Genomic DNA, 144,179 nt, shown 5'->3' with positions numbered 1-144,179 from the left:
TGAATCAGCCATGGATTTACATGTGGTACTTGTTTTAAATCTTCATCCTAGCATATACCTCTTTTTCTTTCCTTTTTTTTAAATAAGGTCTTTTAAAATTTTATTTAATTTATTTTTTATTTATTTATTTTTTATTTATTTATTTATTTTTTTTATTAGTTGGAGGCTAATTACTTCACAACATTTCAGTGGGTTTTGTCATACAGGTGTCCCTGTACTGAAAGCATAGAGTCTTAGCCATTGGACTGCCAGGGAAGCCTCGAATCTGTGGTATTTTGAATAGCAATCCTAGCAAACTAATACATATAGTTTATCAGTTTAAATATATATTTATCATCATGTGTTAAATTATGTGTATATACATATATGTGTGTGTGTGTGTGTGTGTGTGTGTGTGTGTGTGTGTAAGCTCAAATAATTTTCCTAATAGAGCTATCCAATCAGAACATCTTTCTTGGCTACATTTCACTTCCCATGAGAGCCTGTTCTCTGCAGGTTTCTCAAAATAAACTCTTATCATTGGAGTAGCCTAGATGGGTCTCTGTCTCCCAAAACTATTAATACCTGGTTAAGACCCTGATGCTGAGAAAGATTGAGAGCAGGAGGAGAAGGGGGAGACAGAAGATGAGGTGGTTGGATGGCATCATTGACTCAATGGACCTGAGTTTGAGCAAGCTCTGGGAGATAGTGAAGGACAGGGAAGCCTGACATGCTGCAGTCCATGGGGATGCAAAGAGTGGGACATGACTGAGCAACTGAACAATGAGACTCTCATCCATCCCAGGTCCTTTATCCCAGAGAGACACAGTGTTCAAGTCCGGGGCTTTACGTGGACTTCACCATTCACCAAAGGGTGGCTCAGATTAGTGATTTTTTTTAAGAACAAGCACATCTCACCCAACTCATAAATGAAGATTCCAACTTCAGCTGGTCTATTTGACAGGAACTGGTCAATGAGTGGCAATGATCAATCTGACTCTCAATTTAAAATTAAACAGCTGCTGCTGCTAAGTCGCCTCAGTCGTGTCCGACTCTGTGTGACCCCATAGATGGCAGCCCACCAGGCTCCTCTGTCCCTGGGATTCTCCAGGCAAGAATACGGAAGTGGGTTGCCATTTCCTTCTCCAAATTAAACAGAAGTTATGTTTAATAAGTTGTCCAGTTTTCATTTCCCTTTTGTCCTCTATAATGTATGGTTCTCGTCATATTTTGTAAAAGTTTTTTAAAAGCCCTGTAGTATCAACCTAGTCTAGGGTGAAACTATCGATACGTTTCAGATACTGATCCTTCCAAATGAATTAGTGAAAATGAGGGGAAGAATTTTGAACAGATATGATAAATTGCTGTTTTCATTGCCATAGCTACTATGAATTAAGTCCCTCCTGTCTGCCGGGGACTGTGTTAAATGTTTTACAATAACATGATCTCAAATGATCCTGATTCCAACCCCATAAAGCAAGGAGTGATGTCATTCAGGTGAGGAAACTGGGGCCCAGGGTCACACGACTGCTACATGGAAGAGGCCCGGTTCTAACAGGGCCTTGCACTCTTGGGAAATCCCTGGTGGTCCAGTGGTTAGGACTCAGTATTTTCGCTGCTGAGGAGGCAGGTTCAATCCCTGGTTGGGAAACTAACATCCCACAAGCTGCATGGTGCAGCCAAAGTAAAAATAAAATAAAAATAAATAAGTAAATAAAGCCGTGCTCCTTTGACTGCCTTCACAATACAACAAAACATGCATGTAGACAGGTAAATTTCACACACTTCATACAGACCTCAGGGTCAAGTTCAGTGGTTCTCAAACTTGTTCAGGTGTTATTGGAATACCTAAAAGCCAGGCAAGATACCAGGAAGTAGTTATACAGTTGATTGGATTTTTGGAAAAAGGGCAGTTTTAGGAGCAGAAAAATATATGTGTTTATGACATTCAGTCTCATTCAGAACAGGGACTCATGGAGGGAACAGGCTGTCACTGAGCCTGAGAGACAGGAATTTCATCCTTAATTAATTCATCCTTCCCGCCTTCTCACTGGTTTTGCTAGTTGTAAGGACTTGCAAACAGATATCTAGGGAAGCAAGAGAGTTTTAGGAACTGTTATGGGAGACAGGGGCTTCCCAGGTGATGGGAGCGCTAAAGAACTCACCTGCCAGATCAGGAGACATAAGGGGCACAGGTTCATTCCCTGGGTGGGGAAGATCCCCTGGAGGAGGGCATGGCAACCCACTTCAGTATTCTTGCCTGGAGAATCCCACGGACAGAGGAGCCTGTCGGGCTACAGTCCAGAGGGCTGCAAAGAGTCGGGAACGACTGAAGCAACTTAGCACACGCACGCTCAGGAGAAAGACTGAGAGAGGTCCATCCAGCGGACCCCAGGGCTAGAATGAGACCTCCTGAACCCCAATCCTCGCTCTGCTATTTTCAATCCTTACCTTACAGCTCAGTCTCCTCATCTGGGAAATGGGGATAATATTAGCAAATACCTCCATGGTTGTTGTTACATGTAACACACTATGACAAAGCAGTTTCTTTTTTAACCTAAAGAGTCAATAAATAGTAACTATTATCCCCATCATCATGAAATTGCTTTCCCAGAAGAATTGGAAAGGCTGCCTTTGTTTCGGTTTCCATCAAACATCTGTTTCCAGCAGGAACATACCTGATACCATTGATCCAGCTTAACATGGCTAAGCTAGTACCAAGGCTTGCATTGACTTGATACTGATGATCTCAAAGCTGTGAGACTAAAGAAGGGGATGGGGGCAGGGATCTGAAATTTTTCTTCCAGTAATCCTATTTTTGGGTGTGTTGGAACAGCATAATCACAGTTATAAATTGTTTTATCTAAAAAAGTAAAAAAAAAATCAAGCTACCATGACTTCAAACATCAGAAAAATAAAATCACAACTTCCTTTTCCACCCCATCCCATATTCAATTAAGTCAGGGTTTGGGTCTATGGAGATGGGAGAGAGGATAATCATAAGAATGATGGTGAAAGCCCAGGGCAATGTGCAAAATGCATAATCTCAATGAGTTCATTTAGAATTCAGAGAGTACATTTCAGATATAGAAACTGTATTCCTGTTTTCACAAAAATCAGTGTTATAACAATAGGACAGGACGTTCCAGCCTGTTCAACCCAGGGCTTGTGTTCCTGCATTTTCCTTCTGATCGGCAGGCTTTGCCTTCTAACTTCCTTCAACCCACCCCCGCCCCACCCCTTTCGACACCCTCCCCCACCCCAGCCCTGCAAACAAGCGGGTGAGGGAGGGAAGGAGCCCACAGCACATGGGAGGCGGAGGACAGAGTTCATCCTGAGAAAAATCATTAATCATCTGGAGGTCACCAGCCCTGCACACGTTTCCTTCTCAAGCCTGTCCTGTGGGCGATCTGTCTCCTAACAGGTTTTGTGACGCTGAGTTGTAAAGCGTTCCTGATGAATTATTGTTGGCACTGAGTCCAAAGGCTTGAAGGCTCGAGTCCACGAGAAGAAAAAGCAGACTCTCTCTTGTGCCTCTTGTCGGCAGGGCCGACCCAGGACTCGCATTGCATGTGCTGGTGGAGAGTCTGGGGTCTCCACGTCCCTTCAGCTTCTCCTCCAAGAAGGGCCTGAGACAGACTGGGGTTTATCACTGCTTTGGGAAGCAGGGGTGTGAGGGGGCAGGTGGCAACCCACTCCAGTGTTCTTACCTGGGAAATCCCGTGGACAGGGGAGCCTGGCGGGCTACAGTCCATGGTGCCACAAAAGAATAATCAGACACAACTTGGCAACTACAACAGAAAAACAAATCCTAGACCTCACCCTGGTGTAGCCCCGCTCAGGGTAAGGACAGGATTTATGGTCCCCCTTGACAGATAAGGAAACTGAGGCCATGGCTATGATGTGAACCTGTCCAAGGTAACCTGGCTACCTTGCAGCAGAGTCAGGATTAGAACTCGGGTATCCAAAGTGCAGAAGGGGGGTCGCAAAAGAGTCGGACATGACTTAGCGACCAAACAACAAACAAATCCAAACTTTCCTTTCCTTTTCTTTCCTTTCTTCCACTCTGCTTGCGCTGGCCGTGTCCCTGTGGGACATCATCCCACAACACCTCTGCCTCATCTAAAGCCTCTGGTCCAGCCCTCCGTCTGCCTGATGTTTGCTCCCAGGGCCCCCTGCCCGCCTCCTTCTGGTCATCCAGGGCCAGTGTAAGGTCACCTGTGCAGAGATGCTGCCATGACCACCCTGTCTAAAACAGCCTCTGTCATTCTTGATTGTAACACCCTACAGTACCTCTTCATAGCATTCATCACGTTGAACATCGTCTTGTTTATTCATTTTTTTTTGTTGTTCTCTGTGCATCTCTGTTTTGCTTCCAGCTCCAGCTCATCCAGAGCGTAAGCAGTCACCACGGCGGTCTGCTTCTCCACCGTGTGCCCTGCACTGGGTACAGTACCTGGCCCCTGATGGGTGCTCCATGAACATTTAGTTACATGATTAATCAGTAAATGCAGATCATTATCAATGTCTTACCTTCATATAAAAACTTTCTGAATATGGATGTTTATGGGCTTCCCTGGTGGCTCAGCAGTGCCAACAGGAGATGCAGGTTCAATCCCTGGGTCAGGAATATCCCCTGGAGAAGGAAATGGCAACCCACTCCAGTATATTTGCCTGGGAAATCCCATGGACAGAGGAGCCTGGTGGGCTATAGTCCATGGGTTTACAGAAGAGTCAGACATGACTTAGTGACTAAGCAACATGGATATATATAAGGATATTTAAATAGACATTTCTAAGATTCCCAAAGCATTTTCACAAGTAATATTTTTCTGTCACCTATCCCATGTGAGGTGGGAAGAACAGGCTTTCTTACAAACACTTTATAGACAGGGAAACTGAGAGATTTAGTGACTTTTCATCCTGACCCTAATATTAGGAGCCCAGGGCTCCCCTACAGGTCACTTGCTATATAACATTAGGAAAGTCATTTTTTTTTTCCCTCTGCGGGCCTCAGTCTCCTTCCAACGGAGGCTTGTAAACTCAAAGATCTCTAAGGTTTCTTCCAGGAATGATATTCTAGGATGGTGGTTCCCAAAATGCAGGCTTGGAACCCTAGCATCTGAGGAGGTATCCCAGGGAACCACTTGGGAAACACTGTGTTAGTACTGGCTCTAAGGTTATGTCACAGCAGGTACTGAACCCCAGTGTGGGTGAGAAGCATCAGGTCCTGGTGCAGAGAAGGAAGTGGAAGGAACGAAATCTGCCAGCCTCGGCACTGTGCCAGGAGTGTCCTGAGCACTTCCTACACGTCTCCTCATTTGATCTCCAAATCTCTAGGGAGTAGCAGTCTTCTTACTTCCACTTTACAGCTTGGAAACTAAATAAAACCGAGGAAACTCAGAAAGATGATGTATATGGCAGAGGATGGTTGCTCAACCAAATGACCTCAGAGTCCATTCACAAAACTTACAAGATTGTAAAAGCTTAGCTGTTATTTATTTTATTTGCCATCAGCTATGGAGAATTGTTGCTTCACTTTCAACTTCCAAATGTCCAGCAAGGGCACCTATCAGCTGAACCTAAATGGCATCTAGAGCTCTAGCTGCAAGGGAGTCTGGGAAATGTAGTTTCCTTAGCTTTAGGTGCTCTGCGGGACAGTACACAGGAGAGTGGCAAGCATGCAGAGTGCCAAGGACCACATTCATCCTTCATCCTATGTGAACTTGTTTATCAGGGTCTCTTCCTGGACTCGGGTGTCTGAGATATGATCTGAGATCTAGGGAGGGGAGACGGAATTACTGCAGCAATAGACTGGGGGGTAGGAGTGAGGGGATCATCAGAGTCCAAGATAAAGACACAAAGCTCCTAGGGAGTTTCCTGGTGGCCTAGTGGTTAGGATTCCAGGTTTTCATTGCTGTGTTGGGGGTTCAGTCCCTGGATGGGGAAATGAGATCCTACAGGCTGTGTTGCTGTTGTTCAGTCACTAAGTCATGTCCAACTCTTTGTGGCCCCATGGACTGCAGCACGCCAGGCTTCCCTGTCCTTCCCCATCTCCCAGAGCTTGCTCAAACTCATGTCCATTGAGTTGGTGATGCCATCCAACCATCTCATCCTCTGTTGTCCCCTTCTCCTCCTGTCTTCAATCTTTCCCAGCATCAGGGTCTTTACCAATGAGTCAACTCTTCGCATCAGGTGGCCAATGTATTGGAGCTTCAACTTCAGCATCAGTCTTTCCAATGAATATTCAGGGTTCGTTTCCTTTAGGATTGACTGGTTTGATCTCCTTGCAATCCAAGGGACTCTCAAGAATCTTCTCCAACACCAGAGTTCGAAGGCATCAGTTCTTTGCTGTTCGGCTTTCTTTATGGTCCAACACTCACATCCATACATGACTACTGGAAAAACCATAGCTTGGACTATATGGGCCTTTGTTGGCAAAATGATGTCTCTGTTTTTTAATACACCATCTAGGTTTGTCATAACTTTTCTTCCAAGGAGAAGGCATCTTTTAATTTCATGGCTGCGGTCACCATCCACAGTGATTTTGGAGTCCAAGTATATGAAATCTCACACTGTTCCCACATTTTCCCCATCTATTTGCCATGAAATGATGGGACCAGATACCATGACCTTCGTTTTTTGAATGTTGAGTTTTAAGCCAGCTTTTTCACTCTCCTCTTTCACCCTCATCAAGAGGCAAGCTGTGAAACACAGCCAAAAATAAAAGAAAAAAAAAAAAAAGCTCCTGCCCAAAATTACAGCAAAAACAAGAGAAATAAAAAGAAAGAAAAAGGAATGCAGCTGCAAAGAGCAAAGTGTTCATTTTCTCATATTGAAGCCACCTCATGTGGTTCTACTCCTGTCTTCTCCCATCCTCACTACACAGATTTAGACACATCCTCTCCCTCTGAAGAAAAACACTTCTCATCACTTTTTTTTTTGCCTCTAGTTTGAGGAGCAAGTGGACCCTCAGACCCACATGTGATGAACATGGGATGCAGATTCGAGAGAGATCATGATGCTCTCCCAGCCAGAAAAGTCAAGCAGCTTCACCCATTTGCCTTTGAAGTTGTACTCATTCAACCTGGAAAGTTCTGTAAGTGGCAGAGCCACCTTTCAATAGAATTTTAATTCAAAGGAGTAGGGCTTCACCTGCTGTTTATTTTATAGGAGTATATTTCCAAGAATGAGTATATATTACTTCTACAATCAAGAATAAGTAACTTAAAAATACAAAGTCTTTTGGTAGGTGCAGATGGGAGGGATGAAGAGGTAGAGCACAGAGGATTTGGGAGCAGTGAAAACATCCCATAATGATGGATATATGACATTATACATTTGTGCAAACTCATACAATGTATCTCACCAAGGGTGAACTGTAATGTAATCTATGGATTTTTGGTGGACTTTTCAAACCATGAGTCAATGTAGATTCATAAGTTTCATGTAGATTCTGGTGGGGGATGTTGATAACGGGAATGGCTCTGCATGGGTGGGGGCAGGGGGTATACAGGAAATCTCTTCCCTTCAGTTTTTCTGTGAACCTTAAATTGTCTTCATTTTCTAAAGAACACAATGTCTTGATCAAAATAAAATAAAAGGCCAAATTAGCACAGGGATGGGAACATCTGATTAAACATATGAAAAAAGGAAAGAACTCCCATTAGCAGAAGGCAAATCTAGCATGGTCATACCTGAATGTTGTTTCATTTTGTTTTGGTTAAAGAATACATAGGTATTAAAATTTATTTTAAAAAATAAAATGCAAAACTGTACAATCTCTCATACATACACACACAGACATGTTTTTCTAGTCACAACTGTGACTTAGAATTTAGTTCCGACTGTGGGATTATAGAATGTTTGAGTCTTAAAGGACCTGAGAAATCACGTAACCAAGTGGTAACAAGCCATGTTCTGAGATGATCCACAGAGATATCTGAAGGATTCCAAGAGCAGAGGAGATGGTGGTGACCAAGTACTCCCTCCAGCTTGAAGCGAAAGGACTTCCCTTTCATCTATTTTATACTTTTGACTTGCCTACAGGATTCCATTTTTAATACTCTGCAATGATTCTATATGGGAAAAGAATTTTAAAAACAGTGAATATATGCATACTTGTAACTGATTCACTTTCCTGAACAGCAGAAACTAACACATTATAAATCAATTATTCAGTTCAGTTCAGTTGCTCAGTCATGCCTGACTCTTTGAGACCCCATGGACTGCAGCATGCCAGGCTTCCCTGTTCATCACCAACTCCTGAAGCCTAAAGCCTACTCAAATACATGTCCATCAAGTCGGTGATGCCATCCAACCATCTCATTCTCTGTCATCCCCTTCTTCTCCTGCCTTCAATCTTTCCCAGAATTAGGGTCTTTTCCAATGAGTTAGTTCTTCTCATCACGTGGCCAAAGTATTGGAGTTTCAGCTTCAGCATCAGTCCTTCCAATGAATATTCAGTACTGATTTCCTTTAGGATGGACTGGTTGGATCTCCTTGCGGTCCAAGGGAATCTCAAGAGTCTTCTCCAACACCACAGTTCAAAAGCATCACTCCTTCGGCACTCAGTTTTCTTTATAGCCCAACTTTCACATCCATACATGACTACTGGAAAAACCATAGCTTTGACTAGACAAACTTTTGTTGGCAAAATAATGTCTCTGCTTTTTAATATGCTGTCTAGTTTGGTCATAGCTTTTCTTCCAAGGAACATGCATCTTTAATTTCATGGCTGCATTCAACATCTTCAGTGACTTTGGATCCCAAAAATATAAAGTCTTTCACTGTTTTCTTTATTTCCCTACCTATTTGCCATGAAGTGATGGGACCGGATGCCATGATCTTTGTTTTCTGAATGTTGAGTTTTAAGCTAACTTTTTCACTCTCCTCTTTCACTTTCTTCAAGAGGCTCTTTAGTTCTTCTTCACTTTCTGCCATAAGGGTGGTATCAACTGCATATCTGAGGTTATTGATGTTTCTCCTGGCAATCTTGATTCCAGCATGTGCTTCATCCAGCCTGCCTGGCATTTCCCATGATGTATTCTGCATATAAGTTAAACAAGCAGGGTTAGAGTTGATTAAGATTTTAAAAAAATTTTTTTTTAAGAAATTTTATAGCAACACACATAGGAAATCAAGGAAATAAGCTCAAAGTTGTTTTTGTTGTTCTGTCCTGTTGACCCTTTGGACCCCATGGAATGCAGCAAGCCAGGCTTCCCTGTCCTCACTATCTCCCAAGGTTTGCTCAAACTCATGTCCATTGAGTCATTGATGCCACCCAGCCATATCATCCTCTGCCTCTGCCTGCTTCCCCTGCCTTCAATCTGTCCCAGCATCAGGGCCTTTTCCAATGAGGTGACTGTTCGCATCAGATGACCAAAATACTGGAGCTTCAGCTTCAGTTTCAGATGGGAAGCTGAGGCCAAGAGAGCTGAGGAGACCAGGTACCATCCTGCAAGAAGCAGAAACACAGGGTCTGGAACTGGAAATCTGATGCCTCATCTGTTTTCCCTCCACACCCACTGCAGAACTCCCAGGCTGAGTGGCCCAGACAGATGTGGCTCGGATCCAAGGGTCAGATCATTGTTGGTGCTGTTTGTTTGTACAGCGTAGAACATTGTTTAAGACCTGAAGCTGGGAGACGTCCCCTGGGGAGCCTCTCTGAGCTGGAGCCCAGAGGAGAGTGTTTCGAGAGCTCGTGGTCTGGGACCCAGCGAGCCCCGGAGAAGACCGGCCGGCTCTTCCAGGAGGCAGCATGCTCTGCTGTTCCGCATCACCTCCCTTCGCGGAATTGTAAACACCAGTCCACTGTATGTTTTTAAAACGTGAGAAGAAGCAGGATCCTGCCTGCGTGTTTTGACATAAACTGTAAGGAGGGAGAATGGGACCAGCGGATCTCGTCTATGCAGAATGTCATTGTCTCCCACACCTGATGGTTAATCTCAGGCCTCTGGGCTGAGCTGTCTGGACGGTCCCTCCACCCCGCTGTCCACACTCACCCCGGCACACAAAGCAGAAACCTGGGACGCATACTCCACTTTGTCCCTCATGGGCTATGGGCTTTTGTCCTTGGTTTCCTCACCTGAAAAATGAGACACGTGGCCTAGATCATGGTTTTCAAGCTATCAAAGACACTCACTTTGGATGCATTTTACAAAGTGGGTGTCCTGGTAAGATCTAGGTTGAGGTTTCTGCTACTTAAAGGAAATTGGAACTCTGTTGGATTAGATGCTTCTAACACCTCCTTCAGCTCTGAGATACGGCAGTTCTCGTTTTTGCTTCTCTTTAAAGTGCTAGAGGAAGTTTCACTTCCACCCAAAAGAGATCAAGAATGCCCCCCTCTGTCCTGTCCCTGGATGGTTAGCTGAGGATCTCAGGGTCCGGGGAGTTCAAGCGTGTGGTCACCTCCTAATTCATCCCCTCTCATCCCCAGAGTGAGTGGCTCCCTACTCAGGCCCATGTCAGCGCCTCTGGCTTGTGCCAACCACGCTGCCACACAACTGCTCCCTTCTTCTGTCTGCCCCTCCGACCACTTCTGCCTCCTCCCTTCCATCCCCTCTCAGCCACCTGAGGGCCATGAAGCAAAAGTCGCTTGGTCGTGTTTGACTCTTTGCAACCCCATAGACTATACAGTCCATGGAATTCGCCAGGCCAGAACACTAGAGTGGGTAGCCTTTCCCTTCTCCAGGGCATCTTCCCAACCCAGGGATCAAACCCAGGTCCTCCGCATTGTGGGCAGATTCTTTACCAGATGAGCCACAAGGGAAGGCACCTGAGGTCCACAGATGTGTCTTATTCTGGCCTGAAATCCCAGCACCTGGCACAATACCTGGTATATTGTAGATGCTCAATAAATGGATGCTGATAAAGCTAGAGTTGCCCTATGAACCTGCAATCACACTCCTGGGCATGTATCCAGACTAAACTAGTGAGGGAGGAACGGACTGGGAGTTTGGCATCAGCAGATACAAACTCTGATATATAGTTCAGTCGCTCAGTCGTGTCTGACTCTTTGAGACCCCATGGACTGCAGCATGCCCGGCCTCCCTGTCCATCACCAAACTCTGGGAGCTTGCTCAAACTCATGTCCATAGAGTTGGTGATGCCATCCAACAATCTCATCCTCTGCCGTCTCCTTATAGAATAGATAAAGAACAAGGTCCTACTGTCTAGCACAGAGGAATACATTCAATATCCCATGATTATGAGAAAGAATAAATAGGGACTTCCCTGGTGGTCCAGTGGCTAAGACGCCACACTCCCCATGTAGGGGGTCTCAACTAAACATCTTTCCACAGCTAAGATCTAGTGCAGCAAAATAAATATTTCAAAAAAGAATACATATATATGATACACATATGAACATGTAAAACTGAATCACTTTCCTGTACAGCAGAAATTGACACAACGTTGTAAATCAGCTGTGCTTCAATAAAATAATTTTTTCTAAATGCATGTTGAATTACAGTCTGAACAACTGGACTTCCTTTCAGATTCGGCCATCTAAATCCAACCTTTCAATGCACGCAGTTTCAAGGAACACTTTCTTGCCTGGTGTAGAAAAGAGTATCTATTCACTCAGCACATGCTGAGCATCAACTCTAAGCCAAACACGACTCTAGGGCCTGGAGACGCAGCGGAGACTAAACCCCGCTCCATCTCTGGTGGAAAGGTACCAGCCTCACGTGATAGAATGGAGTCTAGCGCGAGGGCTGGGAGGGCCTCCGTTCCCAGAGAATGAATCTTTCTGCTGTCACGGTCACATGTGAAAGCTGAGGCGTAATGTGTGAAGTGGGAAAAGGAAGTCACCAGTGCTGGTTTCCTTCCTGAGAAAGGAAACCAGGAGACTTGCCGAACAGAGCACAAAATACCAAACAGAGCGCGGAGGAAGAGAGCGTCGAGAGAGACACAAAGCAAGAGGGGAAGGCCGCCTGCCTCCCTCCCCACGGTTCCTGACCCGAAGGCTGTAGTGTCTGAAAAAAGTCTAGGATTTGCAGTGCTGGGTTTGAGTCTCGTCATTGTTCCTTGCCCTTGCTAAGTGATGAGAGGCAGGTTGTCCTAACTTTTCTGACACTGTCTTGGGAGAAAGGCCATGACTTTGAATGGTGATGTGTTGAGTTGCAAGTGACTTTGGGATTGCCAATGGAGGGTCTGGAGTTCTGGGGAGTGGTCTGTGCTAGGGAGAGGTCTTGGGGGTGAAATTGTATGTGTGTGTTCTCTGAAGCCCCTGATCTATTTGACAACACCCAAGGAGAAGGCACAGGAGAATGGGGGGATGGTGAGGAAGGAACCCTAGAGAACACTCTGATTAGAGTGACCCAGAAGCTGAGACCTCTGGGAAGTAGATTTTCTCCTCCAAGCTCTTCAAGGACTTGCTGAGGCAGTCGTTTTAGGTCCCAACAAACTGCCTACGCAATCTCTGCTGTTTCCCACCCAATACTGTGATCTCTGAGGACAGGGTGTGTGTACGGTGAGTCATTCAGTCGCAGCCGACTCTGCGACCCCCTGGACTATATAGCCCACCAGGCTTTTCTGTCCATGGGATCCTCCAGGCAAGAATACTGGAGTGGGTTGTCATTTCGTCCTCCAGAGGATCTTCCCAACCCAGAGTTCGAATCCTCCTCTCCTGTGTCTCCTGCATTGGCAGGTGGATTCTTTACCACTGTGTCACCTGGGAAGCCCTATCTTATTTGCTCAAGTTTTAAATAGTGAGGTCCTCTAGTGAGTGCTTTTGAAGAGAAAGGGGAGATCATGTGGGGCTTCCTCAATGGGAAAGATTTTTTTTTTTTAATTTTTATTGGAGTATAGTTGATTTATAATATTGTGTTAGTTTCAGGTGTACAACAAAGTGATTCAGTTATACATATACCTATATCCTTTCTTTTTAAGATTCTTTTCTCTTATAGATAACCAATAGGAAAGATTTTTACTTTCTTGAAAAATGCCCTTAATTTTCTTAGTATTCTGTGGGTTGCTTTGTAATATTCAAACAAGGAGAGATAGGCAGGTGGGGAAAGGGAAATAAGCCCCGGTGATGTGAAGCCCATTGAGCTTCTTCTCTTGATCAATGTGAGTTCAATTAATCCCAGTGTTAATGCTATTAGGTCGGTGTGGGTTTTCCCTGGACCAACCCTAGAGTCATTCTTCTCTCTCCTCTCCAGTAAGAGCATCCCCAGAGATGCCTCCCTAGCACAGGAATGAACTCTCAGGGGTCCTGCCCTCTGACCTCCAAGAGCCCAGGAGCAAGGTGGACTTTGGCCAATCACACAGAATAGCCAAGGGACTATGCACCAATTCACCATTAATGTCCTCCCAGAAGAAAACATAAGCACCATTGATTACCTTCTAATAACCGTTTTATTACACATTTTATATTTATGAAAGGGCACTGCAAGACGACTGTTATTATTGCTCTAATGCAAAGCAGATGGGCCTGACAGAGGTAAATGGGACTTTCTGGGTGTGGCCCTCAAAGTTTGTGTTTTCCCGGAAGGTTTTGAGCCGGGGCCAAACCAGACCCAGAAGTTCCCATCATCCACCCCTGTCTCGACACATGACTTTCATTAACAAAATTGCATTGCTCTTTTCTGCAGAAAGTGGTACCATTACTCTAATAAAAACATGTCCATTATGGATCAATTGCCACCTACGTGGTGGTGAGGAGGACTCAGAAGTAAGAGGGTAGGAACGGGTGAGAACAAAGGGAGGCTGGTCTTGCAGAAGGAGGCCCAAGTCACTGGGCCTCCTTCCCAGACCTGGGGCTGGACGGGAATCAAACTTGCATCTCCAGCACCATCACCCTGGGCTCATACCCTGCAGACAGGATTTGGCTCTGTTCCACTCATTCAAACAGCCCAGGCTGTACATGGCTGGTCAGTGGAGGTCGACACAAGCCCAGCAGCCACCCTCCCTCCATGTTCACTCTTGGGGCTCATCTTAGGCCATCTGACTTTACCCTTGACTTTGCTTCCTTCCCCCATCCCAGTAACTGCGCCTCCAATTGCTGCCCCATGCTTACTTTTTAAATTAAATTTGGATTTCTTGGCTTGGCCATGGTCATGAACCTTCCAGCCACAGGCTCCACCCACTCCTGGTACATTCATGTTGACCCCTGTCTCACCAGTGTCCACCAGGACCCACTCAGATTCTGAGACAGCTTACATTTTTGACACCCCAAGGCGTGTCCATCTTGGTGTTTGTGCTTTTCCCTATACCTCTGATGCTCAAGCTTTTAGGTGCATGAGAACTGATGGAGGAGAGGCAGAAAAATGAATTCCTGAGTCTTATCTTCAGAAATGTAGATTCTGGAAGTCTGCAATGGGCTACAAACCTGCGTTTCTTATGGTGGATGAATCAAGAGGAGGAAGACCCTGGGGTGCACTTTGAAAAGCACAGCCTGAAACTGCCCTCACATGCCTTAGCCAGTAGGTACGTGACCATTTGAAAAAGTAAGGGCATCTTGCATCCACATGATGTACAAACTGTTCACGGGGTTCTCACGGCAAGAATACCGATGTGGTTTGCCATTCCCTTCTCCAGTGGACCACGTTTTATCAGAGTTGGTGATGGACAGGGAAGCCTGGCGTGCTGCCATCCGTGGGGTCTCAAAGAGTTGGACGTGACTGAGCGACTGAACTGAACTGATGCACAAACCCTTTCAAGCGCTTTCATAGCCACTTGTTTTCTATCCCCTCTGGCTCTCTCTCCATGAGTAAACCAAGAACAACGTGGCCTTGAACAGCACTCTCCCCCACCTGCTGTCTCTCTGCCACTTTAACAAGGGCAGTACCCTTCCCACTGCCCTCTACTCAAAACAGATGCTCAGAAAGGAATCTGCGCTGAGCCCTTGACTGTGGGCCCACTGGGGACAGAGACCATGGCTCAGTGACCTCTGTATCCTTCCCAGCATCTGACATGAAACCCAGCCCCCATGACATGCCTGATAGCTCCATGGCAAAGTGCTGAGGCAGATTTGGGGAGAGTTGTTTGCACTAAAATCTGGTTTCTGGCTCCAAATGAAAACCTACTGTCGGGAGATTTTTCTAGCAGCAGAGAGCAGGTGGGAGGTGGCCCTACAGCTATGTGAGAGATAGCTCTTGTTGGGCCCCACAATGAGCTCAGAAAAGGTAAAGAATGGTGTGGCCCCAAGAAAACAAGCTTTGGAGCCAGTGAGGGTGTGTTTCCTGGGTCTACCTACTTTCTCTCTTGTCACATTTACAGGCAACTTCTATCCCCCTTGGTTTTCTTGTCTGTAAACAAGAGGCAAACATGCTTCCTCACAGGGTAGTTGTGAGCATTAGGAAGTGAATTTTCATTCAGACCTTGCACCCAGTAGGCATGTTATCAATGATGTACATGCATGCTAAGTCCCTTCAGTCCTGTCTGACTCTTTGCGACCCCATGGACCGTAGCCCACCAGGCTCCTCTCCGTGGGATTCTCTAGGGAAGAATACTGGAGTGGGTTGCCATGCCCTCCTCCAGGGGGTCTTCCCGACCCAGGGATCAAACCCGTGTCTCCTGTATCCCCCGCATTGGCAGGTGGGTTCTTTACCATTCATGCCCCCTGGGAAGCCCCTTACCAGTGGTAGTTTCATCAAATGCTGGTCCCTGAATTTTAAAATATAATCTCATTAGAAAGAGAAGACTAACACAAAGGAAAAATGTGAGTCTGGGTTTGAGACTAAGCAGAGTGGAACTCACCAAAGAGCTGGAGAAAGCTGGAGAAGGGTGGCAATCTGGGAGAGCTCTTGGAGGACATGGCACCTCCCTGAGCCTCAAAGGATAAAGATCTGGGTGCCAGAAAATGGGAGAGATACTGGCCTGGGCGGCAACAGGGTGGCATAGTGATTCAGAGGACCACTGAGGGAAGAGGGTCCTTTATTTTTAAATTATGCCTGCTTCAATACAGGCTTCCCAGGTGGCGCTAGTGGTAAAGAACTTGCCTACCAGTGCAGGAGACATAAGAGACGTGGGTTCAATCCCTGGATCAGGAAGATCCCTTGGAGTAGGAAATGGCAACCCACTCCAGTGTTCTTGTCTGGAGAATCCCATGGACAGAGGAGCCTGGTGGGCTACAGTCCATGGGGTCAAAAGAATCGGTCATGACTGAAGCGACTTGATACCCACACTGCTTCAATACAGAAAGGATGTGGGGGGAAAAGAAGATTGCCTGGATGTCAAGACCACGACAGGAAGTGGAATCACAATATTTAAGTCATTAGGGCTACATCCCAGGTCTTTGAGGGCCATAGATATTTTATTCCAAGTGTCCTGGCAACCAAAGGGGAAAAGCAACCAGAGGCGGGTCTGTAATTCCTTCTGTCAGAGAGGAGGAAGAGATACATTTTGCTCTTCAGAAGATGGAAGACTTTTTCCTAGTGCTGGACTGTGAAGGAAATTTCTCATTGGACTTATTGTAAACAATGCTTTATGTCTCGAACCAGCTTCAGTGTATACAATGAGGTCTCTTAGGCTGTTACTTAAAGTGTCCCACTGTCAACGATGGAAATACCACTCACAATCCAGGAGGACAGAGAGGACAGGCTAACACAGCCTCCACACATCTCTCTGATGCTTGGGCTTGAGTCCCCCGGGAGCCAGGCTGTCTCCATCTTCCCCTCATCTGTGAACCCTTGCTGGCCACCAGCGCTGAGTGTTTCAGTGGCTTCCCACTGCTCTTCCAAGAAAGTGCAACTTCCTCACTAGAGTCTGCAGAGACCACCACCATTCAGCTTCACCCTACACCCCAGGCCCCGCTTCCTGCTCCACACCATGACATTCCAGACACACAGGCCTTCGAGAAGGTGCCACTCTCTCCTACCGACAAGCCTTTGCCCTTGGGCACTCCATGCAGATGACTCCACACGCTGCTTCTCACGTGCGGTGGTTGACTTCCTACATTTTGGGTCTCAGCCTACAGACCCTTCTTCCCACGGCTCTGCCCTGCCCACCCCTCCAAACCAGGCATCTCCAGTCATTCTCCGGGTCCTCCTTGGTGTCTTTCCTCCACAGCACCAGTCACGATCTATATGCAATTTCCTCCTGCCTTTACTGGGATATTGGTGTCTTCCCTCTAGAATGAAAGAGGGTGAGGATGCTGCCTGATTTTCTATCACACCCCAGTGCCCAAGATAGCATCTGATACGTGGTTGATGCTCCACCTCTATCCGTTGAACAAATGGAAAAAAAAAAGTGTTCTTTAAGGAGAGCCTGGTGGGTAGGCTTTTCTGCATGAAATCCTGGCTTAAAAGATCCATCTGTTCAAGCAACTTCCCAGGTGGTCCAGTGGCTAAGACTCCATGCTCTCAAAGCATGGTTCCCAATCCCTGGTCAGGGAAACTAGAGCCCACAGGCCACAAGTAAGAGTTTGCAGGTTTCAACTGAAGATCACGCGTGGCTACAACTAGACCCGGCACAGCCAAATAAATAAATACTTTAAAAAAAAATAATAATCTTGCTCAAGAAGATATCCTTCCGCAGAAATCAAGAAAGCCCAAACAACCTTCACTCCCAGAAGAGCCAGTCAACCGGCTCAGACAGCTCACACCTCTGCAGACAAGGTCAGGTTTCTCTTAACTGATTCTGGGGGGGGCAGGCTTGTTCTCTGCTGCAGTCTTCCCCAAGAGTGAGGTGGGAGCAGAAGGCTAATCGGATTCTTTTCTTCTATCCCTTTCAATCCAATCCCCAAAGAGAAGTCGCCACCCCCCCCCCCCACCCCGCCCCCAGTGAGATGAGAACAGACCTCCACCTCGAAGTCACCAAAGAGTGCTGCACGCTGGAACAAAATTTTAAAAAGAGACACTGTCCGGATATGAGCGAAAAAAATCTCTTCCTTGACCCTTTGCTGGTAGCAGGGTCCACTTGCATCAGTCCGCAGCTAAGGGCGGCTGTCTGTCTTGAGTGATGCTTCCCCCACCCCCCACCCCGCTCCAGCCCCCCGCGGAGGGTAACCAGGGCGCGGCCACCCACCGCCGCCCAGCCGTCTGCAGCCCAGACCTAACTGAAGGCTTATTATCACGCCCTGGGCCTCTCTGTTCCCTTTGGTTTCCTCCTTCTTTCCCACACTCTTCTCCGGCTCCAAACAGGCCACCTGGTGCCCACACCCAAATTCCTGCCTCCAGCCTGTCCTTCTCTACAACCTCACGGAGCTGGAGATGCGACCCAGAAATTTCCCCAGCAGGAGTCCAAGGTGGTCAGAGACTTCATTCCTGCTCAGCCACCCTCAAGCTGTGTGAACTTGAGAAAAACTCCTCCTTGCCTTGGTTCAATCATCTGTGAAATAAGCAAACTGTCCTCATTCACGTCCTACCTTCATGATCTTTACCATGGCTTCATTTTAGCTCTTCTATTCCTTTATTTATTTATTTATTTATTTTGTCATTTTGAACATAACTTTATTTTTTTAGCCATGCTGTGTGATATGCAGGATCTTAGTTCCCCAAACAGGGATCAAATCCATGCCCCCTGCGATGGAAGTTCAGAGTCTTCACAACTGGGCAGCCAGGAAAAAGAGCCCCTGTTCTATTATTTAAAACATGATTGCCTCATGTTTGCCTTTATACTCACTCACTTGTCAAGCAACCGTATCTTGGGTGTTCTATGTATATTTTCCTAATGTATAGTCAAAATAAATAACTGTTTAAAAAATTCATCTGTCTACCAGTAAAAGTCATCTTACATTTCATCAGTCCAACATAAGCACACTTCTAGAAATATTGGATTAATTAACTAATCTCTGGTATATTGTTCCTACAATGTATGATTCTCAGGACGGTTCTAGAACATAGAACTACTTTGACTCCTGAGAGCACAAACACTGTGGCTTGCATTTCATCACATCCAGGATGGTGCGTCCTCGGCTAGGTATTCATGGAATCCCAAACCGACTGTTGATGGTAATAAGCCCCGAGAGTGAAGGTTCTATTCTTAGCATAACTAGATTTTTTTTTCATGCATTTAAGTCCCTATTATGTGCCATGTCTGATACTAGATACTTGCAGAACAGAAACAGTAGAAGACATAGATCTGTCTTCATTAGGTCTGGCAGGAGGCAGCCATGGAAACCAGAAGCTCCGCTAAAGTGTGGTAAGAAGACCAGGACTGCAAATCCCTAGAGAAAGAAGACTGAATCTTATTCGCCTGTGAGTCCTGGCACCTGGCACTGCACCCAGCACATGGTGGAGATTCTAGAATGGGGATATTTATTTACAAAGTACTCCCGAGGATCAGGGAAGTCAGAGATTCACTCTACATTGGAGCATCCCTGAGGGCTCTGCTGAGCAGGCTTTTGAAAGGGGAGGTGTTCTCTGGTGAGGAAATCCAGACAACGTTGCCTAAATAAAGACCCAGAGGAGAAACACAGAAGGAAGCCTAGAGATCTACCAGTTATTAAAAAGGGCAGGACAGTGTCTCTTTTAAAGGGACTTGAGGACAGCTGAAGATATCCAGCTAAGCTGGCCACATGGGAAGCAATTAGGTGAGCTAAGAGCACTGAAATTCAACTGTGAGCAGATCGTTAGGAGTATCGGGATGCAGAGAAGAAGGTGGACTGACTAGAGACCTCAGGTCCTCAAGGACAACATCCCAGTAGGGTCCCTGGGTTTTCCGTCATTCTAGACTGGGTGCAGAGAAGCCAGGAACTCCACATCCCAAGAGGTGCAGGGGAAAAAAAAAAAAAAACCTAACCAAAGGACCAAGTAAAGTGCAACCTAACAAGACAGGAAGCTTCCAGATGCTGACTGCGCTCTTCTAGACAGACAAACCAGTTCTCCACTCGAACCACCACCACGAAGTCCAGGAGGGGAGCCTAGATTTCCACCCTCACCGCTCAGTCACAAGACACCCACCTCCTCCACCAGGGTGGTATCAGAGAAGGCAGCTTAGAGAAGAGGGACATTGATGTCTGCTGGGCAGGAATGAGCTACAGGAGCCCAAAATCCCACCCGTACCTGGCAGGAAAGAGGTGCCCCTCTCCAGCCCTGCTGCTGGGAATCAGACGAGACCTCATAGAGAGCCAAGCCTTCACCACTGTCCAGCGATAACACAGCCACTCCGCAGTGTCAGCAGAGGCTCCGTGATGAGCAGGAAATGTTAAGCACCCTGCCTGTCTCAGCCAGGATGGTATCAGCAGAGGCCGAGTGGAAGATTCGGACTTCCACACCCACCTGAGACCCAGAGGAAGAGCCCCTCCTGTCCCACCGGAGTGGCTTCAGTGGAGGCTGATGACAACAGAATATTGAAAGAAGATCCAGGTGCTCGTAACTTAACTCCCAAGTTCTCCGGGTTTCCATCAGAACAACCACCCTTTCCCTCAAGAACCAGGAAAATCTCAACTTAAGTGAGAAGGACAGTCGACAGATTCCACACCAGATGACACAGATGATAGGATTCTGTGCCCAAGATTTTAAGGCAGCCATTGCAAGAATGGGCTTTCCAGGCGGTGGTAGTAGCTGGAATCCGCCTGCAGTGCAGGAGATGCTCAAGAGATGTGGGTTTGACCCTCAGGTAGGGAAGATCCCCCAGAGTAGGAAATGGCAACCTGCTCCTGTATTCTTGCCTGGAAAATTCCATGGACAGAGGAGCCTGGTGGACTCCAGTCCATGGGGTCACAAAGAGTCAGATACTACTGAGTGACTCAGCAGCAAGAAGGCTTCAGTGAACCATTACAAATAGCCTTACAACAAATGGGCTTCCCAGATAGCTCAGTTGGTAAAGAATCCGCCTGCAATGCAAGAGACCCTGTTTCAACTCCTGGGTCAGAAAGGTCCCCTGGAGAAGGGATAGGCTACCCACTCCAGTATTCTTGCACTTCTCTTGTGGCTCAGCTAGTAAAGAATCCGCCTGCAATGCGAGAAACCTGGGTTCAATCCCTGGGTTGGGAAGATCCCCTGGAGAAGGGAAAGGTGACCCACTCCAGTATTCTGGCCTGGAGTATTGCATGGACTGCATAGTCCATGGGGTTGCAAAGAGTCGGACACGACTGAGCAACTTTCACTTTCACTTTTAAAACAAATGAAAAACTAGTCTCAGCAAAGAAATAAGAATCAAATGGAAATTTTAGTACTGAAAAAATACAATAACAAGAAGAAAACAGAAGAATTCAAAATCAATGATCTAATCCAGGGCTCAGCAAACTGCAGCCTCCAAGCCAAGTCCGGTTTGCTGTCTATTTTTGTTAATGGTTTTATTGGAAGGCAGCCATGCTTATTTGGTTAAAAATGGCTTATGACTGCTTTGTGCTACAGTGGTAGTGGTGAGTAATTGCAACAGAGTATATGTTCTCCAAAACCTAAGTATTTACCATCTAGCACTTGACACAAAATGTTTGCCAACTCCTGATCTAAACTACCACCTCTAGAAACTCAAAAAAGAATGAAACCCATATAAAATAAGGAAGAAGAAATAATAAACATAATAAATAATAAGAGTGATGATGGAAATTTCAAGAGTGAGAAAAATATTCTTTATCTTGACTTGGGTGATAGTTTCATGGATTTCACAGTTTTCAAAGCTTATCAGATGATACTCTTCAGATCTATGCATTTTATTGTACGTAAATTTGCCTCCAAAAATAGCATGGGTCAGATCACATCACTCTTTCATTCACAATCTTCTGATGGCTCTTCTTTCCATTCAAAGTAAAAGTCAAAGACCTTTCAGTGACCTCAAAATTTCTGCATGAACCACACACCCCACCCCACCCACAGTCTGCACTGCATTCTGTTATTTCTCTGACTTTATCTTTGGCTCTTCCCATTGTTACTTCTCTCCAACTACATTACCCTCTTTGATGTTGCTTGAAGATCCTAGACACTCATCTGTGTCAGGGCGTTTGCACTGGCTGTTCCCTCCACCTAGAATGCTGTTCCCTCAGATACTCCAGTCATCACCTCCTTCACCTTTTTAAAGTCTTTGCTCATCTGTCATCTTCTCGATAAGTCCTACCCTGATGAATATATTTAAAATAATAACTCACTCACCCCCCATATCACCTGGAGGAGGTCTGAATCACTTTAACCTGCTCCACCTTTTTCTTCTCCTGCAGTATCATCTTAAACACAACTTTATAAGTTATTTATTTCATATGCATGTTGTGTCTTCTCCCTCTGTGCCAACACACGCTAGCATGAGAGCACAGAGGAGGATGCGTTCATTTTGTTCTGCTCATGGATAAGACACAGCTACTTATAAAAGTTGTGTCATATGGTGGATATTCAAGAAATATTTGTTGAATAAGTAAGTGAGCAACAGACAAAGCTCAAACTACCGCACAATTGCACTCATCTCACACGCTAGTAAAGTAATGCTCAAAATTCTCCAAGCCAGGCTTCAGCAATACGTGAACCGAGAACTTCCAGATGTTCAAGCTGGTTTTAGAAAAGGCAGAGGAACCAGAGATCAAATTGCTGACATCCGCTGGATCATCGAAAAGGCAAGAGAGTTCCAGAAAAACATCTATTTCTGCTTTATTGACTACGAGAAAGCCTTCGACTGTGTGGATCACAATAAACTGTGGAAAATTCTAAAAGAGATGGGAATACCAGACCACCTGACCTGTCTCTTGAGAAACCTGTATGCAGGTCAGGAAGCAACAGTTAGAACTGGACATGGAACAACAGACTGGTTCCAAATAGGAAAAGGAGTATGTCAAGTCTGTATATTGTCACCCTGCTTATTTAACTTATATGCAGAGTACATCATGAGAAATGCTGGGCTGGAAGAAGCCCAAGCTGGAATCAAGATTGCCTCAGACATGCAGATGACACCACCCTTATGGCAGAAAGTGAAGAGGAACTAAAAAGCCTCTTGATGAAAGTGAAAGAGGAGAGTGAAAAAGTTGGCTTAAAGCTTAACATTCAGAAAACTAAGATCATGGCATCTGGTCCCATCACCTCATGGGAAATAGATGAGGAGACAGTGGAAACAGTGTCAGACTTTATTTTTGGGGGCTCCAAAATCACTGCAGATGGTGACTGCAGCCATTAAATTAAAAGACGCTTACTCCTTGGAAGAAAAGTTATGACCAACCTGGATAGCATATTAAAAAGCAGAGACATTACTTTGCCAACAAAGATCCGTCTGGTCAAGGCTATGGTTTTTCCAGTGGTCATGTATGGATGTGAGAGTTGGACTGTGAAGGAAGCTGAGCACTGAAAAATTGATGCTTTTGAACTGTGGTGTTGGAGAAGACTCTTGAAAGTCCCTTGGACTGCAAGGAGATCCAACCAGTCCATCCTAAAGATCAGTCCTGGGTGTTCATTGGAAGGGCTGATGCCGAAGCTGAAACTCCAGTACTTTGGCCACTTCATGCGAAGAGCTGACTCATTGGAAAAGACCCTGATGCTGGGAGGGATTGGGGGGCAGGAGGAGAAGGGGACGACAGAGGATGAGATGGCTGGATGGCATCACCGACTCGATGGGCATGAATTTGAGTAAACTCCGGGAGTTGGTGATGGACAGGGAGGCCTGGTGTGCTGTGATTCATGTGGTCGCAAAGAGTTGGACACGACTGAGTGACTGAATTGAACTGAACTGTGAAGACAATTAAGTGAAGAAAAGTATGTGTAATGTTTATGTGAATCTGGCAAAGCAAAAACTGCTACTCCTTTGCTCTTGGTATTTCCTCCTTGTTCCTTGTCCCTTGCCATCTTGGCCTCACACTGATAGAGCTCACATCCTGAAAAACTACATTCTTTGATTTAAAAAAAAAAAAATCCTAACTGTATGAGTGGCCAGTGTAGCACTTTTACCACCTAGTGCACTATATATAGGGTTTAAAGAAAGTATCTTTGAAATGAGAGTGACTGTCTTGACTCCACCCCCCATACACACAAAAATGTGGAGTTGAGGTGTATTCTGACATTAGAGTGGCCTCCAGTCTCACCAAACTTGGATTTGAATAGTTCTATCCGTACTCATTAGATAGTGTATTAAAAGGCAGAGACATCACTTTGCCCACAAAAGTCCTTATAGTCAAAGTTATGGTTTTCCAGTAGTCATGTGCAGATGTGAGAGTTGGACCATAAAGAAGGCTGAGTGCCAAAGAATTGATGCTTTCAAATTATGGTACTGAAGAAGACTTGAGAGTCCCTTGGACAGCAGGATCAAACCAGTCGTCCTAAGGAAAATCAATCCTGAATATTCATCGCAAGGACTGATGCTGAAGCTGAAGCTCCAGTACTTTGGCCACCTGATACGAAGAGCTGACTCATTGTAAAAGACCCTGATGCTGGGAAAGATTGAAGGCAGGAGAGGAAGGGGACGGCCGAGGATGAGATGATTAGATAGCATCACCAATTCAATGGATGTGACCTTGAGCAAACTTCAGGAGATAGTGGAGGACAGAGGAGCCTGGTGTGGGGCAGTCCATGGGGTGTCAAAGAACCCAACACAGCTTAGCGACTGAACAACAAGTAGCCATTAAGAATCAGTCAGAAAAATGCATTGTAGGTATTTCAAACTGGAAGGGAAATAGGTTCTAACAAAACCACTGGAAGAGCTGAAAAAGAGAAAGTTAGAGCTCCCACCAGCTCTGAGATTCACCACTAGTTTAGTAAAGGTGCTGAGCCCCTCGTGTGTGCAGCTGCAGCAGGGGTCCAGGCTCTGAGAGTGAGGGAGCAAGCATCCTGCATTTGAGATCTCCCTGGATCAGGACTCTCCTGAGTTCTGGTTGATGGAAATTATAGGGAGAGTTTTCAGGGATGCCGAGTCATAGACGGTCAGACCATGATAAAGTTCATCATGCGTAAAACTACATTTTACAGAGCACAAGATCTTTTATTTGTTTTTATCTGTTCCAAGTCATTTGGAAAGACTCGATCGGTAGACTTGTGCAGATGAAAGAAATCCAAACCCGATAATGTCTCCTAAAAGGAAACTGAAATCACAAGCACAGTTATTTTGCAGAGTGAGTACCCATAACACACTTGTGGGGCTGAAGCAAAATGTGTTCCATCCAAATTCCATTCGAAATGTTCCATCTTCTTCAGTTAGGCCAGCAGAGTGTTGAACATGACCTCATAAGAAATCCATGATATGGCCTTTGACCCTACGAAAACCTAAGGTTCTTGACCTTTTTGATCACAGATCCTTTGAAAGTCTGGTGAGTGGTGGCCTATTTTGGGTATAGTTTTACCTGCTCTGTGGGCTTTCCCATCTCCCTTGTTCTTGCACCTGGGGGGCCCCCTCTCCCACTCCACGTGGGTCCATATCAATGTGGGGGCACAGGGTGCAGAAGTGACCCAGGTGGATCAACCAGAGGGGCCCAATGCTCTAAAACCCAGCGAATGGTGAAGGCATGTCTGTATGACCCAGGTAGGGGCCTGAGAGTCACTGTCTGCCTACTAGGTAGTGCTAAGCTGGGAGGTGTAAGAACAGCATTGTTGGTGGCCTTTCAATAAAAATGGTCTTCCCTGGTGGCTCAGATGGTAAAGTGTCTACCTACAATGCGGGAGACCTGGGTTTGATCCCTGGGTTGGGAAGATCTCCTAGAGAAGGAAACGGCAACCCACTCCAGTACTCTTGCCTGGAAAATCCCATGGACAGAGGAGCCTGGTAGGCTACAGTCCACAGGGTCACAGAGAGTCAGACACGACTGAGAGACTTCACTTTCTTTTCAATAAAAAATAAAAAAGAGAGCTTCTTTTTTCTTTTTTCTTTTTTAATTTTTGGCCACACCACATGCCTTGCAGGATGCAGGTTCCCCAACCAGGGATTGAACCCGTGCTGCCAGCAGTGGCAGTGTGGAGTCTTAACCACAGACTGCCAAGGAAGTCCTGTTGGTGGCCTTTCTGTTTACCAGGCACAAAGAACCTCGAGTTGGAATAAAGTGAGAGGCAAGCTGAGTGGTGATGTGGAGAAAGTCGAGAAACAGAACAACCATAGTCAGCCATTCTGGAAGCTATTAGTATCCTGGGTATAAGCCCATGGAAAATAAGCCAGTAAATTACCTTTATGCTCAATGCTTCTCTCTTATCCAACCAAGAGAGTCCAGGATAAATAGATCCTCTGCCTAAAGAAAATGCACAAACCTATAGCCCGTGCATAAAATAATTCATATGATATCAGAGGCTGAAGTCCTTCCAAGGACCCTAGGTAAAGGGGCTCTGCCCATTCAGTTTTCTAGATGGTCTTAGAGTAGAGCTGACTTTACAGTCAAAACCATCTTCTTCCTGCGCATCAGTGTTCTATTACACGTTAAAATGTTAGACTCTGGAAAGGTAAATACCACAAGCCATTACCAGTCAGCGACAGCCACTAGCAAACAGTCTGAGGGCAATGACTGTGATTCAGAGCTACCTGCATGGACTTATTTGGCCACAGACGATGAACAAGTGACATTTTCTCTCAGGATTTGAGTTCCAGCTACTCATTTTCCCCATTTGTGCAGCTTCCCTGTTTGTATAATGGAAAGTTTGGACATTTGTCCAGCGGTCCTTTCACAACCGGATCTGTTAAATTAACCGCAAGTGCTTCTTCCAGTTTCGATTATAATGCCATCTAAAGCCAAGTCAAAAAAGGAACTATTTCTTCAATGAGCACACACTTTGCCTTCCCCCATCTGTAAGTCCCAATATTATACCAACTAGCATTGGTTTCCTCTCCACCAGGGTTGTTACTAAGAATAGAATGCAGAGGAGGCCAAACATTAATAACTGCATCCCATTATCCATTAATGACTATTTTTTTTAATTATTCCAGAACAACTCCAAACTCAATTAAATATTCTAGGTTCATCAATCTCCTTGGGAGGACTGGGAAATGAATGCATTAAGAGTGATTTGTTGTTGTTTAGTCACTCAGTCATGTCTCTTTTGTGATCCTATGGACTGTAGCCCACCAGGCTCCTCTGTCCTAGGGATTCTCCAGGCAAGAATACTGAATTGGGTTGCCATTTCCTTCTTCAGGGGATCTTCTTGACCCAGGGATCGAACCTGCGTCTCCTGCAATGGCAAGCAGATTCTTTACCAGTAAGCCACTAGGGCAACCCCATTACAAGTTATATTTATTCATGTATATTTTAAAGCAGCTATCATGTATAATTTATGTATCATAATTAAATATATATTATTTATTTAATAGAATAAATAACAAATATAATTTATATTATTTATATATAATATATATTTAATTATGATACATAAATTATACACTATAGCTGCTTTTAAAAAAGTATATATATATATATATATAAAAGTATATATATAGGGCTTCCCTGATAGCTCAGTTGGTAAAGAATCCACCTGCAATGCGGGAGACCTAGGTTCAATCCCTGCGTTGGGAAGATCTCCTGGAAAAGGGAAAGACTACCCACTCCAGTATTCTAGCCTAGAGGGTCGCAAAGAGTCATACATGACTGAGCAACTTTTACTTTCACTTTATATATATATATAAGTTCATATATACACATATATGAACAGAGAAAAATATTTTAAGATTAAAATTCCCAAATACATGGGCAAATTCTGATTGGAGGGATGAAATGTAGATCTTGCAATTTGAAACACGGAGATACCATTGTGCTAGAATCATCTCCAGAGGAAAACAAGTGAATGAATAACTGAGCCAAAATACAGTGTTTTTCTCTTCGAAACAATGTAATGGGGTCCCAGTCTGAGCCTCACCTGTGCCTACCCTGAGTTTTACTCACAGCTGGCAAGGGGGACCCCGTGAGACTTATTTTCATAAGGGAGAGTGAGAAGAGTACCCTGGCGGGGAAAATCTTGAGTTCCTTGCATGAGCTTGCATGAGCTTGACCAGAGAGCAACGTGCCCGCAGCCGTGGTGGGTCTGGGTACAGGCTGTGGATCAGACAGCCCTGAGGTCCTGTACACAGCATTTGAGCCTGACTTGGGCTCAGGGGCCGTCATACGAAAGCAAATACAAGTTAGAAGAATGGGACATGCTACGTGTGAGGTACCCGCAACCCTGAAGCCAGCAGCTGAGGCATCATTTGGTCAAGGTGTGTTTGAGGCCAGTTTCGTCAGCCTCGAGCAGGCACTGGCAGGTACCTTTGACAAGCTTTGACAAGCGAAGCCCAGAAACCATATCGCCGTCGAGATCAAGACTGGGAGAGGAATGAAGCTAAAGCCACACAACTCCCAAAGGGCGAGTTCTTAGAGGCCAGAAGATGGACTGCCTTCTCGGGATCCTCAGAAGCCTGTGGAAGGCTTTGAGGGTCCCTGGAGGCTGGAGTTTCTCCCCACTCCACTCCCAGCCTGCCCTGACCCCTGCAGTGAGACTGAGATTCTCTGCTTTTTTATGTTCTATAGCATTCTGTACAGAGAGCCTCCCAGTTTCTCCAAGATGATATGGCTTGGGCAGCAAAAGTGCCAGCGAGGTAGGCTAGATGGCTCTTTGCCCTGCAGTGGTCAGAAGATAGTTAGAACATGGACTTCCTGGGTTCTTCCATTTCAGGCCCTCTGCCCAAGTTGACACTATAGATTCAAACTGGACCAGAGGCCAGGTTTCCAACTCTCCTTTCTCTAGATTCCCCCTTTCTAAAACAATGCAACACAGTTAGCATGGATGCCTTTGAATGGAAATATCCAGTGATTGTCAAGGTGATGAAATGAGATTGGAATATCCCAGAGACAAATCTACATGAATGACGCTTGAAAATTCATTCACCTGAGATGAGGGAAGGAGGGGCAGACCCGTTAACCAGGGACTGACTCTAAATATCGCAGTTCACTGCTCCCTGGTCTGTTATCCAAAAATCTGTACGACTCAACAACAGAATCCAAACAACTTGGTTTAAAAGGGGGCAAAGGATATGAATTGGTATTTTCCCCAAAGAAGACACACAAATAGCCAATGAGCCCATGAAAAGATGCTCAACATCACTGATCATTAGGGAAATGCACATCAAAACCACAATGGGATAGCATTTCATAGCAGATGGATGGATAAACAAAATAGGGTATATCAATGGAATATCATTTGACCAGAAAAAAAGGAATGAAATTCTGACGCATATTATAACAAAGATGAACCTTGAAGACACTGCATGTGTGCTAAGACGCTTCAGTCATGTCTGACTCTGTGTGACTCAATGGACCGTAGCCCACCAGGCTTCTCCATCCATGAAATTCTCCAGGCAAGAATACTAGAGTGGATTGCCAAGCTTTCCTCCAGGGGATCTTCCTGACCCAGGGGTTGAACACACGTCTTTCACATCTCCTGCATTGGCAGACAGGTTCCTTACCACTAGCACAGCCTGGGAAACCCACTTGAAGACATTCTGTTGCATGAAAAGTCAGATACCGAAGGACAAATAGTGCATGACTCCACTTCTACAAGATCCTGAGGGTGGTCAGATTCATAGAAACAGGAGGAGAACGGTGGTTGCCAGAGGTTAAGGTGGGGCAGGGAAACAGAGAACTATTATTTTTTGTTGCTTGCTTACCTGCTTTTTTTAAAATTTCTTTTTAATTGAAGCATATTTGTTTTACAATGTTGTGTTGGTTTCTGCCATACAACAATGTGAATCTGCCATAAGTATACATATGTCCCCTCACTCTTGAAGCTCCCTCCCACCCCCTACCCTTCTAAGTTATCATAGAGCACAGGGTCAAGCTGCCTGTGTGAAACAGCAATTTCCTGCTATCTATTTTCACCCCTGGAGAAGGAAATGGCAAGGAGTACATAAGGAAGGACTGACGTTGAAGCTGAAACTCCAGTGCTTTGGCCACCTGATGTGAAGAGCTGACTCTTTGGAAAAGACCCTGATGCTGGGAAAGATTGAGGGCAGGAGGAGAAGGGGACGACAGAGGATGAGATGGTTGGATGGCATCACCGACTCAATGGACATGAGTTTGGGTTAGCTACAGGAGTTGGTGATGGACAGGGTGGCCTGGCGTGCGGAGGTTCACGGGGTCGCAAAGAGTCAGACATGACTGAGCGACTGAACTGAACTGAACTGAATGTATATGCTTCAGTGCTGCTCTCTCAAGGCGTCCCACCCTCTCCCTCCCCTCTGGGTCCGTAAGGCTGTTTTCTGTGTCTGTGTCTCTATTCCTGCCCTGCAAATAGGTTCATCAGTACCATCTTTCTAGATTCCATATACATGCGATAATATATGGTATTTGTTTTTCTCTTTCTGGCTTCACTCTGTATAGAAGGCTCTAGGTTCCTCCCCCTCACTTCTAGAAAGGAAAACTATGGTTTAATGGGAACAGAGTTTCCTTTCAGGAAACTAGGAAAGTTCTGAAGATGGATGGTCGTGATAGCTGAACAACACTATCAATAGACTCTTTGCCACTGAACTGTGCACTTAAAAATGATTAGCACGGTCAATTTTACCTTCTGGATGTTTCACCACAATTTTTAAAAAAGCGAGTCTGTCCTCGCCACACTCTCCAATGTCTCTGAATAAAGCTCACGCATTCAGGTTGAGCGTCTCTGGCTCTCGCTGGCCCCACACCATTTGCTAAGACGGATGCCCTGTCACCAGGGAGAGGCTTCAATCACCGCACTGAACAAACCTGACTCACTGAAGGCTCCCATTGCTGACGTGTCTAAGTGGATTCACGAGATCCTGGGGACACGCGTTTGCGTGAACTCCAGGAGTTGGTGATGGACAGGGAAGCCTGGCGTGCTGCAGTCCATGGGGTCGCAAAGGGTCGGACACGACTGAGCTGAACTGGGAGACCCAGGCTACCCCCGCGTGGCAGAGAACAAAGGACAAAGACAAATTGGACCTCGGGGTCCAAACGGTAAACTCCCGATGTCTCAGATCGCTGGAGGAGCCCTAAGAGGCACGGAGCCTGTGGCAGGGGCCCGCGTGTCCTCGGCCCCCTCCCGGGGAGGCTGGCTTCATTTCTGTAGCACATGCGGTTTACAGAAGGAGAAACAGCAGCACCCAAAACCACACCACTCCATATGCATGCGAAGCCCTTGTTTAGGGAGGCTCAAAAGGGAAGTTCTCAGTCTATAATATCTCTTTCCTGCAAATTCCTTCCGGGCCTCCTGCGGGCTCAGCACTATATAGAGATGTCAAGTGTTTATCCAAGCTGCCTCCTGCTTTCTGTGGCTCAGCCTATCTTTCTGAATGTGGCTTCTCCCCTCCCTGCCCCCTCTGAATGTTCTGGCTTCCCCTGGACGCCCATAGCTGATTTTCTAGCTTTTCTCTTGCTCGCTCGTTCTTCTGGTTTTCAAAGCGATCCTTACTTCACCTGCTTGGCCAAAGGAAGCATCTGTTGCTCCTATTTAAGTCACATCTGACTCTCTGTGACTCCATGGGCTGTAGCCCGCCAGGCTCCTCTGTCCATGGGATTCTCCAGGCAAGGATATGCTGGAGTGCGTTGCATGACCTCCTCCAGGGGATCTTTCTGACCCAGGGATCGAACTCGAGTCTCTTGCATTAGCAGGCGGATTCTTTACCGCTGAGCCACCAGGGAAGCTCCCACATATACTCATAAAGGTCAGCAAAATGACGCAATCAGGACTGAGGAAGAAAGGGAGAGAGAAAATACTTAAGCTGTAGGAGTTAACACAGCCTCCATAGCTGAGCTTCAGAGAGAGGGATGCATCGTTACACCAGTTCTCGATGCCAAGACGAAGATGCCTAGAAGTTTCTAAGGGAAACAGTGCTTTTGAGGACAGTCAATTCTGAAATGTCTTACTTTACGAAAGGGGCACTGAGGGAATTCCCCGGCACTCTAGTGGTTAGGACTCCGCGCTGTCACTGCCAAGGGCCCAGGTTCGATCCCTGGTCAGGGAACTAAAATCACACAAGCCGCGTGGCCAAGGAAAAGGGGCATCGACTTAGTGAGACATGGTCAGCAGTTTCCTGGGATATGAAGATTTCCATTTGGCTTTGCTGTGCTGCCACGCTTACTGCTTCTCTATTGGTGGGGAGAATAGAAGCCGTTTTCTCTTGGCTTCTGTTCTGTTTGCAGTTCTTCCAGGGGACTTCCCTGATGGTCCGGTGGCTAAGGATCTGGGCTCCTGATGCAGGGACCAGGGTTCAATCTCTGGTCAGGGAACCCACATGCCACAATTAGGACTCAGCACAGCCAAATTAATTAATTTAACAGAGTCTCTCCACACATTTGAGTCAGTGCTAACGAAGTGGTTGGACCTAGAGTTTATTACCCAGAGTGAAGTTAAGTCAGAAAGAGAAAAATAACGTATATTAATGCATATATGTATATATATATATATAAAATCTAGAATTCTACCATCTAGAATCTAGATGGTACTGCTGAAACTATTTGCAGGGCAGCAGTGGAGAAGGAACCCACTCCAGTACCCTTGCCTGGAAAATTCCACGGATGGAGGAGCCTGGTAGGCTACAGTCCATGGGGTCACAAAGAGTCGGACACGACTGAGCCACTTCACTGGTAATGGAGAGGCAGACAGACTTACGGACATGGGGGAAGGGGGAAGGGGAGGGTGGGATGAATGGGAAGGAAAGAATAGCTTAGAAACATACACATTACCACATGTAAAATAGATAGCCAGTGGGAATTTGCTATATGATACAGAGAACTCAAACCCGATTCTGTGACAGCCTAGCGGGGTGGGATGGGGTGGGGGGTGGGAAGGAGTTTCAAGAGGGACCTATGGCTTGTTCCTGTGGATGTATGGCAGAAACCAACCCAATATTGTAAAGCAATTCTCCTCCAATTATAAGCAAATAAATTTTAAAAAACAAAGTACTTCACAAAAGGCCCCCCCCCGAAAAAAAAAGAGTCCTTCCAGTTACAAATTTTTGCATGCCATATTTCCTATTATGTGGGAAAACTCAAGTCCCATGGCAAAGCCAATGTGGAGCTATGGTGTCAGCTGCACCATGAAGTTCTTCCTCCCCTAAAGGTAACTCTACTCTCTAAGTCAACATATCTGACCTTCAGATGCCTTTGGCTACCCGACTCCCTACCCACTGCCCCCTCCCATTATGGTGTCTAACAGATGGAGAGAGGACAGAAGAGGTCTGTAACTTTCCCAGCGTGATTCTTGGTGGATCCATGGAAGCAGCTGGTCACAAGGCTGCAGCCTGTTGCTTCCTCCCTGATGTGAAGAGCGTGGGGGTCAGCTTTGCATCCACCCTGTGTGAGACGCAAAAGCAAGCGCCCTAACTCATCTCCTCTGCCAGAAAACAGGCCAGGACACTTGAGAGACAGGAGAGCAGCAGGCAAGCAAGAAGCATGCTTGAATAATGACCTTTAATATGGCAAGCCCACCAACAACCAACTCAGGATAATACTCTATTTAAAAAAAAAAAATCCATTGAGTCAAGGGAGACTGCGGGGTGTCCTACCCCCTGAACAGAACCATCTGGGTATTTGCTGGTCATCTCCCCGTGTGGCAGACAACATTGGTTGGCCGTCACATTCCAATGGTCACTTCCAGTCCCTTACTGCCTTATCCTGGAGAAGGAAATCACAACCCACTCCAGTAATTTTGGCCTGGAGAATCCCATGGACCGAAGAGACTTAAGGGCTGCACTCCATGGGGTCGCAAAGAGTCAGACATGACTGAGTGACTAGGCAACTGCCTTATCCACATTTTCTGTGTTGCTCTAAAAGCTAAAGCTTGATCTCCTGGCCTGCCTTGAGCTAGGGATGCCCTTGGGACAGTCCAGCTGTGGCCAGCGGGTGATAGGAAATTGTCCCTGGGGAAGGTGTATAGCGTAGGCATAAAAATGGTCCCCAAAGTCTTTTGTGTCCTGAACATTGGTACTTGTGAATGCTTCCTCCTCTGGCAAAAAAATAAAAAGACTTTTCAGACGAGATTAAGGCAAGGATTTTGAAATGGGGAGATTATTCAGGATTATCCAATGGGTCCAATGCTACTGCAAGGGTCCTTACAAGTGAGAGAGGGAGGCAGTAGAATCAGAGAAGGAGATGTGATGACATCAGAGGCAGAGTGACGTGATGAGGGACACACCAGGCCCTGCTAGAGGGGTTCACAAGCCAGGGGATGCGGGTCGCCTCAAGAAGCTGGAAGAATCCAGGAAACAGATTCTCCCCCAGAGTCTCCAGAAAAAAAAGAATGCAGCCCTGCCCAGACTTTGACCTTGGCCCACTGGGAATCCTTTTGGAATTCTGGTCTCTAAACTTGTGCTGTTTTAACCATTGCTATTTTGGTGTTAAGTTTGTGGCAGTTTGTTACAGCAACAATTCGGAACTATATAGTGTCTCTTCCCAAACAAACATGCTTCACTCTCCCCTTCCCCCTTCTTGCTCCATGGGATGTGGATATGGGGTCCGGTGGGATGGCAGCCTTCCTGTAGTCTTGCAGTAACATCCATGAGGATGAAGGTCTCATGCTTGGGCCAGCAGAGTCTGGGTCTCCGAAGGCTTCACCAAGCCACCAGCCCTGGGCTGCCCACATCCCTGAACTTCATGTCACGTTAAGACAAACAAAATATGACATGTTTAAGTCACTATAGTAGGACTTTGTGTGCTGGAGGGACAGCTCCTGAGAGGGAATTATTAAATATTTTACAAGTCTTTAAGTATTTTTGCAATATTTTAAATATTGTACAAGTTTTAGGGGCTTTGCTGATAGCTCAGTTGGTAAAGAATCCGCCTGCAATGCAGGAGACCCCGGTTCGATTCCTGGATCAGAAAGATCTGCTGGAGAAGGAATAGGCTACCCACTCCAGTATTCTTGGGCTTCCCTGGTGGTGAGGCTGGTAAAGAATCCACCTGCAATGTGGGAGACCTGGGTTGGATCCCTGGGTTGGGAAGATCCCCTGGAGAAGGGAAAGGGTACCCACTCTAGTATTCTGGCCTGGAGAATTCCATGGATTGTATAGTCCATGGGGTTGCAAAGAGTCAGACACAGCTGAGTGACTTTCACTCACTTAAAGTTTTACTACTCTCTATGCTCCTGAGACTATATCCCTCTGTTTATCTCCCAATTCTATATTATATACAGAGTATATACTATACTAGATACCATAAATCTTCACAACTCCATACCAAGTTCCATCACACTGGTAAATTAAAATCAGCCTTGGTGGGTGTATTTCCACTATGAAAAACAGCAAACACTACAAATTGGGATTTCACTTTTTCCCAGAGTCAATTGTTAGTCATATACTGATCTGCCTCTGGTTTTGTGTCTCTGCAGCCAAATACATTTCCAATCGATGTGTCCCTAAGGGTTTTTAATGCTGCTTGTCCTAAAAGAAGAGCTACCACTTGTCAGCTCAAATTATATTTGTAGGAAACTGGATTCTCCTTTTAACTAAAGATTTAGGTACCAGACACTGTGCTAGACAGGCTCTTTCTCACTCTACCTTATATAATCTTTCTCGTATCCCTGAAAAGTAGATCTTATAAGCCCATTTCACACACGAGGAGACCAAAGCTCAAGGGAAGAAGGGATTTGACAAGGATCCTTGTCCAGTGAGGGGCCGAGAGAGGATTTGAACACCCTTTCGAGTGACCCAGAATCTGTATTCATCATTCTCCAGCACAGTGTGGTTCAAACATAGCAGACACTGAATAAATATTTGTTGAGTTATTGAAACAAGTGTTAATTCTTCCTTCCAGATAGGTGGGGACCCAAGATGCTGGACTCACGTGTAAGGCGGCTTTCACACCATATGTGCAAAAGACATTGGCACCAGGAAACTTTTCCTGAACATCAAAGAGAGCCATGAAACACTTATGGTTAGAAGATTGAGTTTCATGAAAGTATTAAATTTATGTTTTTTCGAACAGCATCACCGGGGGAGGCACCAGTGGTTACAGCTCCCTCATCTTGAAATAGACACAGAGTAATTTCCTCCTTTGCTGGTTGTCAGCCTGGCTCCCAATCATTGCCCCCAGAGCTGGCAGAATTTCAATGACTCTAAAATTAATCTGTGGGGCAGAGAGATTGTCCCATGCCTTGAAATTCTGGGAGCTTTGCTGTGGTCTTAAAGTCAGGGCCTGGGATGGAAAGTCAGTGGGTCAAAGGTGAAATTTCAGTTCTTGGCCAAGCTGGGCACTTTGGACAATCCTGTGGACACATTTTTCCTCCAGCCCCAGAAATTCTTCTGAGCCAGGCTGATCAAGTAACTAACATAGAATTGCTAGGCACATATATGGGATTTTTAACTTAATTTTTTTCAACATATATTTCAATTCCTATAGTAGACATATGTGAACAGATAAAACAATGGGATGTGGAGTGGGAAAGACATGGACAGACTGGTATGATTGCACAGAACCCAGGGTGTCGAAGTATAATGAGGTGGGGAGGGAGAGATCAGGAAATGTTTTTTGAGGTACTGATGCCTGAGGTTAGGTTTAAAGAACAAATGGAACTAGGTAAGTGAGAAATCAGCGTAGGGGACCACAAGCTCAGGGAGTCATGCACCTAAAAAAACAAGGCGGCTAAACTACAAGCAGCTCAGAGCTCGAAAGCAAGACACAGAATGGCAGAGAAACAGGGTGAGCAAGCTTGCCAGGATACACGGGATATCACACGGATATCTGTAGAGTATCTGCAGTCTACTCCAGACACCAGGAGAAGCCCTCGGAAGTTTTAACCAGAGGGTGACATAGCCCTGTTTGCGTTCAGGAGCAATCTTGAAGGCCCCAGGATTCACGAGAAGCTTCTTGCAAAAGAATCAGTAGGAGATGAGCTCCAAGGATGGAGCCGTGCTGAGAAAGCAGATGGTCAGCATAAAGATTCAGAAACATTCATTGAAAAAAATCACAGGACATAGAGATTGAGGTTAGAGCTAGTCCAGGATAACCCCTGAGTTTCTAGCCAGAGCAACTAGCTGGGTGATAACACCCTAAACTAAACACAGGCACCAGAGCAGGTGTGGGTCAGAGAGTGAGTTATAGCCTGAGTTCAGTATGAGTTGTGCATGTGTTATCCAAGTTGAGTTGTCCAACAGCCAATGTCTTCAAAGAACAGTGGGCTTTATTCATCTATGAATCCAAAGTAGGGCAAATCCTGGCATGCATAAAACTCTTGACATGTATTTGTAAATGGAAAGGATGGAAACCTAAATGAAGCTTAGGAGAGGAGTTTAACATAGGAATAGAGGTTTGATTCCCAAGTGGTGCTAGTGGTAAAGAATTCCCCTGCCAATGCAGGAGACACGAGAGCCACAGGTTCAGTCCTTGGAGATCCCCTGGAGAAGGAAATGGCAACCTACACCAGTATTCTTGCCTAGAAAATTCCATGGGCAGAGGAGTCTGGTGGACTGCAAAGAGTAGGACACGGCTGAGAATGCATACACACACACCCAGAGAGGTTTGATGGGGTTAGCAACTTACTGAGAGTGGTTTAAACTGAGAAATAATGAAATTCCAGAGAATGAAAGAGCTTCTAAAGTGATAAGAGGAGAAGGCCAAGAATGAGATCCTTGGGAGCTCCAAGAAGCAAAGGATGAGCAAGACAGACCAGTGCAAGGAGATGGAGACTGGGGGATGCAGAGAGTTTGCAGGGGGGAAGGAGACAGACATCCCGGAGGCCAAGGAAGTCAGGAGGACACGCAAGGTCATAAAGATACACCCTGAGAAGGGTCCATGGGATTCATGTGGGGGCCTCTGCAAGGGCAACTACCAAAGACTGAGAACAAGACAGGATAACGGGGGAGGAAGAGGGTAATTAAAGGTCAATGAATCAGCCTCTTAAAAACTTCCAGAAGTTACCCATGACCCTGGTGAAAGATGGGACCACTTTATACCACTCAGGTATAAATGGGGCTTGAGACAAAAATCAAGTTCATTGTAGAAAAACACAAAGGTATAAATACGTCTTGCATTCCTGAGTTTGTGCTGTGAACATTATCTGCTAATTTGGGTGAGAAGGTAGTAGTTGAGTCAGCTGGCAAGTGTGGAAGGAGATGACAAGACAAACCTTCTGTCCCATTTCTGGTCTGATAATCTCGTTTTAAAACCAGTCAACAGAGGCCCGGAGAGATGAAACAAATCATTCACAGAAGACCAGAACTCAGGTCTTCTAAGTCTCAGACCCACACGGCCTCCTGAAAGTTTGGTTACGGTTTCACCAAAAACAACAGAATAGGAAGGCTGTGTTCTGGGTTAGAATTGCTGACTAAAAAGTAAAGTCACAACCTGAAAGTAGAAAGTTATTTTATTTGCTGGGAATGTTTAGGCCAGGAGGCAGCATCCCAGGAGCTCTGAGAAAACTGCTCCAGGCTGGAGGGGGAGTCAGGCTGTATACAAGTTTGCAACAAAGGGAGCAGGCAGTCTGAGCATCAGAGATCAGGGAACAAGCTAAGGAATTCAGCATTCTCTGTATGCGAAGGTGCAAGACTCTGGGCTCACTGAATCCATTCCTTTCACATGCTCCTCAGCTATCTGGGGCCAGTCCTGCCTGTTTCCTTGTTCACCTTGCTTCTTGCATTTCCCCAGCTCCTCAGCAATCACCATCAGGGGTGGCAGCATCTGCTGGATTACAGTTTGGGGAGTTCTCATTCACATTTGGAGGCCAGAAATCGCTGATGGCTGAGACATTTCTTGTTTATTGATATGGCAGGAGATAATTTCATTTCACAGACTGAACCAAAGTATTGAAGCTGAGCCATTTTCCCAACATGCAGTTGCTTGAGGGAAGAGTCATCATGGAAAAGGCAAAACCAAGTCTCCACATTTCATCTGAATCCTTAGTTATGTCTGATGACACATAACCAGTGTCTCCTAACTGGTTGGCCTGAGAGATGTCCATCTAGAGAGTAGCCTTATATCAGCTCTGGCTCAAGCCACAAGGTCCCAGGCTGAGACAATCAACTAATAGCTTCAGCCCTGTGGCCACTCCAAAATCTTCAACAAGGCTCATTCTTTTTTTGGTTATTGTTTTGTTGTTTTTGATAATCTGAATGACCAAGTATATATTTCTTTTTTATAAAAATTCTATTGGAGTATAGTTTATTTACAATGTTGCATTAGCTTCAGGTTCAACAGAGCTCATTTTTAAGGTGGGATAGCCTGTGAGAATCTCTGCCAATAAGCCTACCTGGAACCTTTGATCCAAGTGACATGGGGTCATTGTCTAATCTAACTTATTGTGTTGCTTTAAAACTTCTTTGGCTTCAAGTGACTGAAACGGACCTTGAACTAGGCATGTATGCACATTTCTTATAAGGATGCTAGGTCTCATGCAAACACAGTATTTGGATTCCAGGACATACCGAAACCTGGGGTTTGAATACCATTAAAAATCCTGCCTCCATCTTTTATTCCTGAGCCACTGTGCCATTCCTAAATTCAGGAATCCTAAAGAAGGAACTCACTGGTCTATCTGGTCTGTCTGGTCTGTCCAGGACCTCACCGCTGAGACTGACTTGGCTAGAAAAGGTGAGTCCCAATAGTATCTCTGCCTCAGCTTCCATTTAAGGAGGAAGTGGAAATAGACGGGCACCAAATATGGCTCTCGTGGTAAAGAATCTGCCTGCCAATGCAGGAGACTTAAGAGACGTGGGTTCAGTCTGTAGGTTGGGAAGATCCCCTGGGGGAAGGCGTGGCAACCCACTCCAGTATTCTTGCCTGGAGAATCCCATGAACAGAGGAGCCTGGCGGGCTATGGTCCACAGGGTCACAAAGAGGTGGACACGACTGAAGTGACTTAGCACACAGGCATGCAAGTGCTGGTCTCAGTATTTGGTAAGTGCAGGGCTCTATACTAGGTTCTCGGAGAGAGGAAGCAAGGTCAACGAAGAGCTGGAGAAGAACCAGATTTCTCCATAAGGAGCCTCCCACTCTGGAAGGGAAAATGAGGTAAGACAGCCTAGGCACTGCCACCGTCATGTTGCCCGAGAGAATGGAGTTCCATCCTGCACAGGACTTGGGTTCTGAAGTTAGCCAGCCTGGCAAGAGAGGTCTACAGTCAAACACATTTGCCCTAGTTCCTTGAATCACACCCAACACAGTAAGATGCATGTGGCGCGGGGGATAAGCAGACCAACACTGACTTAGACAACTCAGATCCGCATCGCCTACCTCTCACTCCAGGGTACGTGCTCACTGTGTATACGGGCAGGCAGAATCACCCGCGTTGTAGATCACCATCTCCCTTCTTCACCAGCTCTTTTACCAAGTTTGTGGAGTTATATCTATGGAGGTTAAGCTCCCATAGGACGTGATTCAGCAGCTTACTGGAACCACACGGCATCCAGCTGAGAAGCAGGAGCCAAGCCCAGTGTCCTCTGAGTATTCAGCCCACGATTGCATTCTTACACCAGGAAAACTCCTAGAATTACTTCATCCCCATTCTCTGAGCCTTTAAAAAAATGGAGGTCCACACCTTCTCCTTGGAGAGCCCTTGTCCCCAGTGGAAAAGCACAGAGCTCTGCTCAGTTGGGTCCACGTGTGTAGGATTGGGTTGGGGTCAGCTGGACTGGGTCAGCTGGTCTGGGAGGTCATCTGGACAAGCACAGGGGTACACTGATCCCAGGGCTGCTGGTGGAAAGCCATTCATTTTCCCAGTTGTATATGCTCTAACAGGCTTATCAAGGAGACGTTTACAAATGGGGAGCCTTGCCGTTTCTAACAGATTAACTGTAATATATTGATTCAGTGACCTGACAACCCATTTCCATGAAATGCTGGTTTACACTTGACTCTTTTCCTGGCCAGTAGGCAGATAAACAGGCCACCAGGTTGACAGGGAGGAGGCTGGACAGGCCCAGAGCTCCCATTAAGCAGTTAGGCCTGGGCTCTGCAGCCTCTGATATGCCTCGGATCCAGCCAGAACTCACACCTCACTCTTTCCTACGTGGTCTCCGAAACCTTCCACCCAACTCTGCCTAGGGCACCGTTCTGACCCACTCTGTGCCAAGCCTCTGATCCAAACAACACAGAGGAACATTGCTCTTGTTGCTTTGGTCAAGTATTCAGGTCACGACCACGTTGGACAGGCCAAAAGGCCCCGGGGCGGGGCCCGTTATATTTTCTGGTCTGGAAAAGGAAAATCTAGCCTCCGGGGACATTAGCCAGCATGTACTGAGCCCTCACCTGTTTCAGCAGTTCTCACTGCCTGGCCGTCTTGTAACCTCAAAACTTCTCCAAGAGGTCGGTAGTATTCCCTTCATTGTCTGGGTAACGAGACTCAGAGAGATGAAGCTAATCAAACTGACGCAATTTGCAAGTGGTAGAATTGGAGTTCTCGGGTCTGTCAGATTGTATTTTTTTCATAATACCATGTGGCCTCATCCAGATATTCTGCCTGGACCTGTGTTGGGAGATGCATTTGGACACCTACCGCAGTCCCATTTCCAGAACTGAAGTTGGCTCAGATGTCCTATGACCATGTGCTTCACTGAAGACCAGGATGCTCTGTCCCACAGGGAGAGACCTGGAGAGTCTGAGCCAATGATTCTCAACCCTAGGTGTTTATCAGAGCTCTTTGGAATGCACACACATACACACACACACACAATGTGTGTGTGCACAACAGGGCCCCAACTGAGCCCAATTAAATTAGTCTCCAAGTGTAGAACCTGAACATCTGTTTATCTTGATATTTTAAAGGCTCCCCAACTCAATCTCAGCCAGAGTTGAGAATGACTGGCCTGAACCGTTCCCCTTAGCACTGGTCTGGGATGAGTGTCTGGTAATAACTCTAGCCAATAAAGGGGATGAGCAATAGTCTGGAAGGCTGAGCTTTGAGAAAATTTTTCTTCTTTATTTAAAAGGGGCATGTGGGTCAATAGGTCCCCTTTGCTCTTTCTGACCTTTGGATTTTGTGCTGTAAAGCTGTGATACCTGGTGTTATTGCAGCCATCTTGGGACCACAAGGGAGCCAGCCTAACAGACAATAGGCTGAGAATGGCTAAGAAGAAAGGTAAGAATTTGAGAACTCAGTGGCATCTTTCAGCAACTTAAATAACCTCAGGATCACCTAGCCCTGAGAATTCTTGTTGTGAGAGGTGATCACTATTCCTAATTTTTAAGACACTTTTAAATTGTATATTCTGTTGCATGTATGCATGAGTGCTAAGTCGCTTTAGTTGTGTCCAGCTCTGTGCAAACCTATGGACTGCAGCCCACCGAGCTCCTCTGTCCAGGAGATTCTCCAGGCAAGAATAATGGAGTGGGTTGCCATGCCCTTCTCCAGGGGATCTTCCAGACCCAGGGATGCAACCTGTGTCTCTTATGTCTCCCTGCATTGGCAAGTGGGTTCTTTACCACACATGCCACCTGGGAAGCCAGGATATTCTGTTGCTTGTAGCCAAAAGGATCTCAACAGATAACACCCATTAATGAGCTTCATTTGCCTACTGCCTGACCTATTTCTAACAGAGGCAGAAGTACCTCAGCAGCTGGGGTCCATCAGACAGTAAGGCCTAAACTCAGTCTTGCTGCCCAAAGGACTAATAACTGGAGTGAGTGCTGGGCGTGTCATTAAACAGTTAGTTACCATGAGAGCCGTTCCAATAATAACCATGACATTTATTACGCACTTACTTCATGCCAGGAACTGTGCAAAGTGCTATAAGTATGTCATCTCATTCCATCCTTAAAATTACCCAGCGAGATAAGTTTTGTTATCTGTGTTTTACACATTAAGAGCCAGAGACCCAGCGAAGCTGAGGAATTTGACCAAGTTTGCATAGCCAGAGAGTGGCAGAGACAGGCTGCTAACCCCAATCTGTCAGGCTCTCAAGATTTCCCTTCGTTCCAGGAGACCATGTTGTTTCATTTCCCTGTGACTTATGATGTTCTGTGTGCTCACACATTCACTGAAGTGCTTAACGATGCGAATAAAAGGCATTCATCATTGTAATCCCTAATGGAGATAACAGAAATATTAGCAAAGGCTGAAGTGAAAACAGTTCAAGTGAGGCCTAATTTTTTACAAGGCCAAGGAATAATTTACTTTATCACGGCAAAGAATTTTATTTGACAAATGCACACTTTATCATCTCTGGTCTGCTGAAAATGTAAGTTTACATTTTTCCTAGCCATAAAATTAAAATAATTTTGGCTCCAAAAACTTAAGACGAAATCCCATTCTAGGTTCAAGCATTTCCCTGGAAATTTAAGTGCTAAACATGGAGCGTGAATAAGCACCCATTCCCGTCAGGCAGGGCAGAGCCTGGAGTCAATGCCCCACGCAGGGTTCAAATCCCGGTTCTGCCTCCTGCTGACGGGTAATGTTAGACTACACACGTCACTTTTCCATCTCAGCTTTCTCACCTGGAAGGTGAGGATCACAACTCCCACTGCAGGCCTGAGACAAGGGCTAAATTAGACGCCCTAAAGACCCCGATGCTGTGAAAGATTGAGGGCGGGAGGAAAAGGGGACGACAGAGGATGAGGTGGTTGGATGGCATCACCAGCTCAATGGACATGAGTTTGGGTGGACTCCGGGAGTTGGTGATGGACAGGGAGGCCTGACATGCTGCAGTCCATGGGGTCGCAAAGAGTCTGACATGACTGAGCGACTGAACTGAACTGAAGAAACTGTGCGGCAAAGGAGATGTGCTGTAAAGCTCAGCTGTTATGAAAACATGTACAGAGTGGCCGAGGATGGGACCCGGGACAGAGTCGCCTCTCAATGACTCTTTGTTGCCTTCGCTCTGTCTTCCTGCTCTTGCTTCTCATCAACAGCACTCTTCAGGGGCAGGCCTTCAGAGAGAGCACGAGAAAAACTAGACCGGGTCCCCTCTGTTCCTGGTGGCGGGAGGGGTAGTGAGATGGTACCCACGTCTTGGTCCACTCAGCTTCTTGTCAGCATTTACAGCATCATCCCTACACCCTGACCCCAACACAGGGCAGCCAGCCAACCTGGGAGTGGGCCACCTGCCAACTTGGAAGACAAATCTGAGAAAGTGTCAGAGGATTGGGATATGGGACAGAACAGGGGATAGAGGCGCAATGAGAGGGAATGGGTAAGTTAACTCAAGAGCCAAGAGTTTGGGGGAAGCTGGAAAGAGATGATCCCCTGCCCTCAAGAGAGGAACAAATGGTGGTGGAGGCGGGGGCTGGATTTCAAGAGAATCTGGACTCCCATGGGACAAGCAAAACAGGGGCCTCAGCAAGACATTACCTAACTTGGGGGTTTTTATTGTTGTTTAGTTGCTAAGTCGTGTCCAACTCTTTGCAACCCCATGGACTGTAGCCCAGCAGGCTTCTCTGTCCATGGGATTTCCCAGGCAAGAATACTGGAGTGGGTTTCCATTTCCTTCTCCAGAGCATCTTCCCGACCCAGGGATCAAACCCGGGTCTCCCACGTTGCAAATTCTTTTACCAACTGAGCCACCAGGGAAGACCCAGGTTTGGCTATATCCAAAACCGGACCCCAAGTCACACTGAGAAAAGCAGACAGAAGAGGCCAATAGTTCATGCACATGTTTGGCACTGTTATAAGTTTTTGAGGTCTGTCCCCCCCATAATTAGAGTCTTGTTTCAGCCCCATGGAGTTAGTTCTCAGGGCACTTTCCGTGGTTATCATCCCCATTTTACAGATCTGCAAACAGAAGCCTCAAAGCTGGCAATATGTCACCTAAGGGAGAAGCAGATACACAGAGAGAAGTGTGTGTGCATGCTCAGTCACTTGTTGCGACCCCATGGACTGTAGCCCACCAGGCTCCTCTATCCATGGGATTTTCCAGGCAAGAATACTGGAATGGGTTGCCATTTCCTCCTCCAGGGCCCTGCATTGGGGGGGTGGAGCCCCCAAATTAGTATTTTTTTTTTTAAACTTTCCAGGTGACTCTGATGACAACAGGCTTGGAAACCACTGATCGCATCTCACAAATTCACTTCAGATAAAGAAACGGAGCCTGACAGAGGAGAGGAATTAGCCCACGGTCACACAGCAAAGTCGGTTGCAAAGACAAAGTCAGTCTCTGGGTCGGCAGTCTCCAGGACAGAGCTCCTCCCAGCTCACCCACTGGGTTGTTTCGTTGCTCATGACAACCTACAACAGAGATAGGTTTCATTCATTCAATAAACCTTTATTGAGTGCTTCTTCAGCGCCAGGCGCCAGGGAGACACAAACAACAGGAGTCTTGGCCTCAGAATCCTGGGTGGCCTGGGGGTGCCATGAGCTCAGAGCTGGTGCTTCTAGCGCAGGGGCTCCGGTGTAGCTACGGTCAGATGGATTCATGTCCACGTCCAAGCAAAAGGCACAAGACGGCTTGGCAACTGCTGCTTGGTGGGGGGCTAGGAGGGCGGAGGGAGTTGCAGGGGGAAGGCGTGAGGCTTCAGACAGAGGAAGAGAGAGAAAAATAAGGAAAACAAAGGCTCCTTTTATGGAAGGTGGGTTACTTTTGTTTTAATAAGCCACTTGTGTGCTGTGACTTTATTCAAGTTAGAATAAACGATGGTGAACTCAAGATTTCTAAGGTTATTTACTGGGCGTGTAAGAAGCAATGTGACATGACTGAAATATGTTAAGACCAAAATAGAGGCACCAGGAAAACATCTCTGTAGGACGAGTCTTCACGACCACAGAGACGGCGCATCTGCCCTGGCTCACGGCTGTTGGTGAAAATCGGTCCACAGCAGGGCCAGGCAGAGGGCTGAAAGGTCAGCGAAATCCCTACATCTGCGTGAGGAATTTACTATCTCTAATGCTGCCAAGGCCACGGGGAGGTGAACACTTTCATTCGCCATCAGCAGGATAAAGTGGTACAATATTTCTGAAGTGTGGTTTGGCAAATTTAAAAAATATATACATAAAATACTTTCAAACTACCCTTTGAACCAGCTATTCTACTTCTAGGAATTTACCTCAAGGATAAATATATAAAGGAAAACATTGAAAAGGATGTTCGACAAAGCATACATTATAAAAATAGTGAAAATTTTGGGGGAAAATGCCCATAGATTGCAGAAGGACTAGATAATCAGTATCCACAATCTATGGCTATTTCCCCTGCCCCACGTTTTCACTATTATTAAGGCTTCCCTGGTGGCTCAGATGGTAAAGAATCTGCCTGCAATGTGGGAGACCCGGGTTGAACACCTACATGGGGAAGATCCCCTGGAGAAGGGAATGGCTACCCACTCCAGTATTCTTGCCTGGGAAATCCCATGGACAGAGAAGCCTGGTAGGCTACAGTCCACGGGGTCACGAAGAGTCAGATATAACTGAGCCATTTCCATTTTCTTCTTTTCTACACTTGAAAACTCTGAAGCCATTAAAAATGACGATGTCCATTTGTTTATGGATTTGGAAAATGTCTGTTATCACTTTTATTGAGAAAAGCAAATTTCAAAATGAGTTAATATAGTGCATTTTAAATATAGCTCCTGGACATGTGCATTTATGTGTATTCGGAAGATTATTTTTCACCAAAATGTCAACAATAATGAGCAGGGTGGGGGTGATTTTAATTTCTTTATTTTCCTCTGCATTAAGTATTTTATAATGCTTCTACAGTAAGAACAATTGATAGAGCTATTTTCGTTTGGAGATTAAAACATTTGAAGAAACTAGGCTAATTCCAACTTGATTTAATAGAGATTGCAAATATTCATTCATTCTTTATTTTTACAGGCTCCTCTCTGTTAATATACATTCATGTAATTCGTTTATATATTCAGGCATGAAAACAGTTTGTTCATTCACTTGAAACTGTTTAATAAGCATCTACTATGAACAGGGGTACAGGGCTGGTATAATACTAAATGAGGGGGATAGCATGACCTGGGTTTGGATCGCTGTTCCATCACTCCCCAGGTATACAGCCTTAGGATATTAACCTGCCCTGAGTCCCAGTTTCCCTGTCTATCAGAGGTAACACAAGTACCCATGGTGTTAGTCACCTATTACTATAAAGCAAACTACTCCAAGACTTAATGGCTTAAAACAACAACAATGATTTATTATCTCACAGTTTCTGCAGACCAGAAACTTGGGGGGACTTCGGCTGGGTGCTTCTAGCTGGAGGTATCTGCCAAAGTTGCAGTCAGATAAAGCCAGAGGGTTCGCTTCCGAGCCAACTGCATCCGAGGGCTGGCAAATTGATGGCGAGGATCACAGGGGCAGTCTTGAAGGCTGAGTAACCCATCCATCAAAGGAAGAGATGTTTATAAAGGGCTCGGTGTATCTTCACTGCATTCTTTATAAGCCAGAGTGACAATAACGCGGACATATAACTGTACTCACAGCCCCGTGAACCGGCCCAGAGACATTAAGCAGTTTGACCAGTCATACAGGCAGTGGGTTTCTGAGCCAGGAGAAGCAGCACGTTTTCTAACTCATCTCTGCTAGGGTTTCTAACTCTTTCCCTACAGGAAATCCCAGTGGAGCCACAGCAGTGAGCAACCACTTGCTGTAACAGAACAAAGCTGGTTACCAGGGTTGAAGATGAACAGACGTCTCAGAAGGAAGGACACGGAAGCTGCGAGAGGATTCTGAGTATCTAGCCGAGGAAGTCATTTTCCTTTGATGGAAAAGGTCACGAGGAGCCATGGGGAGTTTGGAACAAGAGTGACTTAATTCAAGCCCCAGCGTCAAGTTCAGCAGCCTGTTGGAACATTCCCGGCATCGGAGGATGAAGGCAGCGGTGGAAAAGGGTGCCCACGAGACACCGTGGCCAGGTGTCCTATCCACGTGCAACCTGTGGATGCAGGTTAAGGAAGGATGAAGGAGGCCGGCTCGCAAGGCTGAGGTGAGATGGCTCCTGAGCCGGTGCATGCACATGGCGACAATAAACGCCTCCCTCACCCTCATCACCCGCCCTGCGTCTGCTTCAATCCACAGCGTCAGAGGCCGAAGAACATTCAGCACGATCTGGAAGCAGGGTTTTAAAGCAAAGAGTCTTTCCTCTCATTTCTGGCTCTCCAAAGTGGCAAACTGACGAAATGAAGGACCAGACAGGATGTGATGAATGTGGTTCCGAGTTTGGCCCTGAGGCCCTGCTCTACTGAAAGGCTGGCTTCCCAGGGATGGAGGTGCTGAACGAGTTGTCAGTTGTCTCCCTCAAGGCCGTGCGGCTGAGCATCACTTCCCTGTGCAATCTGTCTGAGCACCCCCTCACCCGGCCTGGAGGAACAGAGCTGCTCTCAGCACCCTGCCCACCATTTATCATGATGGACCCTCTCCTGAGACCAGGGAGGGTGCCCTGCTAACCTGAGGGCAGAGAACGCATCCCTAGGCATCTCAGTCCCTAGGGCCTGAACACCGCTTCAGCTCCCTGAGAAAGCTTGACAAGTAATTTTTTCTCCCAATTTCATCAGCTTCACATCCAGACACTGAGGGTGTGATCCCAAGGGCTGAATCCCCCCATCAATAGGGCTGCCATTCACATCACAGGTCTTATAGATTCAATCATCCATTTTCTAGGATAATAAAGTGATCTGTTCTAACAAAACAGTGTGACAATCTTCTAAAGGAGGGAAATAAAGTGATGTGAGAAAGGAACATTTTTTTCTAGTTGGCCCAATGATTCTACACCCACTGGCAATGGTCTTATCCATACACAGGTTTTATTTGGCCAACGTAACTTTAAAAATGGGATTGGGGTGGTTCTAGATGGGCACATGTTCTCCAAATCGTCTCCCACTCCCTACTGTCTTCTACTCTTAACTGCTTTGTATTATTTACCTACAAGCCCCTGATGCCATATGCATTCGCAATGCTGCAACATGATATAACACTTCATAATGCATAAAGCAGATGTTTGCAAGGTTCTTTCTTGTGCTGGATCAAAATCCTTTCTATAGCTTCTAACTACCTCTCCTATATCTAGAGTCCTATACGTTCCATATTGGAAGTTAAACCTTTTCCTAAAGCAGTTCTTTCATCAATTTGGAAACCATCAGCAGAGTCTCTGAGGCCTTCTCTTTTCCATGGTAAGCCCACTGTCTTTCTTCATCTGTTTCTTAGGACACCATAATCATAAAGCACCTTCTTAAAGAGGGGCTTCCCAGGTGGCGCAGTGGTAAAGAACCTGCCTGCCAATCAATGCAAGATGATGCAGGAGACGTGGGTTCGATCCCTGGGTTGGAAAGAGCCCCTGGAGAAGGAAATGGCAACCCACTCTAGTACTCTTGCCTGGAAAATCCCATGGACAGAGGAGCCTGGCGGGCTACAGTCCATGGGGTTGCAAAGAGTCAGACACGACTGAGCATGCATGCATCTGAAAAGAGGAGCACTCATAAGAGGAAAATAAATAATGCAGGCATGCTCTCATCTCTTGCAATCCAAAGTGCAATCCAAAAACCAGCTTCAGCACTAGGATCACTTGGCAGCTTGTTACAGACGCAGAGCCTCAAATTCTGCCCTAGACTTACTGAATCAGTATTCTTCAGCTGATGTGCACAGACAGACTCGGAGAACAGAGCCTCTTTCTGAATTGACATAGCCTAAGATTACATGGGTCAGCGTATGGACACCAGGGGGGAAGGAAGGGTGGGGTGAGTCGGAAGGTGGGGATTGACATATCCACACTGCTGTGTGTAAAATGGGTGACTGATGAGACGCTGCTGCAGGGCACAGGGGACTCTGTCTGCTCAGCTCTCTGCGGGGCCTGAATGGGAAGAAAGTCCAACAACAAGGCGATACACATATACAGTGGAAAGCAACACAACATCGTAAAGCAACTCGACTGCAATAGAAATTAGTAAAAAGGAGATCCGTCCTGAGTGTTCATCGGAAGGACTGATGTTGAAGCTGAAACTCCAAGACTTTGGCCACCTGATGCGAAGAGCTGACTCATTCAAAAAGGTCACCTGATGCTGGGAAGGATTGCGGGCAGGAGGAGAAGGGGACGACAGAGGATGAGATGGTTGGATGGCATCACCGACTCGATGGACATGAGTTTGGGTAGGATCTGGGAGTTGGTGATGGACAGGGAGGCCTGGTGTGCTGTGGTCTATGGGGTCACAAAGAGTCAGACACAACTGAGTGACTGAACTGAACTGAAAAAGATTACATGATTCAATCTTTTAAGAAGCAGTTATATTGTTGACCCTGAGTCCTGTTATCTGAAATCCAATTTTTTCACTCACTAAGCCGTATCTTCCTATGTATTAACAGTTTTATAGAAGCATTTAACAGTCTAATTACATGTTGATGAGTTATACATGTGCCTAGATGAAGATCTTAAGGAACAAACACAGATCACGTTCATCTTTGTTGCTTTTGTCAAGCGAGTGTACTCTCCTCGGTCGTGGCTTGTCTCAACAAAAATTTGAAGCGACGGACATTAAAGCCCTCGGTGCGTCACAGCTCTGGGACAGTGTTATAGCTCCCTCAGTTTTATTTAGAAAATAAAGGAAAATACATCCTCAAGGCGTGCAGGCATGCCAACCCAAAAGATGGAAAGAGAAGAGAGAGAGAGAGTGCGCGCAGGCATGCAGGAAAGAGAGAGAGACCCCTGGCCCGTTGGTTCCTCTTTATATGTTTTTCCTCCCCCTGGGCCTGCTCTATGTAAATTGAGCCAGCCAGGAGTGCTGTTTGTTCTACCTGAGGTCCTCAGTCTGGTCCTCGGACCTTCCTTTGTTCTATCTTCACGGGCTTTTCCCTTCCTTGTCCATTACCCACTGCCATTTTGGACTCCTGTTTCCTATTCTACCTACCTAACACTTTTACGTAAGAAGTAACAGAAAAAATGAACTAACATTGCCCCAGGAAGGACAAAGGAAACGCTTCGTGGCATGGTGTGACCTGGAGCTCAGTGTGGGGGCCTGGGGCGCTCCTCACTTCTCGCCTTGCTCCCTCAGCCCTGCACTTGGGCAGGGTCACCCTTTGCATCCTCCAGACGGCTGCCAGCGTGGCTCAGGGGCTACAGCTTTCTCGTTCGAGCCCAGCGGGCAAAGCGTCGTCTGCAGACTTCAGGCAATGAAAGCTTTCTTGTTTCTCTTTTCTTTTTCAGAAACTCCAGCAAAGTCCTCTCCAGTTTCATTAGCTCTGATGGAATTAACCACTTACTTCTGGGCCAATCACTGAGGCCAAGAGAAATGAATATCCTAATAGGGTTAGGCCAATGAGAAGGCACTCCCTAGGGCCCTGGGAGCTGAAAACGGAGGAGGGGCTCCACCAGGAAACGAGAAGTGGATGCTGGGGAGGCGGCCGACAGCTGTCGGCCACGATGCTCCATGGGTCTGCGTTTCCATTTCCTCTGAGTCCTGCGAGCGTTTTCTCAGGATGTCCAGCACTGCAGCCATCACCAGCATGGGTTATGGCCAGAAAACGTTTCTATTTCTAAACGACACACACACATTATTATGCCCCATCACATTGTTTCAGTGATCAACTTTAAAGGGCCCTGGCTTACCTCCTCCTGGAATAATAAAGCAGTCACAGGAGGGGTTCTTTGGGCCACTCCAAAAACCACTCCGGAGTGGTTTGCCACACATAATAGAGGGTGGACTTGAAAGACAGCATCCAATGACCGGTTCTGGCTGAAAACTTTTGTGTTTTCAAAAAGTTCAATAAGCACCAGAAGTGACCACAATGTGTTTGAAACTTTATAGCATGCGTCTTAAGGAGACAAAGTGCCTAAAACTAGATGGAAAGACTTGTAATTTTTTAAATTAAAAAGTGTGGACAGGAGAGGTAACAGTCAAAGTAAAATAAGCATCAATTCAATGTTTCTGTTTCAAAAATAAAACCCGAGGTATGGGGAAAACTGTAATATGGAATTCAGAAATCTGCTTCGGCCCTGTATTCTATGGCATGTTCACTGTGCCTGCTCTCCTTGAGCCAAACGGCTCTCACTGACCAGTCAGGCTTAGAGGGGAGAGACAGAAGACCAAGGAGATCAAATGCAGGGAAGGCATTTTTCCGTCCTCACCTCAGTGATCAGAGGGCAAATATACCCACTAGCCTCAAACCAGTCAATCCTAAAGGAAATCAACCTTGAATATTCATTGGAAAGGTTGATGCTCAAGTTGAAGCTCCAGTACTCTGGCCACTGATACGAAGAACCAACTCATTGGAAAAGACCCTGATGCTGGGAAAGTTTGAAAGCAAAAGAGGGAGGCAGAGGATGAGATGGTTAGATGGCATCATTGACTCAATGGCCATGAACTTGAAAGCAAACTTCAGGAGACAGTGGAGGACAAGGAAGCCTGGCATGCTGCAGTCCATGGGGTGGCAGAGGTGGACACGACTTAGGAACTGATTATCAGCCTCTCTCGACATGCACTGCTTGAAGGTCTAGATGGTCAGTATGACAAAGTGGGGGGACCAGCGTTGGCCGTCACCACTCCTCCAAAGAGCAACGTAACACCCAGGCCTGGTCAAGCCCCAGGAAGGCCAGCTGCGTGATCTTTGCCAATGGAAGGTAACCTAGTTTGGTACTTGGCCTGGTCCAACCTACCTCAGAAATGGTTTGTGTGGATCCTGGCCCTACCACTTACTGGAGGAGGGGCTTGGTATAATCGATCACTCCCCGCTTCCACATCCTCACGTGCACGAAAGGAACTGTGATACCCCTTCTCATGACTGGTGTGCAAATAAAACAGCTCCTGTGACAAGTTCTTGAATGTGTACCAGACAGCAAGCCCATGAAGGCCATTCAGTCCCATTCAGTGCTCTGACTTTAAAACACACAACTCAAGTATTTTGGTCTGATCACAGATCTTTTGTCTTTTCTGTCTCCTCCAGATGCCTGTACCATCACATATGATTGTTAAGTCACACATTTTAGTACTACAGTAATTGAGACTGAAAAAAAAAAAAAAAAAAACCCACTTTTGTAAATCCTCAAATTTTTCACACAGGTATATAAATAACATGAAATGATCAAAAGGGCATGGTCTCACCCTTTAATGAATGTAAAGCCTTGGGCAAGTTTAGTTCAACAATAGACTTCAATCAGTTGTAGCTTTAAAACAGTAGCAATGACAACAAACATCTCTCCTACTAGATGGTAAGGTCCCTGAGGGTTGAAATCTTTTATCTGACTTTATAGTCTCCTGAAGGTCCTAGCAGACTGACCAGAATATATTAGATGCTGAAAGGAAGGATAAATTGAACTATCTTTAAGGGCATGCCACCTTGAAAAAGAGCTTCAAAGATTGTTTAGTTGCTATAAAATGAATACAGAAACTAGAGAAAAAGTGAACTCACTGCCTAATAAATACAGCAGTCACAATTTTTACATTTCATAAATTTCCAACCACTCTTGAAAAAGTATCTCCCCAGCTGAGAGACAGAAGATCTCCTATGGAATCTACCTCTGTGTTTCCATGACTTCTGGCAAGTTCCTTTTCTTTTTCTTAAATATGATTATACTGGAGCAGCCCCCACACGGAGGGCTGGGGCGGCAAGGAACATCAGAAGCAGTCCTGCTCGCCCAGCGCCAGAATCCACAGGGGCTTCCCCAGCTCTGGTAGGTTTCTTTTTCTTTCCAGACTTTAGTTTCTTTAGCCACACAAGATGGAAGTAACACGTTTTCTAAAATCTGTTAGTTGTAAAATCAGATGTCCAAAATTTCTCCACACCCCTCTGGCAGGTCTCCTATGAGTGAGGTGCCCTGACAGGCTCTCCTGAAGGATGTGAGACCAAAAGAGAGATCTGTTCTCCAATAAGCTTACAGTCTATGAACAATAGAACACAAGGACACAAAAAACCGTGACCCCAGGCGGGAAGGGGGTAATGGCCGTCCGGGAGGTGCTCACACGGAATTTGCAGCTGTGAGCACAGCAACGGTTTTGCAGACGGGCAGCGTTCATGCTGTTTCGATGTGGCCAACACAGAGCACCCACATGCCAGGCACTGTGCCTGAGCACAAAAAACACGAGTGTTACCAGGCCACCTGCCTTCACAGTGCCTGAAGGCTGACGGCAGAGGGAGACACTCGGAGAGGGTGGCGGAATTCCAGGCAGACAGGAAGGCAGCGTGTCCCAAAGCACCCAGGCGTGGCCGTGCCTCTGCGGGCTCAGTGGGAGGCTGCGCCCGGAAGAGCAGCCTGAGCCAAGGCAGGGGGAGGGTGCGGCTGGCACGGAGCCCCTGGACATCAGGCTTTGGGGTCTGGACGTTCATCACGTCAGCTAAGCCCCCTAACAACGCTACCCACCTACCAACTGAACGTGGGTCGTGTGCCCAGTCATGTCCGACTCTCTGCGACTCCTCTGTCCGTGGGATTCTCCAGGCAAGAACACTGGAGCGGGGTGCCATTTCTTCCTCCAGGGGATCCTCCCTGGCCCAGACTGAACCCCTGTCTCCCGTGTCTCCTGCGTTGCAGCTGGATTCTTTACCCGCTGAGCCACTGGGGAAGTCCTAACCAACTCTAAGTGACTGAATGTTTATTAAACTTCACACAACCATTGATTTGTATCCAACTATACTTTTTCTGTAACAAAAGGGAACGTGGCTGAAAGAAAATTCTCCCCCAAAGGTAATTTAAATAAATTTATTTGCAAGAGAAAAATATCTGCCCGTCAGGTACAGTCTGATCCACAATGATCCAACAATAGTCACAGCTCATTCTGGGAGGACTCTCACACAGCCTGTAGGAGCAAGTCTGCATGGAGCGTCAGAATCACAAAACCATCTAACCAGAGTGTTACACAAGACATAATGACCATGATACAATAATAAAAATACACTATCAAATACTCACTACTTCGTGAGCTACAGCTAAAATATAAACAAGTTAGGCTCTTTCTTAAAAAAAAAATGAAGAAAATATTTCTATTACAGCTTTATTTCAAGATTTTCAGTTAGATACCGCTTTATATATTTTCACTCACAAGAGATAGCAAAAGAATCCTTTCTTAAGTATCAGTAGATAAAATATATGACTCGTTCAGATGTTTGCACTCTGAAGCGTACTTTGCCAGGTATGAGTTCAGATAAGAGAATGGAACTGTGCTGCAGCAAAATCCTGGCTGATGATCAAGACCCGGATAGTCTTCATATTTGTTTAAAAACAAAATTTACATACGGACAAAAGAAGTGAGGCCATAAGAGAGCCAACATTATTCTTTCTCGATGGAGCAGTCTGATTCCAGAGAATGGGCTTTCCAAGCTAAATTCAAAGTGTGTGGTCCCGAAGTTGAATTCTTTCCAGTCCAAGGAGCTGCCTGTGGCTGAGGCAACACGCAATGATGAAGCGAGTTGAGCAGAAAGTGTTTAACTGAACTACAGAGATGGTCACTGATAAAACAAGTTCCTAGAGGTCCTTGGGGCCCACACAGAGGTGAAGGGCAGTCAGAACTATCAATACAAAAGAAAAACGTGCTCACTGAACTGCACACATAGAGCTTCTAGTAGGGTTAACAGTTCTTGACATGGGTTCCTGGTTGTAGTTTACAATATCTGCCTTCACCACTCTCTGTCATAAAAGAAAACAGAGTTATTATCAGGACATCAGAACATTTAGAAAGAGCTCCTTAAAGTATATTTTTATTTTCTGAACTTTTGTGAACTCCTGATGATAGACATCATAAATGAAGCAGAAGCTGATATTAAAAGAATCAGCCAGAACCAACTCATGTCAAGCTGGGATTTTCTTTTTTTGTGGGGGGGTGGGGGGGGGGTGGGAAAGCGGAGGGAGGGTTGGCTTTGTTAAGGATGTAATAGCAATTTTTTTATTTAGTCTCTCTGGTTTTATGACATCTATGAAGTTATCACAAGTCTAATAAAAAAACTGGCAAATCAATATGAAAAACTAAATCTCGGTTATAATTTAAAGCAAAGGATTTAAAATTAATCATTACAAGTTTTGATTCATAGATAAGGCCTCATCATTTCAAAGTAAAAAATATTATTTATTAATATTTCCATATACTATTATACTCAGGCATAACTGTTTTAAAAATGTTTATCAATTTGTGAGTTAGTGAGAAGAAATAAAAATGTTAAAAAGAAGTCACATATAAAGAAGAAATGTTTTGAGCAGAACTTTTCCAATTTTTAAAACTTTTCTCCCAAATCCCTGACTTACTTCCAAATTGCTCACTATTGGGTCATGAATAACGACTCTAACAAAATATAGAATAATGAGAAACTTATATTACCTCACATTCATGTGTTTAAAATAATTTAAATCAAAAGACACTTTTAACTCTTCCTTCCTTCCCTCTAACACAAACTTCAAAGAATATTTTAAACAATGAATTTAGCGACATGCCCTAACAATCTTCTTTAAGTAATAATTTCAGGGAAAACAAATCCTGAACTGTTTTCAACTCTTACTAAGTCTGCACACATAAGCAGACAAAGAAGGGTAATTCAAGGCAAACTTTAAAAATACTCTTTCAATTACCAGGCTATTTCAGGAGAAAACAGTAAGGAGAGAATAATGAAATAACTGCTTCAATTCTCCACTTCACTGCACATGTAATAAACACAACCATAAAGACAAATACATTTGAAAGTAAATTAAATGTTATTTTAATTTGTTCCCAATTCCTTAAGTCATAAGTCTGGCAAAGGATCAATTTTTCAAAGTTCCAGAACAGGACTCATGCAATATTAATTCCCAAGAATGTACAATAAATCTTTGAATTTTTTATTCATAAAGAACAAGATAACATTCACCAGTTCTCCCCACCCTCCTCCCCCAAATTGCAATAGTTTATCGATTAATACCTGCACTACTGTACTGAACAGATTCTGCTCTGAGCAGAGTTGGTATGTTGGTTATCTTCTTCCGAGTACTTCACTATTTCTGCCCTGACAATACGCTGTCAATTCCGTATAACATAAATAAGATGCAGAAGAAAGGGGGGGGGGGGAAGAAAAAAGTGGAAAGTGTGTTCAATGACTGAAAATAGATGGGAACACCAAAGTAGAAAAAGAAATACGCACATAAATTTAAACAAGCCACAAAAGAAATAGCAGAATATATGCATATAAAAGGAAAGAAAACGAACAAAGATCCAAGAAACATTACAATTCTATTTAATTATTGAAATGGACATGTCTACTGAGCCTCACAGAAAAGCTGTGGGCTCTATTTTTGATATCACAATTACATGTAATACATATAATGCCCAGTATTTCAGCAAAGAATTTGGGGGCTTTTCTCTACTAACGTGCAGCAGAAGTACTCATTCAATTTCCTTTTACAAATATTACCAAGCATCTACCATGGGCCAGTCACTCTACACTGCGAACAAATAGTGAACTGCACAGGATTTGTTCATAAGTTGCTGTGGGAAGGGAACATGCACACAGCTAACCATCATACCAGGTAAGAAATTTACTAGTGGATTTATAATATGTGTGGGAACAAAGAGTGGTTCATTTTCTTTGAAGGCAGGGAGAGGATGCACAAATCAGAGGAAGCTGCATGTCATTTAGGGTTTTTATATCTAATCATATTCATTATTGTCAAAGACTTCCTTTTGATGGTCACTTCCCCAGCTCTCACAGCCCTAACCTCCATGTTTTGAAATTTCATACGGAAAAAAGTAAGATCAAAATATATTTTTTATAGTTAAAAAACATACCATATTTTAAGCATGACAGCTGATGTTTTCAAATAAAGAATTCTGCTAAGTAACAGATCAAAACTAGTTAGATTTTTTGATTACTATAACCCTTAAGATGAGAAGACCACATAAGATAAATATGACAGAGATAACACACTCCCCAAATTTTTTAGACTTGGAACTATATCCGCTTTTAATGAGTTCAAATATTTTATTTTGGAAAGATCTTCCTTCATCATAGCATCTATTAATTAGCACATAGAGAAAAACATATTAATCAGGCTGCTGCTTGTGATAATGTTTATAAAGCCTGGATAAACAACTGAAAGTAAATGAACAGGACACTAAGGTGTATTAGCCTTGGACAGGCTCTGCTCCAGTTCTCCAGCAAGCAGTATTAACTTCTGGACAAGACTCATGATTTACTAGGCACTCAGCCTGATGCTATCACAGGAGCGTTGCCAACTGCCACATGACGTATGAGGGGGGTGCATCAGTGGCCAGTTGAACACCATCATCTGGCCTCCCCAAACCTAACTGCTTCATGCCAAACTGTGGGTTACAATAAAGAGAAGGGATTTTCATAATCAGCAAGCAACTCATTAATCCTCCAAAATGATGGTTTAAACCCTATCTTATAAACACAACCAGGTCACTGACCTGTGGTCAAGACACTCTGGTCGAAGTATTGACTAGCATAAACGACTTGGATTTTCACCACTGATTCTCATCAAATTAATTAAGAGCTAACAAGGCAACATCTTTCTTGAGGGCCTTGGTTGTTTGACATAAAGCTCTGTACAAAATTTCTGAACTGGAAGCCAGAATCAAAGTGCTACATGTTCAGGGCTTTGCTTTCTCTGAGTTAAGTAAAGCATAATTTCTATGATATAAAACTTCATGGTAGGGGACTTCACAGTAGTTGCTTGTTTACAAATCATTCAATCGTTGATGTTTTCAGAGAAAAGTGTTACCTACAAAACACCAGTCTTTATGTTTGGAGCTACAGAGTAAACTCAACTGTCCTCTGCTATTAGTCAAGTGAATGAAAACAACGCAGTGGCCCTAAGCGAAAGGGAGCTGTGTGGTTGAACACCAGCTTAACCCCTGTTTTGTCAGAGTTGTCAGAGTCAGATACTAGAGGTGAAAGTGATAGCTCTCCATTAGGGTAAGCAAGAAAGCAACTTAGGAGTTGAAGTGGTAAGGTATAAGCAGTAGAGATGGACTCGGGAAAGATAAATCTGGTTAATTCTGCAACTGTGCTCTAATCCAGATAGTAGAAACATATAAACTTATAAAAGTCAGAGTTGGTCACCCTCAGGATAGAGAGGAAACATACTCTGACAGCTAAAACACCTGTCACTATCACTCATTCAAAGCAAACCACTATTCCAGGTACTGGAAACATTCCAACAAACAATCATGATCTCTCTTTTTTTTGAGATGCATTAAGAGTCTAGCAAGGAAAACAAATGCATAAATTATTAAAGAATACTATGATTGATACAAATTCAATGTGAATTCAACAAATTCAAGATTATAGGTTACCACTCAAAGCACAGATATAGCATTTTTTAAAAGCATGGTACCGTGCACACAGTAGGAGCTTAAAGAAAGCGACTCTCCTTTTCCTTCCATGTAATGGCATACACATACACTGTATAATATGTCATTATAGGCTGTCAGTAACAGTCGCAACTCTGGGCAAGTTACTTCACCTCTTTGGTGTTCACACTCTCCTAATCTATAAAACACAAGGTTTATCTATGTGGCTGCTAAGATCCCACTTGGTTTTGAAACTATATGAAAAAAAAAATTTAAAAAGTGAATAGAAAAAGAAAAAAAATGGAATATGATCTGACATAGGGCTTAACAATATTTTTTTGGAACTTTCTCCTCAGGCAAGGGAAGCAACCATCAACAAAATGGGTGATGGTTATGAAACCATCAGTGAAAGGCCACATTAAATAATCATTAACTGATGAAAAGGCCCCCTGCAGAATGAGAGAAGACATTTGCAGACGACACAATGAAGAGTTAACACACAAACACATAAAGAATGCATACAGCTCAGCGTCAAACACAAAACAACAGAGAAACAATTAAAAATGTTCAGAGAACTGAAACAGGCATTTTTTCCACATAAGACATACAGATGGCCAAAAAACACATGAAAAAGATGCTCAACACTTCTAACCATTGAGAAAATACAAATCAAAACCACAGTGAGGTATCACTTCATACTTGTTAGAGTAACTACTGTCAAAAAGACGAGAAATAACACGTGTTGGCAAGAATGTGTAGAGAAAGGAGCCCTCCTAGACTGCTGTGGGAATGCAAACTGGCGCACCCACTATGGGGAACACTGTGGAGGCTCCCCAAAAAAACTAAAAATAGAAATACTATATAATCCAGTAATTCCATTCCTGGGTATATATCTGAGGAAAACAAAAACACTAATCTGAAAAGATATATGCACCCCAATGTTCATAGCAGTATTAATTATAATAAACAAGATACGGAAGTCATGTGTGGTCATCAGCACAAAATGGGTAAGAAAGACGTGATACACACACACAATGGAATATACTCAGCCATAAAAAGAGTGAAATGTTGCCGTTTGCAACAACAGGGACAGACTTGGAGGTTGTTATGTTTCGGGAAATAAGTCAGATAGAGGAAAAATAAATAGTGTGTCTTCAGTTATACGCAGAATCTAAAAAATAAAACAAATAAAGTAATTAAATATAACAAAACAGAAACAGCTTCACAGATATGGAGAACAAACTAGTGGTTACCAGTGGGTAGAGAGAAGAGAAAAAGGGAAAGATAGGGGAAGCGGATTAAGAGGTACAACCTACTAGGGATAAAATAAATAAAATACAAGGATATAAAGTACAGCTACCATTTTTAAGAACTTTATATGAAGTATAATCTATAAAAACATAGGATCACTAAAACTAACACATACCTAGTTCAAAGCAAACAAAGTCATAATTTTATTAACTGGCCAGTGAAAATGTCACTAATAGGGAATTATAACAAACGGACCTAGAGCATCCTCGACCTATTGGTCTGCCCTCACGCAATCTGGGAGCTCCCCGCGCTCCTCCCTCGGGATAAGGACTGTAACTTACTCATCTCTGTCTCCCCAGACTCTAGTGCCCTGGCACAAAGATCCTCAAGACACATCTGCTGTCTTTGTAAACTGCATTCCTTCTTTCTTCCTTCTTCTCTTCCTTGAACAGCTTGTAAAATGTGTTGATAACTCATTTTATATGACTCTCAAATGGGAATAATCTAGGTTAAAACTAAAATAGCAGAATCTCTTTAAATAATCAGTGAATGGAACTAAGGCCTTATTATAAATATTTGTCACAAACAAATTACTATAGCATCAATTTCCATATGACTGTTGAGTCTACAATTAGCTTCTTCTGTATAAAATAATACAAAACACTTTATCACCCTGTGACACTGAGTTCCTTCAGGACTCTTTCGAATGACGTAAAACCACAGAACGCCGGTGCACAGGCTCTCTCTCTCCCCCGTCCTTTCTGCCCTACTCCTCCACTTTCTGTATATAAATTATATATAGAAGCAAAGAAGTTCAGATTACCTCAACTACTTTGCTTTTAAATGAACTTTCAGAGACATCAAATGGCCAATAGGTACATGAAAAGATGCTCAACATCACTAATCAACAAATTAAAACTACAATGAGATATCACCTCCCACCTGTTAAAATGGCTGTCCTCAAGAATATAAGAGATGCTGGAGAGGATGTGGAAAAAAGGAGACCCGTATGCACCAAAACAGAATGTAAATTAGCGCAGCCCCTGGAAACCAGTGTGGAGTTTCCTCAAAAAGTTAAAACCAGAACTACCATACCATCCAGCAATTCCATCCCTGAGTATTTATCTGAAGATATATGTATGCCCATTCATGTTCATTACAGTGTTATTTACAATAAGCGAAATATGGCAACAGCAAAGTGCCTGCTGATAAGTGAATAAAGAAAATGTGGAATATATGTACACACACACACAATGTGATATTATTCAGCCATGAGAAATAACAGTCTGCCATTTGTGAGAATATGGATGGACTTCAAGTACATTGCAAAATGAGATGAAGCAGACAGAAAATGGCAAGAAGTGTATGATACTACTTACACATGAAATTTTAAAAAGCCAGAATTGCAAAAAAAAAGGAATAAAATGGTTGCTCCCAGAGGATGAGGGGATAGGAAAGATGTCTTTTAAAGGGTACAAACTTACCATTATTAGGAAATAAGTCCTAGAAATAATGCACAGTACAGTGAATACAGAAAGCAATATTGTTTTATAATCATCAAACTTGCTAAGGGATTATAACAATTATTTCAACTACTAACAAAGATACTTATGTAACATGATAGAGATACTAATTACTGCTATAATGGCAAAATCATATTACTATACATAAGATATCAAATTAACATGTTATATACTTTAAATTTACATGTTTTGTGCCAAATATATTTCAATAAAAAATAATACTGTGCTCAAGATAGCTTGCCAGTATGTTCTCAGAAACATCTTTTAAAAATAATGAACTTTCAAAAATGTTTCCTCCCACTGAGAAAACTGTGAAATACATAATTAATTGGCAAAGGCACCAAATTCACTGGTCTAAGAAATGGAGAATGAGGTTTCCCAACACAAAGGCTCTGACAGACACAGTGAAGGAGGGCTTAGCAGCTTGAATTCATCTTCAAATGAATGCATTCAAAGTAAAGACCACCAAGTTGAAAAGAGAACTAGACTTCATGGCCGAAGAAGCTGGGGTGCACTTACAAACAATGTCGGGTGCACAGGGAGGGTGAGGAGGTCTGGAGTTAACACATCTGACACAGGTTTAGTTAAAACGTGCCTAGCTGTTAAGTCCATCTCTAAAAGTCCAAATAGTAACTTTCTGTCTCTTGTGACTAAGAGTGAGCTAAAAAACGAACAAAGCGTCCCTAGAGTTCTGCCTTTTAGCAGTGCCCCAGTCACTCCACCTCCCTGGAGACACCCTAGAACCCGGGCACTGCTGGGGGCTCGGCGAGCACAGAACCCCCTGTCCGCGGGGCCGTCAGCGCTGCACCAGCACACCTTCTCCTCTAGAGGCGCTCACCACTGGGTCTCCCGATTTCCATGCCTCCAGTTGAGAAACCACAACGTGATCTGGGATGACTTCTCCCTTTTATACTGATTCTTCTGTGAAATGTCTCTTACATCCATCCCTTCCCTTCCACCCGATTCCGGTCCTTATCACACGAGGGCAGTAACCCAGTCTCCGTGCTTCAACCTCTCTGGCACCCATCCACACACACACACAAATCCCATTAGATTAATTCCATCTAAAAACCACTTTTGTTTATTTCCCTGCTTAAAATTATTTTCCACTGTCAATATATGAGATTAAAATTTATCAACTTGGCATTCGTAAATCTCCATAATCTTTCCTCAAATTTCCTTCACACTCCAACACAAATTGGTCATTTATTTTAACCAAACAGCTCTTCTCTTTCCAAAACACAATCTAAACTTTTCAACTTGTTTGTGCCAGCTTCTTTTTCAACTCCGCACTCCAAACCACCCAGTAAATCTTTGCCCAGTATGGTACAGTGGAAACATTAGGGGCACTGCCATCAGACAGACCTGAATTCAAATCCTGGGTCCACCACTGCCCAGCTGCAGATAAGCAGATCGAGTTACTTAACCTCTCTGCAGTCTCAGTTTTCCAACCATAAAATGATGAAGTGCTACCTGCCCCAGAGTGATTGTAAGGATTAAATGATGTAACAGTAGCTGGCACGTTTATTAATTTTCTTCACTGCATCTTAAACTCTTAAATCTCCTCTGGATCCACCAGTAAACCACACTTATATGATCAATTAATCACTTATGATCATCTGAAAATCATTTACGGACTACCTAGTTAACCAGGCACAAACATCATTTAGAAAGCGAAGCTACAAAGCAGAGGAATCATGTAACTTCTTGGATCTGCCAAGTTCTGTACAGTCAAGCAAATCAGTGATTTCTCTTCTTGTATCCATCCTCCTAGGCCAAAATCAAGTAACTACTTTGTGTCTGGGAACAATTTATAAGGCACAAATAGTTAAACACTGTGTCTGGCCACAGTAAGTGCTGAAATGTTTTTTGAATAGTGAGAAGTAAAGGTAGATTTCCAGGGTTCCAAATATTTTAATGAAGCTCTAGAAACAGCCATATCAGCATAACAATTTTCAATTGATATTTGCTCAAATTGTCTAAAAACATGCACACATGCACACACAAAGAGTGACCATGAAAAGAAGACACAGAATTAACTCAAAAAGAATTAAAGAAAAATTTAAGGATGGAGAAAGATCATTATACCTTTGTAGCTTCACAAAGCAGGGAAAAAGTGGAGGGGGTCGAGGGAAAATGTAATTTATCAATATATGTTGCTTCTAAGCAAACCACTTCTGAAGTCTGATTTTAAACTACAGGCTCACTATGGAAAACAGTGTGGAGATTCCTTAAAAAACTGGAAATAGAACTGCCATATGACCCAGCAATCCCACTTTTGGGCATACACACTGAGGAAACCAGATCTGAAAGAGACACGTGCACCCCAATGTTCATTGCAGCACTGTTTATAATAGCCAGGACATGGAAGCAACCTAGATGCCCATCAGCAGATGAATGGATAAGGAAGCTGTGGTACATATACACCATGGAATATTACTCAGCTGTCAAAAAGAATTCATGTGAATCAGTCCTAATGAGATGGATGAAACTGGAGCCCATTATACAGAGTGAAGTAAGCCAGAAAGATAAAGAACATTACAGCATACTAACACATATATATGGAATTTAGAAAGATGGTAATGATAACCCTATATGCAAAACAGAAAAAGAGACACAGAAATACAGAACAGACTTTTGAACTCTGTGGGAGAATGTGAGGGTGGGATGTTTCAAAAGAACAGCATGTATACTATCTATGGTGAAACAGATCACCAGCCCAGGTGGGATGCATGAGACAAGTGCTCGGGCCTGGTGCACTGGGAAGACCCAGAGGAGTCGGGTGAAGAGGGAGGTGGGAGGGGGGATCGGGATGGGGAATAAGTGTAAATCTATGGCTGATTCATATCAATGTATGACAAAACCCACTGAAATGTTGTGAAGTAATTAGCCTCCAACTAATAAAAAAATTAAAAAAAAAAAATAAATAAATAAACTACAGGCTCTTGCTCTGATTTTTTATTCAATCGAACATGTGAAGTAGTATGCTACTGTATCTTTAAACAGCTGACTATTGGTACTCATGTTTATTTCTTAGTCTAAGAGAACTGCCTAGGAATAGTGGAAGAATTCAGAAATCCTCAATAATTAATACCATTATTAAGTTAACAACAAAATAACATCAAGAATTAATATTACAATGCAGGATATTTTACAGAAGAACAGAGAGCAACACTTTTTTTTTATACTGTTTCACCAAAGCAAACATAGAAAATGCCAAATAGGGTAAACTCTTACTACTTAAGACTAAACTTTAATAAATAGTTGGGATTTTATATAAAACATAAAAAGGATATTATACAGTAATCATGGAAGAAGAACTTAAATAAAGAAATACAAAATAATATGGTCAGTTCCTTAGCCATTATTTAACTGCTGATGAAATTTTTATTACATTAATCTCATTTTTCCAACAAAAAAAGGACAAAATGAGGTTTCAAGGGTATCATCATTTGGCAAAAAGTTAACATCCTCCATCTTCTGCAATAAACACTGACTCATACACACAATCTATTTTTAAGGCTGTTAAGGATATGTACATAGAATGCATAAATGTAAAACGATTTGGAGTGAAAATTAATGTCTATTAAGAAATAAATTATTTTTTTAAAGTATACAGTTCAATATAATCACCTGTGACTGTTCTATTTCTGCTTTGTTTAACTTGATTCCAAGGATTTCAGCAGCAACTTTCTGAAAACACAGGAAGACCTGCATAACAAAAACAGGTTTAAATGATTTAAAACAGGCATGCCTAAGTTACCTTCAAACAAATTGAACTTTCTAAAAAATGATAAACAGCAAGAGCTGCAAAAAATACGATGTACCAGGTTATTCCAAAAATAGCTCTATTTGTCAAATACAGCAACATTTTAAGTATAATACTTTTTTAAATGATTAAACCATAATTTGAAAATTCATACACTTCACTGAACTGGTCTAAATTTATATATTTATCCTGAAAAACGTACACTTTTAAAGAGTTAACATAATTAATTACAGCTACCACATTAAAAAAAAAAGACTCCTAGCCAAATAATAAAGTGCTGTAAGTCCTGAAGAAAATGAAAGTGATATACTTTATTACCTGGGTAAAGTTTTTCACTGCCAATTTTACACTGATCTTTTCATATGGCATTAGCCTATACTGAAAGGTCTTACTTTCCAGTCTTTGATCATCTCTAAGGTTATGATCAATTTTAATAAATTCTCTCTGGAGCAAAAAACTTAGTAGCCTTTACTGTATTTTGTCAAACAGAAAAGTAGCAGTATAGGGCTTCCCTGATAGCCTGCAATGCAGGAGATCCCAGTTTGATTCCTGGATCAGGATGATCCACTGGAGAAGGGACAGGCTACCCACTCCAGTATTCTTGGGCTTCCCTTGTGGCTCAGCCGGTAAAGAATCCACCTGCAATGCGGGAGACTTGGGTGCAATCCCTTGGTTGGGAAGATCCCCTGGAGAAGGGAGAGGCTACCTACTTCAGTATTCTGGCCTGGAGAATTCCATGGACTGAACCATACAGTCCACGAGGTCACAGAGTCGGACACTACTGAGTGACTTTGACTTTGACTTTCACTTTCATAATCCAGTATCACGAAACAAAAATCTGCAAAGACTCTAACATCCTTTCATACATAGATAGCTTATATGGGGTCCACTATGATTCCTGGAGCTCCAATCCAATCTTTCCTTGTCTTCATACCTTGTCTTTGCTCCCTAAATATCCTAGTTTATTCTGACCCCTACTTACTGGCTTTTGTCATTTGTACCCCAAAGGGCATTACATATTATAGTTCACTGATGGTCAATGTTCAAGGAGAAACAGGAAAGCTAGTGTGGTGAAATGGACAGAAAAGGAGGGCTGTAAAAGAAAAACAGCAGAGAGACTCAGTTCAGTTCAGTTGCAGAGTGACTAAGAGTATACAAATCAGGTAAGATCTGGTGGGCTACCATGGGGAGGACTTTGGCTTTCATTCACTGAGTGAAATGGAGGGTAGCTTGATGTGACTTCTGTTTTAACAAAGTCAATCTGCTTGTTGTACTGAATATTCACTATAGAAGATCAGGGGTGAAAAAGAGACACTGGCAAGAACACGAAGGTAAGAGATGATGGAGGCCTGAAACAAAGCCAGGTCCCGGCACATCTGGAAAGCAGAACCAACGGGGCCTGGTGAGAGCTGCGGTGTGTCAAAGACGGGCGTCAAGGACGACTGCAAAATTCTCCTAGTCTCAGCAACCGGTAGGAAATCTACCACTTATTGAGGTGGAGAAGACTGGAAAAGATTTGAGGAAGAAATAACAAGAGTTCAGTTCTGGACCTGAATCTTGAATTAAACTGGGACTGATTCTTAAGACACTTAAGTAGGAGTGCTGGGGTATATGAGTCTGCAGTTCAGGGAAGAGGTCTGGCCAAAGCCATGAGACTAGAGGAGGTCACAAAGGGATTTAAGTTTAAAAAAAGAGAGCTATCCAAGGACTGTGCCTAGGGCAATTCAATGAAGGAATCAGCAAAGGCGATAAGAGAGTAGTTAGCAAGGTAGGAGGGAAACCAGAAGATGCAGTATTCTGGAAACTAAGTGAACAAAGCATTTCAAAGAGGAGTGAGTGATCAACTATTTTATATGCTGCAACTAAATCAAGTAAGATGAGGACTAAGAACTGGACACCGAATTTAGCAAAAAGGAGGTCACTGATGACCTTAATAAGAGCATTTTGGGGTGAAATATTAGGGACAAAAGTCTGACTGGAACCATTCAAGCCAAACCAGGAGGAGAGAACTGGAGATAGCTCTTTGGAAACATTCCACTGGTAAGTAGCTTGTGTAAGTAAGAAAAGAGCTAAGGATGTGGGATCAAGCATTTTCTTGTATTTAAGAGAAGTCATAACATTTCATGTCCTGATAGAATAATCCAGTACATGCGGAAAAAACGATGCAGGAGTGAGAATTCTAAGCCGTGTTTGTTACTAGGCAAAGAGACATGGGACTAATGCACAGTGGAAGAGTTGAGCCTAGCTGCGAGCAGAGACCGCTCAACCCACAGGAATCTCAGAGGAGACAGAGACATGGGAATGGACAGTGGGTGGGAAGCAAAGTTGGGGCAGACGAGGTGGCAAGAGTATGTGAAAGTTGTCTTCCCTTTGTTTCAATATTTTTTTATAAAATAAGAAACAAGGGAATCAGCTAAGAGAATGGATGACAAAGGTTTGAAGATTTGAGAAGATAAGCTATGTAACAGGAATCGAGGTGAAGGAGAGAGACCATGGCCTAAGGACATAATTACTAAGCAGCATTAAGGCCCACTTGAGGTGAGTTGACTGTGGACTCTAAGTGAAACCTCCAACATGCCTCTGGGCTTTTTTCTGTCATGTTCAAATACATGAGTGCAATCACATAAAGGGGTGTGGTCAAGGTTTAGTCAAATAAGTCAGATAAAGTGACTGAGGGGAAAGGGAATTGACAGAGTATTGCATGGTAATGATTTTGACTGGCCGTGAGTAAGGAAGAAAGGAAAATGAGGACATGAAAGGTCAGGGGCAAATGTTAGGATCAATGTCATGCAGGCCCTGCTGGGGCTGCAGACTGACTGGACTAGGGCATTCAAGCTGGTCAGTGATTAGCATGCCTGATACTGAGATATGAGATGACAGAAGGGCTACAGTAATCTGTAATGACAGAGCATGGGGGTGCATGGCTGAGGTGGGGTGGTGAGCAAAGATACTGACACCACTAGGAATTATGACAAAGGTAGTATCAGAGAAAGTACAGTAAGACCGGAGATCAACTTCTCAAGCAATGAAGGGAAGTAACCTGTGATCGGAGATGACATAAAGTGATTTCACAAGAACAAACCATTTCAAAGTTACATTTAAAAAGAAAACAATGAGGATTTTTAAAGGTCATTCAACATAAGTACACAAAAATACTAAGTGGTTAAACACAAGCTAAAATACTGGAAATTAAAATAATTCTAAAATGACAAAGAGACCCCCCAGGAAGATAAGTGACAGTAAAAGCCCAATCCATGGATGGGTTTATCAAGGAGTACTGACACTGTATACATTTTTAAAGTAAGTAGGTGTCCCACATTAGCATTATCCTGGGTAAAGGGTTCTAATACATCACATTTTTAAATGAGTTTGATTCCTCAAAAGATTAAATACCTTTTATATTATTCAGTATTTACCCTAAGCATAAAAACCATCAGTGAAATCATACAGAAAAAACATCAGAAAGATTAAACCACAGAAAAATTCAAACATCCTTTGGTTGAAAATGTCAAGAAAATTAACGATCAAACAAAAATCTGGGCAGTGGAAAGAGAATATTTGCAAAAATTATGACAAATGGCTCTTATGTTATCCCTAACACAAAAATGGTCATAGAAAATTTTAAAAAGCAATAAAAGCATAATAAACAGGTAATAAGCAGAAAATTAACAACAAATAAATTTATAAAAGTATATAATAAATATTATAAACAGATAATAAGCAGAAAGTAGGTAATAAAATTTTAAAAATTTTAACCTCAATAGCAGTCAAAGAAATTTAAATTTAAATAGTAAAATACCTTTTAATCTCTTGTCTACCAATCTGACAAAGATTTAAAAATAAATAAATTCTGAATGTTAAAAAAGATTATAGTGATATGGCACTCATACAATGCTGATAGTGTAAATTAACTTAGGCTTTCTGGTGGTAATTTGGCAAATGGTTTCAATTGTCTTCCAAGGAAATAATCAAAACTTACAAAATTTTACATTAGAAATTTTGCAAAATTTTACAATGTCCTGAACTTGGAAATAATCTATATATCCAACAATAGGGACCCAGTTGAATAAATTTAAACATTTATTTAATGGATTATTAAATCTAGTGGGTTTTTAATCTATTTAGTAATATTAAGTGACATGAGAAAATTTTCTATAGATAAACATATTAAATAAAAAAATAAAAAATTATTTCTATATTATGATCTCAATTTTTAAAAAAATAAACATTTAGCATGGTTAATATGGTGAACCTTGGAATGTCAATCCTTAGGTTTACAAATCCTACCTCCACCACTTATTCTGTGTACCCTGAACCCCCACAATATAACCTAAGATTATTCTATAAAACAGAGATAATTACTTATGATTGCTGGAAAATAAATCTGACTTATATGTGAAGATATTTTGGACTAATTTAAAAATATTTTAACATTATTCTAACCTTATTTAAACAGTTATGGTGATTTACAGAATAAGCATCCAATCAAATACAAGGTAATTAATTAATTAACAACTAAACAGAGATAATCAAAGTAGTACATGCCCGTCACAAAGTAGGCACTCAGTAAACGCAGCCCACTAGCCGTGGTAGCAGCAGCATCAGAAAACGAAACTATCCTGTGAGGTTATGACTGATCATCTCTGGATGCTGAGATTATGAGTGATTTATACTCTTTTTAGCTTTTGTATTTTAATTCCCTAAAAGAACCATGAAATTATGTTAAATAAATTATAAGAGGAGTATCAATAGAATAAGCATGTTGTATATAACCTAAGATATTTTACGTCTTCAATAGGAATTAATTTAATCTAAAAGTTAAGTAATGGAGGTATACTTCCTATGAATATTAGTAAATAAAAGTAAAGCATCACTTATAATATTCAGCATTCATTATCTTACTTACAGAGTCTCCTGTCTTTGCTGAGACAAAGTGGCTACTAAAACCATTTTCCTGGCAAAATTTCAAGTGTTTTTCAGGTTTTACTGTTCTCATATGTTCCAAATCAACTAGAAAGGTGAACAAAAACAGAGAACAAAATTCAATAATAAAGTCAATCAATAAATATTTAACAAGTTTAAATGTGACTTTTTTTCTGATATTATACCCCAGCTTAGACACTAGCTGTGTAATTTGGGGCAAGTCTTTTAATCTCTTTATGCTTCAGTGTCTAAATCTAAAAGCTGGGAAAAACAAATGGACCTATCATATACAAAGTTCTTTGAGAATTAATCCATGTTTAGTGCACAATGGGGCTTCCCTGGTGGCTCAGCTGGTAAAGAATCCGCCTGCAATGCAGGAGACCTGGGTTTGATCCCTGGGTTGGGAAGATCCCCCTGGAGAAGGGAAAGGCTACCCACTCCAGTATTCTGGCCTGGAGAATTCCACGGACTGTATAGTCAATGGGGTCACAAAGAGTCAGGCACTACTGAGCAACTTTCACTTTCACACACAATGACTAGCACATGTTAAGTGCCAGAAAACTAAAAGCTATCATTCCTATTATCTATATAGTTTGAGGCACATTTGATGATACTCAAAAATATGCATTAGCATAATGCATTTAAACATAATGATTAATTGTAACATATACTTACCACAGCATATTTGGTTTGAAAGTTTAATTACTTTAATATATTAATTACAATAGTTCTGGAATCTCTATAAACTTTAATGTTACAAGCACATTATTAATTTTCTGCCGAAAATTATCAATATTTCATTGTCTACTTACTTTATTTACAGTTACAGCTTAATTTCACAAAGACATAGCTCATTTGCCTTCCAAGTCTAAAAGTATCCATTTTGAAAGCAGTAATGGGCCAGGATATATTTTCTTGAATAGTGGTAGGTGCTTTAAAGCAAAGCACAGTACTCATATCCAATACTGGTTTTATCCAACACAGTCTAATTTTTTCAAATGTGATCTTTTATTGAACAGTTTCTCTTTTTACAACACTACAAACCCTATAAGGGTGTTGATTCAATGCCGTCAAATTATAAGGCAAATATATTCACAGGATTTAAGGACAACTAGGCTCTTTGAGTCAATATAGGAAAAAAAACCTTAAACTGATTTCCTGAGGAAGGGACCCAACTGACTTGTAAAAACTTGTAAATTTGCAAATCTAGTAAGCTTACATAATAGTGGCAATTGATTATCAACTAAAAAATGTTCTCATACTACGTAAAAGGCTTTATTTGAAATTACATTGAAGGTCTTTAGTTTGTAAGCTCAAGAAATCTTTCTCTAGGAGATTTTTGATCTACTGGGGGATTCCTAAGCCCCATTTATACTGCTTAGCTTGGATAATATGCACCTTTTTTCTTTTCTGGCCACAACTTGCTGTTCCTTAAACATCACTGAGACTTTATTTATAAGAAGAGTCCAAAAAATGTCCAGATACCACAGGCATCAATTTGTTGACGACTAAAATACTAAGCTATTAGCACTGACATCTGAACATCTAGTTTACCATAATATTGAAGTTAGAATACTTTCCTAATTCAACAAGAGTAAGAACAAATCATGTCACTAGGAAAATTCCCCAGTGAAATCACTGTCCAATTAAAAAAATAAAGTCTGTCATTCAACATGTATGTGCATTTTGTCTTTTCTAATGGAACAGTCTGCCACAGTTGAGTTTTTTCTTCCTTTCTTTCTTCTCTCCCTTCTCCACTTGCCCTACCAGATAACTCCTCAACTATTTACGTAGATAAACTACTATAAATTTATCTATATAGCACTGGGGGATTTACTAGCCAAAAGGTTTCTTCCTAACAAAGATAATCATTAGAGACTAATAATTATCACTAATCAATTGATAAAAAAATTATTCAATAAATATTTATTGAGTATTTATTATATACCAAGCACTATGGTAGGCAGTGAGAACCCAAAGAGGAAAAAGATACAATCCAGGTTCTAAAAAAATTACCACCACTATTGGGAATATAAAAGACTGTTAAGAAACATAAAACTTATTTTAAATAACCAAGATTCTGAGAATGACACAGCAGATATAGAAAAGGCCCTCGCAGAATTTGACCATTGTTTTCCTCTGCTGTGTTAGAATTTAGTGAGCAAAATTTAAAAGGCCTTAATTACTAGAGTTTGTTGTTGTTGTTCAGTCACTAAGCTGTCTGACTCTTTTGCAACCCCAAGGACTGTAGCCGCCAGGCTCCTCTGTCCATGGGATTACCCCGGCAACCATACTGGACTGGGTTGCCATTTCCTTCTCCAGGGGATCTTCCTGATCCAGGGATCAAACCCACATCTCCTGCACTGGCAGGTGGATTCTTTATTGCTAAGCCACCAGGAAAGCCCTAGTTACTAGAGTACTTCATTCTAAATAATCCACAAATAAATAAATTCTGACAATGAAACTACAGTGAGATACTGGTAAATTCTTTCATTTCTTTGATTTCTGAAAGCATCATTAAAATTATTATCCAGTATTCATCTAGCATACATGTGGTAACAATCTTACTGCTATGATTTAATTTCCCTTATATCCTCAGTGCAGGGGTCCCCAACCTTTTTGGCACTAGGGACCTGTTTCTTGGAAGACAATTTTTCCATGACCAATTCAAGTGCAGTAGGGTTCTCACTCCTATGAGAATTTAATGCCCGTCGCTCATCTGACAGGAGGTAATGCAAGCAATGGGGAATGGCTGTAAAGTCAGATGAAACTTCGCTCGCTCAGCGGCTTGCTGCTCATCTCCTGCTATACCGCCCGGTTGCTAACAGGCCAAAGACTGGTACCAGTCCATGGCCCAGGGGCTGGGGACCCTGCTTCAGTGAACCAGTGTTTTATTTTTTTTAATAAAATACTTACTCTTATTATTTTTTAATTTTAATACAGGTAGTTCCTGTATTTTATTTTTGAAAACGGAATTAAAAATCTCCCAATAGCATTAATACATAAAGATTTCTCAAACATTCAGAAAAATAATTATCAAAAGGACATAAAAAATGTCACTAACCAGAGACAACTACTGTTAACATTTTGGTGTATATCCTTCCAGTATCTAAACAACTGAAGGACATGGGCATTCACATTCCAATATGCAACTTTCTTTCAGCGCTACCATACTATACCCTGCTTAAAGTATGCTTAACAATTTCAATGGATAACCAGTTTACTCATTCAATGAGTATTTGAGTGCCTACTATGGCTAAGCACAGAGAAAGAAACGGCAACCCCCTCCAGTATTCCTGCCTGGAGAATTCCATGGACAGAGGAGCCTGGCGGGCTACAGTCTATGGGGTCGCAAAGAGTCGGACACGACTGAGCGACTGACACACACACAAACACGGCTAGGTGCTGTCCTAAGAGCTGCACACGTAACACTGACCTTACATCTTAATTCAGAGACACAGACCAACAAGTAAATAACAGAGGATTGCAAATGTTGATATATCTGATTGAAAAAAAAATAAAGCATGCATGAGAGGAATTACTCTTTCAAACAGGGAGGTCAAAGACCCTTACGGTGAAGACCACACCACATTCAAAGAAAAGCCAGGAGGCCAGAGTGGCTGATAAGTTAGCAAGAGATGGAAACGGCAGGAAATGAAGTTTAAAAAGCCAGGAACTCTATAGGTCACTGAAAGAGAGGTGCAAAGCTAGTGTGAGGTTTGTAAGGAAAAAAAATTTTAAAGATGCACTCTGACTTACAGTTTAAAAGGCTGGGGCTGCTGAATAAACTGTTGTTTGTTGTTTTAGTCACCAAGTCCTGTCCAACTGTTTCACGACCCCATGGACTGACCATCAGGCTCCGCTGTCCGTGGGATTTCTCAGGCTAGAATACTGGAGTGGGTTGCCATTTCCTTCTCCAGGGGATCTTTTCAGCCCAAGGATCAAACCTGCATCACCTGCACTGCAGGTGGATTCTTCACTGCTGAGCTACTGGGGAATAAACTGTAATTAAATGTAAAGCAGAGAAGCCACTGAGAAGATTATAGTGAAAATCTAGGAAAGAGAAGATGGTAGTTTGGACAAGGGTGGGACCAAGAAAGATGGTAAAAAGTAGGGCAGATTCTTAACATGTTTTTGGGAATAAAAAGTGAGAAAGTACTAATGAATTTGACATGGATGTATAAGATAAAGAGAAATCACTTGAAGATAGCTTAACCTGGATTTCAAATGAAACAGTGTATTGTAGGTGTTGTTCCAGGCACACCCAGCTGCATGGATGGAGGTGCTGAGCAGATAAAGATTTGCAGTTAAGTAGTGCTGGAGTTTTCCCAATCATGTACAATTACTGAAAAGAAGGGCAGGTAATTGAAGCTAAAAAATGTTAAGGAGTAGATTATATTGAAAAGAACACGGAATTTAAGTTAGGTAAGAAGGGGGATCAGGAAAATGAAAATTGATAAGATCAAGCAATGTTAAAGTCTTAAGTGGGTTTAAAAGTTACTGGAATTGGGTTACCAAAGATGAGAGATAACAGACAAACTGGAACACATGAAACTGATAATTGATATTATGGAGACAGTAAGTCTTCAGAATAACTATGTATACCTATGGATGATTCATGTTGAGGTGTGACAGAAAACAACAAAATTCTGTAAAGCAATTATCCTTCAACAAAAAAATAAATTAAAAAAAAAAAACTATGTTAGTGTTAGTAGGTGGCAACATTATAGCAAATGATGAATTCAAGGAACTGAGAGACTAAAGTATTAAAAGGATAATCTGTATGCAACTAAAATTGCTAATCAGGATAGCAGCAGTAATGAACCAACATCTTTAAGAATTCAAGGTAGTGAGTGATTCAGGGGTTGGCTGATAACGCCAACAAATATAAGTACCAGGATGTATAATCATACAGCTTGATAGTCACATCTAAGGGTTTTCAGGCAAGATGAAGAAGAATGATCTGGAAAGAGCAATAACAAGAAGGTCACTACCCACCCTCCAGTACTAGTGATAAGGCAGATACAGGAGGGGATGCCAACATTTGAAAGAGTTTCAGGAGATGGCAGCACTGTCCTTACAGGAGAGCTAAGTGACAGAAGTAGTTTAAAAACTTCAGTTCAAGGAAGGTGTTGAGAGTATAGGAATTTTACTGATATCTTATTTGTAAGTTCCTGAAGACCCAATAGAAGAATCTCAGAAGTTAAGAAAGGGCAGAAACTGGGGTCTGAAAAGTGAAGGACAGGACTGTATAGGATAAGAATGGAGGAAGTAAATCAATAATTACAATGTCAAAGGCTTTCTTGTGTAGCTGACATAAATGGAGATTAAACAAACGAGAGGAAAAAATTCCAAGACGGTGTCAGACAGACAAGAAAATCCAAATTTTTCACTGTCAAAACCAACTGTTCCCTGCCCCCCCCAAAAAAAAATCCCTTAGCTCACTCACCTTAACCTGGAAATTAAAATGGAAAGAAAGAAAATAAGCTATCAAGATACTAAATCTATCTGCCATATTCTTAAAAATCACATGGTACATGAGATGGAACTCTTAGAAGCCAATTGACTTTGGCTAACAATAATAATTTGGATAAGAAGTTGGAAAGCTGTTTGAAAAATTAATATGTACAGTTTTTACTATAATTCATGGCAAACTGATGGGGAAACAGTGGCTGACTTTATTTTTGGGGGCTCCAAAATCACTGCAGATGGTGACTGCAGCCATTAAATTAAAAGATGTTTACTCCTTGGAAGGAAAGTTATGACCAACCTAGACAGCATATTAAAAAGCAGAGACATTACTTTGCCAACAAAGGTCCGTCTAGTCAAGGCTACGGTCTTTCCAGTGGTCATGTATGGATGTGAGAGTTGGACTATAAAGAAAGTTGAGCACTGAAGAATTGATGCTTTTGAACTGTGGTGTTGGAGAAGACTCTTGAGAGTCCCTTGGACTGCAAGGAGATCCAACCAGTCCATCCCAAAGCAGATGAGTCCTGGGTTTTCATTGGAAGGACTGATGTTGAAGCTGAAACTCCAATACTTTGGCCACCTGATGCAAAGAGCTGACTCATTTGAAAAGATCCTGATGCTGGGAAAGATTGAGGGCAGGAGGAGAACAGAGGATGAGATGATTGGATGGCATCACTGACTCAATGGACATGAGTTTGGGTGGGCTCCAGAAGTTGGTGATGGACAGGGAGGCCTGGTGTACTACAGTCCATGGGGTCGCAAAGAGTCGGACATGACTGAGTGACTGAACTGAACTGAACTGATCACTACCAGTCTTGACCCCTAGTGTGATAGTCCTTACTTTCCTTTTTCACAGTATCCTATGAAGCCATCTGTTGAAAACGGCAGTTTCAGAAAAATGGAAGGAGTCTGGGTTTCTGAAAGGGAGATGAGCCACTGATAAGCAGTACCAGGGCTTGGGCTTTATGTAAGTAAGAAATATATTGTTATTGTGTTAAGATATTGAAACTCCAGGGACTGTCTGTTATAGCATTTAGCATTACCTTAACTAATACAGACTGTTGGTTGGAGGTGTTTAGTTGCTGAGTCATATCCGACTCTTTTGCAATCCCATGGACTGTAGCCCTCCAGGCTCTTCTGTCCATGGAATTTCCCAGGCAAGAATACTGGAATGGGCTGCCATTTCCTTCTCCAGGGGATCTTCCCGACTCAGGGATTGAACAGATTCTTTACCACTAATTACCTTAACTAATATAAAATGTAGATTTTCATCACTCTTGTTAACAATAAATCTCTTCCTGAGTATATATTGGGTCTTGAGTTATTAACTAATGAAAATTTGAAGTTATAATTAGTGAGATCAGCACTCACTAATTATACCCAGCATTATAATCGTCTCTTAGATTCTGGTTATGTCATATTCAACTAAATAGTTTAAAATTACATTAAACTTAATTATAAATTGAAAGGCAATTACATTTTTAGTTACCACGGAAACAAATACAAACCAAACATAAACCACTGGAGAAATGTTCCTTCTTCTGCCATTTAATGGTTCAAGTAATACGTACATGGAAAACAGTATGAAAACAAAAGTGCGTTCTCCTTTTGCTAATATAATACATTTTTCTGGAAAATACAAAATATCTGAAAAATTATCAAGTCATGACCAATCTTGTTTCATCCATATCCACGTTCTTAGGTTATTTTAAAGCAAATCAAAGCCATGTCATTTCAACCATAAATATTTTATGATAAATTCTTAAGGTGCTTTCTTTCAGTTTTACTGAAGAACAAAGCTTTGATTTAGAAGCAACACATGAGAATTCTGAATCTAAAGCTGTCACTTTCATCCTTCATTTGGTCCTGCTGATTCCAATGGGACACTAATCCCCTAAACTGATGTGATGGTTCAAAATTTACTTATTTAGATAACTTTCAGGATAAAGTGGCCTTTATATTAGGATACAGAAACAGATTTTGATGAGTAACAGAAAGTGAATGGTGTTTAATAAACAATACACAGTCTTGATAAAAATGACATTGTGTCAAATATCATCATAAAGTAAGTGTCATTACAGCAATATTTTTCATATCCCAATAGATGATCTTTGTTACTATTTTACTATCTGGAGTGGTAGATTATATATAAACATTAATCTCAATAAAAGAAACAACTTTTCTGAACTTCTCAAATGTTTGCATTATGGCAAAAATAGAAGAAACTATGGTTCTTCAATAATTCACAGTTTACTTGGAAAGGATGTAGGATATGGTAGTCAAGAATACAGTCTGCAGAGCCAAACTGCCTGGGCTTGACGCCTGGTTCTGTTTCTGTTTGTGGAACCTTGAACAACCAACCTCTCTCAGGTCGCTCATGCAACGGCAACAACAATAGTACCTACCACATAATATTAATATGTAATAGATAAAATGACTAAATACATATAAAGCACATAGGACAATGACTGGTACATAGCAAGGTACACAGTATGTGAAGTGAAGTTAAAGTCAGTCAGTCGTGTCCAACTCTTTGCGGCCCCATGGACTGTAGCCTGCCAGGCTCCTCTGTCCATGGGATTCTCCAGGCAATGATACTGGAGTGGGTATCCATTTCCTTCTCCAGGGGATCTTCCTGACCCAGGGATCAAACCCAAGTCTCCTGCATTGCAGGCAGACACTTTACTGACTGAGCTACAAACTGGCATATAATAAGTACTACTGTCATTAATCTATTTATTCATGAACTATTTATCCACGGCCTTCCAAGTGCTAACTGCTAGGAAGGCTGAGAGGAACACATGCGGAAAGATATTATACAATGAAATTCTAAGACCAAGAGAACAACAGTGGTCTGTATAAGATAAGGTACAACAGGAGTAATAGAGAACAGTTCTAAGACTGCACAGGGGGACAAGAAAGATTTCACAAGAGATGATGGTGCTTCAGATAACTCCTGAAGGATGAGGAAAAATTACCCAGACAACCTTGGAAACAGAGGAGACACACATTCTTCACCAAGGAATGTGTGCAAAAGCATCTGAAGAACCTGGCTTCCAAGAGATAGTAAAATCAGCAGGACTGGGGCATAAGGGTCTTCTATAGGATACTAAGAGGTTCATATATGTGTAGATAACAAATATACCACTACACTTTCATTTATCTTACCTCATGTATTTCAGTCGACGTGAGCAAAAATATAAGCAATGAAAGGAAATCCTACAGGTGATGATATACACTGGAAAACCTTCAACTCTCCCTTGCTGGACTCAAAATATTTCTATTAACTACACAGTAACAACTTTTGTTTCTAATTTCAGAGACTATTCAAAAGAAATTGCAAATGATAAGTTTTAACTCCTACAGATTTCCAGAATATGACATGTTTTTTCTGTCCAGGCATTTTGTATACATAAATAGTTGCCATTATCATGTTATAACTTTAAAAATAGAAGATGGCAAGGTTTATACTTATACACAGAGTCGTTAGTAATTACACTGCATATTAATCAACCTAAAGATGATTCAGATTATCTATGCAGTTGTAAAAATCACAGGCTACCAAAAAAATAGTTCAAGTACTTCTTTAAAAGAAAACAACACCTTACAATTCATTTACCTATTATGTCAAGTATTATGCTAAGTGTAAGCAATAAATTAGAGAACAAAATAGACACTATCCTTATTCTCACATTCAGGAGGGAGAAAGACTGAAACAAGTAAACAAATACATAAACAAGTCAACGTAACAATTATAATCAGAAATTGTGTGTGGGGAGGGGGAGTTGTTGAGCGGATAGAGAGTAACAGAGTGACAAGAAGCAAGACAGCAACTATGACCATTTTATAAGGTAGCCATGAAAGATCTCTTTGGCTTGGATCTGAAAGATAAGAATAAGCCAACCAGGTTAGGAGGAAGTTGGGAGAGAAAAATGTTTCTGTCACTGGGACACAACGTAAAAGAGGAAAATGAGCACAACGGAGGCAAACAAGCATATTGAGCGCGTGTGGGTATGTGGGGTGTAGCACATAGACATCACTCAGACACGGCAAAGCAAAGGCCCTGGAGGGCTGGACGCAAGGGTACAACGTGATCTCTGCATTTCAGAAACATTTACTCTGGCTACTAAGAGGAGAAGGGAGTCGGAAGGGCAAAACAGATGCAGAGAAACAACTTCAGGAGACTTCTGAAGAACCTCAAATCCATTTCAAAATTTACAGAATGCTTAGGGGCCCCGTAACAATCTTGACAGACAGGTAAAGCAGTAACTAACTTCACACACAAGACACTGAGGTTCAGAGTGACTGAACCAAAGTCCCACTGCTAGTCATCTGTAGCACGAGAGAGAACCAAACCATCCTGTTCCAAATCCAGTCAGTGTCTCACAAAGAAGAAGGAACCTCAGTTTTGGGGATGATCATGTAACAGGCTTTTATTCAGAGTTTTAATTAAAAGAATAAAGACATCAAACTTTAAACGCTCACTACTGTAAAAATGTGAACTATTATATACCTGGTTATTGCTTATTAGTACTTTAAAAGTATTCATTAATAACAGTAAATCATAAAACTGATCACATCAGCATTACAAAATAAGACACTCTGCCTTAGCACTTGATTATATAAAGTCCTTTACAAAGTACTTGCAGCTGTACACACAAATTGTGAAATTACATAATGTTTAAAAATGATCCATCATGATTAGCCCACACATGACAAGTAAAATACCCTTAATAATTTATTAAATTTGATTTACATGTGCTTAAAATTATGTATATATTTTGACTTCTAACACACACACTAATGCTAATAAGCCAAGTATATGACAACTTCTCTTTTTTAGTCCTATTTGTTTACTTGCATCCAGGCATCCACGTTCAGGATCTCCACTGCATCTACTTACAGGATTGTTGATGTAATGAACAGAAGAGCCTCCCAAGATACAGTCCCAAATGTAATAAATAGCCTAAAAACTATATATCAAATGTATAATAATCAGAGCTACTAATCAAACTAAATCATATAAAACTTTAAGCAAAATTTTAAAATCACAATAGTTTCTATATTGCTTTATATTGGCCTAAGATATTTCTATTTTCCTAAATACTCACTGTTCAACATCCTGTAAGAACATATTCTATAATGAATATGACTTTTTCATTCAAACCAGAATGTATTACTTCATGTTTTTTAAAAAAGTGAAAGTACTGTATGATGCTAACTTATTACATTATTGTCTGTTCCCTGTTAATAGAAAGAAAGCATTAAAAGTATAAACTATTTATGCTTCTTAGTCCATATACAATGGCAAAAACAATATTCTCTGTGAAGTTATTGCAAAATATGTTGCTGCCTAACTTGAAGAAGCAAAATACAGATACAGCACTTGTATGGATTTTCACAGTAATTTTTAGGTTATCAAGGAAACATCTAGAGTGTTGATCTGGTTATACTCAATTCAAACAAACTACTTGTCACATTAACTACCTCCAGGAAGTTACTCCAAACACAAAATAAACTGTTTATGTCCCTACTCAGATAGATAACATGACAGATTGTTATTAGTTGAAGACAGATGAAATACATTAATTTGATTGTGAGCATATGTTTAATTTTACCCTGCCATGCACACTCTCTAATGCTGTCTTTCTGTGATGACATAGTAAATCATACTGTATTAGAAGAATTGCTAACACAAGAAAATAAAAAATTACCAGAATTTGACTTTGGAGATTCTTAAACCAAACTTCTTAAAAAATGTAACTGCCTGAAACTGGGTTCCACAAATACATAAAGAAAAAAGGTGTCATCAAAGAAATTAATTTTTACTATAAATAGTAAAAAAAGACCTCAATGCAGTTTAACATTTTTCTTACATACTACTTTTTATAATTTCTTTGTGAAATGCCTCTTTCCTCCTTTCCCCATTTCTACTGTTTATAATGTTTATCCTATTAATGTGTGTGTTTTCTATAAGAAGGACATCTGCTATATTTTTTCCAGTGTTTGTTTCCCTTAGGTTAGGATTTTCCTTTTCATGATGCATTAGATTCACAGAAATTAGGATTTTATGAAATCAAATACACCGAGAAAATAAGCTCATTATTACTTAAGCTACCTTTCTTTTATAAGCAGCTAAAAACAAAAATAAATTTTTTTAAAAAGCACAGAACTCAATAGCCACTCAAAAATATTTGTTGAATAAAGATAAATATTTTGGGGGCTCTCCTGGTGGCTCAGTGGTAAAGAATCTGCCTGCTAAGGCAGGAGACACCAATCCCATCCCTGATCCAGGAAGATCCTGCATGCACCTAAGCCCGTGCTCCGGAGCCCAGGCGCCGCGGCAGCGGAGGCCACAGGCCGTGACTCCCGGAGCCCGTGGGCCCTGGAGCCCGTGCTCCGCAACAGGAGCCGCCACGACGAGAGGCTCGGGCCCCGAACCAGGGAGCAGCCCCCGCTCGCCACAACCAGAGAAAAGTCCGCAGAGCAACAAGCACCCAGCACGACGAAAAATCAACAAACGGTTTTTTAAAAAAAAGAAAAAACAAAAACATTTTTAGACTTTTTAAAACAAATACAAAATATCAAAGGTGTCTAAACTAATATGTATTCTTCCATTTTATAGGAATACTATACAGGACTGAAAAGCCGAGCTAGAGTCTCACACCACAATTAATAATGAGTATCACAAATGTGTTGAGCAAAACAGAAAGACATTAAGAAATACACATAAATGACAACATTCATGTGAAATTTTAAAATGACAAAATTAGCTATCAGTGAGGAATACACAGACGATGAAACTAAGAAGAACAGCACGGAAAACGTTAGGACAAAGGATAGTAGTTAACTCTGAAGGAAGAGAAAGGACTGATAAAGGCACCTGGTTGGCTTCTGGGGTGCTTGGCAATGTTCTACTTCATGTCCCAGGAACAGCTAGTCTTTAAACTACACATATATATATATACTTTTCTGTATGTATATATCATTATATTAAAAAGTCTAATAAAATTACACTAATATGACAATCTTCTCTTCAAACTGAATTTTTCATATTATCATAAAGAAGGGTCACTGCTGCAAAAATATTCATGGTTTTCACAATTTTCCCAAGGACTTCTTTAGTCCCTTAGTTATCAAATCATACTCTTTCAACCTCTCTATATATGTCATGAATCTTGTGGATTTTCTCTTCAATTATTACCTGACTCCTCCAGATCCTTCAGTTGTTAATTACTTTTGATTCTAGTAATTCTCTAATATTTTTATAGATTCTCTATATTGCTATAAGATTTGCCTAATTACTTTGCATTGTATTTCTATTGTATAGTCACATACATATCTACAACCAGACCTACAAGGACTCTTAGGGGATAATGATAAATACCACTTACTCTGTAGAGTCACCAGAAGAACACTAATAGCAGGCAGAATCGAGCGGGCAGGAAGGAGAGTATGTAAAAATTCATATTATTTCAACTTATTTAGTATCATTAACTGAACTAGCTAAATTCTCTCTGGTAATGGGTAATAGATAACCACCTCTCCTCTGACTTCAGGTTAAAATGTAATAATAGGTCTAAATGGGAACATAATACCATGGAGTAAGCAACTCTTTCTGTATTTGTGACGGTTTATAACTTTTATTGCCCATTGACTCTTCTTATTTTGAGTCATGTTTCAGGCAGTCTCCATAGGAATTCTTACTGCAGAATCTTATACTGGCCAGTATTACATAGGTTTATTTGCAAAGATCAACATGATAGCTAAATAGTATAGCAAGGTCCCAGTTCACTTATGTCTTTCATTTAAAAAAAAAAAAATGCACTTCTTTTTTTGCATGAAAAAAAAAAAAGAAGTGTATTTGTCTTTCCTAGATACCAGTATAGCCTGGGATCTTGCAAGAATCAGAGGAAATAGTAAGAACTGCTTTAACTGGCAATTATACTACAGTTATTTATTTCTTATATTTTCCTCTCTTTTCTAACTGCCCTCAATGACCATGTATTAGATCCACTGGGAGAGGGGGAATGATAAAACATGACTTAAAATCACAACAAAAAGTAAACAGTAAAGACAAAACTGCCCAATAGCAACAGAAACCAGAGTAATAAGAATAGTTAACATTTATATAGCACCAAAGTGTTTTACAGGCACATTACACATATTAAATTATTTAATCCTCACAATAACCACTAGCTGACCGATGAGAAAATAACGCATAGAGAGGATAAATGACTTATATAAGGACACATTTCCAGGAAGGAGAGGAGCCGGAACTCAAGACCCTCGCACTCCACCTCCAGAGTCTGCATTCTTAACTCAGCTTTCTCCTCAGGCAGGACAATCTTCTACAACTGTCGTTTCCCCCACGACGCTGTTTCATTCATGTTATCCCAAGTGGAACACTTCATTCACTTTCATTGCCATATAACATATCTTTGTATGAACATACCACAATTTATATATCTTTTCTCCAAGTGGACACTCAAATTGCTTCCAATTACTAGCTATTATTGACAGTGAAGCAGCATGACACCTGATACATATGTATAGCAGTCTGTTTAAGATATAAAACTGTTGAATCCTAGGGTCTATGAATGTTCAACTTTACAGAATAATGGCAAATTATTTTCAAAGTCATTGTATCAATTTACAATCCACCCAGCAATGAACATGAATTCCTGCAGATTCATATTATGTTTCTGTCACTTCTTAGGCTTTTTGATGTGTACGTTATTACTTATGGGGCTTCCCTGGTGGCACAAGAGGTAAAGAATCTGGCTGCAATGCAGGAAACCCAGGTTCAATCCCTGGGTCAGGAAGATCCCCTGGAAAAGGGAATGATAACTCACTCCAGTATTCTTGTCTAGAGAATCCCATGGACAGAGCAGCCTGGCAGGCTACAGTCCATGGGGTTGCAAAGAGTCAGACACGACCGAGTGACTTAACACACACACACACACACACACACACACACACACACACACACACACCCCATTATTACTTACCTCTAGTCTTATTTTGCATTTCCTTATTTAGTGATTATTTTCAAATGTCTTTGGGCCGATTTTTCCTAGGGAATTTCTCCTCATGTTTTATGTCCCTTTTTCTACTAAGTTGTCTTTCTTATAGATTTGCAAAAGTATATTAATCTTTTTTTCAGTTATTTGGGGTACACATACCTTGTCCCAGTTGTGATCTTTCTGAATTATTTAATGGGTCACTTGATAGAAACAAACATGTTTATCTTATGTGGTTGATATATTCAACATTTAAATTTAGCAAAAAATCTTTCCACATCCCAAGGTATGAAAAATATTCTTTCATTTTTTTCTTCTAAAAAAGTTGTGAGATTTATATTACAGTCTTTAACCTGTTTGGAACTGTGTATGAGAGTAATATAGGCACCGTTTTCTTTTTCTCCATAAAAACAAACTATTCCAGGACTACTTATTAAACATATCAACCTTTTAAATGATCAAACTAGTCAATCCTGAAGGATTGACTGAATATTCATTGGAAGGACTGATGTTGAAGCCCCAATACTTTGGCCAGCCAGTGCGAAGAGCCAACTCATTAGAAAAGACCCTGATGCTGAGAAAGATTGAGGGCAGGAGGAGACTGGAGCGACAAAGTATGAGATGGTTGGATGGCACCGACTCAATGCACGTGAGTTTGAGCAGACTCTGGGAGACAGTGAAGGGAAGTCTGGTGTGGTGCAGTTTATCGGGTCACAGAGTCGGACATGACTTAGCGACTGAACAATAAATCCTTTCAGAAGATCTTCAATATCACTTCCATTATAATACCAAAGTTTTCTTTATATGAGAGTTTGTTTCTAGCATTTCCAGTCTATTTTCTTGAGTGAATTTCTCAATGTATTTAGTACAAGCTGTCTATAAAAATTTTTATCACAACATAGCAAAGGGTCCTCACTTTGTAATTCAGGAACATATTAACTATCCTTGGCCCTTTTTTCCACCCATATACACATTAGAGTCATTTAGTTTAAATACCACACATAAATAGCATTGGGTTTTAAAATTATGCTGAATCAGTAAACCAATTTGAGATGAAATGTTAGTTTTATAATATTGAGTCTTTGTATCCTTGAACACGGGAGTTATCTTTTATTTGGGTCTTATATCTACACCTTATATTAAAATGTATACTTTTCTCAACACAGGGATTTCTGAAGTAGTTATTCATATTATCTTAGAATTTTGCAGTTTTATTTCTTCCTTTTTAATCTGTATGTCATATATCTTTTTTTTTTCTACTGTTTTACAATAGCTAGGACTTCAAGAAGGATGTTGAATATGGTGAACAGTGAAAGTGAACATCCTTGCCTTGTACCTGGTCTTAGTACGAAAGAATTCACTCATTTGCTATCAAGTATGATGTAACTGTAGGTTTTTCATAGATGCCATTTATCAGGTTGAAGAAGTCAATCCTCATGCCTAGTTTGCTCATTTTTTTTTTAATACCATGAATGGATGTTAAATTTCACCAAATGCTTTTTATGCATTTATTGAGATCATTATATGCCTTTTCTTCTTAAGCCTATTGATATAGTAAATTATATTAATTGATTCTGAATGCTAAAATAGCCTTGTATTTCTATGATAAATACCACTCTGTCGTGATGTAGTATCCTTTTTATATACTGCTAAATTCAATTCATTAACATTTTGTTAAGAATTTTCTATGTCTATGTTCATGAGGGATATTACTCTGCAGTCACTTTGTCTTTTCCTGGGCTTAGTATCAGATTAACACTGCTGTCACAAAACGAGTTCAGAAGCGTTCCATCCTCTTTGGTATTCTGATAGGGTTTACATACAACTGGTATTATTTCTTTTATGTGTGTTTGGCAGAATTCACCAGTAAACCATCTGGGCCTGTAGTTTTCTTTGTAGGAACATTTTAAATTATGGATTCAGTTTTGTTTTGTTTTTCATAAATATAATATTCAGGTTATCTATTTCTTCTTGAGTAAACTCTGATAATTTGTATCTTTTTTTTTCCATTTATTTTTATTAGTTGGAGGCTAATTACTTTACAATATTGTAGTGGTTTTTGCCATACATTGACATGAATCAGCCATGGATTTACATGTATTCCCCATCCCGATCCCCCCTCCCACCTCCCTCCCCACCCCATCCCTCTGGGTCTTCCCAGTGCACCAGCCCTGAGCACTTGTCTCATGCATCCAACCTGGGCTGGTGATCTGTTTCACCCTTGACAGTATACTTGTTTCAATGCTGTTCTCTCTGAATATCCTACCCTCTCCTTCTCCCACAGAGTCTTAAAGTCTGTTCTGTACATCTGTGTCTCTTTTTCTGTTTTGCATATATGGTTATCATTACCATCTTTTTAAATTCCATATATATGTGTTAGTATATTGTATTGGTCTTTATCTTTCTGGCTTACTTCACTCTGTATAATGGGCTCCAGTTTCATCCATCTCACTAGAACTGATTCAAATGAATTCTTTTTAATGGCTGAGTAATATTCCATAGTGTATATGTACCACATCTTCCTTATCCATTCGTCTGCTGATGGGCATCTAGGCTGCTTCCATGTCCTGGCTATTATAAACAGTGCTGCGATGAACATTGGGGTGCACGTGTCTCCTTCAGATCTGGTTTCCTCAGTGTGTATGCCCAGGAGTGGGATTGCTGGGTCATATGGCAGTTCTATTTCCCATTTTTTAAGGAATCTCCACACTGTTCTCCATAGTGGCTGTACTAATTTGCATTCCCACCAACAGTGTAAGAGGGTTCCCTTTTATCCACACCCTCTCCAGCATTTTTGCTTGTAGACTTTTGGATAGCAGCCATTCTGACTGGCGTGTAATGTACCTCATTGAGGTTTTGATTTGCATTTCTCTGATAATGAGTGATGTTGAACATCTTTTCATGTATTTGTTAGCCATCTGTATATCTTTAAAGGAATTTGCTCATTTAATTTAAATTGTTGTTTATAGAAATAAAACTTCTCAGTATATTCCCCATTCTCCTTTTAATATCCACAGAATTTATGACAAATTCTCCTCTTTCATTCCTGATACTGTAATTTGTATCTTCTCTCTTTTTTTTATGGTCAGTTTGGCTAGAGGTTTATCCAATTTTATCAATCTTTTCAAAGGATCTTTTGATTTCATTGATTTCTCTACTGTCTTTTATTTCTGGTTTTAACTTTACATTTTCCTTTCTTCTGTTTGCTTTAGATTTAGTTTGCCCTTCATTTTCTTTTTTCTTGAGATGAAAGCTTGGGTTATGGACTTTGAGGAATTTTTTTTTTTCCAAATGTAAGCATTCAGTAACACTAAACATTTCTCTCTAAACAACTACTTCAGCTGCATCCCACAAATTTTTATATGCAGTGCTTTCATTTTTATTCAATTCAAAATATTTAATTTTCTATGACTTCCTCATTGATTCATAGGTTATTTAGAAGTGAGTTGTTTAATCTCCAAATAACTGGAGATATTACAAATATCTTTATGTGATTGGTTCCTAATTTAATTCCATTACTGTCAGAGAATATATTCGATTCTTTTCAATTTGTTTTTATAGGGCAGAATACGGCCTTGTTTCATATACAACTGAAAGCAACATGTATTCTGCTGTTGTCAGAGTAAATGTACTGTAAACGTCAGTTAGATCTGGCTGATTGATGTTCACGTAATGTTCACGTCTCTACATCCATAACTAATTATTTTCTACCTGCCCTATCAGTAGTGAGAGGAGCACTGAAGTCTCAGCTGCAACGGTAGATCTGTCTATTACTCTTCTCTGCTCAATCAACTTCTTTCTGTCAGTGGCTTTATACATGTTTAGGATTGTGATGGCTTTTTATTGAATTGACCCTTTGATCATTATTGTAATACTCTTCTTTATCCCTGCTAAATTCCTTGTTTCTGGTATTAACAAAACTACTTCAACTTTCTTTTGATTAGGGTTTATAGAACTTATCTTTTCTCATCCTTTTACTTTTAACCTATCTGAATCTTCATATATAAAGTAGGTTTCTTATAGACAGGATATGGCTGGGTCTTGCTTTTCTACCCATTCTGACTATCTCAATAGTTTAATTGGTGTATTTAGACCAGGTGTTGGCAAACATTCTCTATAAAGGGCCAGACAGTAAATATTTCAGGCTTTGCAGGTCATATGCTCTTCACAGCAGCTACTCCACTCTGCCGCTGTGGTAAAAAAGCAGGCACAGACAAGATGTAAACAGATGAGTGTGGCTCTATTCCAATACAACTATTTATGGACACTAAAATTTGATTTTCATATAATTTTCAGGTGTCAGAAAATATTACCCTTCTTTTGATTTTCTTCCAACCATTTAAAGATGTAAAAACCATTCTCAGGTAGTTGGCCGTACAAAAAAGCGGCATAAGCTGCAGTTTGCTGACCCTTGCTCTACACCACTGCTCAAATCATTCTTCTGCTTAAAATCCCTGAGGGACTTTCTATAGCTCTTAGGAGAAAATCCAAACTCGTTAAAATATAGTCTCCGTTTCTCAACTCTTCCTGCCTTACACCCTATGCTACAGCTACAACAAAATGCTGTAAATTTCCCTTAATATTTCAGACTATACCCCAGCTTCGGAGGCTTTATCCCTTCTTTCACTTGCTCCTGACCTGCTGTTTCCTGTCCTTCTCCGTACGGCACTCCTGCGTGTCCCTTAAGAGTCTGCGTGTGCGCCTGTGCGCCAAGGTCACCGTGCGGGACAGCACTATCGCACCAGCTGCAATACCACTGCACTGAGAATGTCAAAGGCCTCATTAATGAACGGATGACCGAATCAGCACTAAAATATCCTAAGAGGAAACTGAATGGCTCGCAACAGTAAGAACAAAGTCAAATTCTAACAGGTAGTTATGTTTTCATGATCATCAAAACACATGTTAACCAAACTGATTAGAGAAAAAATTCTTCAATTCTCACAAAAACTGAAAGCATTTTCTTAATTATAAAATATCTCTTAAACTTTAGTATTAAACTGTAATGTAGCAAACTCTCAGAAGATGGTGCTAGCCTGATATGTCAATAAGCCAAGAAATAATAAATAATAAGACAATGGATTTTAAAAAATGCTTCCTCTTAAAATAAAAGAAGCTATTTAAGAAAAATCACAAGTACAGATAATTCCTAACAAAAAAAACGTTTCAAAAGAGGAAAACATCATTCCTGAACCTAAGACTAAACATAAAACTTCATCAATTTTCACCACTTCTTATTAAAATATAGAATAGCTGTCAGTAATCTTCAAAGGTTAAAAAAAAAGATCTGAGGGAAAGAGTGAGTTTAAGTGCAAGCCCAGAAAACATTCATCTCCACTGAATTTAACTCATCTTAATTCATCTTAATGAATTCAGTTCACAGTTTCTATATATTAGCATCTCCAATTACAACTCTCTATATACATGGCAGGGGTAGGGAAGAAGTAGGAATAAAGAAGAAACTAAAACTATACAACAATTTTTGGTATTCAATTTTAAGTCAATGTCTTACATTACATAAGTGATAAATTTTAAATAATTCAGTGTGCTAATACTTGAATACGAGATATAAATACATGGAAATAAGTGTTTTTTAAAAACCATATCAAGGATAATCTTATACTTTACAAAATTATTTCACCAATATTTAATAATATATTTATTAAAATGTAATAATATTTTTGAATGTCTCCATTTGGCAAAATTCATTCAACAATTATTTATTTCATAGTCCTTTATATACGTCTCAGAAAAAAATAAAGCATTATAATAAAATCTCAATTGGGGCCAAGGTGGCATCAATTAACTTGAACGGTTAAATAATTCTGTCTACTGCCAACAAAAAACATCAACCTCAAAAATAAAAAATATACTGATAATAAACAAACATCTTGAAAACAAAAGATACACATATCAACTCCAATGAAGAATCACATGTCACTGAAATAGGTGATCAAACTTTAAAGCTGCCAAAAAGAAAGGGGTAAAGCCCTTACATCATAACTGATCACATCATATTGCATGTCTAGAGCACATGTGAAAACAGGTCTCAAGGCTGGCTGTCAAACACCTCTCACTGCGCCTCTGCCGCAGTGCTGATTTAAACTAACACTTCTGTCTCACTCTATGCAAAAACTTCTTTGGGTTTTTGGTATACTCCCAGCTCACTGTTTTAAGTGGGTCTTTACGGTAAAAAGACTTCAGCTGTTTTTAAAAGACTGTTACAACTGTTTAAACATTTTTAAAACTAATACTTAAGCATGATAAGGATTTTTAAATCCAAACTATCAAAGGTTTGAAATGCCACTGATACACTGAAGAAGTATTACCAATGAGAATACACAGTAGCATTAGAAACAAAAAATAAAGAAAAGGTGCCAAGAATAGAAGAGAAACAGAAAAATTTCTGGAAGATAAACTGGTAGAAATAACTCTCCAAATATGGGATCTAATACTAAAAATTTGTGAACCCTAGAATAGGTAAGGTGTATCAACTGGGGTTCAATCAATGAGGCAGAACAGTATAGATGATAAGAAGAAAGATTTATTACAGTGGTCAGACTGCAAAATTGTGGGAGCTGCTGAGCAACAGGTACAGGCTGTTGCCCCCGCATCCGGTCTTGAGCCTGATGTCACGACGCTGTAGGTCCGCCAGACCAGCAGTCAGGAAGGGAACTGGATAAAGAGCAAGGACAAACTGGAACCTGCCAGGATAAGCGGAACTGACAAGGAGAAATGAAGTCTGCAAGAACAAACTGGAACCTGTGAGGATAACAGTAATGACAAAGCAAACTCGCATGTGTCCCTCACCAACCCAAGCCTGATGCCAAGGGTGACCAAAAGGAGAAACGCACACCCTTCTCCAGGGAGCGGCAGACGCAGGGCAAGCACTCGGAGATGCTGAAGCGGGAGCCTGACAGGTGCTGCAGGAGCTACAGCACACACCTCCCAGGGGAGCGAGCAAACCAGCGACGGGGTGTGAGAGCTCACAGCGCCTGGTCCACAGCACTGACCCTCAGAGAGCCACAGAGCACGCCTGCCACTTCACTTCTCTCCTACAGCTTTTCCACAAAATGTCTTTTGTAACCAGCGCTAACTGACCAGTACAGGAAAGGAAATTTTGGAAATATATTTCCAGTTTAGCCAAGCTGACCTAGGACAATGCCACCAGAGAAACAGCAGTACACTCACATAACCTTAAACTGCCACAAGGTATAAAGAGAGAAAGGAAGAACAGTTGGTACAGAGTGGTAAACTCCTCTAAGTCAGTCCAATAATTCCTAACATCTACAGTGGACAGGGGTCTCCGATATTGCCTGTCTATAGTTAGAAGCCTGACTGTCAATATACTGCTGCTGCTGCTCCTGCTGCTAAGTCGCTTCAGTCGTGTCCGACTCTGTGAGACCCCATAGACGGCAGCCCACCAGGCTCCCTTGTCCCTGGGATTCTCCAGGCAAGAACACTGGAGTGGGTTGCCGTTTCCTTCTCCAATGCATGAAAGTGAAAAGTGAAAGTGAAGTCGCTCAGTCATCTCCGACTCTTAGTGACCCATGGACTGCAGCCCACCAGGCTCCTCCGTCCACGGAATTTTCCAGGCAAGAGTACTGGGTCAATATGCTACCAATACTCTAAAGTCAGGGTGAAGTATATTGCAAATCCTGAAGGTTGTCCTCACCTTCAAGATAAGAACTACTAAGAAAATCCAGTAATGACCTTCATCATGAATTTTAAAACCTAGATCAGCTACTGTGTGTGTGCTTAGTCACTCAGTCGTGTCCAACTCTTTGCGATCCCATGGACAGAGGAGCCTTCCGCCAGGCTCCTCTGTCCATGGGATTCTCCAGGCAAGAATACTGGAGTGGGCTGCCATTTCCTCCTCCAGGGGATCTTCCCAACCCCAGGATTGAACCCAGGTCTCCCACACTGCAGGCAGATTCTTTACCGTCTGAGCCACTAGGGAAGCCCACAAATCAGCTACCAATCAGCTACTAATACTACTCAATTTTACATTCATATTTAAATAGGAACAAGCAAGAGTCTACAGGTCTTAACAAGTCAAGAGCATGAATGGGAGGACATAGAGCTGTTAACCCTCAGGAAAACAGCCAATATTGGAAACGAAGGACAATGAAAAAAAACGCAAGCATCCCATTCTTGTCACCACCACTGTCTTCCCACTTGGGCAGTAGAGGGTTCGGCAGTGGCAACAGCGGCTGCTGAGTCCAAGGCTTCAGCTTTGTACTTGTAGCAATGGCCACGGCAGGATCTGGAGGGCAGGGAGGAAGGCTGGGGCTCGTCTGGGATGATGATGTTCAATATTTTTATAAGGATAAAGGTTATGCAGGGACGTGACCTGACAAAGTCAACACATGCTACACTTAAGACTTTTTTCATTTCACTGTAAGAAAATTTTACCACACCCCCCCCAAACTTGACCTCTAAGTAATGATATGTATAATCAAAGTGTTTAGATATAACAGGTACTATCTACAACTAATTTTGAATGCATCAAAATACAGATGAACTGCTAGACTGACAGAGGGATGGACAGATATGTGATCAAGCAAACAAAACAGAATATTCATTGCAAACCCCAGATCAGGGTCAATAAACCACATATGGCATGTGGGTTAAAACTGGTCTGCCACCTGTTCTTAGGGTCCATGAGCTAAGAACAGTTTTCATATTTTGAAAAAAGCTGAAAATAAATGAAAAGAATAATTTCTGACATAAGAAATACAGAATTCAAATTTTAGTATCTATAAATAAAGCACAGTCACACTCATTCATTCATAAACTGTTCATGGCTGGAAAAGCGCCACAAAGGGACAGTTCAATAGTTTGTGACAGATGCTATATGTCTTGCCAAGCCTAAAATATTTACTATCTGGCTCTTTTCAGAAAAAGTCTGTCAAGTTTTTCCTCTAGACAGTGAGTATATAGGTGTTTATCATAAAGTTCAACTTCCCTGTTTGTTAAAAATTTTTATAAGAATGTTAAAAAAAAACAAATAATCATAAACTAATTCAACAGAGGCCCATTGGAAGGAGAAGGGTCAATCACTTCTGAGTATGGCAATCAGCTTTTCTAAATCCTACCTGCAAGAAGTCACGTGCTGGGAATCACAAAAAGGCGAGAAAACTACCACCAAGACTGTAGCCTTGGAGACATGCCCTGTCCATTAAAAACTGCCCTAGTAACATTCTACGCACCAGCCAGTGAAAATGTCAAGGAAGCTTGACATCATGTGAAGTCTTAGGTCAAAGAAAGAAAAGTTTTTAAAAAATCCATGAGAAATCAAAACATCAAGCCTTCCCCTATTCTCACTCGCAGCTGAAAATGATATCAGTTTCCAAGGACTGCTGGAACCAAACCACCACAAAATAGGTGGCTTAAGATAATAGAAAAGAATTCTCTTGGAGTTCGGAGGCAAGAAATCATAAATCAAAGTATTGGCAGGACCAAGCTCCCTCTGAAGGCTCTTGGGAAGAATCCTTTCTTGCTGCTCATTGGCCTCTTATGGTTACTAGCAAACCTTGGGAAAGCTTGTGGCTCCCTGACTCCAATCTCTGACTCTATCTTTACATGACTTTCCTCCCTAAGTGTCTCTGTCTCTGTCCGAATTTCTCTGTCCTTGTAAGGATACCAGTCATTGGGTTTACAGATAATGCTAATCAAGTACAACTCATCTTAATTTGCTTACATCTGCAAAGACTGTATTTTCAAATAAGGTCATACTCACAGATTCTGGAGGTCAAGATTTCAATATATTTTGTTAGGGGAAAAGAATTTAAACCACCAGGACTATGCTTCCCCATTTCACTGAGAAACTAGAAATAGTCAAGAGACATTCTACATGTCGCCAGATCTACACATCAAATACAGCGTAGGCAGATGTCTATATTCCTATTGTTGAGTTGCTCAGTCATGCCCAACTCTTTCTGACCCCATGAACCACACGCAGCACACCAGACTTTCTTTTCCTTCACTACCTCTTGGAGTTTGCTCAAACTCATGTCCATTGAGTTGGTGATGCCATCCAAGCATCTCATCCTCTTTTGCCTCCTTCTTCTGCCCTCAATCTTTCCCAGCATCAGGGTCTTTTTCACTGAGTAAGCTCTTTGCATCATGTGGCCAAAGTATTGGAGCTTTAGCATCAGTCCTTCCAATGAATATTCAAGACTGATTCCCTTTAGGATTGACTGGTTTGATCTCCTTGCTGACCAAGGGACTCTCAAGTGTCTAGTACAGCAACACAATTCAAAAGCATCAACTCTTCAGTGCTCAGCCTTCTTTTTTTTTTTTTTTTAATATTTATTCATTTATTTGGCTGCACCAGGTCTTAGTTGCAGAATGTGGGATCTAGTTCCCTGACCAGGGATCGAACCTGGGCCCCCTCCATTGGGAGCTCAGAGTCTTAACCAATGGCCAGCAGGGAAGTCCCAGTGCTCAGCCTTCTTTATGGTCCAACTCTCACAACCATACATGACTAATGGAAAAAACACAGGTTTGACTATAAGGACTTCTGTCAGCAGAGTGAAGTCTCTGCTTTTTAATATGGTCTCTAGATTTGTCATAGCTTTTCTCCAAGGAGCAAGTGTCTTTCATTTCATAGCTGCAGTCGCCATCCACAGTAATTCTGGAGGCCAAGAAAATAAAATCTGTCACAGACTCCATTTGTTCCCCTCTATTTGTGATGAAGTGACGGGACCAGATGCCATGATCTCAGTTCCTTTCATGTTGAGTTTTAAGCCAGTTTTTTCACTCTTCTTATTCACCCTCATCAAGAGGCTCTTTAGTTTCTCTTCCCTTTCTGCCATTACAGTGATATCATCTGCATATCTGAGGTTGTTGATATTTCTTCTGGCAATCTTGATTCCAGCTTGTGAGTCATCCAGCTTGGCATTTCGCATGATGTACTCTACATATAAGTTAAATAAGCAGGGTGACAATATATATCCTTGATGTACTCCTTTCCCAATCTGGAACCAGTCTGTTGTTCCCATGTGCAGCTCCTTCTTATCCTACATACAGGTTTCTCAGGAGACAGGTAAGTTTGTCTAGTATGCCCATCTCTTTAAGAATTTTCCACAGTTTGTTACACACACAGTCAAAGGCACTGACCACAAAGTAGTTAATGAAACATGTTTTTGTGGAAATTGCTTTTTCTATGATCCAATGGATGTTGGCAATTTGATCTCTGGTTCCTCTGCCTTTTCTAAATCCAGCTCATTTTCCACTGTCATATCTTTTTGCCTTTTCATACTGTGTATGGGGTTCTCCAAGCAAGTGCTGCACTCAATATGCCAGCAAATTTGGAAAACTCAGCAGGGGCCACAGGAGTGTAAATGGTTAGTTTTCACTCCAATCCCAAAGAAAGGCAATGCCAAAGAAAGCTCAAACTACCACCCAACTATACTCTTCTCACACGCTAGCAAAATAACAAAACTCTATATCGAGGCTTCAACAGTATGTGAACCAAGAACTTCCAGATGTTTAAGCTGGATTTAGAAAAGGCAGAGGAACCAGAGATCAAATTGCCAACATCCGCTGGGGCACAGAAAAGCAAGAGAGTTCCAGAAAAACATCTACTTCTGTTTCATGGACTACACTAAAGCCTTTGACTGTGTGGATCACAAAACTGTGGAAAATTCTTCATGAGATGGGAATACCAGACCACCTTACCTGACTCCTGAGAAATCTGTATGCTGATCAAGAAGCAACAGTTAGAATCAGACAGGGAACATAGGACTGATCCCAAACTGGGAAAGGAGTACAACAAGGATATATACTGTCACCCTGCTTGTTTAACTTATATGCAGAGTACATCATGCAAAATGCCAAACTGGATGACTCAAAGCTGGAATCAAGATTGCAGGGAGGAATATCAACAACCTCAGATATTCATAAGACACCACCCTTATGGCAGAGAGCGAAGAGGAACTAAAGAGCCTCTTGATGAAAGTGAAAGAGGAGAGTGGAAAAGCTGGCTTAAAACTCAACATTAAGATCACGGCAACCAGTCCCATCACTTCATGGCAAATAGATGGGGAGACAGTGGAAACAGCGATAGACTTTATTTTCTTGGGCTCCAAAATCACTGCAGATGGTGACTGCAGCCATGAAATCAAAAGAAGCTTGCTCCTTGGAAGAAAAGCGGTGACAAATCTAGACAGAATATTAAAAAGCAGAGACCTTACTTTGCCAACAGAGGTCCATATAGTCCAAGCCATGGTTTTTCCGGTAGTCATGTATGGATGTGAGAGTTGGACCATAAAGAAAGCTGAGTGCCAAGGAACTGATACTCTTGAACTGTGGTGTTGAAGAAGACTCTTGAGTCCCTTGGACTGCAAGGAGATCAAACCAGTCCATCCTAAAGGAAATCAGTCCTGAATATTCACTGGAAGGACTGATGCTGAAGCTGAAGCTCCAATACTTTGGCCACCTGACTCGAAGAGCTGACTCCTTAGAAAAGCCCCTGATGCTGGGAAAGACTGAAGGTAGGAGGAGAAGGGGATGACAGAGGATAAGATGGTTGCATGGCATCACCAACTCAACAGACAAGAGTTTGAGGGAGCTCTGGGAGTTGTTGATGGACAGGGAGGCCTGGTGTGCTGCAGTTTTTGGGGTCACAAAGAGTTGGACACAGCTGAGCAACTGAACTGAACTGAATGAACTTGCCATTCTGTTCTCCAGTCAACCATGTTTTGTCAGAACTCTCCAACATGACTGGTCCATCTTGGGTGGCCCTGCATGGCAAGGCTCATAGCTTCAATGAGCTACATACGGCTATGACCCATACGATCATTTTGGTTAGCTTTCTGTGATTTTGGTTTTCGTTCTGCTCTCCAAATAAAATCCCCTGGTATAAATCTAACAAATCATGTATATGATCTATATCTTACAAAGGAATTGTACATGTAGAGAAAAACTACAAAACTCTGATAAAATCAAAGAAAAACTAAATAAATGATGATGATATATTCCATGCTCATGGATAAGAACAGTCATTATTTTTAAGATGTGAGTTCTATTCAACTTCATCTACAGATTCAAAGAAATCCTAATCAAAATTCTAATAAGTGATTTTGTGGATATTGACAAACTCATTCTAAAGTTATATGGAGTGGCAGGAGGCCCAGAGTAGCCAAAACTATACTGAAAGAGAAAAACAGGGTACTGACACTACCCAACCTCTGTACTTACTATAAAGCTTCAATAATCAAGACCATGTGGTATTGCAAAGGAAAGACAAATATATCAATGGAACAGAGTTAAGAGACCAAAAATAGACCACATAAATACAGCCAACTGATTTCTAACAGAGAAGTAAAGGTAATACAGTGGAGGTAATAAGTAATAAGGTAATAAATCTTTTCAACTACTGGTGCTAGAAAAACTGGATAGCCATAGGCAAAAAAGAAAAAAGAAAAATCTAGACACAGACCTTACACCCTCCACAGAAATTAACCCCAAAAGGATCATAGAACTATTTGTAAAATTCAAAACTATAAAACTCTAGAAGATAAAAGAAAAAAACCTAGATGACCTTGGGTATGGTGATACCTTTTTATATACAACACCAAAGGCACAATTCATGAGAGAAAAAGCTGATAAAGCTTTGTTAAAATTAAGAACTATTCTGGGAAAGAAGATGATGTCTAAAGAATGAGAAGACAAGCCAGACCTCACCAAAGGAGACACACAAATGGCAAATGGCATATGAACGGATGTTCCACATCATACTATCAATCAGGGAAATGGAAAAGAAAACAACAATGAAATGACATAACCTACTGGAATGGAATACTGACAACACCAAATCTTAGCGAGGATGCAGAGTGCAAGGAACTCTCAGACAGTGCTGGTAAAAATGCAAACTGATACAGCACTTTTGGAGGACAGCATGACAGTATTTCACACAAGTAAATATATTCTTACTATATGATCCAGCAATTGCACTTCTAAATGACTTGAAAATATGGTCACACAAAACTCTGCACATCAATGTTTACAGCAGTTTTATTTATAACTGCCAAAACTTATAAGCAACCAAGATGCCCTTTAGTAGGTGAATGAATAAATAAACTGCACTAAAAAGAAATGAGCTATTAAGCCATGAAAAAGTCATGGAGGAGCTATAAGTACACATACTAAGTGAAAGAAGACAATATGAAAAAGCTACACACTACTTGATTCAAACTACTAATATATAATATTATGGAAAAGGCAAACTATGGAGACAGTAAAAAGACCAGTGGTTGCCAGGAGTTGCAGGGAGGGGACACATAGGGGGGAGCACAGAGGATTCCTAGGACAGTAAATACATTCGGTATGCTAACATAATGATGGATATGCATGCCATCATATACTTGTCCAAACCTTCAGAATGTGTAACAACTAGAGTGATTCAGAATGTAAACTGTGGACTCTGGATGATTATAATAACATGTTCATCAAATGTAACAAAAGAACCGCTTCCAGGGGCTTATTAATGAGGCAGGGCTATGCATGTTGAGGGGTAGGGGGAATATGAGAAATCTCTGTACCTTCCCCTCAATTTTGTTGTGAACCTTAAACTACTTGAAAAAAATAAAAGTCCTAATAATTTTTTTTTTTTAATTTTTAAATATCAGCAAGCAGGCAGTCGGTTTTGGTCTTAAGCTCCCTTAGCTACTACTAAAATTAAGGACTGAACCTCATATAAAACTATGTCAACAAATCTGTTTTCCTCGAATACTTTAATCCTCCATGGTAATTTAACACAGATTTTTCTATCTCAGAAACCTCAACACTAGCAAAGTCAATCTCCAGCATCAGGAAAAGCACTCAAGACTCTACTTTAGAGTGCTCTGTGTGTGTGTGTGTATGTGTGTGCACACGTGCCTGTGTGTGTATGCAAAAGACCAAGAGGAATTCTGAGAAAAAGCCAAATTTGGTCCATATATATTGTTTCAAGATCTTAATAAATTCAGCATTATTGGAGAATTAATAGAAACTTTTAACCTCTGACAAAGTTCTTGGCTTTTACAGGTTCTAGCAATTTCAGGAATTCTGTTCAACTGTTCTTTCTTTCTTTTTTTAACACATGCACATGGAGTTCTGTGGCAAGAAAGACAGTAGAGTAGTTATACTCTGGAGCAGCATCAGTTCTAAACAACACACAAGTGATTATCCTCAGAGGATTATCACTTTGAGGTACCACTCCCCTTCCATTCCCTCTCAACATTTGCTTGTAGTAATACTATAGCAGTGAAATAATGAAGAAAGATAAAGCTTAGATTTAACTTCAGATTTGATTTAAAATGTCACATTGACAATTTTAAATTTTATGACAATCATATTACCAATTTATTATCTCTGAGGATTATCTTGAGATAATGTTCAACCTGAACAGTTCAAACAGTGCACCTGATTGTTTAGTTTCAGTCTAGAGAATCCCTCTTGACATTCTTATATTTCTTAAACTTGAAAAAAGTCAACAGAAAACCATTAGCTCAAAAAGAGGTAAAATAGCCAATCTTTTGGAATTAAGTCAAATATATTCAGTTTTTTTTTTTAAGTGAATTCACTTGAATGTTAGATATAGGCATACCTCATTTCACTGCATTTCACTTTACTGTGCTTCGCAGGTACTGCATTTTCTAAAAATTAAAAGTTGAGGGAAAACTGCATTGAGCAAGTCTATCGGTACCATTCATCCAACAGCATTTGCTCACTTTGGGTTTTGTGTCACATTTTGGCAATTCTCACAATATTTCAACCTTTTTCATTTTTACTATGTTAGTGAAAAGTGAAAGTGAAAGTAGCTCAGTTGTGCCCGACTCTTTGCGACCCTATGGACTATATATACAGTCCATGGAATTTTCCAGGCCAGAATACTAGAGAGGGTAGCCTTTCCCTTCTTCAGGGGATCTTCCCAACCCAGTTATTCAACTGGGGTCTCCTGCATTGCAGGCAGATTCTTTACCAACTGAGCTATCAGGGAAGCTCATTATAATGACCCGTAATCAGTAATCTTCAGTGTCACTATTGTAATTGTTTTGGAGCATCGCTGGTGGTTCAGATGATAAAGAACCTGCCTGCAATTCAGAAGACCCGGGTTCAATCCCTGGGTTGGGAAGAGCCCCTGGAGAAGAGCGAACGGCAACCCACTTAGTACTCTTGCCTGTAGAATCCAATGGACAGAGGAGTCTGGCAGGCTACCGTCCATGGGGTCTCAAAGAGTCAGACACGACTGAACAACTAACAGTATCAGTATCACAAACTGAGCCCATATAAGATTGCAAATTACTCTGGTGAACATACAAATGATAAAAAACCAAAACAGCCTCACTGCTAACATGAAGTTGTATTTTTTAAAATTTCATTAAAGTATAAATGATTTACAATGTTGTGTTTAATTTCTACTGGACAACAAAGTGACTCAGTTATATACACATATTCTTTTTCATATTGTTTCCCATTATGGTCTATCACAGGACATTAAATATAGTTCCCTGTGCTATACAGTAGAACTTTGTTGTTTATCCATCCTATAAATAATAGTTTGCATCTGTAAACCCCAAATTCCCCATTCTTTCCTCTCGTTGCACCCATAAGTCTGTTCGCCATATCTGTAAGTCTGTTTTTATTTTGTAGATATGTTCACTTGTGCCATATATTAGATTCCACATATAAGAGATAACATATACGATATTTCTGACTTTCTGACTTTCTGACTTATTTCAGTTAGCATGATAATCTCTAGGTCCATCCATGTTGTTGCAAATGGCATTTTTCCACTCTTTTTAATGGCGGAGTAACATTCTATTGTGTGTGTAGAATGTACACATATATACACACACGCATACCACGTCTTCTTTATCCATTCATCTGTCGACGGACATTTAGCTTGAGTCCATGTCACAGTTCAGTTCAGTTCAGTCACTCAGTCGTGTCCGACTCTTTGTGGCCCCATGGACTGCAGCACACCAGGCTTCCCTGTCCATCAACAACTCCCAGAGCTCCCTCAAACTCACTTCCATCGAGTCGGTGATGCCATCCAACCATCTCATCCTCTGTCATCCCCTTCTCCTCCTGCCTTCAATCTTTCCCAGCATCAGGGTCTTTTCCAATGAGTCAGTTCTTCGCATCAGGTAACCAAAGTATTGTAGCTTCAGCTTCAACATCAGTCCTTCCAATGAATATTCAGGGCTGATTTCCTTTAGGATGGACTGGTTTGATCTCCTTGCAGCCCAAGGGACTCTCAAGAGTCTTCTCCAACACGACAGTTCAAAAGTATCAATTCTTCGGTGTTCAGCTTTCTTTATGGTCCAACTCTCACATTCATACATGACTACTGGAAAAACCACAGCTTGGCCTATATGGACCTCTGTCGGCAAAGTAAGGTCTCTGCTTTTTAATATGCTGTCTAGGTTGATCATTGCTTTTCTTCCAAGGAGCAAGCACCTTTTAATTTCATGGCTGCAGTCACCATCTGCAGTGATTTTGGAGCCCAAGAAAATAAAGTCTGTCACTGTTTCCATTGTTTCCCCATCTCTTTGCCTTGAAGTGATGGGACCGGATGCCATGATCTTAGTTTTTTGAATATTGAGTTTTAAGCCAGCTTTTTCACTCTCCTCTTTCACTTCCATCAAGAGGCTCCTTAGTTCCTCTTCACTTTCTGCCATAAGGGTGGTATCATCTGCATATCTGAGGTTATTGATATTTCTCCCGGCAATCCTGATTCCAGTCTGTGCTTCATCTAGTCTGGCATTTTGCATGATGTACTCTGCATATAAGTAAGTTAAACAAGCAGGGTGACAATATACAGCCTTGAAGTACTCCTTTCCCAATCTGGAACCAGTCCTTTGTTCCATGTCTTGTTCTAACTGTTGCTTCTTGATTGGCATACAGATTTCTCAGGAGGCAAGTAAGGTGGGCTGGTATTAAGAGAATCAACTCCTAGGCAGGTTGATAAGAAGGCCCAGGTCCCCAAGGAGGAGAGAGGGGTCTGGGGCTCTTGAAGAGGAGATAGGGTTCTGGATTCTCAAGGAGGAGGAAAGGACAAATGTCTTTTTTTCCCTCTACATTCCTTAGTCACATAAAACACTTTTTTTTCTTAAACCTGGAACTGATGATTATATAACCAACAACTCAGTTTAAACTCTGTACTAAGGATTATATAACAACGTATCCTGCTTGAGGATAGTTTCTTCTTCCTGAAAACCTCCTGGCTAATCCTGTTATCTTAAAATGTAAATTATGGGAGTGGGTCTAGTAAGGTCTTTACAACCTTGAGACAGCCTTTTGATTTATTGTAATAACTAATTTAAAAAGTATATAACTCCCTTGCTTAGACTAGTGAGGGGGGCATTCTCCATCTCCCCTCTGATGTCTATGTCAGAAGCTTTCTCTGGCCCTTTTCATATTTTAGTAAAACTCTGCTACACAAAAGCTCTTGAGTGATCAAGCCTGATCCCTGGTCCCAAAGCTAAATCTTCTTCAGAGATCACAAATCCGATACCATTCACTGTAAGCTATCAGTATTCCCATCTCTGGAAGAATTCTGCAGTGTGTTGTGATCCACACAGTCAAAGGCTTTGGTGTAGTCAATAAAGCAGATGCTTTTCTGGAATTCTCTTGCTTTTTCTATGATCCAAATTCCCTCATAGCTCAGTTGGTAAAGAATCTGCCTGCAATGTAGGAGACCCGGGTTCGATTCCTGGGTTGGGAAGATCCCCTGGAGAAGGAAACGGCAATCCACTCCAGTATTCTTACCTGGAGAATCCCATGGACAGAGGAGCCTGGCAGGCTATAGTCCATGGGGTCGCAAAGAGTCGGACACGACTTAGCAATTAAACCACCACCACCAACGAATGTTGGCAATTTGATCTCTGGTTCCTCTGCCTTTTTGAAAACGAGCTTGAACATCTGGAAGTTCTCAGTTCACGTACTCTTGAAGCCTAGCTTGGGGATTTTTGAACATTACTTTGCTAGCATGTGAGATGAGTACAGTTGTGTGGTAGTTTGAACATTCTTTGGCATTGCCTTTCTTTGGGATTGGAATGGAAACTGATCTTTCCAGTCCTGTGGCCACTGCTGAGTTTTCCGAATTTGCTGGCATATTAAGTGCAGCACTTTCACAGCATCATCGTTTAGGATTTGAAATAGCTCAGCTGGAATTCCATCAGCTCACCTCACTTTGTTCATAGTGATGCTTCCTAAGGACCACTTTACTTCGCATTCCAAGATGTCTGGCTCTAGGTGAGTGATCACACCATCATGGTTATCTGGGTCATTAAGATCTTTTTTGTATAGTTCTTCTGTGTATTCTTGCCACCTCTTCTTACTATCTTCTGCTTCTGTTAGGTCCATGCCATTTCTGTCCTTTATTGTGCCCATCTTTGCATGAAATGTTCTCTTGGTACAACTAATTTTCTTGAAGAGATCTCTGGTCTTTCCCATTCTATTGTTTTCCTCTATTTCTTTGCATTGATCATGCCTGGGCTACTGTAAATAGTGCTGCTATGAGCACAGGTGTACATGTATCCTTCAAACTATAGTTCTGAGTATGGACTATACTCAGGAGTGGGACTGTTGGATCATATATTAACACTATTACTAGTTTTCTGAGGGACCTCCATACCGTTTTCTGTGGTGGCTGCACCAATTTACATTACCACCAACAGTGTAAGAGGGTTCCCTTTTCTCCACACCCTCTCCAGCATTTATTATTTGCAGACCTTTTTGTAATGAACATTCTAACTGACAGACATAGTACCTCACGGTAGCTTTTTAAAATAACCTTTTACTACTTTTTAAAAATTTTTATTTTATATACTTGATTTACAATGTTATGTTAGTTTTGCTAAGTCACGTCAGTCGTGTCCAACTCTGTGCGACCCCATAGACGGCAGCCCACCAGGCTCCCCTGTTCCTGGGATTCTCCAGGCAAGAACATGGAGTGGGGTGCCACTGCCTTCTCTGTGTGTTAGTTTTAGGTGTACAACAAACGGATTCTGTCATACATAAACAATAAAGTTTTTTTAGATTCTTTTCCCATTTAGGTTATTACAGAATACAGAGTAGAGCTTCCTGTGCTAGACAGTATGTCTTTGTTTTTATCTCTTTTGTATATTATATACATATATATACACACACACATATATATATGCTAAGTCTGAACTCCTAATTTATCTCCCCCGACCCCAATTCTTCCCCTTTCGTAACCATAAGTTTGTTTTCTAAGTCTTTGAGTCTGTTTCTGTTTTCTAAGTAAGTCCATTTGTATCGTTTTTTTTTATTCCACATATAAGTGATATTATATGATATTTGTCTCTCTCTCTGTCTCACTTACTTCACTCAGTACAATCATCTCCAGGTCCACCAGTGTTGCTGCATTATTTCATTCCTTTTTATGAATGGCATTATTTCATTCTTTTTTATGGCTGAGTAGTATTCCACTGTACATCTATACCTCACTGTAGTTTTGACTTGCATTACTTTAGTAATTAGCAATAATGAGCATCTTTTCACGTGCCTACTGGCCATCTCCAAGTCTTCTTTGGAAAAATGTCTATTTAGGTCTTCTGCCTACTTCTCGATTGGGTTTGTTTTTTTTTTCTTATTGAATTGTAGGAGTTGTTTGTATATTTTGGAAATTAAGACCTTGTCAGTCACATCATTTGCAAACATTTTCCTGATACAGAGGTCAATATAGAAAATGATCCAGGCTGATTCATGTCAATGTATGACAAAACCCACTGAAATGTTGTGAAGTAATTAGCCTCCAACTAATAAAAAAATTAAAAAAAAAAAAAAAAGAAAATGATCCAGCTGTAACATTCCTGTAAGTCAAAGAAAAATCCAAAGCAAGGCACTCTCTTCAACTAAGGAAGGCTGAGAGAGGTGAGGAAGCTGCAGAAGAAACATTTGGAGCTAACAAAAGTTGATTAATAAAATCCAGAGAAAGAAGCCATCTCCACGGAGATGGAGCCATGCTCCATCAACATGAAAGCACAAGGAGAACCAGCAAGTGCTCACAGAGAATTTGTAGGAAGTTGCGAGAAGAAGATGGAGCTACGTTAACTGATGAAGGTGACAACACTAAACAATCCAATTTGACTGGTGACCTTATAAGAGGAAACTCGAATACAGACACGCACAAAGGAAAGACCATGTGAGGACAAAGCCATTTACAAACCAGCCCTGCAGATACCCTGATCTCAGACTTACAGCCTCTAGAATTAAGAAAGTTAATTTCTGTTGTTTAAACCACCCAGCTTGAGGAACTTTGTTATGGCAGCCCTGGCAAGCTAATACAGGCTCTAATATTGTTCAGTAATTTAGATCCTCCTAGCATGGGAACAAACACCAAATATGGACATGGAACTCATACTGCAAGAAACTCGAAAATGAGTTCATGGGACATTTTTGTTTGTTTGTTTTTAAAGCCAACATTTAGATGTTATGTCCATTTTCTGAACAGGTTGTTTTTTTCTTTTACATTTGAGCTGCATGAGCTCTCTGTATTTTTAGAGATTAATCCCTTGTCAGTCGTTTCATTTGCAGATATTTTCTCCCTTTCTGTGGGTTGTCATTTTGTTTTGTTGATGGTTTTGTTTGCCATGCAAAAGTTTTTAAGTTTAAATAGGCCTTGTTTATTTTTGTTTTTATTTCCATTAGTCCAGGAGGTCTCCAAAAAAGACATACAGATGGCCAAAAATCACAAGATGCTCAACATCACTAATTATTAAAGAAACGTAAATCAAAACTACAATGAGGTACCACCTCACACTGGTCAGAATAGCCATTATCAAAAAATCTACAAACAAATGCTAGAGAGGGTGTGGAGAAAGGGAACCCTCCTAAACTGTGAGTGGGAATGTAAATTGGTACAGCCACTATGGAGAACAGTAAAAACTGAAAACAGAACTATCATATGATCCAGCGATTCCACTACTGGGCATATATCCAGAGAAAACATTAATTCAAAAAAGATACACACACCACAATGTTCACTGCACCATTATTTACAACAGCTAAGACATGAAGCAACCTAAATGTCCATCAACAGAGGAGTGGATAAAGATGTAGTACATACAGTAGTACAAAAAACGGAGTATTACTCAGCAATAAAAAAGAGGGAAATAATGCCATTTGCAGCAACACAAATGGACCTGGAGACTGACATACTGAGTGAATTAAGTGAAACAAAGACAAATATCTTATGATACTGCTTATATGTGGAATCTTAAAAAAAAAAAAAAAAAGGAACTTATTTATAAAACAGAAAATAGAGTCACAGATGTAGAAAACAAAGCTATGGTCACCAGGAGAGAAAGGGGGGCTAGGGATAACTTGGGAGACTAGGACTGACATATACACACTACTACATATAAAACAGGTAACTAATAAGAACCCACTGTATAGCCCAGGGAACTCTACTCAATACTCTGCCATGACCTATATGGGGAAAGAATCTTTAAAAACTGTGTATGTACATACATATGTATGTATAACTGATTCACTCTGCTATACACCCGAAAATAACACATTGTAAATCACCTATATTTCAATAAAAATAAATAAATTAAAAAAAAAATTTTAAGCCAACATTAAATTCCAAATGGAGAGATACCCTTGAATTGGCTCAAGACTTACCCATAACAAGATGTATCCAAACCTAATAGTTTTGCAAAGATTCAGTTTGAATTCCACATTCCTCTTAATTCTTTCCCTCCCACTGATAAAGCAGAGCTAAGTAATACCTTGTTTTTCTTTTGTACTTTTTGCCCATTATGTTAACCTTACTTCCACCAACAAGACAAGTCTCCTGAAGGCTGGAATCATGATATATGTGCCCAGGAAGCAGCCATGTGCTCACAAAAAGAACTTGTTACTTTATGGACTGACTATACTAAATGTTACATTAAGTTTGCTATTATCTTTCTATGCTGCTTAATTTTAAGGTATTCCAAATTAGAAAGAACTCAGAACATGTCTTTAACACATATATAGAATCACACAGATTTTAAAGCATCGTACAAGAATTACTTTGTTGTTGTTGTTGTTTAGTTGCTAAGTCATGTCCAATTCTTTTCTGACCCCATGGACTGCAGTCCTCTAGGTTCCTCTATCCATGGGATTTCCCAGACAAGAATACTAGAATGGGCTGCCATTTCCTTCTCCAGGGGATCTTCCTGACCCAGGGATCAAACCCTCATTTTCTGCATTGGCAGGTAGATTCTTTAAAACTGAGCCACCAAGGAAGCCCCACAAGAATTACCTAATTTAGCCTAATTAACTGCCTAATTAATCACTTAAAATAACTATTAGAAAAAAAAAAAAACTATTAGAGACATACAGACCACAATATTTATTCTTATTTTTTCCATTGTTAGCAAAATACATCTTTTACAGTATACAGTAGCTAATCTTAACCATTCCCTGAATGATAATGATAATGGTATTTTCACAGTAGCAATTGGTGACATTTCAATAAATCAGTGTACTGCAGTGATACCTAAATAAAAGCTTATTTCACTATAATGATGCTTCCAGGCTTCCCTCAAGTCAGGTGGTTACTTGCAGTTAATGATCTGTGACATGCCACACAAGTAGTCCTAAAAAGACTTATTATCCACCTCATGTGCAACAATATTTGCTTTATGGATGGCTAAATGAATGAAGACATTCAATGCAACTGTAAAAGTAAAATCAAAAGAAAACTTACAAGTAACATGTTTTCTTTAAGTAAAAGGGCTGTGACCATTTTCCATTAATACTTAACCTTTTGCTGGAGCAGTGCAACCCCATATAATACTCAGATCCATGAAGTCCAAGAGTTGTTCTGGGTTAATGCTAATTAACTGCCCCCAATCAAAAGAGCAGTAACTTTCCAAAATTGTGAGATCATCAGCCTTTATTGCTGACGTCAAAGTCACAAAGCTAAAAGGAGACAAATATGCTTTATACGTAAATTAAGAGTATGTTTTTCAACTGAATTTACATACACCTACATAACACAAACACTCCAAGAAAAGAATTATTATGCTGCACACAAAATTTGCTAATCTCAAACAATACACTATCTTTTATAGCTGCCAGACTTTGTAAGCATTCAAATGTTTACCATTTATAATTTTATTTCATTTACTAGACTCGGCTTTTGTCCACCATATGTCCACTGTGGATTAACTATTCCCTTAGGCACAATTAAGGCCTTTCCATTTGTTGTAAGAAGAGCTAAGTATGAAGGACACAGCCAGAAATAACATTTATACCTCAACCAAAAACAGAAGAACATTCAAACTCAAACGATGGTTTATGTAGCATCTTTTTTTATTAGACTCATGTCTACAAGGCAAAATAAACTTGAGATAAAAAATCATGGCAACTGTACACCAGCTTTCACCATTCAGATTGAATATCAAAATTATAATACCTCTATCCTGAATTTAAATATTTTTGCAGAAAAAATGTACTTCTAAACTACAAGTGAAGGGTGGCTTCCAAACAATAATTATAACCAAAACTTTAATAATTATTTGAAATACACTCAAAGACATTTCACAAAACTTTTGATGTTTTTGATTTTTAAATCCTTAAGTTAAAAAGCTACATGGATTGAGCAATATCTCTTCCCATTACCCATAACTAAAAGACAGGATTCTGAGAGGCAGTGGGAAATAGAATGACAACAACTAACACATATAGCACCTTTTAAACACCAGGCATGATTCCAGGAGTTTTGTTTGTATTTAATTCTTTTAACAACCTCCTTAGAAGGTAGGTGGTATTGTCACTTCTGTTTTACAGATGACAAAACTGAGGTAGAAGAGGGTGAATACCTTCCCATGGTCACAGGTTTAAATAAGTAAGCCCATATCTGACCTAAATGATCTTACTTAAAAGTCTTTGTCCTTGACCACTACTCCTTCGGCCTTTATAATAAAGATATTAAAGTGCTACAACACACTACAAAATAAATATCAATAAGGGGAAATAAATACAACTTCTTATCTTTTAAAATTAAAATTTTGAATGAAAATTAAGCAATTAGGGCTTAGAGTTTAGTTTTCAAAAGAACTATGTGTGTAATATAAAAGAATTTTTACATGATCTTATGTAACAGTAAGTCATAAGCACCAAGTCAAGCTGTTATTAAATGCCTCTTCCAAATGAAAAACCTAGCCTCATAGTTTTACAAAAGCTAGGGGAAAAAAAAAAGTATTATTTTTTCTCTTTATCATCTCAAAAGTTCCATAATTCCATCCCTTATTGAGGTTGAGAATTAATAATTTTGCAGTCATTCATAACAAGTATTAGTATTTATTGAGCACTTCCTGTGGCCAGGGATTGAACTGGATCCTAGAGAGACGGCAGTGAACAAGACAGTCTGTGCCTTCATGGAGCTTTAGTCACACAACACCTGCATGATTCCAAAGGGAAAAACTAAACAAACTTTGCTCTAAAAGAAGGTGATACTTTTTCAGAAAAATGGCACAGTTTAAAAAGCAAAAAACCACTAATAAGTATTAAAATCAAGGGAGAAACTATCCAGTATTCTGTTCTACCTAGTCCTTTTCTATTTCCCTCAACCCTCTATAAAGAGAACTGGGAAAGTTCTCACACACACCCTTCATGTTCTACTTTTTCACTTAATGAGAATCAATACAACAAACTGAAGAGTAAGGAGATGACATTTAAAACTATATCTAAAATCAGAAGGCGTTTTTTAAAAAATTTAAACATTCATTTTATATCATCAGGTGTTTACACAGCTCCCTCCCTCCACGTCTGTCTCTCTCTTTTCCAACGAGCATAAAGCATACTGTACTACCTTCCCTCCTTTAATGTGAGTCTTCACTCACATTCCCTCCCACTGCTACCCCATTCACCGACTCCCTCGCTCAGGGGCGTTACATATACAGGTTGCCTCCATTCACTGTCTACAATTCATTTCCTTCCCTTCTCTCTGGAACTCATTCCACTCAGCTTTCAGTCCCACAACTCCAGTGAACCTGCTTGCCGAGGTCAGCACCAGCTGCCTCTGCAATGCTTAATCCAGCCATCCTCAGACCTGCTCTGCTCATCACTCCTCTCTCCTTAAAAATCCTGTACATTTGGCTCCCAGGACACTTCACTCTCCTGATCTTCCTCCTACCTTTAATGGCCACACTTTAATTCCCTTGCTAATCTCTCTTCACTTTCCCAACTTCAAAACATGACTTACCTCAAGAACTAATCTTTTGACCTCTTTTCTTTTTATACTCATTCTATGTAAAGTTCATCCAGTCTCACAGACTTAAATATCATCAATATGGTGCTGACTCCCAGACTTTTATCTCTAGTCTTCATCTGTTACTGAATGATAGACTCATATATCTAACTCCTAAACATCTCTACAAAGAGGCTTAATAAGTACATCAAACCTAACATGTCCAAAACCAATCTTCTCCAAATATGCTCATCCAACACTCTTCCTCATCTCAGTAAACTGAACTTTAACCTTCCAGATGCTAAGACCAAAAATTTTGGCATTATATGGCTTCTTCTCCCCTCTACTCCATAACCAATCTACGAAAATATCCATCAATATCTTCCAAATCTATCCAGAAGTCAACCACTTCTCATGGATGCTAAAGTCACTTTAGTCATGTCCAACTCTTTGTGACCCTATGGACTGTAGCCTGTCAGGCTCTTCTGTCCATGCGATTCTCCAGGCAAGAATGATGAAGTAGGTTGCCATGCCCTCCTCCAGGGGATCTTCTTGACCCAGAGACTAAACCTGTGCCCTTGAGGTCTCCTGCATTGGCAAGTGGCTTCTTTACCACTAGGGCCACCTGGGACTTCACCATTATCACTCCTCCTCACCTGGATTGTCAAAAAGTTTCTATTTACCTTGCTTCCACTTTCACCCACTATGGTATATTCTCAAAACAGGAATTGTAGTGATCCTTTCAAGTTGAATCACTTCAATCGCCTCAAACCCCTCAGTGGCTTTTCATCTCATGCAAATAACAGTCAGAGTCCTTACAACGGCCAAAAGTCTTTCCTGATCTGTCCACCCCTTCTCTATTAGCGCACTTCAATCCTATGCTAGTCTTTCAGTTACCGTTCCTCATACACAGCTACACACACAGCTACCAAACTCTCCCCGCCTCCCTGTCTCCTTCTCCTTCTCTCCCCCATGTACACACATGCATGCCTCCTCACAGTTTCTAAGAGAAAAAGCAACAACCAAATACTTCAGGGAGGCCTTTGCACCTACTCTTTCCCTTTACCTGGATAACTCTTCTGCCAGGGATCTATGTGGCACTCTCTCTCATCTCTGCTATGCCTCTGCTCAAATGTCATCTTCTCAGACTTTCCCTGACTACCATATTCAAAATCTTAACACTCTCTTCTAAGAATTCCCTTTTCTCCTTTCCTGCTCTATGTATCTACACAACACAATGCCATTTAATATATTATGTATTTTACTTATTTATTTATTGCCTATCTTCCTCTACTGGAACACCTAGACAGGTATAGGCTCAATGACAATTTGCTGAATGAATGAAATAAATGAATAAGAAAAGATATAAGAAAGCAGACAAAGAAAATAACTGCTGAATTGCTTTACTTACTGCAGAAACTAGACATTCATATGAAATTTTAGAAAATGTTACAGAAAATGAAAACTAACTAAATTCTAAACTCAAGAACAAATTTCAGTTAAAAAGAAATGCTTCTTTAAATCAAGCTCCCTGGCTTCAGATTATACTACAAAGCTATAGTAATCAAAACAGCATGGTACTAGCACAAAAACAGACACATAGATCAATGGAACAAAAGAGACAGCTAAGAATTCAACACTAAGATTTATCGTTACTGTTGTTTTAGGTATATGTATCTATTCATGTATATGGAAAATGGATACTTAATAATTGAATGATAAAATGAGCCTAAAAAATCATCTCTCCAAGGATAAGACAGGATTTCAATTACATGTAAAGTTAAACTCTCTTAAAATTGTATGGCAACAAATATGTTCAATTAATCAGACGTATCATCTAAATACAGTTAGGGTCATCATATTTTAGGAATAGAAGGTGCTTATGATTGTCTGGTACAATCCCCTCATCTAGTACATGAGGATCATCATAAGTGAATAAATTGCCAAGGGAATGAAGTTAGAAGACAGTGATAGCAGCAGAACAAAGTTTTCTGATCCCCACTCTGTATTCTTTTAATGTACATTGGGTTTATTACATAATCACTGCAAATGTAAAGCAAATTATTAAGGGGGCCTAAATTACATTGATGAAAATCTCAAATCTCCTTTTTACAAAAAAAATCTGTTTTTATAGCTGCATTCTTTTATTTAATACTTAATTTAATTTTAGTAATTAAATTTTCTTCTAAAAATTAAATTCAAAGATTCATCATAAAAGAAACAAAAGATGGATTATGCTTTCTTCACCATTTAACAAACTTTCTATATAATGACAATGAAAGATAGACAGAAATTATATAAACAGATGGCTATGCCCAAAATCCTTACACAGCTTCTCCCAAACAATACAAAACCACATAAGGCAGAGGCCAACACAATACTGTAAAGCAATTATCCTCCAATTAAAAAAAAAGAAAAAAACAAAACCACAAAGTCCTTAAACTTCCCAAGTAAACCATCATACTGCCAAAATGGTTTAAAGCAGGCCATCTAAAAAAAAAAAGTAAGTATGAAATGACATAATAACTGTAACAACTGTCAAGTGAAAAATGTTTCTTGTGAGTATTATGAAAAAGCACTCATATGACATTTTCTGCCCCCCAATATATCAGTCACAATACCAGTCTGAATTCAAGCTTATGCATTTATTTGAGGAAACTACTCTATCAATTAAACTTGAAATATTATCAAAATGTTCTTAAAAGTACAGTAGTAGTGTGAAGTATCACATAAAGGAAAGCTGTAAGTGTTTATATTAAAATACTCTCACTCTTTAAAAAGATGTAATGATAACCCTATGTGCAAAACAGAAAAAGAGACACAGATGTACAGAACAGACTTTTAGACTCTGTGGGAGAAGGCAAGGGTGGGATGTTCTGAGAGAACAGCATTGAAACAAGTATACTGTCAAGGGTGAAACAGATCACCAGCCCAGGTTGGATGCATGAGACAAGTGCTCAGGGCTGGTGCACTGGGAAGACCCAGAGGGATGGGAAGGGGAGGGAGGTGGGAGGGGGGACCAGGATGGGGAACACATGTAAATCCATGGCTGATTCATGTCAATGTATGGCAAAAACCACTACAACATTGTAAAGTAATTAGCCTCCAACTAATAAAAACAAATGGAAAAAAAAAAAAAAACTCTCAATACACAGAATACTGATGCTACCAGTGTCAGAATAAGACACTATCATCCTCCTCCAGTAAGTACATAATCATAGCTCTATTTAACAAATTTACATGTAAACAGAGGAAAAGGCAATATACATATAAAGCCACAGAAACAGAAATGTTAGATCCATCTGAAAAAGACACTTGGATCTGATACCTTGGGGTTACTATTACTGGAACAAAAAGAACCAAAGTATTAATGGATAAAGAGCAGACTTTTAATTTAGATTGTATAAACAGAATGAACTTTTCAAATCCTCAAAAGAGCTTTTGTTTATGCTTTATAAATTGTAAACTCTTATACAAATTTGTAATAATGACTCATTTGTTCACTTTGTTATACTATTATAGATGACAATTTTTATAGAAGTTAATATTAATCCTTCAAAACAGGAATCAAAGTAAATGTTACTTACTTTATAGTTTCACATTTCCATTCTCCAGATAAAATAAGAACATTTCTGAAGACTCAAAAGAGTCACAGTATAGTCAACTATTTTCATGTAAATTCCCATGAAGTTTAGAACTGGACTTATAACCTTCTCTTATGCTCCTCTATTACTAAGAATAAAGAATAGTCTCTAAAAGCCTTGTGATAATTTTATTGAGAAGATCAGCAAAATTTTCAACTTAAAATTTACTTGTTTTACTAATACATTTCCATGGAGTTCAGGGAACACAACTTACAGGGTACATTAAAATGTAACCTTTGAACCTCACAGTGTAAAACATCACTTCCTGGGCAGAGATAGTACTCCAAGAACAATCAATCACTGTTAAGAAGAATATACACTCAACATTGTTAATTAGTGTAGATGCACTCTTCTCTATGCCCTCATCTGTCATGAAGATTGTTTAAAAATCTGAGTTATTAGTCTTTATTTGGGAAAGGATCTGTTTAATATCTTTAAGAGTAGAAATCATTCATCCATTCACTCTATACTGGAGCGTGATAATTCCTACTCCCAATACAAGTTACTGATAGCCACCACCCCTCCACTAACTAAGAAGCTATAAATCAGGAAGGGGGCAGCTCCTATGCAACCCTGTTAATTTCTGTTTACAATCTATCCAACCGAGAATGTTAGCTAGTCAAGGGAGAAATGAGGTGATGGATCAGATAGTAGGAAAACATAACAGCTTAGAGATAGAAAATAAGAAAATGACAAATTAAAATGTCATGTGGTTATAAAACATGGATTGAATATAAAATTTATCTTTAAAAAAATTAATATTCCTGATGTTCATTTCAATTTGAACCTTCCCTGAAACACTAAAAGAAAAACTAAAATTGTATTTGAGTGCAGATTATGATTTTTAAATTAAACACACAAATTTTTAATCTATAAATTAAAAGTTCAAAGTGTACAGTTCTACCAATATGTAAAAGTTTAAAAAATGAAGCAAAAATCTGAATTTTTTAACATTTATTTAATCTAAAATCATGACAGAAAATCTATGATATTTTATCTCAAACATGATCCAGCATAATATAACCTCGATGTGTTTCCTAAGAAACTCTGATATTATTTACCAGAGTGGAATTCAGTAGGGCAGTTGGGTCTGAAGGCCATCTAACAGATTCCCTGTATCTACATATGTATTTTTCCTCATTAAGAAACCATTTTCCCTGAATAACATATCCCGGGCCATAAACACTTCTAATTTCAACAGAGTCTTCATGAAAAGGCTTTTATTCATTCATTCAGTATTCATTCATTCAGGCACTGTTGTAAGTGATGGGATCCTTAGCTTTCACAGAGTTTAGACAGACAAGAAACAAACGAGAAATGATACCAGATGACAATGAGACTAGGCAGATAACTGAAACAGAACATCCTTTAGATTTCATTGGTGGAGGAAGGCAACTCTGAGGTGATGACATTTAAGATGAGTTACAAATGACAAAATGCAGCCAGCCAAGCAAAGGCCAGAGGAAAAGTCCATCAAGCAGAAGAAACCCTAAAGTCCAAATTAACTTGGAATGTTATAGGAACAGAAAAAAAGACAAATGTGCCTTACACATACAGTGGACAAGGGAGCATTTAGTAGAAAATGAGTCTGAGAGGTAAGTAGGAGCCAGATTACCTTGTGCTTGAGAAACCGGGTAAGGAGCTTGGATCTCATTCTAAGTGTGATGAGAAGGCACTAGAGGACTTTAAGCAGGAAAGTCATATAACATGATTTGCTGTTTGGGAGCTGGACTGTAGGAGAACAAAGCTAGGAGCAGGAAGAACAGTTAGGAAGCTAGTGCCACAGTTCACATGAAAGATGGTCGGGTCCACTTGTAACAAGCTTGTAGTAAGTGGAGATAAACTGAAAATCCCTAGGCTCTGCAGTACAGGCTCTGGTCAAATGAGAGCTCCCCGATGCCGGGACAGCAAGACCTTCAAGGCCAGGAAACCAGGGTCTAGGCCTGGTGCATTTGGCTCCCCAAATCGTAGAAGTTATCCTAGATGGTAATATAATTGCTTCCAGGTGCTTATGTGGCTATACTCATTGTAGCCTATGAGACATCTCACTGCACTTGCAGCTGCAAACATCATCAAACTTCAACCGAACTTCCATAAAACACACAGAATAAGTAGATGACTTACCCTCTTTCCCATTCTGAAAGTTACTACTTCCAAACGATTTTTTTTAATCTCACTAGGGAAAAGTAAGGCCTTCCATGGAAATTTAAACATAATTGTATTTATTAATCCCAACAACCAAACAAAGCAAAAGAAGGTCAAATTTCTAGAAAACTTGAAGATGGTATAGAAAAAGAATATAATTAAGACCCAGGTTAGCCGGTCCCAAACACTGCTTAAGCATTCTCTTGGGTTCTACTTTTGTGCAAAATAATAATGGCTACCTGAATACACATAGCTGGCACTCGAGAATGTCTGCTGAATGAACTGCCCTACCCAACACATAGTACGAGAACTATTCAGCTTCAAATGTCTTCCTACCGTATTTCTTTTGCTTTGCTTTCAGTATCTACAGCTTTTGCTTTTAACTGAGGAAATTCAATGCCAATAGATCTACTCTAAAAGAAATGTTAAAGGAAGTTCTTCAAAGAGAAAGAATCTGCTATCAGACTCTTGGATGTATACAGATAAACAAAAGTGCTGGCAATGTAATACGTAAAGGTAAAATAAAACGTGTGTGCGCTGTGTGTGCTAAGCTGCTTCAGTTGTGTCTGACTCTGTGCAACCTATAGACTGTAGCCTGCCAGGCTCCTCTGTCCATGGGATTCTCTAAGCAAGAATACTGCAGTGGGCTGCACTGCCCTCCTCCAGGGGATCTTCCCTACCCAGGGATTGAACCTGTACCTCTTTCGTCTCCTGCATTGCCAAGCGGGTTCCTTACCACTAGTGCCACCTGGGAAGCGCAAATAAAGTGCACCTTTTTCTTATTTGTAATTGTTCTGAAAGCTAAATGATTATTTAAAGCAAAAGTTGTTTGCAGAACATTTAAAAATATGTCTGACAATAATAACACAAAGGATTGGGGAAGATTAAACAATACTACACATGAAGAGGGATACTATTATTTGAAGGTAGAGTAATCAAGGATATATATTGAATATTCTGGGCTTCCCTGATAGCTCAGTTGGTAAAGAATCCGCCTGCAGTGCAGGAGACCCCAGTTTGATTCCTGGGTCAGGAAGATCCCCTGGAGAAGGGATAGGCCACCCAGTCCAAAATTCTAAAGAAACAACTAAAAATATAATACATGAATATAGAATATGTATAACAAGTTAATAAGTGAGATAAAATGGAATAATAAGCAATCAATTAACCAAGGAAGAAAAAGAGGAGAAAAAAGCAATAGATTGAACAAATATGACACTCATGTGATGAATGAAAAATGTGGGACAGAACAACTGCAAGTGTCTTATCATCTGGAACATTCTATGAATCTGGGAGCTGCTTCCTTGGCTTGGAAGATTTCTAATGTTCATGAGGCCTTTGATATAGAAACTCTTAATAAAATCTCTTTAACTAGCATAGCATTGATTAAAAAAAATCTTTGCTTTTTAATATAATTATACCTCCCCAAAAAGAAAATACTACTATAATGTAATGCCTTACCTCTTAGAAACAAATTGTAAGATCATTCACTACATGAACATGTTGATCATATGAAACTGAGCCAGTGACAGATAATAGCAAACAATATCCAGATAAATGTTCATCTCTAATCACTTAATTTTATATATATATAATATTCTGTGTGACTGAATACTCTATTACATGATCTCATTCTTAAACAGAGTATTAGTAATATAAGTACAAGAAAAGGATTAAGCCAAAAGTAAAAAAATTCTTTTGATTTTCATGCTCTTAAATCTCAGACGTAACACTGTAACAGTTTTTTGCATGAGTTCATATAACTTACGTAAATGTTTGTTTTTAAAACTCAGAATGGCATCACCAGCATAGTCCAATAGCCCATCTAGTCTGACGAACAAAGCCCATCTAGTCTACGAACCAGTGATGGAGGCCTCAAAGGATAGCATAAACACATAACATACTGTATATAATTGTGCACCACCACACCATTACTCCAGATGTAGTTAGATTATGTCCTGAAAAAATGAAAACAAATCCCAACTCCCATCACTTCCCTACTCTGTAATTTCCCAAAAGGTGACAGGAAACCTCCAATAAAGCACAAATTTAACTATAATATATGCCAATGCTTTGGTGACATGACAAATGACTAACAAATGATCTTCTAAAATGAAAAGCTGTACTCAGAAATAGAACCTAAACTCATCAAAACTTATGATTTGTAAAATGAGTTTTCAATGAGTTGAAAATCATCTGATTCACTTAGTTAGATCTATAAAATAAATGAGCAAAATTTAATTAAAGCTTAATAAAAACTGTTTTCATCCATTTTGTGATATGTTATACTGTTTCTAGAAAGCAGTATAAAATTTATATTTTTAACTCTTCAGAGAAATTATATTCACACCTGTATTGTAATGGTTTTAAAGCAAGGCTTGATTTATTAAATGTTCATCTAAGTGTGCAAAACCACATAATGAAGAAACCATGGTTTGGTCTTTCAGGAAGTACTATTTCCCAAACAATTATAAGCCCCCCCAAAAATGCACTATATTTTTTAAAACTTCTGGAGGAGATAATTCTCTTGGTAGTATACTCGGGTACTGATTTAACAACACTTCTAGTCAGGAAACAGTTTCTGACCTGAATCCTCCATGGTATAATTTAAATTCATTTTCTTTTTCTCTGACCTCAAATAAGTTGTAGAAGATTGGGTCATATCATATCTATTTGAAAACTCTTATTAAGGTCTCCTTTTCCAGGGTAAATGCACTGCAGGACTACGAACCAAGTAACAATCCTGTACTGAATTCAGTCTTATAATTCTTACATGCTGTATATCATAGCCCAAGAGACAGATTTCAAAAATTAACCATCATTTCTACAAAGCACCACTCCTTCCCCACAATAATATACTTTCTCAAGAAAAAAAAAGTCATAATGTAAAAACAAACCTCAAAAATTTAGAAAAAGAAAGTCTGTGAGCGATGAGGGCAAGGAATAATACACACAGAATTCCATGCAAACACTGCGTCCTTCCCCGGAACAGGGTACCATTCAATGAAATGTATCTCTCAAAATCTCTGGGGCAGAACTAAAGCTGCAGTGCAATATCATAAAAATCTGCAGCTGTGCTGCTGTTCTTAATAGTCCACGCTGCATCCTTAGACCACAGGAAGCCAATTTACACACACTGTCAGAACACAACTTACCTTAACAAGGAACCGGCCAAAGCAGCAGAGCAGTTACGACAGGTCAAGCATCAAAACTGTTACTGAAAAGACTGTACACATCTTTATGAATTTTCTCAACGTGCTCACTCCAGAAAAGCTGCTTTTCCAAAAAAGCTACTCGCGTTTCCAAACATCATTTCTTTTAGGGATAAAAACTATAGGATAAGCAAACAAATTTACTACATATAAATAAATATTTATAACTTACTTTTATTGCCCACCAAGGCAACCAGGGGCTGAGTTTCTGACTCCTCACTCACTTTCTTCACCACAGAATACCAATCTTCTAAATTCTCAAAGCTTTGATAATTTGTAACATCATATACCAAGAGGACTCCCTGTCACAAGAGAGTTACAGAACATTTGTAATATACTACTTTAAAAAATATTAATATTAAATATTTATAAGTAATAGATACGTTGAGTATAAAAAATACAAGCAAGGACTGTTTGTATCTGACTTTAATTCTGTTATTAGCAGACAGATAACACTGAATGTTTTCATTCAAGATGTTAAGATACAAAGCAAGATAAAGAATGATTATATCAAATTGTAAGTGGGTTCCCAATAAGATATCTGGGATATGCTTGATAAGTTTCAATAAATGTTAAGAAAATCTTATTATAGAGGTAGAAAAAACTGCAAGGTCTACAATTCTGCCTGTCACTTTCATGAGGTCAAACTTTTAAACCTTTTAATAAATAACCATCTGCTGCTGCTCTTTTAAAATATTTTCAAAAATGGAGATCCCATGACATCCCTTGATAGTCAATTTCAGCGTTTAACACAATTTTCTTTAAATGAAATAAGTCGATTTCCTCTTTCGGTCCTCTGTGCATTAGGAGAACAACATGACAGTATCCTCCTTATAATAACCCTTCATGTACTTGAAGATAGTTAAGTAACTCCTTCACCATCTTCTTTCCAGAATAAACAAACTCAATTCCTTAAACTTGCCTCAAAGGACCTATTTTCTATCCTTTTAATCATAGTTGTTGGTTCTTCCCAAGGCATGCTACATATAGTTTTTTGACATCCTCTTTAAAATGAGCAATGTAAAACTGGACATGGTACTGTAATAAGAGTCTGAACAAAGCCAAATATAACAGAGGGATTGCTTCCTGTCTCTTATATATCATATTCCTTTTAATACATCCCATTATTTTGTGTGGGAAGGAGAAGAAGTATGTACACACACAAAAATAACACTGCTACATTCTTGATTCTCATCCAATTTGTGGTCAAACACTTAATACAAAGCTCTGCATATATAAGTCTGGGCCCTAATGGCATTTATGTCTCCTTCTTCTTAAGTTATAATCATAAATGTTGACAACTTCTTACACCTATTATGTACCAGAAAGATATCTGGATCTTTTCATTCCTCCTCACAAAAAATCATGCAAGACTGGTATTATCCTCATTTTCACTAATAAACACAAGGTCACAGGGAGCCAGAATTTGAATCAAGGACTGAATATAAAGTCCACTCATTTACTCTATAAACATTTGTCAGTCAGCTATATGCAAGGCACTGTGCTGGGTACTAGGGACATAAATTCCAGCTTCAAGGACTCACAGCCCTGCAACAAAGCCAGACAAACAGACAAGTATATAACACAAAACTCATCAGCAATGGTATGCTGGTAAATATTAATTAACCAGCTTGAGGCATGGTAAGGAGAAGAAAGGATGAGAGAGGGTTATTTGTAGCATTTGCCAATTTCTGTAGTTACACTATGTAGTTACATACTCTCCTGTGGTCATTTAAAATCTATCAATGTCACTTCACCAAACAGAGCTGGGTAGGATATCACCACACAGCATTTCCACTATACAGGTACACTTGATACACTAGATATAAATAACATTAAGGGCACAAACAACAGAAATATATAGTAAAATAATCAATAAGTGATACATTTTGATCATATAAATCTTTGTTTTTAATATAATTCATGAGTTTATATATATATATATATATTTTGTAATCACTAATGTATTCAACAATCGGCTCAAAAAAATTCCTAAAAATTTAACAGCAGACTCTTCCAATCCAGACCTAGCTCACTACCATTGTGACCTTGCAGTACTGTGCTCCTTTTTCCCCCAGTTTTATCATCAAATAGTTGACATACATCACTGTACAAGTGTAAGGCATACAGCATGAAGGCTTAATTTACATATATTGCATACTCATTCGTTAAACTACATTGGCTCCCCCAAGTCACTTAGCTTCTCTGGGTCTCAGGTTATTTGCCTAAACACTCTCTATGATCCTTTTTCAGTTTAATGACTCTATAATCTTTATGCAAAATCATGTGTCTGATTTATTTTACTAATTTACAAACCTATTTCTATATTCCTAAATGCTTTGAAATAATGTTCAGCACAGAATTATTTGAAACAATAAGCATAATTCCACTTTTCTTATTAAAAATAACGTCCCAGAAACAGCCTCTGAACAAAGCTACTACTCAATCCACTGACTCCACCTTCAGTTGACATGAGTGATACAATGTATTATACTTAAAGAGCTCTGCCCTGGAAGTCAGATCAGCTTTGGATTATAGTCCTGGCCCTACTAGCATCTACTGATCTTGGGGAATGCTTCTGTCGTCCACCTTTATAATACCTGTCATGATTAAGTGAAGTAATAAAAACAGACTTATTTTAAAAATAAGATACTACACAATCACTGGGAACTTTTTTTATTATTATTCTGAATGAATATGAATCATTTTCAAGGTAACTTTGAGGTAGCTTTCACTCTCATAAACTGAGCTTTGACCTATTTGTTGTACAGTCACTAAGTCCAACTCTTTGGGACCCCATGAACTAAAGCACACCAGGCTTCCCTGCCCTTCACTATCTCCCCGAGTTTTCTCAAATTCATGTCTATAGAGTAGGTGATGCCATCTAACCATCTCATACTCTGTGGCCCCCTTCTCCTCTTGTCCCCAAGCTTTCCCAGTGTCAGGCTCTTTTCCAATGAAATGCTCTTCACCTTAGGTGGCCAAACTTCGGGAGCTTCAGCTTCAGCATCAGTCTTTCCAACGAATATTCAGGGCTGATTTCCTTTACAATTGACTGGTTTGATATACTTGCAGTCCAGGGGACCCTCAAGAGTCTTCTCCAACACCACAATTTGAAAGCATCAATTCTTTGGTATTCAGCCTTCTTTACGGTCCAACTCTCACATCTGTACGTGACTACTGGAAAAACCATAGCTTTGACTGTATGGACCTTTGTCAGCAAAGTGATGTCTCTGCTTTTTAACACACTGACTACATTTGTCAGCTTTCCTTCCAAGGAGCAAGCATCTTTTAATTTCATGGCTGCAGTCACCATCTGCAGTGATTTTGACCTATGGTGCCTCTTAAACCTGGGCATTTTTAGAACTCTTCTGGGTCAATATCTGAACATAATAGAATATATGCAAATAAAACATGGCCAGCATCTTTTGATAATCTGTACTAGACCAGAGCCAAAGAATAAAACTATAACTGATCTAGACTAGGAGTTGGTAAACTATGGCCCCAAGGTCAAATTCAGCTCATAGCCTATATTTGCAAATAAAGTTTTATTGAAGCATAGTCACACTCACTTGTTTAAGTTTTATCAATGGCTGCTTTTGTACTATGATGGCAGAGTTGTGTAGCCACAACAAAGAAAGTCTGACCTGTAAAACCTAAAATATTTTCTATCTAGTTCCTTAAGGAAGTTTGCCAATTTCTCTTCTAAACTGATGTATCCCAATATTCTCCAATCAGCAATACCTATTAATTGGTCCAGGACTCATAAGAAAGATAGAAAAATAAACACCTTTCCATTAATCTAGCAACCCAAATATCTATCGGTTCATATATTCCTTTTTCAGTCACTAACGAAAAATTATGACTCTTATCTTTGCTACTAACATGACAACTCTGCACCGGTTTTGAATTACAACAATGTGGTGAAAAACTGAGAAAGGAAAATGAGAAAGCCAAAGACAGTAAAGCAAAAGAAGTTCTAGGACTTTAGGTTTGAGTTCAGACATGTAAAGAGTTTGGAAGTCATCACATTTGTCCTTACATTAAGAAAAAAGCTGGACAAACAGAAAATCAAAGACTTTTTTTGGAAAAAACGGAGAGCTGAGTTTGTAGGGCAAACTGACATCCTGAAATCTGGAGAAAGAGAAGTGAATCCAGAGAGTCACCATCAAAAACCTGCTTACCTGGAACAAAAGTCACTAGAACCAGTAAATAGTAGAAATACTTATACGGTAATTTTGACAAACTGCTGAAGGCTGGTCATGGTCTAGCCTGAGGATCAGAAACTCCTGGGAGACATAGTTTTTGGGATACCCTCATACTTCCATGGGTTTTACCTACCGGTGAAGAATCAAGAAAAATACCCTCACAGCTCTGGTAGAAGGAAAAAGAAAGTAACCACTGTAAAATATGCCCAGAGCATTGTCCCAAAAAACGCACACTCTCCAGGAAAAAAGCTTAATCAGAGTCTTCTAGCACAAGCACTTTCCAACTTCAGCCCCTTCTAGCCCACCTATCTCACATAAATGAGAAAAGCTAAAAGATACCTTTTCATAGGTCACAGCCCAAGGACACAAATTCTTAAGTCACACAAGGCTGTGACTTAATCATAAGAGTACAGAATGTTTCCCTCCCTCCATACTTCACCACATATCAATAGGGCTCCAGGATAAGAGTGGAAGATTACATCTGAAAGAACTGCAAGATACAAACTCCAACTAAGGAAGAATTCAAGATGTACAAAAAGACGGGGGAAGGAAAAAAAGGACACTAAAAGAATTTAATGTCTCTGGCATTTAAAGCTTCAGTAAGCATTCAATACAGACCAACTCCTGGCCAAATTAAGATAAAGCCTCAAATTACTAAAAGGCTATTTATTTGAACTCTTATCCCAAAGAAAGGCAATCCCAAAGAATGTTCGTTCAAACTACCACACAATTGTACTCAACTCACATGCTAGCAAAGTAATGCTCAAAATTCTCCAAGCTCGGCTTCAACAGTATGTGAACTGAGAACTTCCAGATGTTCAAGCTGGATTTAGAAAAGGCAGAGGAACCAGAAATCAAATTGCCAACATCTGTCAGATCACAGAAAAAGCAAGAGAATTCCAGAAAAAAACCTACTTCTGCTTTATTAACTATGCCAAAGCCTTTGACTGTGTGGATCACAACAAACTGTGGAAAATTCTGAAAGAGATGGGAATACCAGACCACCTTACCTGACTCCTGAGAAATGTGTATGCAGGTCAAGAAGCAACAGTTAGAACTGGACATGGAACAACAGACTGGTTCCAAATGGGGAAAGGAGTACATCAAGGCTATATATTGTCACCTTGCTTATTTAACTTATATGCAGAATACATCATGCAAAATGTTGGGCTAAATGAAGCACAAGCTGAATCAAGATTGCCAGGTCAAGTATCAATAACCTCAGATATGCAGATGATACCACCCTTATGGCAGAAAATGAAGAGGAACTAAAGAGCCTCTTGATGAAAGTGAAAGAGGAAAAAAAAAAAGAAAGTGAAAGAGGAGAGCGAAAAAGCTGGCTTAAAACTCAACATTCAAAAAAACGAAGATCATGGCATCCGGTCCCATCACTTCATGGCAAAGAGATGGGGAGACAATGGAAACAGTGACAGACTTTACTTTCTTGGCCTCCAAAATCACTGCAGATGATGACAGCAGCCATGAAATTAAAAGAAGCTTGCTCCTTGGAAGAAAAGGTATAACAAAGTTAGACAGCATATTAAAAAGCAGAGACATTACTTTATCTACAGAGGTCTGTCTAGTCAAAGCTATGATTTTCCCAGTAGTCATGTATGGATGTGAGAGTTGGACCATAAAGAAAGCTGAGTGCCAAGGAACTGATACTTTTGAACTGTGGTGTTGGAGAAGACTCTTGAGAGTCCCTTGGACTGCAAGGAGATCCAACCAGTCCATCCTAAAGGAAATCAGTCCTGAATATTCATTGGAAGGACTGATGCTGAAGCTGAAACTCCAATACTCTGGCCACCGGATACAAAGAACTGACTCATTGGAAAAGCCCCTGATGCTGGGAAAGATTGAAGGCAGAAGGAGAAGGGGATGACAGAGGATGAGATGGTTGGACAGCATCACTGACTCGATGGACATGAGTTTGAGGAAGCTCCAGGAGTTGGTGATGCACGGGGAAGCTTGGCGTGCTGCAGTCCATGGGGTCGCAAAGAGTCAGACACGACTGATCGACTGAACTGAACTGAATACTCCATACATCTTATCTAGTTTTCAACAAAAAATTAGAAGGCATACTAAAAGGCAGTTTGAAGAGAAAAGCAAGCATTAGAACCCGAGTCAAACATGAGACAGATTTCGGGATGATCAGACCAGGAATTTAAAATAATTGTCAATAATATTTTAAAGACTCTAATGGAAAAGATAGAAAACATGAAAGAACAGGTGAGTAAAGTACACAAAGAGATGGAAACTCTAAAGAATAATTAAAAGGAAATGCCAGATATCAAAAATACTATAACAGAAATAAGACCACTGATGGGCTCATCAGTAGACTAGACACAACCTGGGAAAGAATCAACAGATTTGAACATAACAGAAACTAACAAAACTAAAATGAAAAGAGAAAAAAGAATGAAGAAAATAGAATATCAAAGAACTGTGGGACAACTCTGAATGTGTATCATACATGGGACTAGAATATCAGAAAGAGAAGATGGAACTTAAGAAATATTTGAAGTAATAATAGCCAAGAAATTGCCAAAATTAATTAGACACAAAACCACAGATCCAAGAAACTCAGAAAACACCAAGTTGTATAAATACAAAAATATCTACACCTAGGCACATCATATACTTAAGACTCCATAAAACAAAAAACAAAGAGAAAATCTTGAGAAAAGGTAGAAGGTGGAAGCTGAGGGGAACGAGGGGATACCCTATCTGTAGAAGAACAAGGATAAGAATTATACAGAATTTCTCATCTGAAACCACACAAGTAAGGGAAGAATGAAGTGAAATATTTAAAGCACTGAAAGGAAAAAAAGGACAAATCTAAAATTTCAAATATAAGATTATCTTTCATAACTAAGGAAGAAAAAAGACTTAGACAAAAATTGAGAGAATTCACAGCCAAAAGACTTGCCTAGGAAGAAATGTTAAAAGAGGTTCTTCAAGAAGAAGGAAATGATACACATCAGAAACTCAGTTCCATATAAAGAAAGGAAGCATATCAGAAAAGGAACAAGAAAAGGTAAAATAAAATCATTTACTTGTCTTATTGTTAATTAATCTAAAATGTAACTATTTAACAACAGTAATAATGTATTGAGTGATTATATTATAGCATATGAAATGAAAGACACTGATGTCATCAGGGACAGGAGAGATGAACTGAGAATAGTCTTCTATGAAGTATTTTATGGACTGCACAGGAAGCAATGTAATATTGTATGAAAGTGGACTTAGATTAGTTTAAAATGCATATGTAAACTCTAGAGCAATTACTTTAAAAAGAATGCTTAAGTATAATTGATGGGCTAAGAGAAGAGATAAAATGCTTCAACTAAAACGAGAAAAGACAGAAAGAGAAAGGAGGGGAGGGGAACAAGCACAAGGTCAGAAGACAAACATGGAAGCTATGAACTCAACTATGTCAATCAACACTTTAATGTGAACGGTCTAAATCTACCAATTAAAAGACGTTTTCAAGGACACAAACGCTTAAGTCACACAAGGCTGTGACTTAATCATAAGAGCAGAGAATGTTTCCCCTCCTCCATACTTCACCACACACCAAAAGGCCTCCAGTATGAGTAGAAGGCTGCATTTGAAAGAGCTGCAAGACACAAACTCCAAAAAACCAAGACTCAACTGTATGTTGCCTACAGGAAACACACTTTAAATATAGAGATACAGGTTAAAAGTTAAGGGATAAAGAAACATCATGTAACACTAGCAAAAAGAAAGCTGCAGTAGCTATATAAATTTCAGACAAAGCAGACCTCAGAATACGGGAAATCATGAGGTATAAAGATCGGCGTAATGATAAAGGGGTTAATTCTCCAAGAAGACATAATAATCCTTTGTGTATATACACTTAACAACAGAATATCAAAATATGGAGGCCAAAACTGACAGAACTGTATGGAATTCAAAACCCACAGATCCATTAGTACAGTTGGAGATACCAATACCTCTTTTTCATTCATTGATACACCAAGCGAGCAGAAAGTCAGAAAGTTGACCTGAACAACACTAACAATCAGCTTTATCTAATCTCGTCATTTATAAAACAGTCCATCCAACAGCATTAAAATGTATACTCTTCTCAAGTTTATATGAAACATTCATCAAACATTCACATTCTAGGCCATAAAACATACTTAACAAAATTTATAAGAATAGAAATCATACCAAGCATGTTCTTAGATTACAATGGAATTAAACTAGAAATCAATAATAGAAAGATAGCTGGGAAAACTCAAATTATTTGGAAATTAAACATACTTCTAAATAACACATGGGTCAAAAAAAAGAAGTCCCAGGAGATGCTTAAAATATCTTACATAAAATACAACTTATCAAAACTTGAAGATACAGCAAAAACAGTGCTTAGAAGAAAATATAGAGCACTGAACGTGATACATATATCTTGTGACATATATATCACGAGAAGAAACATCAAAAATCTAAGCTTCCACTTTAGGAAACTAAGAGAAAAGAGGAATTTAAACAGTGCAAACCGAAGAAAAAATATAAAAATTAGAGCAGAGATCAATGAAATTGAAAAGATGAAAACAATAGAGAAAATTAACAAAAGCAAAAGTTGATAACCTCTAGCCAGGCTAACCAAAAAGAGAGAGAGAGAGACTGAGAAAGAGACACAAATTAATGAGGGGTCATGACTGATTCCCATAGACATTAAAAGAATAATGAAGGAATAATATGAACAACTTCATGGCCAAAAATTTGAAAACACAGATGAAATGAACCAATTCTTTGAAACACACAAACTGCCAAAACTGATACAAGCTGCTACAGACTCCCAGAGCTTCTACCCACCAGCTTCAGCACACCAAAGCCAGACCTCTAAGTACTCACCTCTTTGGGAGCCTATAATACAAGCACCTCAAAGCCCCGAGTCTCTCACCACATCAATCAATCCAGCCTTTTTCCAGAAAACTATCAGAAAGTACAACTCCCTCAGAAATGCAACACATTTCGGCAACAACTGAAGTCTGAGAAGAATCTCCAGGGAACTGCTGGAAATAACTGTCTCTTGGCAACCTTGCAGCCATCTAAACCCACCACCATGTCTCATGTCCCTGATACTCTCTTCTATCAAACATCTATCCACCACTGATCCTTCTGCTATGTATGTCTTCATCCCTATCCTGCCCTGTGCTTCCTCTTCCTAATTTACCCTCCAAATGCTCCTCTTCTTTCCAAATCTTTCTGCCATGACTTTAGGAAATCAGACTCTTCAGTTTAAGCAATCCTTCTACATCTTAATAAACTCTTCATAAAAATTTCCTCTATTTTCCTCTATCTTAACTTCACCATTGTCAAAAAAAAAAAAAAAAAACTCTTCTCTTTATAAACCTTAAGACTTTTAGTAGATAACTACATAATATTAGCTAGCACTTTGTTTTCATCTGCTTCACTTATCACTATACCAAATAAGTATGATTAGTCAGTAAATCAAATGGACACCATTTTCAAAGGAATAACCAATAGCAGTCTTGAAGTAACAGACACTGTGGCAGCACTTACCAGTATTAAGGGTATTTTAAAACTTAGTTCTAAAATTTAATAGATACAATACATACAACTTAATGAAAGGTTCCTCATTCCCAAAACACAGGTATTTTTTCTTGCTTATTTGTACAACAAATAATCTACTTTAGATTTTAATTAAATATAGAAATGAGTTAAATCATATAGATTATACTAGTCATAACAACATACATTTTACTGTATAAGTACAAGCTGTAAGACGGAACACTAACGCGAGAGGACTGTAAATATAATCAGTTACAAGCTGGCAAACATCCAACTAAAACAAAATTCAAAGCACAAGACAGCAGAGTCTCAGGGAGCCCACCTTGGAGGTCGCCTGTCCCCCCAGCTGTCACACAAGCACCACGTCCTTCTGTCGGTGCTTAAGAAGGTAGCTCATCTGCGTGGGGCACCGGCACACAATAGCAGTTATGTTCTACCTCACAAACGACTACACTTCATTGAGTTTATACTCAGTAGAGCAGTGTTTGCAAACCACTTAGATTCCAGGGCGGAAAGAGCTACAAAAACGAAACATCCAGTCCTTCTCTGAGGTTTGTTATTAGCCTCTGTTAGCCACAGGTTACAGGGCACTAAACACTATGTGCTGTGTGTTTGCTTGCAACCACTATGAAAAATAGCCTATAATATCTTTCTGACAACTCCTAGAAAATTTTAAGTTAATTTAAAATCAGGGAATTTAACTGGGACATACTTCAATTCTTAGAACTAGTTTTTGACAAAATACCTCACGAGTTCTTTCTTAGATATCAATTCGATTTTGTTTTAACCAACACTATTCAACACACTATCACTAAAATTCAGTGCTACTGGTTGAGAAAAAGTAAAGACAGTAAAAAGTGAAGAAGGTAAAACAATCAGTTTGATTTGACTATAAGTTAATTCCTAGCCTACAAACAAACTTCTTCCTGGATGATAAGAAATGCTTTAAAAAAAACAGATTCATAGCTTAATAGCCCAATTATGTATAATTCTTTCCATACACATTACATAAGTTACAGAACCTAGAACAAAACCCTAAATAATACATTATACCAATGTCCTCAAAACAGCTTGTCAAAACATTTCTCAAAGATTTCTACCCTACAGCATGTGCACAAAAATCTGAAGTATTCATTAGATGGGCAATATACAGCATCTACAACGATTCTAGACACAAATCTACTTTGAAGAATAGTTATATAATTATATAACATTATTAAACACTATTAAAATGTTTATGAAAGCATTGTTTTTAAAAGTAACATTTCCCCCAATTTATAGTAGAGAACTGTAATCAGAGCTTCTCTGGTCTGGGTAAAAAAGTTTACATATGTTTTAACAAAAGAAACTACTGTACTTTATTGCATTTTTACATAGCATTTAACTTAGGATCTCTAGAAAGCAGAAAAAATTGATGACAATTCATTTTATCATGTCAGAATTCCTACTTTCCTGGAATGATTTCATGAAAATGTTCATGTACTTCCTAGAAATACTTTACTGCATTGTTTTAATAAAACAAGGTATATGCTTTACAGAGATTATAATATATAAACAATGTAAGGCACTGTCAAAAAGGAAAATCAACAACTACCTTCAAAATAGAAATCTCATGTGACATTCGCTTTCTCCCAAAATACGAATTACATTAGAAATGAATACAGACATTTTTACTAAACTCAACTATTCTCAAAGATAATGGAAGTTTTAAAAATTTCTACAAATTTGCCCATTAATGTCTGCTGACTGTAAGCAGCTACATAATAGCATAAAACACACACTGTAAAGAACTATAAAGATTTGAGAGGATGGTCACACAGCATTGTAAATGTACTAAATATCACTGATTATACACTTTGAAAATGTTTGTTTTTATACTATGTGAATTTCATACCAATATTAATTTTATATAATAATTTTATAATATTAATAAACTTTAAATTCCTATAAATCAAATAACAAATTTGATAAATTTTAACCAACACTAAATATATCAAATTTTTAAGTGATGTGGAGTAAGGTAAAATTAAGAGAGTCTAATCCACACACATTATATTCCCCTAATTTTTAAATGAAAAAAAATTTATTAATTGAATGTTGTATTATTTACTCTGAGATATATTAAAAATTTCCCATTCACCACTAACTCTAGATATATCTATGAACCATAAAAAGTTATTCTTTTACATTCAGAGTCAAATATCATTAGAAGCTTGACTAATCTAGTTCTCATTTTTTAAAATCAAATATGTATCCATGTAGATAGATTTTAATGGAGCAAAGAGAAAAGAAACTCATTTTCAAATCCTATTTTACCAACTAGGTGAATGAAACAAGGACTGTGGCTTTCCACAAACCTCTGCCCAATAATTTTTCTTTACCTTACTATCTACTTTAAACATAATCAGTTTAAAACAGAAAGAAACAACAATAAAAAAGCCAGACACAAAAACTTGAGACATATTTTTTAAGAGGAAAATGAACAAGCATAAAATATTAAGTCATATGGTCACAGGTGAAACTTCTTTCAGGAGACAAAGAATATGTAGAAAAGGCGAAGAGGAGTCCTAAAAGCCTAATCTATATATCGACAATGCAAACTCACAGCTCGAGGGCCTTCAGACATGATCAAGAACCATGTGAGCCTCAGCCTTCTCTGCATATTTTAGAAAATAACTCAGAATCTATTTTCCATCCAAAATTAAGGCAATGGTATTTGTTAAACATCAAACTTCATATAGAAGAGTGCTTAATACTCTGCCTTCATTTTCTAGATTCATTTTTTTATGAGCAACACAGTTCCACATAACCAAGTTATGATTCTCCACTTAAAGCATCAACCTCCAACAAAGAACTAAATGAGACTCATGACTATTACCCCCCAATACCTCATGATGATATGAAAGATACAAACTAACTCAAAGTGAAGGAAAAAGTAAAAAAAACAGCATATCAATAATTAAGTACATTAATTACTACTATGTATATTTTCTATTAGCATAATTTAATTTTAAAATCTACATATCTATATAAGCTCATGTTGCCAAAGAATTTTTGTTATATAATTATTCAAGTAGTTTTTCTCTACACAGACTTTCTTCTGAAAAGACACTACATACGACTATCATGTTAAAAAACTGTATGTGCTTCATATATATAATTAGTTATACTTAGTTTTCTGATACAATATATCTATTAAATTTGAACACTTATAAATATTTAATAAACTAATTCATAGCACAGAAAATATATACATATATATGCTTTTTGTCCTTACAATTTAAAACGAAATTAAATTTTCCTGTCTAGTAATTTTCATTCTATTCATATATTCTGTAAGTGGTGAATATGGCCAAAATCAGTTACTAAATATCAAAATATCATTTATTACTACATATATTAAACTTCTGACAGTAATATTAGTATACAACTAGCATATGAAAGCTATTAAGATTTACCCAGTTCCCTGACCCAAATCATTCTAAACACGACTTTGGGGGAGGATGAAATCAAAGGATTAGCACAAATGTAAAATCAGTCTCCCTACATACGATATAAAAATCAAGGTAGAAAGAGCATGTGTGTGTGTATGTACCTGCCTATGTGCTTGTAAGGGGAGTATATTCAGTATAGGAATAATCATAGAATTAATTTCATACCTGTGCTCCATAGATATATTTATCCAACATCTTGCCTCCTATTGTCTGCCCTCCTATGTCCCAGACTTGAAGAGTAACATTCAAGCTTCCTAGAATATAAAACGGAATATAAAAATAAGAAAAACAGGAACAATATAACAACTGAATACGGTTTCAAAGAACATTAAGTCATAGTGATAAACTCTGAACCTAATGTGCATGTTTATTCTGCATGTTCACATAACTGGAATTGTGAAATAATGCTGTCAAAAGAGATGAATAGTGGGGAATTTAGGTTTACACTTTACCCCAGTTCCATGCAACCACATTTATAATCACCTTCAAAACAAAAGAAAATACATAAAGTTTTAATTCACAAACGACTTAAACCTTAAAATGTTTTTTCTTATACAGAGACTAAAACAATAAAGCAGTTGAATGTGGAGTAAGATATATAATTTAAAAATTAAAATTGAACTTTACCTTATTGCATATAATGAATTTTGCTGTAACTTCTAAACTCTACAGGTTCTAAATAAAACTCACAAGTTACCAACAGACTACAAAAATGGTCTCAAGGTTTCAATTCGAATGAAGTTTTAAATTTGAAGTTCAGCTACTATATACAATAGTGAACATAATTTTAAAATTACATGTTTTCAAATTTAACTTAGAAAATATAAACATTTTCACAGCCATATTCAGAACTGATGTAGGATACATACCCAGGATATCACAAATTATTATGATGCATTTATATCTGTTCAAAGCATTCCATGAAACTAATTATAATATGTGCTTCAAAGCACTCATAAAATAGAGCAAATCTATTTGATGATTTAACAAATCTCTTCCCCATACAAACATTATAAAAGCATTCTAAATTACTAAAAGGCAATCTTTAAAATTCTTTTGTCCATTTTGCAAAATATTTACTTGATAAAAAATTTATAAGACGTTTTTCTCTATTATCAATGCAATTAGTGACTAAACAACAAAATTTAAAGACCAAGTTCAATATGCTTTGTAATTTAACATTTCAGACTGTTTCTCCTAATAAAACTATGCTGTTTTCTCCAAAGGTGGACAGAATCTCAATCAGCACCTTCAAAATGAGCTCCCACACCAAAAATGTATCTTTCTGAATGATTTGCAAATCAGGAAAACTCAAAATCTTAGATACCAAAAGACCAGTCTCACTTCAAAAACAAACCAAAAAATGTTATATAGATATGAATTTTTATACCAATGCAAAACACTAAAATTGGAGAACGTTAGTCACACCATTCAACTTAGCAACTGGAAAGAAAGTACACCACTAGATTAACCAATCAACTTTTACCCTTAACTCTAACTTTTGTAGGGTCTGTATTACAATCTTTCCATTATCTGGATGTAGTTCTGTTCCATCTGCCAACCTGCAGGATTTACATAAGGAACTTCCATTAGCATTAATGAGAGCTACTGAAGTTTATCACCCGTCATCTTTCCCATATATACACACTTTCAAAGCTCACAGAGTAATGACTGAAGTGTTCTTAGAGCTCTACAAATACAAAAACCAAAACGTCACAGACGAAGACTCACCCAACAACTTGTATAAAGCCAGTATCTTAAAAAGCTAAATGTTTAAGAAATTTTAAGAAAATTTAATTAAGAAAATTAAGTTCTAGAAAATTAAGAAATCTAAATTCAAAATTCACTGTCCTACAATGCTGTCTCAAATTAAGCAGGGGAGAAAGGGCTGGTTGACACTAGAAGCATGTCATATAGTTTCAGGAGCCTCTAGATAAACAGGCAGTACTCCATTCATTTTACTAACAAAACTCTTTAGTTATGTTTACTTCAAAAACCAATCCTCAACAGTGTTAACTTTTTAAAGCTTTTAGGCAGCACTTAATAAAGGGCATTTAATACCATTTTCTTCAAGGTCAATAAACTTAACTTCATATCAAGAAATATGAAGCTTTTTTCCTTTACATTCTGATATTTAGACCCTATCCTATCTATAACTTTAGAAATATCATCCTAAATACATACTTTCAAATTCTGACAACATAATTTCAAGACTTGTATTCCTGCATTGAGGGAATATTTGTTAAATCCATACCTTTCCAAATAAATACTATTTGTTGTTCTTGGCTTGTTTTTCTTTAATATACACATTCTAGTGCCTCAGATAAAAACAGCTGTGTATTACTAATAAGCCACTAATATACAACGCTAACCAAAAAACAAACAACTTTTCTTGTTACAGCTTCAACAAATGATATTAACTTCAGGGTTATTTCATGTATCTAAAATGTATTTTCAACTTCCACATTTGAACTTTAGGCTTATTAACACATAAAAATAAATCAGAGTTCCTCCTATTTGGGAAACAAAATAATACAGAATTCAAATTAATATTACCTTTAGTTCTAACAAGCAAAAACATATGAAGTCTTCTAGTATATTTTCAAAATGACAAGCCTATAAAACTATATAAGAATTTTCAAATAATCAACATTGCAAAAATTTTAAAAACCAAGAATCCATTAAAATAAATTTCTAACTAATAAAGAATGTTAAGGAGGAAACTGTCAGCAATCTAATCCTAAATGCAAAATGCTACTACTGCTCCTCTGTAAGAAATGACATTTAACTAGAGAAAAAAAATAAATGAGGTGACAAAATACAGGTAAGTTGCTTTTGGTATGAATCAAAGCCACCAAGAGGATTCAACAGTGACCTTGTAAAAGTACACTTGGTGCCTTGGTTAACCTTACTTAAAGTGCTGCATAGTCAAGATGGAACTAAAAACACAAGTCTGCCCACTTCTTGTACTAAAGACTTAGAAATCCTTTTCACAGTAGAACGCTGTTTACTGGACTGTACCCACAAGCTTCCTGAAAGTATTTTGACTAACGCTCTTAAGAAGCTCTATCAGCAGAATCTCTGACTAACAGATACACTATTTTAAGCAGTAAAATCTGCACAGTGGTTGCATCCAGACTACACAGCATACCAGATCATGAAATATACTAACATGGATGAGTATTTGCAAAGTAATGACCTTGAAAACTTGCATGAAGAGAATGTCAATAGATGGACAGGAGGTATTACACCTCTAACGATCTGAACGGATAGACGTCTCACTAGAATACTAACAAATACTAGATTTGCCTCCTGTGCTGCTATACCATAAATTTAATAATGCTGCCTATAATTATTCAGCAAATGATACAAATATTAATCACTGGGCACAATGAATTAAACTATACAAAGGGTATACTATAAACCTTTATTCATCTTATTTCTTAATATACCTATTAATATCAAATCAAGCTACAGCTTTTTCCTTCTAATATTTATATAATAATTTTAAATCCACTAAACAGAATAAAACCAACTGCTTTTATATAAAAAAAAGTTTTTTCTGGAACTCTGCCCATCAAAATAAAAGCTTAATCAGGAAAATTAAAATATACATTCAATAAGAGTATGCACTTCCTAGTGTCACTTCTTTAACCTAAGTACTTTCTACTCTAAAATATATTATAAATTTGGATTTCAAAAATAACACTTTTTACAAAGTCATCCAAATTCAAAACTGGCTGGTATTGTGCAAAGAACTAGAAATCATCAACATGTATTACACATATAAAATGTTTAGAATCAGCCTTAAAATGTCTTTAATGTCTGAATAGGTGCTTGCTCCTTTACTTAAGTCTTTGAACTGAAAAATCAGAAAAATTAAACAATATTCATAATACAGAAAGTTAGTGCTTCTGCTAGTTAGCACTGAAATAAAATAGTAATTAAATACATACTGAGGTTCTCTGTGTAGAGCTGGCATCTCTGAAGAAACTGTTGTGAAATAAGTTTTCACTAAATATATTATCTGATTTCTACATGTATTCTGCTAGTGATTGGGGTAAATATTCTATTATATCAGCATTAACCTATGCATAAGCTAACAATAAAAAGATTTTCAGTTTTTAATACATACAAAAATACAAATGAAACAAAATACACACATGTTTCTCATTAAACCTCTTTCTGAACAATAACTTAGTAATGGATAATTGGAATTCTTTTCTGAAGCTATATCTTCTTCTTATTTATTTTTCATTGGTAGTCAAGTAACAACCATCAAAACATAAGAGTATATTACTAGTGAGATATGCAGAATACCTTCAATTACCAAGAGTTTTCATTAGCTGTTCTAAAACATTCATAGAGTTGTCTGATAGATGGAGTATTTGAAAGACTAAAATATTTCAATAATATTAGAATTTATTAAACCCCTTCCCACTATATCAGTCACGTTCCAGTATATGAATCTGACACTACACTTGCAACTGTTTTCATTCAAATGTGTTTCCTCAGAGAGGACAGAGAGATGGACTGGTTTATGAAGTCAATCAAGACAGACTGCTTTTAATAAAATACTTTAAACACATAATTTAAGCACAAGTGAATGGACAGAGCATTTTAAAGCCCCAATTGTTCAGAAACTAACTTAAAACAGAAACCACTCTTTTTTTGTTATTATTTCCCTGTATTTCCCACAAAATGTGCTGCAACTGGCATCTAAATAGTTTCTTTGCATGGTGAACTGAAACATCTTGAATGCTCAAACTGTATTTTTATGAGTGCCTAGGGACCCTAAATTTTAGTGGTCTATTAAATGCCAGCAATTTCATGCTGCCTTGCATAAAACAGCATTCACATATTAGAGCACAGAAGTTCCATAGCTACATTATACTTCTGTTCCAACTTTCTCTCAAACAAAAAACTGAAGCAGAGGCTAATCAAAATAACATTTAAAAAAATAATCCTTTCCAGTCTTCTCACATTTAGTTTATACAATATCTGTTGATAATTATATGGCATTTGATTTTGTTTTTAAGGTTAGAATTTTATAAGCAACTATTGTTTATCCTCAAAAAATGTGCAACGGTCAAAAACAGTGTAGAGTGGGGAGTATATAAACTTTTTCCTTACACACATGGACAGTATGTCTTCATGATAGATGCTGATGAAAGAACCTCCCTAACACACGTTTACTGATTACATATATTTTCACAATGAAACAGTACCCAAATGTTACACACTTCTGCTTATGTCTCTTATCGTCAGATATGAACAACTTTCTAAGTTAAGACATTTTAGTCTCTTACCTGGCAATGTTATTCTTCTCAAAAAGAAATCCAATCCCATAGTTTGTTTGTACTGTTTCCCAAAAGTTTCTTGAGCAAAACAGGTAACTAAGGAGGTCTAAAAAATTGATGCACAGAATATCAAAATTAATGTCTTTGGCTTTAGAAATGTAAACAAAATCACTACTATATCTTATTAAGTAATCTTAATATTTATACTCCGATTATACCAACAAGTAACTTTAAGCAGTTCTAATCAATTACAAGGGGAAGAGGGACTTTTCATTCCACCAGGTACATTTCACTTGCCAACCAGCTATCAGTGGCAACAACACACTAATCAGCTAAATCTCTTTAAATCTCTTTACATCTCCTGACTGTCAACCTCCTATTCCTTGCTAGAAATTAGAATTTCTATTTATCAACAGAGAAAACTAAAACAACATGATTAAAGATCTGAATCTTATATGTCCCTATATATCAGTTCAACACAACTTTCACAGATGTTTCATTTCTGAGGTCAAACATCTGAGTAGTTTGTGTCTTCAGCTAATAAGAAGTAGAACTAATTAAGGAAAGGAGAACCTGTTTATACAATTTCTTTTTTCCCCCTAAGAAACGTGTCTAATTTTTCTCTGCATTAAAAATGGCAAATGAAAATGATTCTATAGAACTGATAATATGTATCTTTTAAATTAAGAAGTTGAAATTTGTAAGATTAATATTAAGCAGGCAAAAATAAATATATTCCATTCAAGAACTAGAAAGCTTAACAGTCTCAAGAATATAGCTAGAACAAACATATATCTACATTTTTAAAATAATTCAATATAGATCTACATTTGTAAAATAATAATTCAAAGTTACATTCAAAACTCTAGAGTTTCTTTACAGTACCATTTCTTACCAATGCAAACAAATAATTAATCATTCTAGTGAAATAACGCAAAAGCTCCTTAAACATTGGTAATGCACTATTTATTTGTAAACATTCCCTAAAAGAAGAGAAACGGAACATCATGAAGCTTTTCTGCTCTTCAAGACAGATTCTCAAAGTTAAAGAAAAATAACCCTTTTTTTATTTTAAAAGTAAAATTAGATGTCAACTCCTAAAATAATGAAACCTAAAATTTGCAAGATAGCTTATTATAATTATGACATAAGTGCAAAAGAGAACTGGGTCAAACTTTCTTTCAAAAAATCCTAAAATTCCTTTGACATAAGAACCATATTTTTCAGATAAATGGCAATTTGCACACACTAATTCCAATTCATTTAATATTTAAATAATCAGCATTTGTAAGAAATTGCTAAAATATTTGGTCAAATATATATTGAGCACCATAAGAAAGATGTTCTGCTACATTCTGAGAAATAAATTTACTACACCAAAATGAAAATTTATTTGGCTTCCTTGATAATATAAAAACTGAGATATCAGAAGAAAAAAAAAGTAAGCATTCCTTTTTAAAGCCTTTTTTTTATTTAGCCTTGTTTATGCCAGTGAACTCATTTAACTTAGAGCACAAAACTATCTATGAAGAAGCTAAGGGTTCTAAAGAAAAATAATTAACACTACTTATACTATTACAGATATTTCAAAATGTTTACTATATGGATGGTTGAAACATAAGTCTAAGAGAAATTCAAGGCACATGTAACTTCAGCAGAGTTTCTTTTCCTAAAAATAGGACTTTTGGATTTTGAAAGCCCTACCCTCACACTTTTGAGACATATAAAACTAGAATTTTCAACTGGAATAAAGTATGATCTGTCAAAAGTGTAGGTCATTAGGAACAACGAATATTTTTTTTTTTTTAGGAACAACGAATATTAAAATGGGTTCTTACATCATCTCCAGACATCTTACTACAAAAATTAAAGAGGAGCATCTGAATCAGCAGGAAAGAGGCACTTCCTCTCCAATTATCTAGATATTATGCTATCTGTCTCATATGATAATTTCTCAGAAATCATTGTAGAAATATCTTTCTTAAACAATTATGAAGTGAGCAACCATCTATCAAATCTGTAACTCTTTTTCTGATTCTTTATAGTTTTTTTTTTTTGGTTTGGTCAACTTTTGCTAACAATTTTTAAACATACTACCTTTACTAATACTGAAAAGACACCATAAGAGGATATTTTGTCTCAAAAAAAAAATCTTAATATATAATAAAACTCAAAGTATGAATCAAAGGAATCAAAACAGGAAAAAAAATAGAAAAATGTATTAATGGAAGGAGGTGCCAAACTTCTCTTGCATAAACTGTTAGTGGTCATCGCAACACTCTATTGCTTTTGTAAGGGTGTATAAAAATGTCCTGATTAGAACTAGCAAAAAAAAAAAAAAAAAACTGATGCTAGAAAAAATGGACAGAAGTTAAATCAGGATACAAGTAAGAATGAAAGAGAGGCTGAAATCATAAAAGAAAAAGACAGTAAAAGAAACAGAATGGGAATGTTGGTAGCTGCCAATAATCTGAAAACTGAATATGGCATGGGAAAAAATAGCAGCTTGATATATATGAACAATGAAAAAAAAGGGAAGATGTCTGATGCTGGCATCCAGAAATTTCTGGGAGAAAAAAAAATCTTTACAATTTTAAAACAGATGAGTCAAGATGACAAAGACTAAAAGAACACCAGTATCCTTTGGAGCAGAATAATATTCCTAATTCCATAATATAGAATGAAAAAAAATACACTTTGTCACACATCAGACAGAATTTTAGACAGATATGAAAAGTAATAATTATTCACACTAAATTAGCAAAAAGAGGACAATACATGACAAGCTAGATGAAAAACCTAGGTAGAAAGTTATGAACAAATTTCAATTAAGAAATACATGCATGATAACAGATGAATGGGGGAAAAATTAACAAAAATTTAAAGAATTATGATAGTATATAGGATAATGGACAATTTTTGTCTTTTTCTGAGGTGTATTAGTATTATAGTCATTATCATTTTAAACAGAAAATAAACTTTTATGAGTTGACGATTAAAAAAATTTAGTAAGTGAAAAATTAGAAGGCATTCAAAAGAAAATACAGATGAGAAAAACTATAAAAATAGAACTTAAAGTTTTTATTGTGTGTTAGAAACAATGTTGACTTATTTAAAACAATTCATCCACTCAAAAACTTGTTGTAAACTTACAAAAAGTAATATAATTAATACTTGACTAAGAAAAGTGATCCCACGTTCTTTTCTTCCTCAAAATGTTTAACAGTAATCAGAGCATATCGAATTGTTTCTCAAGACTAAAAATCAGTATCAAAGTATCATGGATGGCAAGAAAGAAATGAACAGAAGTCTCCAAACTCTGCCTATGAATGACACCTTTCCCCAGGAACTGAAATCTCAGCACGAAAGAGGCGAACAGCTGTGCAGTGCCCACTGCCAAGGGAAGACGTACTGAGCAGTGGTTACCACAGAAACCAGGATGCAAACTACACCAAGCACACGGAAACATCGAGTGGAAAACTGAACACTGGTAACAATAATAAACCTGCGTTTCTGGAGCCTCTGGTTGGGAAAAGGGACGGGAGAAGAAAGGAGACAAACTTTAGCAGTATGCCCAGGGACAGCGCTGGCGCCACTGACAGAAGCGACAGGTGTGAAGGTTCCCTGGGCAGAGGCTCTGCTCTTTATTTGGGGGGCGGGGCGGATCCAGAATCCTTCAAGATCTTACGGATGGTCTTCAAAGAGCAAGGACCGGGGCAATGTTTACTCCATTTCAGGAGCTCCACAACCCTGGGTTAAAGACCCCTGCCTCGGAGGTAAAGGGGACTTGGCTCTCGCACTCACTTTATTCAATCAACTGTCATCACAGGACAGATTTTAAGGCAAGGATGCCATCTGTCATGCCAACAGCCCTGCCCTCAGCAGCCAGGCCACAAGAGGAGCTCGAGAGATATTTATTGAATGAATGTTTGTGTTGACAGGTGCTGTGCTGGGGAACAGAGATGAACAGGTATGGTGCTCTAAGACAGCAACTAACGTTTACTGCGCGCACTTCGTGTGTGCAAGCTGCGTGTAGATGTTTACATTCCCTGTGGATTCGCACACTTCACCCCTCCGAAGCGACCCCTATCAACATACCCATCCTACAGATGAAGCACAAATAGGGATAGCAATTTGCCCTCTAGTGACCCAAGAGATGGGAGCCCCAATTCTCTCACCCAGGGAGCCTGATTCAAGAATCAAGTTCTTGGGAGCTCCCAGTGCAGCGGAGGCATCAGAAACGGTAAATGGGGTGGGGGGAAGGCGCAAAGTGTGACCTGGACTAAAGGAAAAACAGGTAAGATGTTTTGGCAGATCCTTGCTAGTCCTCAGAGGCGAGAAGCTGGAAAGCTTCCCAGGGAGGCGATGCTGGCTCAGGTCTTGAAGAGAAGTAGGAGTTCGCGATCCAGGCAGGGATTAGGAAATGACTTCTTTTTTTCCTAAGGGAGTTGGACAGCTCTCGTCGGACTTCAAGCATCTAATTTGCGTCGGGCCCCAAGCCACCTCCTGGCGGGCCTGAGCCCAGACGCCCCGGCACTCGCGGAAATAAGGCGATGCCCGGGGGGACGGGGAGGAGGAGGAGGTTTGAAGGGCGCCGGGGCCGCGCCGGGATTCCTTGCAGGCCTGGCACGGCGGGCGCACCAGAGGACTGACCTTCCCGGAGGTGCCGTCCCCCAGCACGACGATTTTCAGTTGCCGTTCCAGGCTCTCCTCCTCAGAGTCCGACATGGTGTCCCAGGAACGAGGCCCGCCTCCCCTCCCTCCCACCGACCCCACCCCCGCGAAACAGAAGGAGGAAGGGAAAGAAAGGGATCTCCGGGGGCGGGGGAGAGGAGGAAGGCCGGCAGCGGGGACAGGACTCGGTGTCTCAGAGGCAGATGGAGATAGCCGGGGAGATCACTCGCCGAACGCCATCTTGCCCGCCGCCCCGCCCCTTGAGCCCGGTCCCACCCCCCACCGCGCTACGTCGGTCGCACAGTCCCGCCCCCACCGCGCGCTACGTCAGGCGCGCGGCCCCGCCTCTGCGCCGAGCCGCGCAGACCGCGAGCCTCCCTGGCGGGCCCGCCCAAGGGCCGGCCTGGGCCAAGGGGGCCTTCGAACCGGGCAGGAGAGACGAGGCACTACCCCTCGCAGGGACCGTTAGCGATATGAAGAGAAAAAAAAAAAAAAGAGTATAATTTAAACTATGTAGAAAAATCAGGAGCAGAGTAGCGCATAGACGGTCTGTGAAATCCCCCTGTTTCCATCATCTCCCCCGGTGGCGAGCCCTAAAACGAATGGTTTAGCCTGACTAGGCGGGTGGGCGGGGTGACACCGAGGCTGCGAACCGCGGTTGCCAAGGGAGCCCGGACCCGGAAACGAGGCGGCGGGGCGGGGCCTGTCTCTGGGCGCCCGGGACGCCGGTTGCCAGGAGGAGCGCGCGCAGGGGAGGAGGGGCCTCGGAGCCGGGTGAGTCCTGAGGGTCGCGCGCCGGTAAGAACTGCGGTGCCGCCGAGGAACGAGCGATGGCTAAGAAAGTGTAACTGCCGCGGGGCGATGCTGCGAGAGTGAAATGTCGGCTTGGCTCTGCCTTCTCATTTTTTACTCCTCTCAGACCCTGCGTTTTCTTAGCCAAACGGCGGGATCCGATGGTTCCTTCACGAAGTGCTT

The 144,179-nt window shown here is 40.2% G+C and overlaps 1 protein-coding gene across 2 annotated transcripts; it reads right to left on the bottom strand.

Moving 5' to 3' along the window:
* Positions 1–54,208: 54,208 nt before the first annotated feature.
* On the bottom strand, positions 54,209–143,466 carry RAB28 (RAB28, member RAS oncogene family). Of its 2 annotated transcripts, XM_043906178.1 has the most exons (8): positions 143,184–143,466; positions 138,540–138,636; positions 133,396–133,484; positions 120,133–120,262; positions 70,245–70,348; positions 65,203–65,280; positions 56,406–56,500; positions 55,012–55,146 (listed from the first exon to the last, which is right to left on the bottom strand). In XM_043906178.1, exons 1-7 carry the CDS (start codon positions 143,256–143,258, stop codon positions 56,411–56,413), a joined length of 663 nt encoding a protein of 220 aa, XP_043762113.1. In that variant the 5' UTR covers positions 143,259–143,466; the 3' UTR covers positions 55,012–55,146; positions 56,406–56,410. The 2 variants fall into 2 exon arrangements, with proteins under 2 accessions (XP_043762112.1, XP_043762113.1); XM_043906177.1 differs by lacking the exon at positions 56,406–56,500 and having other exon boundaries at positions 54,209–55,146; positions 143,184–143,461.
* Positions 143,467–144,179: the final 713 nt, after the last annotated feature.

Source organism: Cervus elaphus, chromosome 6 (assembly GCF_910594005.1).
Source record: "Cervus elaphus chromosome 6, mCerEla1.1, whole genome shotgun sequence".
Classification (NCBI taxonomy): Eukaryota; Metazoa; Chordata; class Mammalia; order Artiodactyla; family Cervidae; genus Cervus; species Cervus elaphus.
This window is presented reverse-complemented; position numbering and strand designations above follow the sequence as displayed.

Coding starts and splice junctions, on each gene's coding strand:
- RAB28 (XM_043906177.1), bottom strand. CDS start 143,258: ATGTCGGACTCTGAGGAGGAGAGCCTGGAACGGCAACTGAAAATCGTC. Junction 120,263..133,395: donor AATATATCTATGGAGCACAG/GTATGAAATTAA, acceptor CTCTTGTGACAG/GGAGTCCTCTTGGTATATGA. Junction 70,349..120,132: donor TGCCTTGGTGGGCAATAAAA/GTAAGTTATAAA, acceptor TCACCTTTCTAG/TTGATTTGGAACATATGAGA.